Source organism: Rhamphochromis longiceps, linkage group LG22, assembly GCF_057381845.1.
Source record: "Rhamphochromis longiceps isolate RC_006_pf linkage group LG22, R_longiceps_female_GT1.1, whole genome shotgun sequence".
Classification (NCBI taxonomy): domain Eukaryota; kingdom Metazoa; phylum Chordata; class Actinopteri; order Cichliformes; family Cichlidae; genus Rhamphochromis; species Rhamphochromis longiceps.
In genome coordinates, this window is record NC_140577.1 from 14,425,791 (window position 1) to 14,569,969 (window position 144,179).

Here is a 144,179-nt window from a genome sequence, read left to right on the forward strand (position 1 = left end):
AGAAAATTAAGCAGCTGATTTCTTAGAAGTTATTGCCATGCATTAAGGCTGAAATCTGTTTTCATTCTTCCTATCATGGAAAAACAGGATTAAAAGCAGCCACAATCATCACATTTGGCAGGCTTTGACAAGGGAATACAAGATATTTTTGCTCCAGGGAATGTCCAGTTGTCAACATACATTTCAGCCAGTCATCATATTTTCTATGATTATAATACAGATACAACTGGCTGCTTTGATTGACAGCTGTGGCCACACAGGCAGCTGTGCAGAGAGCCAGGAGCTGTCTGCTAGACCTCACCTCCACTAATTTGAGCCACAGAACTGGACATCTGTATCATTTTTGTGCTGTTTGTGCCTTATGGTGAATTTCTTTGCACCCATCTGAGATATGGTATAGTGAGCTGTGAAAACTCTGCTCCAGTTTTGGGAAATTAAATTCTAGTATTAGTCTGTTACTAGCCAGCAATTAGCGGGCCGTATATTGGTGTGCTGCAATGACACAGGCTATAGATGTAGCTTTCAAATTAAGCTTGCTGTCACTAGCTGATATCTTAGCACTCCACCCTTCAACCCACATATTTATTTCACTTATCCAATTCAAGGTTTTCACTGCGATTGACCAGGATGAACGAGATTAGAAATGATCCGCTGAAGTGAGGCCTAAAAAGGAGAAGAAGAATCATACAATTCAGGGATGCTGCTGGCTTAAAGACTTTCCTAGCTGTCACAGGGCGAGAAGGTTGGTACACCCTGGACAAGTTGCCATCTATTGCAGAGCTAACATGGATATAGACAATCATCAACACTCTCATTGACCTACGGCCAATTTAGAATCACCAGTTAACCTAATGTGCATATCTTTGGACTGTGGGAGGAATCCAGGAATCCAGTGCCGCCAACTCCACCCTCTGGTCAAAATACCATAACGTCTGGTTCTTTAAAAACACAATGGCAACACCACAAACCAGTGGTGTAACCAGTGAATAATGTGCGTTTAAAAACATCATGCAATTACAGATTTGCGGAGAAATTGACACAACTGAGTACACTTAGCACATCAATTAAAAATACTAGCACAAAAATCTGAGATACAGTTTCCCCTCCCTGCAAATAATTTGCGGCAAAAACTCCAACAATATGTTCACAGAAATTCAGAAAGTAATTGAACTCTTGTTCCAAGCAATGTCTTTATTTTGTTCATAGCAATGTCACAATCTTAAGCAATGACCAACAGCTTCTCAGAAAGATAGTAACAATAGCAACAAAGTGCTCCTCGTTGTCTGTAAAGTCTGACAAAAGCCCGACAGAAGTTTTTTGTCACTTTCTTCCAGAGCACGAATAAACTTTCACTTTGGTGCTCTAAATATTTTATCTTTGTCATTTATTCACTGCTCTGCTCTATTTATATGTGAACCACAGATCAGTACAAAGTAAAAGAATTGTTCAAAGATAGTTTGTAACATTCATCAGAAATGTGCATTAAAATGCTCATGAACTCTGTGTTAACATACAGCTAAAGCATCTTTTTCAGGAAATTTGCAGACCTCGGAGAGAGAAGCGAACAGTCATAAATTCACTGGAAGCTTAAAGTTGTTTTTTTTATAACAAGACACTTAATTCATAATCTGGCATGAAAAAGAGTTTCTTGATTTTTCTGTTATTTTTCTGTTTGCTGAGGTGTTTGTTCTGCATTGATTTTCACTTGTTTTCATAATCAACATAGAAACTAATCATATCTGGCCAGATTGGTTCTTGAAATGAACCTTCAGAGGGATTTTGTTTAGCTACTACTAGGTGGAGTGAAAAACAGCTTCAAAATGCATGCAGGTCTCAGTTGTGAACTCAAGGGAAATGCAAGGAAAACAAGACACTGCAACTGAAAAGCAATAAAATAAAAGGCAAATAAATAAATAAATAAAATTGTAACTGTTCAAGAAAGCTGATCAATAAAGTAAGTGTATGCACTACATGAAATTAATTTACTGCGAGGGCTCTATTTTCTGTTTGCTTCTATTGAAATAAAAGTATTTAATGGTGTTTATTTATGAATTTAAATGAGCCTGAAACCTCCTTCGTCTTTCTTTTGACTGATCTCACTCAGACCCAGAAACAGGCTTCAATCATTTTTTTAGGCATGTGCCAAACTGAGACTGGGCAGGTGTTGGTGTGGGTGTTTTTGAAGTTTAACATGATTGCAAGGAGGGGGGGGGGGGGACAAGGAGAAAGTATCTTAGCACGCCAAAAGCCAGGGGCAAGAATTAAATCCTCATTAGGATCTGGCAGCACTACCACTCACCTTGTGTGTTCATGTGTGTATACATGGCACAAAATAGAACCACACAGTAATGTCAAACACAATCGTCAAAGTGTTTTTCTCAGCATATTAAAACCAAGCAGCACTTTATGAATAAGCAAAAACCAAAAAATATTTTCTGAATACATATTTATATAAATCATGTGTCAAAGCATCATAGACACACAGCGACACACAACCACTTTAAAAGTACAGCCAGTGGTAACAGACATTACTGCATTTAGGTCAACAGTAAATGTTCCTTTTCTATATATTACTCTGAAAAGTTTAAAGTTACACTATATGGACTAAAGTATTGAACCACACGTCTAAATTTTTGAATTCAAGATGTTTTCAGCCGCATTGTGTATAACAGCGAGCACCTAGCCATGCAAAACATTTATGAAAAATGCACTGTTCAACAAAAGCTCACTGAATTAGATGGAGGCCTACAATATTTCTCAATTTCCTGGCATGGTTCAGGCTTTCCTGGGTAAACATCGGCAGAAAAACTGCGCACCGGGAGTTTCACCTCATGGGTTTTTAAGGATGAGCAGCTCCTGTGGGTGTAAAGTATAGCTGGCAGTATACTTAAGTCCATATGGTGTATTTCTCTATGTGAACACTGAGAGCACTCTCATTTCTGTCCAAGCACGGTGACTTCCTATGGTGCCTCGGTGAACGCTTCTAACCTTCAAAGAATTACAACTTGTAGAAACGAATTAAGCAAACATGTTTTGTGTGAGTTCCAGAGGTGCAGGTGGGCAGATTTCAGATGGAGCCAGAAATCGATCTCGTTTCCAGTCTTCATGCTAAGCTGCCTACAGTTGTCCAAAGTAGTATGTTCATCAAACTCTCAGCGAGGAAGCAAAATGTCAGTTCATTCCTTTCACTCCTAAACTGACTCATGATAACTGACACAAAGCAGCTTTTAAATCTAAGTCACTATGACCTGCACAGATATAAACCCAAACTGCTGTAAACCGCAAACCGTTATTAACCATTTAAGCCATTCCTCTTATTTGGTTATATTAAACACATATTCATACAACCCTGTCATTATTTAATATCATATCTAAATAAATAGCCAATCAGATTGTTGCTCGTAAAATAAACAATTTGACTGTTAATGAGGCACAGAATGAAACAAAACATTAATAGATAAAAACACAGACGACCCAAACATTTTTAAAAGAAACAAAACTGGCCTGCAACTAAAGCTAACATTTCCCATTTCTCGCTTTTTGCACAAGTGCACATTTAATGCATTTATACTGGACAATCAAATGTACAGCTCAGGCTATTTGATCAACCAGCACAGGATTACCGACTGACTTGCAGACCCAGTCAACAGTTTGTGGGGTATTTTCCTCTGATTTATTCTTTTTTTTTATATATATATATATATATATATATATATATATATATATAAATAATGATTAACTTATCTCACCGTGATGAATGCTTGGGGCTCAGAAGCTCTAATTTACTACAGTGAAACTGTAGACACAACTGATTGTGCACGGCTGACTTCACACGCAGAAGAAATCAACAGGGCAGACTGCACGGCGAGCTGTGCAAACATGTGATACATTCATATCTGATGACAGAGGAAGCAGCGGGGATAGGCTGGGTGGCTGGGGAGTGTTGTGACTTCAGCGAAGCTTCGGTACATGCTTGTAAAAGCTGATTAATTATTCATTATTTAAGTCTAACAGAGAGCATGCATCGCTGTTTGGAAGGAAACCCCTCACACACCCACGCGTGTACCTCAGGTGGAAGCGGCCTCTATTATTAATATTCGCTTTTCAGGCTATGAAACTCTGTGATTAGCTTTGGCATTAACAGCATCTAAGTATGTGTGTTGCTATTCGGGGAGATGCACAAACAAATATATTTACGTAAAAATCTTTCAGTTACAGAAATTGTTCAAATTGTCCACTGATTAAAGCTAAACAGTCATTTTTAAGCTGCAGAAAGATGAAGATGAGGTATTTTTGCTCTAGTGATGGCTGTTCGGGGTGGATGTCAGCGCAAACCTGCTAAATATTTTAGGAATGTAAAAGTACTGGTTTCTTCCCCATATTCACTCAGTGCGGTGGGCAGCAAGCAGCAGCAAAACTGCAACTGAAAACATAAAAAAACTGCTTCAATACCTCCTGCTAAATGATTTTCCAAAAAGTATCACTGCTTGCATAAAGCGACCCTTGTTACTGAGTGCAACATTCATATTTTGATAGCGCAAAAGCTCATTTGGTGTGTCACGCTCTACTGTAAATTTAACTGGCTGCCACCTGGAGTAAAGCAATTAATACAAGGCTCACAAGAAAAATCTCCACCTCCATCGCTCCATCTTTCTCTTTCACTTCCCTTCTTTGCTAGTAACTAGAAGCTTTTAGCAGAAAACGCCGCTCTTTAATAATTTGTACTCATGTGTCACTGTGCTGGCTTTGGGCACTTTTGGCTCTCAGATATTGCTGCTGATCTAAAAAGCAAATGAAACACTTTAACAGAAATACACAAACCGGGCAGGACGAACTAAAAACAAGTATCAGCAAAATAGTCAGCTGACAAGAAATAGATAGCAGCAGCCTGAAACAGCAAAAATGTGTTAGTGTTTCACGTGCACGGACGGATCCTTATGTAAAGGGCCGCTGACAGGGGGACATGCATAATCCCCTCCTATATAGGAGCAAGTCACCCAGACTGTAAGAGCCACAAAATGACAACTAACCCTTTTGCTTTGCACCCATTTGTGACCTTCATCTCTTTGTCACCGGTTTGGCTTTCTACTTCAGGTATCCTGCTCTCACACACACACACACACACACACACACACACACACACACACACACACGTGTACAAGAATCCTGAGGCTGAATTATAGAAAACAAGCAGCATGCTTGTTCAACGTGGTTTAGTGGCAACAACCTGTTTGGCACCAATATTGTTCCTCCTCATTTTCTTCACCATCTCAAGATAAGCTTCAAGTTTGTAAAAATGTGCACCTATACTGCATGTGTCAGTGTTCTTGCTGAATAGTCTGTATTCCCACCACCGCCACCGCCACGTCAGAACAGTTGAAGTAATGCCTCAGGTCCCCAGTCCATGGCGGTCTGAGCCACAGCGAACACGGCTGCCCCGAGTGTCGCGGACAGCCCCCACACTGCCATCTTCACCATCCTGTTTCCCCTCCTCCACAGCTGGCCTCGGTCCCCGGGCAACGCAGCTTCCAGGCCTGCGTGTCAGGAGGTTGCGAGCACAGAATAAGGAGGAGCACAAAAACTGCAATATTTCGGTTTTGTAAAATTTAGAAAGGAGCTGCTTCAGTCTTATGATTATTTTGGATGCTGTAGTTTGACTTTTTTTTTACTACTATTTTAAATATTAGGTTCACCCTTCAGCACTAACAAACAGACTACATCTTCTAAAAATGTCCATGGAGTTAAATCAACACAAATCAAAAAACACTTTAAGCGAAAATTGAATATTTTAAGCTTCGTGGAGGTTTCCTGCCAGGCTGCATTAATAGTGCATTATTTAACATTTAAACACAGACCTCGTGTGTGGAATTTTAAACTTCTCAGTTTTGTTTCATTTTATAAAACTGTTGGGTGGTGGTGATGTCACACGTATTTAACCGTAGATCTCTCTTTAAATTGGCATGTATATAACAACCGCTCTGGGAATTCAGTGTTCTGAGCGGCAAATTTAACCAAACAAAGGTAAAACAGCTTTTCTATACATTTGCAGTGCCAACCACAGCTAGAGGTGGCTGTGTTAAAGAGTGATTAAACACAGACATGAAGTCAGTTTTTATTGGCACCTCTGGGTGAAAGTTTCAAGTGTTTTGCATCTATAGTTATGCAGCACAATCCTATAACACTGCACCAAAATGGAAAGCCAGTGTTAATAAACAGACTGACTTCTGACTTTTTTTTGCCTTTTCCATCACTCCCAGTGTGTCTATCCACCATTTTTGTTGAATCCTTTGTGGCTGCAATTTGAATCAATTAAAAACGGCAAATACTAAAGAAAGGCAATCCCACCCCCCAAGATTTCAAACACATGGTATATCTTTGATCAATGAAATCAGCTAAAATTGGACTTGAGTTACAATAGTGTTGTAAAACCACTGCTTACAAGGTGAAGGACGATTTTTCATAGTTAATGAGAGGCAGAGAAGAAGGTTCTATAGATCGGCCCTCTGTGTGTCCGTTATGCATTTCATCTCACTTGTAATTGAATTTTGATGAAACTATGGGGAATTGTGTAAATAAGCTTTAATATTACTCTGCTTAGTCTGAGGGGAATGATACAACATGTTTGTGATTGCGTGTTCATCTTATACAAGCTGCTAAAAACCTACGGGAATAATGCATCTTTTTGTTCTGTTCTGCCATATTCAAATTTGCACTTGATTGGTCTGATGGGGGTGCTACAGTATTTGTTTACTTGTTATTGATTGGCCCAAAGGGAGGTGCAGAGATTGTGGGCGATGGCATATTTGCTGTTGCCTTGTTTTGAAGAATTGTGTTTACATGAGGTGGAAAAAACAAATGTAACAAACTGAGGATCCAACATCCAACAAATTTTCTTCATACAGTTCCACAGTTGATAATAATATTATTATTATTATTATTATTATTATTATTATTATGCCAACTTCAAAGAATTTACTTTTACCATAACCATCTACATGTCTGTACTCTGTATGTGTGAAGACCTCCTTCAGAGTCAGTAATAAGATTACAGAGGCTATTTTTACCGTGTCTGGAGGTGGTGGAGCCCTGGGCCTTTGTGAGACGCTGGAGAACAGAGTCCGGCCTCTGGTGGAGGGTGGAGAGCTGAAATGCCTGGAAGGTGCTGATGGACCGGCTAAAGAAAGCAGAGGAAGAGAAGGAAAGTAGAGGGAGATTTAGTCAGTGATGGAGAACAGAGGCAGGTCTAAGGTGAAGCATGGATAACTGGAATGATGTGAAAAGATGGTCTGATGAATAAAGTGATGGAAAAAGACAGGCGAGGAAGTGAGTGGTAGACAATTTCAGAGAACTGCTAACTCAATATCTCATGTGTATAGGAAGCTCAGAGGGTAATGTATGGTGAGACAGTATCTTTCAGTGTGTCAGTCAAGGCCTTGTGTCACTTCATGCCCTAAACAATGACTGTATGAGCCACACCGAAGGACACTGACAGGCAGAAAGCGACTGATGGCTGAGGATACACACTGAAAAGGAGACTGTTATCATGCCTCTAAGACTACCCCCTAAAAAGTTTAAAAATGTGAAAAATGGTCACACAGAATCACACACACACACACACACACACACACACACACTAAATGTCCTGTGTGTGTTAGCAGCACCACCGAGCCAGTCACGATGTGCTTATTGAGCATCAACTCTCAGTTGTTGAAGGAATGACATTACATTACATGCATTTTCTGCATTTATTAAATATTCAATTAAATTCTATTTTATTTACAAAGCACCAAATAACAACAACAGTTACTTCAAGGGGCTTTACCATATTGTAAGATAGAAACTCTAAAATAATACAGAGTTTAGATGACCCCCTATGAACAAGCACTTGGCGACAGTGGGAAGGAAAAACTCCCTTTACACAGGAAGAAACCTCCTGCAGAACCTGGCTTAGGGAGGAGTGGGTTGAGGGGATAGTAATGCCCAATTAACAACTTTATTAAAATGGTGTGCCCTCACCTCTTGCGAGACTGCAGTGCTGCCCGCTTGGCCAGTAATGATGGAGGGTACTTCTCGAACAGGTCCTGTGCCTGGCCAATCAGAAGCTCGTATGGGAGATCCTGGGGGATACGAGAGAGGAGGTGGTGGACCATGGCCATGTCACACTCTGTCTGCTTCACCTCCTTTTCTCTGTGCAACACAATCTGAGGAGAAGAGGAGCAAAGCACCAGTTAAAACTTTTAACCCTAAAGCAGATCACTCTGGGTAACACTTGAATACTAGACTGCATATATAGTACATTAGCTTGCGTTGTTTGTGAGGCGCAGTAAGTGCACTGCAGACAGATAAGCAGATGAAGAGTTAAAGCCCCATGCTGTGCGCTGTACTCTGCCTGGGAGGAAACATGAACTACATTCTGCTTTGTTGTTTCACACACTTCAAACAGAGCTCTCCCTCTGCCCAGCCCCTCTAAACACACTCACACACACACACACACACACACACACACACACACACACACAAAAACATCCTCAAGTGCAAACAAGAAGCCACTAATCAAAATGCACAGACTCTACAGTTAAATAACACAAAGGAACAAAAGGACTTGTGTACACTCTCGACATAACATACTTCAGCAGACAGAAACAATCCAGCTGGAAGTAACACGCATGTATGGCATGCAGCAGTTAGTGTGGAGGAGCAGATGAAAAAAGTCAAAATGTTTTCCCTTTGTAATCTGTTTCCGTGTCCTTCCTACTAAAGCTCTCACATCAGTCAGCTCTCTCTGCTCATTCTTTTTCCCTTTCCTCTTTAATCCCTCCCTCTGTACCCCTCTTTCTCATCTGCTCATTAGGAAGTATCTAATTAACTAGTCTGATGACTTCACAGTACTCTGCCTCACTCTGTGTGTGTGTGTGTGTGTGTGTGTGTGTGTGTGTGTGTGTGTGTGTGTGTGTGTGGCAACATGTATTCACGTGTTCTGGATTACTGACAAAACAACCTCATTGGCTCTCGCCCATACCGTAGCAGCAAGGTAGATGGGCATCAGGGGATGTGAGGCCAGGAAGAAGTCGTACAGTCTCAGGGTATGCTTGAACTCTGAGAGAACATGGCCGTACCATGTGATGAGCCAGGAAAGTGCAAAGATGGTTCCAACCTCCGCTCTAAAGACAAAAGGCACATTTCATCATGTTACCTTATTTTAACATTTCATTTGATTATTTTTTTGTAACCCTGTTTATACATATATCTACGTTCATATTTGCCCTGTTTGATCCTTTCTGAACTATTTTGTATTTATTTATTCTCGGACTTCTCTAGACTGGTTTTGTATCATTCACATTTCAAAATAATCCCCATTTATTTACACTGGGTCTTAGTGCAGCAGATGACCACATTAAAGAGATTTTAATACAAATCCAAGAATAGAAACATTTATGAAACCATAACAGTATATACTGTACAGTGTTGCCTCTGTACACCACCACAGCAGATTTTGATTAAAAAATAGTTAATATGTGATTAATGTTCACACTTTTAGCTGTAATTCAAGAAGTCTTACAGAAAAGTATTTAATCAACTATTTAGACATTGCAGGCATTTTTATAGATCAGAGGCTCAAACGCAACCTGAGAAACTAACATTTTACAAACGGGGACTGAAAGAACATCATCAAATATCCCTGTACTGTTAGACCTTGATTTTATTCCACTTTCTCTGTCTTGAGAAACTTGTCAGCTGCTTTGCAGTTTCCTTTGGACTCTTAAGTAGCATCCATATTTGGCTGAATCTGAGCAGATAATATAGTTCTGTACACTTCAGAATTTATCCTGCTACTTCTATCAGCAGTCACATCATCAATAAACACTAGTGACCTGGTTCCACTGGCATGCATACATGCCAATGTCATAACATTGCCTCCACATGTTTGACAGATGATGAGGTCTGCTTTGGATCATGGGTTGTTTCTTTCCTCCTCCATACTCTTCTCTTCCATAATTCTGATATGAGTTCATATTGGTTTCCTTTTTCCAGAGCTCTTTTAGATGTTTTCTGGCAAAGTCTAATCTGGCCTTTCTGTTCTTAAGTGTAAGCAGTGGTTTGGACGTTTCGTTGACAATGACACACCTACCTCCTGGAGAATGTTCTTGACTTGGTTAGATATTTTGAAGGATATTTTTTGTTTTTGTTTTTTTTAAACCAAGGAAAGAATTTGTAAAAATCAAGTGTCTTATCTGGTCTTCCGGGCCTTTTGGTGTTGCTAACTTAGACTATGTTTTCCTTCTTTTTAAAGATGGACCAGATTGTTTTCTTGGCCACTTCTTAAGTTTTGGAAGTCAATGAATTATCACCTAAATTTCTATGAAATAACAAGACACATTTGAACCTTTCATTGTTTGGGAAGCCACCCCCCCAAAAAAAAAAAAATATTCATTTGACCACAATAAAGGTCAGACTTGTTTGCCTGACTCATGCCTTTAAGTCACATTTTAAACATATGGTCAAGTATGAAAAGTGAGAACGTACAATCACTCTTTCTTAATATATGACTGCCCGTTTTAAGTGATCCAATGACACAGGACATGTGGATCAAAACCAGAAAAAAAAGAAAACCTCTGGATCTGAGTTGGTCAAAAGCTTTTTTTCCCCACTCATTGCCTTTAATACATATGTCATAATCCTGAAATCCTGAACACTTGAGATATAAAATACAGAACTGAAAGAAAAGTATGTTTTCTTCAACCTCATATATCCTGCTACTGTGCCTCAAGTAAAATAACAAATTAGAAGTTTCCGATCAATACTGGACAGGAGAACTGAGCGACAAAGAACAAATGCGTGCTAAATAAAGGGACTGACAAATGGAAAGAAGCAGGGACCGATAGAGGGAAGGAGCAAAGGGCAAAGAGCATGTGCGATGGGTTGGGTAGGGATTGAAAATGAAGCAGGAGAGAAAGAAAAATAAAGGTGAGCAAAAGAACAAGTACAGAATAAAAGAGGCAGAGATAAGAAGACAGACAAGGAGAAGAGGAAGCGCACAGCAGAAAGGGTGACTGAAACTTTGAAGTAGGGTGTTGTTTATCCTGCTGTCTTTCTCCAAGTGCAATGTCTTGTTTTTTGTGCTTTTTCTGTTTATGTCAGCATGTATGCAAGTAGACAGGTAGTTTGCAAATATGGAAGTTGCCAGTACAGTATCAATTATGAACAGGCAACAAGACAACAACAAAAAAAAAACTGCAGACATGCACACATCAAAAATACTTTAAAGGGTGATTCGATTCATTGATTTGCAAACATTCCCATCCGCAGTCCATCACACATTATCTGCAGCAGCTGGCTATTTCTTGACGTCCTTTGTTTTGTGTTTTAACAAACTGCAAATTGTTCATATATCATTTTTAGGTGAATTCACTAGTAAAATACATTTAACTTTATCTCGCAAATAAGGTTAAATGTGGTGTACACCTTGGCAGGACAGACAGGCTGTTGTACCATTTGATAGCTGAACTCCAACTGCTGATGTGTTTTCAGTAATATTTTAATTCAATTGCAAATACACTAGCCGTTTCTCTCCCTGTAAGCATTATAGGTAAAAACCAACACTGTGGTGCCCTCTAGTGGTCACTACTTTTTGTACCTGATCATGAAGTCATGCAGTTCCAAATCAACCTGCTCCAAAATAGGCATCAGATAGTTTAAAATGTGTTTGGTGCTGTCCATGGTAGGATCCATGAAGTCCCTGCACAGAGAGAAGACTTGCAGAAGTTGGAAAAACATTTTAACTATACATAAAAGTATGAGAATCATCAGGAAATAAAATATCCAACCTGAGGTGATAATTAGACAGTGTGTCCAACAAGGCGATGGCCATTCGTTCCCCAACTACCAGCAGCAGAGTGACGGCCACATCATGGTAGCCTTGGTAGTAGTGCAGCTGAGTGTTACGCTTCAAAACCTCCAGTATGATGTCGATGAGCTGCTCCTGAAGCACTGCTCTCTCCGTGGCTGGCATACCTGCAGAAGAGCAAATGAGCAGTGCATTTATGTAATCCAAAAAGTGACACTAGAAAGTGTTTATTATTGGATTATTAGAGTTCAGAATACAGAATCCAGTGTTTTCTATGGGCCTCATTCTGCTATGTTGCAAGATTTTAAAGGCAAACGTGCTTGCTGACTCTGTAAACAACAGTAGTGCTGTTGAATTTAAAATACAACAACACTCTCAGCTCAAAAAAGTGGGAACTCCTCCTGTGAAGATTAAACTTGGTTTATAAATTACTCACAAGATAACTCCATGTTGCTGTAAGGTCAGGGTTACAGTTTAACAAATGGCACATTGCGCTATGCTGCTATCTTTAGAGATAAAACACACCCACCCACACACACACACACACACCTTTCGGAAAACGCTTCATCGACCTCCTGACATCAAGGACTACTTGGTTGTAGTCTTTGTGGTTCTCCCTCACATCTCGACCTAAAACAAAAGAAATATTTCCCTTATTGTTGCTAGCATTGTTTGCACTAGGAGCACTTAATTTATTACTTATTTATGCAGTTCATCAAACACTAACCACGCATTAAGTTAAGTGTATACTAACCAGGTTTATGTGGTAGCTCATAGACATTTATGTTCAGTAGTTTGGGCCATACTTTTCTCCTTAGCTCATCAGTGAGCAGTCCTCCTTTACTGACTGCCGCTCTCCTCAAGGTCTCAATGTCCACTGGATCACTGTTCATTCAAAAGCCAAAATTAGACAATTTTTATATTACTTACAGTCTGCTCATAGTATCTAAAATTTGTACCTTTGTACCAGTTAGAAACTCCTACCTCTGATTTAAATAAACTAAGAAAACAGCTAATGCATTTTTTGTAGAATTAAAAAATTACTATGTTCAACAGGTCAGCACTATTTATATGTTAATTTAATTTAAATTACTCTCACAGGCTAAAATTTAATTGGAGTCATTTTAAGTAGTTTAATAAAAATTCTTTTAAAAATTACTGCCTGAAGTCTAGAACACATGTGCATGACCAAATATGACTTGGTCATTGAAGAGAATCCCCCCAAAATAATAATAATTCTCTCTTGAGCCGTTTTTGCAGTACCCTTTTGGAATTCCCACCGCTGTCCAATCAGTTTTGCAGAATTTGGCTGAATCTGAGTAGAATGAACCCTGCTGCTTCAATCAAGAGTCTCATCACTATAGACTAGTGCTCCGCGTTCACTGGCAGCCATACATGCCCATACCATAACATAGTAAACACTGTGTTTGACAGATAATGTGGATCATGAGTGGTTTTCTACTTCTCCATACTTAACTCCCCATCATTCTGGCACTAGTTAATCTTATTTTCATCTTTTTTCCAGAACTGTTGCCACTCTTTTAGATGTTCTCTAGAAAAGTCTAATACAATTCTTGAATGAACCAGTAGTTTGGACCTTATTGTAAACCCTCTGCATTTCCATTCATGAAGGTGTCTTTTGATTGAAGACCTTAAGAATGAAACACCTACTTCACAAAGAGAGTGTTCTTGATTTGGCAAGATCTTGTTTTGGCATCATCTTGCCAAGTGAATTCACTGGCTAGTGATGAATCACATGATTTTGATCACTCCTAAAGTTCCTGTGTTCGCTCTCTGATAGGTTTATTTGGGGATTATTCAGACTAATGATGGCCCCTGTCACTTTCATCAACATCAATTTTGGACTTCTAAATTAAATTCAGATGAACAACTCCTGACTGAACACCTCGATTTAACTCCAGATATTTTATCTGTGTAATTTGTCATGAATTAATGAGGGAGCAGGCTTTGCCTGGCCATGAAAGTGCTAATCAGTCAATTGTCCAATTACTTCTGAGCTGCTGAAAATGAGGGACTAGCTATAAAAACTGCTATAATTTTCAAACAGTTAATGCAATATCTTTGTGAAACCCCTTGAATTACAGCTTAAAGTCAGCACTTCAATCACATCTTGATTGTTTTATTTCAGTTTTAAATTTGAAATTCACTGGGGTGATGTACAGAGGCAACATTAGAAAAAAAATGTATCACTACCCAAAAACGTGTAGACTTAACTGTATAACACATTTTAGGACACAGTTTAAAGGTCCTTATGATTACATCATAATATTCCTGAACACACCAGAGTAATCACCACATGTGCAATCATGTTAGTATAAAAGTTATTGTCTGTTGATAAATTAGTGCCATCTAATTGTGAAATAGTGTATTGGATAAGAAGGTAGAGGGGATTTCTCCAGTGGAAATATGCCTTATGCCCTGGAGTTGTAGAACTATCTGAGGTATTTATTACCATAGGAAATATTGAAAAGAAGATCCACTTTTTAGGCTTCTAAAATGATGAAGAAGATTGTCAGGCTTTTCATGTTCGCTGAAGCAACTATTTTCCTGTTTTATTTCACTCCTAGAACATAATACACAAATCTGGATGTCCCATGACTGGCAGCACATAGCTCAAGAGTGTAAAATTGCTCTTCATCTGCTTAAATGTGCATGTCCAGTTTTTGTGGAGTAAGCACACTCTAGAGACACACTGTGATATTAACCTGATCAAAGCCTGATGGATCTCAGCCAGCTTCTGCTTCCTCCCACAACCTGGCTCTGTAACAAACAGGCAGAGATGGAGGTGTAAGAAAACAAAGTAAAAGCGAGTGGTATGGATGAAACAGAGAGTTGTGCGAGAGCGTCCACAGAGAGAAGAAAGTTAGGGGGGAAGAAAAATGGATAAGGACAGAGACTTGAGGATCACGTTTAAAAATCACACTATTATGGCTTTGAAGGTAAACCCAAAGATTTATACTTATTTTACTAACCTGCACAGACAAACCAGGTGTTTCTTCATTCATTTCATACTAAAAGACATTGCCTTTTTTAAAAGTCATTTACGCAAGCAAAGCCATTAGGATCAATGATCATAAAGTTATCTAAATGCTATGCTTTAGATTGCAGCCAGTGTGAGTTAAACGCAAAACAAGTATCAGCTTTGCTGGATCGCTGACCAAAAGCACCTTTTCCGTCTCCTCCCTGCCAGACTGTCAGCTGTAAATTTCCAAGCAGTCCAGTCTGCCTGACAGGCTGCCACGCAAGCAGCTAAAGTTTGCCCTCTTGTAAACAAAGCAGCACATTTTTAGTTGCTATCACTTGACTGCAGTAATATTAGATTAAATTAGAATTAGCTACATAGTCTAGTCTGGTCTAGTTTTGCTTGCCTGCACGTACAGATGTTATCGAAGCAGCCATCGTAATAAAACGGTATAACTTTAAAATAAGACGTCTTAAGCGACTGAATGTAGTATCTCTTCTTCAAAAACAAAGTCTGTTAGCTGTCATCGCGTACCTCTTGTGAAAGATCCATTCCCATTCACCACAACTCCGCCGTTCTGTTTCTTCCTCTTGAGTCTTTTCATTCCCTCTAAAAGCAGACAACGGAATCTCCGAGTTTACACCGTAACATATGTGAGTTAAAGAATTAAAAATATGTATGTAAACAGGTGAAAAAACACTGAAAATACCTGTCCCAGCGACGAAGCTTCCCTCAACAGCTGTCGCTACTTAACTCAACCGAGCGAGCGTTCTCAGCTACAATGCAATTGGTCAGAAATACCACGTGACCAAACCGACGTATACTATTGGTTTTCCTTTCACTCGCACTGCAACCTGACTTGATCACAGATTTGTAGTCCATACATGTGAGCGACACAGGCAATTATACTTTGTATAATAAATTTTGAGACAGAAATGTTCTTATGCAGTAACTTTTTTTATAAGGAAAAAGTGAGTGTTTGTATCGTAATTGCAAATAACAAAGAAAAAACGGACAGGACACTGTGATTGCTTTATTTTTTTTTTTTCTTTACGAACGGGGGATGTTAGCTGAAAATACAGAACTGGCAACCCTTCTGACAAATGCACCTTGAGCCGTCGTAATGAACCGCCCCTCTCATTACCAGCGCTCACATTGCAGGAGGAAGAACATCCCGCTGCTGTTTGTTCAGCTCCTGTTGTGAAGTTACTGAGGGACAAACGAGCGGCGGGCAGTTTGACCAACAATGTCGAGCAGGTAGAAACAGCGTGACTGAAGCCGCGGAAATGAGCGAAACAGCCGAGACGAGAGGGCCCGTAACCCGCCGGAGGAGGACAACCAGCACCAAGCAAACCAAGAGGCAAGACGCAGGGGAGAAACCTCCACCGTGTTCCGCTAAAGAAAAAGCCGCAGACAAGGTCCAGAAGCATGCGAACAATAACGGCAATGTGGAGAAAGAAATGGGGAAGTCAACACAGCAGCAGCAGCTCGCAAACAGTCCGAAGAAACAGAGGAGTGCGGTAGAAGATATCAACGAAAAGCTCAGGTAACCTTTGACGTTAACGTTCCAGCATTACGTACAGACGTTAACGGTAAATTGTTAGCAGAGGGGTACATCTCATACTACTCCTCCCCTTTTCATTCATGTGTAATTTAGCCAGAGTCGTTATTTTACCTCCATTGTTTCCAGTAGCTTAATTGCCGTTTCATGACAGGTTAGCTGGTACTTATTTCTTACAAAGCTGTTCTTGAGCTAGTGGGCATTAAAAAAAAAAAAAAAAAAGAGTTGCAGAAACCCAAAAGTTGCACTTAATCTTAACATTTCCATAAGCTTTAAATGCCTCCTTTTGAGTTGCCTTCGTTCATCCCCTGTTTTTTTTCTGCATTTTCTACATTTCTTTAATAGCCTTGCATGAATGCAATCTGTGAGAGTCTGGCACAGGTCTGGGGAGCTTTTTTATTTCCAGCTTTATAAACAAACTGACATAACTTTCATTGCTTGCTTTTTTTATTAGCTGGAGTTTGCTCTTTTGCCAGGCCAATAATAAATAATTTAAGAAAATAGTCAGCAGATCGATGGAGAGTTTGTCTCAGATGTCTCTAATTTTGAAGCAATATAAAAATGAATAGTAGTAACAGACTTCTTTGGCAGGACACTCACTCACTTGTTGAACAGAGGGTAGCTTTGAGTTTGTATACAGGGTGTGTCAGGAGAACAGGTAGGGTATGACCGACCTTGCTGCAAACAATAGCCCGTGCTTCTACCTATGGGCACCACACCAGCTTCTCAGATCTGCCTACCTATTTAAAGCATGCATTTCTTTAGGTTGAAGCCATGCCTTCTTGATTACCCCATGGAATTTCTACATCCTTGTAATTGGTGTGAAGGCCAGGGTCCTAATACGGCACTTTAATACCCAGTAAAAGGAAGGTGATTTTAATTTGTGGTTAATTTTTATTTTAATTGGATCCCAGCCAGCTGACGTAGGCAAGTGATGTGTTCTTGTGACACATGCTTTGGCGATAGCATGTCTACTGTTTGCATGCATTTCTGCACATTTCTCATGCTGAGTGAGTGTCCTGGCACTATGTTAAAAACCACTTTGGTTTTTCCTCCTTTATTTTTCCATCCTCTTGCCCTCTCTACAGTTTTCCTAACTCGCTGTTATTGCTCCATCTCCTCACCTCTTAACCATTTTCCTCTGACCAGTCTTCTCCTCCTCTGTCCTCGTTCACCCTTTATCACCTATGGCTGTGTAAAAGTTCCTTTATGGTTTCTTGATGAAACGCTTCAGTTTTCTAAAGCATAGATTGGGGGCAGTGCTATGTAAACCTTTTAACTGCAGTGTGTGATTCATCCACGTAAAAGCTGGTATAGAAATTAAATAATTTCCCTCTGATCCTAACTTGAAGTTGATATTAACTTTAATGTCAGATTATACCACATTGTTGTTAAGTGCATTACCACCAAGAAAGTGGTAATCGGTCCATCAAGGAAAATAAGCTAAGTAAAGGAAGTTCAGCATAGCTGGTCCTCAACATGAAGTCACACGTGTGTCATTTTTGAAGGATTTCTCAATGTGTTAATCATAAATGACTCACTCTGAGTTATCGGTGCTTTGTAAGAGTTGTAAAATCAATCCTGTTGCCCTAACTAGATTCCCCCCCTTAGCTTGTGGAGACAGTGAGACAGGAAAGAGTGCTAATCATTTGATTACAGTCTAAAATTCAATGGTGAACGACTGTGTGTTTTTCTGCAGGTGTCACAATCTACAGGAGTCTCTCTTGAGCTCAGCCAGCGGCTACAGCAACTACAGAGGAATCCTCAACTGGTGTGTTGTCATGCTGGTGAGTTAAACCTCATTACATGTCCACGCAGAAATGAAAATGTATGCCACCGTTGCTTCGAAAACTGTAACATTTAGAAAGTTAGACCCCTCATTCACCTAAATCTTACTGGTCTGGACAAGGCTCATGCAAGAAATCTCAAAGAATTACACTCTAATCTCAACAGCTCATGTATGGTTATTCTTATTCTTTGCCACTTCTCTCTCTCACTCACTCACTCACTCAGCCACTCAGCCATCCAAAGTGTATAAAACTCCAAACTACTGCAGCAAAACAAAAGTTCCAGCCCACACAAAGTACACATCCCTCTGGGCTTGCTGTTAGACCTGTTGTTACATTGACTTTTTGTGACACATTAACTTGTTGTGTTGTCTGCAGGAACGCTGATAAATCGACTTTTGTGTTATCTCTCATAACACTTGCAGATTAGCCACATAAGTACTTTTTTCTTTTTCTTTTTTTTTTTGGTTTTGCTCTGGCCTGGGTTGCCATTTCTTGTAGATATTTCTATATTTTTGATAAGAGGCGTGTTTGTAAGCTACAGTTTAATCTCAGTGAGCTTGTTTGAACATTCTCATCAAAAGTGAACTTTGTTAGGTGGGCTTATATTACGCGAGGGTCTTTAATTTGCTGCCAAATTGTTTTCCTTTTATTAGTGATTTAGGACAGCGTGGCATCGCAGTGGTTAACACTCTCTCCTCACAGTAAAAGGGTCCTGTCTTTTAAGTTTTTATTTGAGTTTTGTATATTGGGCAAAAAAAATAAATGAGCATCACGCAAAACATGCAACAAAAAAACAAGAGGTTGTGGGATTAGAATCACAGTAAAATAGAAAAAAAGAGGACTTCTTTCTCCTCATATAATGACAGCGAATCTCTTTCAATGGTTAAATGGCACTGTTTCTCCTATCTTGTCTCTCCTATTTCATTTTGGAGTCTTATTGAGTAGGTCATCTGCTCCAAGGTATGTAGATTTTTTTTTTTTTTTAACAGTATTAGTAAACAAAAAAAAAGTGTTTACTTTTTTTTTGGCTAACTGTCCGTAGGACCTTTCAGACGGTGTTTATCTTTCTTTTAATTCATGTGGGGAAAGCTGCAAAATAACATAAATAAATTAGAACTCTGGAGATCATTCGTGATGATTCTTTCCAAAAAGATTGACTCAAAATGCTTCAGCTCTAACTTTGATCTAACTGGACCCATATCTAATATTGTGGTGATTTATTTACTGTAAATTTTTAGTGAGCCAACATCCTTAACAGTTATCAGTTCTATGAAAAACTCAATTTTCTATCTGTAGCAGGGACATTTTTATTAGTAATGACAAAGAAATTCCTTCATTCACAATAGCTCACAATGCTTGCTAGTATTGTTATTGTTAATGCTAGCTAGTTATTTGAAAGTAACATTTGCTGAAGCTCCTTTTAAAATAATTCAAATGGTTTGCTACAGTGTATGCAAAGACTAACCATTGTGGCTGCTATACTTTGTAGTGCTACTAGCATTAATAACTAAATTGGCCAACCTGGCTTTCATACAGCAAGATACTTCTGTTGAAGTTGGCTGAATGCAGGCATTTTAGTTAAATATGTCATGTCCCTCTCTGTTGAGGAGACTTCAGGACTGTTAACCTCATTTAGAAACAAGAGCTTCTGCCCCAGTCCAGTGAGGGAAGTGTGGGTGTCTGTCTCCAGAGACAGCCTGCAGTGCCCCAGAGAATCCTGTCAGTTTTAGCCTTATATTAGACATCTAGATTTAAAAATATCCAGTTAGCTGTAATCCACATGAAAGGGAATTTGACTCTAAGTGTGTGTGTGTGTGTGCTTTGCATATCTGTGTGTAGATGTACTTGCATGATTGCTCTGTCTGGATGTATCTATGCAGATTTCTGTATATGTGTGTGTGTGTGTGTGTGTGGGTGGTTCTATGACGGGTTTATTCCCGTTTTTGAAGGTTTAGATTGCCGTTCAGCACATCTTTCACTTTGTGGTCACCACATACCCAACGGATGGTGTTCACTTTAGACGTTTTTCAGAGGATGCTTTAGGATCAGGCTGTAAAAATGTCAAGTGGACCCCCAGAGCCTTGAATGTGTGTATATTTAGGAGTTCAGTAAGTTGTGTACTTTGTCCTCGATAACAAGGACCATCAGATAAATTCCTAAAATGTCAGCTGTAGAAGTGCATGCTTCTAGAGATGGGAATATAGATGTATTTTGTGCCCTCCATGATTTTTTTATTTTTTTTATTTTTTTATTTGTAAGATTTAACACAAAATAACAGGGAAAAACTAAGTTTTTAAGAAAATAGCCCAAAATACTAGTAAGAAATTCTTCTTGTGAGAGAAAACTCAATATTCTTGGTACTCCATCCTCTGCATTGCTGGCAGGATAAAATACTTCTCATGTTGTGTAATTACTGAGCTGTCATCATCTAGTATCTGAACCCTGGGAACAAAGTCTACATGGGATTTTGAGACTTTTAGAATACCTTTTGTTTATATTTGTCCTCAGCACCTGCATAGATTATTTGTTACCATTTGATTTGTGATCTGATGAAATTGATTCTGAGGTTCATGAAACATTTTTTTAAGCTTTGTTTTAGAATAGTCTTATTTTCTGATTGTTACCTGAGCTGAGCCTGTTGGGCCTGAACACCTCCCTCTGCAACTGGATCCTGGACTTTCTGACCGGAAGGCCTCAGTCAGTACGGATCGGGAACTGCACCACCACACTGAGCACTGGGGCCCCACAAGGCTGTGTGCTCAGTCCTCTGCTGTTCATACTGCTGACTCATGACTGTGTAGCAACACACAGTTCAAATCACATCATTAAGTTCGCTGATGACACGACCGTGGTGGGTCTCATTAGCAAGAACGACGAGTCAGCGTACAGAGAGGAAGTGCAGAGACTAACGGACTGGTGTAAAGACAACAACCTGTCTCTGAATGTTGACAAGACAAAAGAGATGGTTGTTGACTTTAGGAAGACACGAGGCGACCACTCACCGCTGAGCATCAACGGCTCCTCTGTGGAGATCGTCGACAGCACCAAATTCCTGGGCGTCCACCTGGAGAAGGACCTCGGCTGGTCCCTCAACACCAGCTCCCTGCACAAGAAAGCCCAACAGCGTCTCTTCTTTCTGAGAAGACTGAGAAAGGCTCGGCTTCCACCACCGATCCTGACCACCTTCTATAGAGGAACTATCGAGAGCATCCTGAGCGCTGCATCACTGTCTGGTTTGGGAACTGTGCCATATCGGACCGCAAGACCCTACAGCGGATAGTGGGAACAGCAGAGAAGATCATCGGGGTCTCTCTCCCCTCTATTGAGGACATCTACACCACACGCTGCATTCGCAAAGCCACCAGCATTGTGGCTGATCGGACACACCCCTCTCACACACTCTTCACACTCCTGCCATCTGGAAAAAGGTACCGAAGCATTCGGGCACGCACATCCAGACTGTGCAACAGCTTTTTTTTTTTTTTTTTTTTTTTTTTCCACAAGCCACCCATCTCCTCAGCAAAAAGGGACTGACTGATAAGCGCAAACACACACACACTCACACACACTATCACTTAGCTTAACTCAACTACCTCAAAACATTGAGACTGGACTGACTAATCAACACAAGCGCAAACACACTGACCTACACCACCAAACCATCGTACACACTAACCTGTAAATGCTCTTTTGCACAATATTATTACTGGACTTTTTGCACTAACTTCTGCACTTCCTAATTTTTGCTGCTACACTAAGGAATGTTTACTGTTCCTCCACTACCTCAACTCATCATCACAAAACCTTATTATTATGTTACGTTGTGTTTTTCTATCATTCTGTCACTTTGCTGCTCTTGTTTGCACATTTGCACATGCACTTTGTCTGCTGTCTGATAACAAAAAAAAAAAGTCTTCCTTAGATAGTTAGGTTTTTTTTGTTAATTTATGTTAGGTCAGTCTGTCTTGTCTCTGCTAGCCAGCTAACTAGGCCTCTTAGTTAGCTAGTTTAGTGTTTTCTGTTAATTTATGTTGTAAATTTATGTTGCATGTAGCACCTTGGTTCCTGGAGGAACGTTGTTTCGCCTCACTGTGTACTGTTAAACTGCATATGGTTGAAGTGACAATAAAGCCAACTTGACTTGACCTGATGAATCATGATCCATTTATAGAGACCTCTAAGAGAAGATTGCTCGTTCTGCTGCAGACCCATCTGCTTGGCAAATAGCTGCATACCAGATGTTGGTTTTAAGGTGTCCCCCTTCTCCAAAATCAGACCTGTTCATTTTCAATTGGAAAACTTCATTAGCTACTAACAAGGCACAGATGGCTGCGACCAGTTCTTCTTCATCTTTGTTATATGGTTTAAGACACAGTATTGAGCTTGTTGGTCATAGATATGGGAAGAGTACCTGAGACTTGGAATGGTTCATTGCATTGTTCCAAGTGATTTGCAGACAAGTAAACCATGTAAATAGTTTATATGGCCACAGGCTGACAAGGTCAGTGCACTGTGACGTAAAGCCTGTTTTAAGATTTGATCTTTGTTCTCACCTGTTTTCTCAGGGCATCTTTGCCAGAGGCCAGGTTCAGTGAGCATCAGTGGCTTCTTTCATTGTTAAAATTACTATCCACCAGATCAGAGAGAGGGATGTTCATTTTGCATTATAGATTGTTCAAAGAAAGTACAAGTGGATAGAAGTAATATTTTGATTTAATAGTTCTATAGTGTAGTTTGATAGCTGTATATTATGTGACGAAAAAAATTTATTATTAATAGCATTTCATTTTCTAGAACATTACAAATGATAACAAACATAACATACACTATAGTAAAGTAGCTTTTGGACATATTAACCTTTTTCCTTCACCCTTCCCAGAGCGCAGAGATTTTGCCCCTGTACCCAGCCCTTACTGTTACTTCAGCCTCCCTAGAACCCTATGACCCTCTGATCCTATGACTTATAATATCCTGTGCTGAAAACTGACGTCCCATCAGTATTTTAATGGTGTGCATAGAAAGGGCAAACAGTAACAATGAAAAACACTGCAGTGGAAACAAGTAGGCCTTGTTTCCACTGCAGGAAAAAGGCAAATCTTTGAAAATCTTCAATGTTGCAATATTCTCTACAAAACGTTGCTACAGTAAATGTGTGACATGCTACAGTGGCCTCCTCTGTGCTGAAGGTTACTAAAGTAAAGGTTACTGGTTTGGACTACAGACAAAACCACATTGCTGCCGGGGTTTGGCAAGCTGGTGGGGATATTCACTGCAGCATGACCCCATTAAGTGTCATACACCAAATGTCCTCATTATCTTAACTAGCTTAAGTGACTAATATAAAAATGAACTAGAACTGTACAGATCCCATATATAATGTTGCTTCTTTAAATTGTGCAAAGTCTAGCGTTATCTTAGACTCTCTGATAGCCCCGATGGCTGAGATGAAGCTGGACTCTGAACTTAAATATACAATTTAATAATAAACTTGTTTTGCTCGACACTTTCTATCAGAGTGCACTTCAGCAGGGTGTCAATGTGAACAGCAGGAACATGTGGCTAAATTTAGCTGAGGATCTAATCTATTTATAACTCAGCAGCTAACATTTTTATTTCTAATATCCTCCTCCTTAATAAATTCCAGCATAAGAATAAATGTGTTTTGTTTTGTTGTTTGTTTTTCATCAAATTTGAATAGCAACAGTTTCAATGTGTATAAACAAACGGTTACATCTGCACGTTGAAGATTCAGACAAGTGTTTTGTTTTTGGGGTTTTTTGCAGCTTTTTAATGAAGAACAACTTTGAAAAATATGCTTTGAAATATTTCTATAGTACGAGTCATGTTAATATTGTGTCCTGTTGCATCTTTCTCAGGTGCTGAGTAATGCGCGACTTTTCTTAGAGAACATTATAAAGTGAGTATGCACCTATATTTATGTAGCTGTTATTGGGGGGTTTTAATCAACAAGAGCTTACATATTGAGAACTGCTTCACGTCCAGAACAACTTGAACTGTTGCTGCAGTACAGATGTTCTAAGGCATGAGCTTGTTCCAGGTCTTAGGTTATGAAGCTTATTTCCTCTTGTTCCACATCAGCTTGGACAGGCTCCAGCCTTTTGCATCACTTTAAGAGATGACTTCCTATAGCTGTAAAATATATTTCTGTTCCTTCTTCAGGTATGGCATCTTGGTAGATCCTATCCAAGTAGTGTCCCTCTTCTTAAAGGACCCCTACAGCTGGCCAGCAGCATGCCTAATCATTGGTACGGAGCCTTAATTTTACTGCACACGGTTATTGAGTTACAACTTTGTGTTTATTTGTGACTTTAGGATTGAGATGATAAAATTCACAAACATGGTTTGTAGTTGTATTGCTGTGTAGTGGTTATTAACAGCTTCTTTAAGTACAAAAGATGTAAATGGATCCAGAGTAATTAAGTTTTTCAGTGGCTCATATGTGCAATGTTGCCACATAGAAGTGCAGTTCATGTGAGCCTCTGTGTATAATATATTTTGCTGGTGATTGTTCAGATTTTATTTACTTGGATACAGTTGATTCTTGATGCAGTCTGTGTTTTACAACACAGGTAATCAGTACTAGGGTGAAAGCAGAACTTAAAACAAAGGTCATATTTGAATGTTCTTCAAATTCTCTTTTGAAGTTCGTGACTGAAATAAACAGAGTAATGATTGATTTTGATTTTTATGGCATAGCATCTCATAGAGTTTGAGTACTGTTTTTGTTTTTGTGTTTTAGTGTCCAATGTGTTCATATTAGCAGCCTTGTACATAGAGCGGCGTCTGGCTGTGGTAAGTCCCTACACGAATATGATGTGTTTTTCTGTGTTGGATTAAATTTTCATTTAACTTGTGATGCTCAGTTCTTCGTCTGGGACTCTTCGACCTCAGTAAGCTTATTTGTTGATGTGATAACACTGTTTTCTTACAGTACAAAGAAAGTGGATTTGATTAGAAGGTTGTCGTTCTGTGATCTCCCATGTGTGCTTGAAACAGGTGCTTTTCAGTTGCCGAAGTCTTCAAAGTAAATTCAACATCACAGCGCCACCTCTTTTTATACCTGCTCTTAAATCCGATAAGAACACTGAAGCTGATCCAGATTAGATAGCACAGTTCCTTAAGAGAAAAAATACTGAAAGTATTAATAAAATATTGCTTACTTTTTGTCCTTTATTCTTTCTAGGGCACAATCTCCGAAACTACAGGGCTGATTCTTCACTTGTTTAATCTGACATCCTTGTTAATCTTTCCTTCAGCCTCAGTACTCACTGTGACCTCCATCACACCAGGTACATGATTTTTTTTTTTTTTTTTCTCTTATGCTTTATTCTTTTTTACACAAGAGTGGGTCTTCTGTTTAGAAAATTAGAACAAATGAGAGCAATAATGTCAAGTACTTTAAGGTGAATATGAGTGAGCCAGTGAGTCAATCTGTACACATACCCAGCTATGCTTGGTTCATTATTTATTTATTATGTACCATGTCATCTATTGCACACTGCTAGTGACTCGTACATTGTGTGTGTCTGTGTCAGTGGGTGGTGTGCTCTCCTTAGGCACCTACACAGTGCTGTTTCTCAAGCTGTACTCCTACATGGACTCCAACAAGTGGTGCAGAGAAATCAGACAAGCCAAAGCTAAAAGAATGACACGATCATATTCGTGTAAGTATATTAACATAGGAACTGCTGAGCCGTTGAATCATTGTGACTAAGGTCAACAAAACGACTCGTATCTGTGAATGAATTCAGTAGATGATTCATACCTGCAGAGATTTGTTGCACTGTTTTGCTTATACTGCCATCTAGTGGTGGCATAGTAACATGTGCAACTCTTTCATAGAATAGCTGGCGCTATTTCAATTGACCGTGGATGAAAGCTGGATCTGCATCTGTAGCTATATTACTGTGGATTCATTTTAATACACCATAATGAATAAAATAAAATTGAATGATGCTTGAAATTCTAATTGTTGTGCCTATTCATCTGCCACATTCAGGTCCAATTGTGGCACAGTCCAACGGGTCAGCGGTTAACACCAATGTCTCCTACCCAGGCAACCTCACACACAGAGGTAACAGACTGCACAGTTAGTGCAGATGGACATTGCTACCAACAACAATGAGAAAGAAAATTAGTGGGTCAAAATATTTGCTGTGTAAATATTAACTTGTTAAAGTAGGGGCTGAGGAGTATCTCTTTGTATAGCCAGTAAATGTCGTTTTTCACAAGGTCTTATTAATTTTTTTTAAAACATTCCAGTATCAAAGTCAGAAAGTGTAGGATCAAGTCATTAATGTGACACATTGATGTGACCTGTTTGTGTTTGTCTTTAGACATGTACTACTTCATCTTTGCACCAACTCTCTGCTACCAGCTCAACTTCCCACGGTCTCCACGGATACGCAAAAGGTTTCTGATCAGAAGACTTTTTGAAATGGTGAGAGGAAACGATCAGAAACGGTCCCAAAATTTTAGTTGGTGACCTAATTATAATGACAGAAAATGAATCGCAATCACAAACGAGGAGGTGAATGTTTTGTTTAAATCTTAACGTGTTCTTTTCTTCCAGCTTTTCCTCATGCAGTTGTTGGTGGGATTAATACAGCAGGTATGTAGAATATTTACAGACACTTGGCAAGCATGCTGATCATACACTGTATGCATGCATTAAATAACTGATCAGTCAAGTGTGATTTAAATCGGGGGTGTCGTGAAATAACAATGGTCTTTGCTCACTTTTCTGATGCTACAGTTACTTCTTTCACACACCAGCAGATTCTTGCATCAAATTTACAAAGTTGGCATGCCCCGTATAGCCGTTACCATTCTGCTTCTACTCCATTACCACATGCTGAAACCTTGGAGCCGGAAAATGCTGCCTGCAATAAATATATTTAGATTTGACTTATAGTTTGTTTTCTGTAGCTGAATATTGTTTATCTGTCATTCTCTTACATTGTTTAGTGAAAATCTGAAATTGTGATATGCCTAGTTCGAACACATTTCTTCTTTGAGTATATTGTGGAAAAGCAGCAAAAAAAAAAAACCCTAACCTAAGTCTGTGTCTTCCAGTGGATGGTCCCAAGTGTTCAGAACTCAATGAAACCGTTCCAGGTGTGTATAAACATAGAGACACTCACTGCATCACTTACAATGGCTCCAATAAGGCAAGAGTCAAAAATATTTGCCTGAAACTGGAGCGGTCTTATAAAGAAAAGGTATCTTTTTTTTTTCTTTTTTTTTTATTACTTCTTAAAGGAAATGGACTTTTCTAGGATGGTGGAGCGGCTGCTGAAACTAGCTGTGAGTATCTAGACTGCACATCAGAGACTTTATCAGTGATCTGTTATTAGTATTAGTGATCTAAATTAAACACTCAAATTAATTCCTTTATTCTGGTATTGTCGTTTTTTGTTTGTTTGTTTTTTTTTGTTTTTTGTATTATTTTAACATTTTTAAAGTGAAATTTATTCTGTGCTCATCTCAAAAGAGGTCTCAAGAGTTACATTTGTTAGTCAACAGTAGTTCAACCTTACCAACCTAGACACCTTTTCCTCTCTCCTTTTCTAATCCTCCCCCCTGGCTGCCTCCTCCCAGGTTCCTAACCATCTAATATGGTTAATATTCTTCTATTGGTTTTTCCATTCCTCTCTGAACTTTGTGGCAGAGCTCCTGCAGTTTGGAGATCGGGAGTTCTACAGGGACTGGTGGTGAGTCGTCAAGCATACATTTTCTGTGTGACTCCTCTCATCTTTCATTTATTTATTTATTTTTTTGCTTCTTCCATTTTTCTGTTACTTTAATATGATGTTGTGCAGTCTGTCAGATGTAGAAGTGATGGTGTTTCCAAATGCAACAGATGATGTATCACATAGGTTTCAAAGAGTGTTTTCCTAGAAATATTGATTCAAATCGCACTGCAGTTTTGACATCAGTTCCTTAAACTGCTCTTGATTTCAGGAACTCTGAGACTGTCACATACTTCTGGGCCAACTGGAACATCCCAGTGCACAAGTGGTGCCTGAGGTGAGCAGCAAACTCTGTAATGACAAGTATTTATTTATTTATTTATTTATTTATTTATTTATTTAAAATCAGTATTGCCACATGGTTTGATTGGCTTTAGTCTCATTAATAGTGCATATATAGTTAGACCCAGATATAAAAAGAAAGACCAGGAGTCATTTGTCTGTTTCCCTGTTTTGCAGACATTTCTATAAGCCAATGTTGAGGAAGGGGGTGAACAAATTTCTGGCTCAAACTGCTGTTTTTCTGGCTTCTGCCTTTTTCCATGAGGTAACTGAGCAACATTTAGCCTCAAACACCTTTGATGGCTGTTTTTACTTCTGTATGTGAAGCAGACTGTTTTTACTAAATGTTTTATTCCTACATGAGGGCAGAAATTCAGAGGTTCCTGGTGCATGCACAGAAACTGAAAGAAGAGTTGCTAGCTTACAGCATCACTGTTATAAATGCAACTGCTGAGTTCTAAAAAAGGGAATCTGTTTCTTTCCTCAGTACCTGGTGAGCGTTCCTCTCAAGATGTTTAGACTGTGGGCATTCATGGGAATGATGGCTCAGGTAAGGCCCTATATTTATTCATTTCATTATATACTGAGGCATACACATGCATTCACCTCTGACCTTTTAAACCCTTCAGGTTCCTCTGGCTTTGTTCGTAAGTCGCTTCCTGAAAGGAAATTACGGCAACGCGGCCGTGTGGATCTCACTCATAATTGGACAGCCCATCGCCGTGTTGATGTACGTCCATGACTACTATGTCATTCATTACGGGAGCACTACATAACACAGGACAGACACCCACACACTAGTCTGTGAAACACGCCAATGAGGTATTATAGAGCAGGTTCGAGGGAATCCATGGCAAGCTGATGTTTATGAAGCTGTTGAAGCTTTGGCACGAAAGTTGTGACTTTATTTTTGCACATTAGAAAACCATCAGGAAATGATTTTGGATATTTAGGAGTCTTGTCTAGTCTCACACTGCACCCCTGTCAGCCTCCAACTGTGCAATCCACTGTACGAAAACAAATATATGGTGCTAGTGGTTTAATCTACCGTTCATTGGCTCAAAGGTTAGACTTCTTTGGGGGTTGGGGACTCCTCTGCTTTAATACATTCATCTTAAAAGTGGGAAGACTAATAAAAACCACACGCTCCTCCACTCAGTGAATGTTTAAGAATGCACATACCAGCAGGTGCAACAAGTGTGAACCACTGCCAACTGTGCACAAGCTACAGCCTGGATCCAGGATCCTTCTTCCAGAGAAACTATATGAAAATGGGGATTCTATATCAGGGGCTGAGGAGCATCTTTGTATATCCAGAGGCAACACTTTTAAATGTTAAAGCCAGTAAACTTCTACAAGCTAAAGCCTGACATCCTGGTCAACCACTTAAGAATCTCCATGGCTTGACATAGACCAGACTGACTTTTGCATGTATCCTTGGATGCAATATAACTTCCAGTATTACGGATGGTATATTTAAAAATGACATTGAAAATGTCCAAAGGTAAAAAACTGAAGGAAACAAGGATTCCTCTCCAAAAAGACTGAGCACCAGGATGTTGATGTGGATTTATTTGTACAGTTGTATGTCAAACAAAATCAATGCAAGCTTTGAGCGGAAGAGCACGTGCTGCCGGCTTACTTGCCTTGGCTTTATCATCATCTTGTGTCTGCACTGCCTTTGATTTGTCGAGTTTATTTTATAGTTTTGCAGTATTGTATTTGCTGGATGTTTGTGCCATCTTGAAATCACATGTGGTATTTTGTGTTTAAACTAATGATTTAAGTGTTTGATTTGCCAGATTAAACCAATGAATGTTTTTTGCACTTGAGATGCATGCAGTTAACTGAAGCAATAGATTTCAATGGATGCATTATTTTAAGTTGTATCAATCATGTAAAGAAAACAAATTTGTGCTGAGATTTCTGTTCTGTAATCTGCTTGTTGACGTTGCTGTTAAAAGGGGAAAACTGAAGCTGCGTTAATTTAAAGAAGGCAGTTGAAACAGCCTGATCACGTTGGATGATTTACAGTATTTGTTGAGTCCATTTCTTTGATCTAGATGTTGTCAGAACATGACACTACTGCCAGTGTGGATAACATACCATAAATTGATGTAGGAAGATGTTCTTATTTTATCAATCTTTGAAAGATAAGTGAAAGCCTTTTGTTTAAAAATGGTTGCATTCTTTCCTTTTTGATCATAATTCAGGGAAAAACTGTCCTTGAGCACCAGTAATAGAACTGAGTGTTGGCATTCCTTACTGAATACTAAGTGCCTGCTGTAAAAAGGAGGGGAAAATGCTTGCATTTAAACTGAAGAAAAATGCTGTTAGATTTGATGCCAAATACTTGTAATATAATCCAAAATGTAGGAAAGGTAGTTTAACTTTTATCTATGTAGCAAGTGGGCTTCTTTGTATGGTATGGTGATTTGTGCGGGAGCCTAAGATTTACTGCACTAAGCTCAAACTGAAATATTTTACCAAATCTCAGTTTTAAAGCTATAATTTTTCTTTTCCTGAAAACACAAAAGTAAAGCATCATTCTGATCACTTTATTAGTATTTCATTGCACAAATGACACTTTTTGTCTGACCCACTTTCATCTGCAAATGTGACCCAGTTCTGAATTTTGTCAGATGTGAGATACGGTTATTGTGTGACACCAGAGTTAACATCTGAGTAGTTTTTTTTTTTTTTTTTTTCTCCCCTAAAAACTAGTTTCTACATTTACAAACCATGTATCTAAATGACATGAGCTTGCTGAGGAAAAACAGAAAATGCGTACTTCAGTACAATCGATAGAAAGAGGCGTCCAAAGCAGTTCAAAGGTGTTTCTTCAATATTAGTTAATGTTGAGGTGTTTGTTTTGTTTTTGATGCAATATGTAAAAATGAATATATTGCTAGTTTTGCTCATGTGTACAGAAATCCAAAGTGAAGAGAAAGATTATCTTGGAAAGGCAACTGTCACTGAAAGCGTGTGGTGTTTGATTTAAAAAAAAAAACAAAAAAAAAAACATTTATATGGTTATTGGACTTGTCTGTGTTTCATTAACTCTTTTCCCCCATTTGGTGACCTCCCCTGAGTTTTGACACCACAGTACATATCTGTGAAGATGTGGTTTGTTGGCTATTTGAATAGCTTCCAGGCAAAGACCACCCTCACAAACTTCTGATGCAAACCCATTTTGTTCTATAAGCAGGCCTGAAATATGGCAGAAATGAAAAGGGCTTCTAGGCCAACTTCTAGTAGGTTTTCAGTTGGTAAAGACTTAAACAAGTAGTGTGCCTCCTTCGGTTTTTGACAAATAAGATGATTATCCTAAATCCTGTACTTAATGTTATAGCACATCAAAAGCAGTTGTGGTAATCATTCTTTATAAACTTAAAAGCAAGCAGCATTATTAGCAGAGACCCTGTGATGCTGTCTTTTGATCCATCCATCCATCTGCTCAAAACTGCTCAGCTGGAAGCTCATGCTCACAGTCTGTCGGGAAAAATACACCCTCTACACCCGCTGCTTACCTTTTAGTCCCATATTTGAAAAGGTTTGGTACCGATGCTCTATAAGAGACAAAACGCGCACTGTGAGGTGTTTTTAAACATCCTTGAGCTCACTCCATAGACATTACACACTTTGAGACCCTTCAAGCAGTTGCTACGCATATCGCTGGTTGCTATTGCACTTGATTCGTTTGTTTACGGGTTTTCGTTTCCCTTATACTAGTTCCGGGTGAACCCCTCCCCGCTTAATTTGAGGAAATAATTATTGTATGAATCTTTATAAAAAGTGTGTGTGTGTGTGTGTGTGTACACACACACACATACACATATATTCATTGTATTTTGTGTAGCCAGGGAACCGATCCATAAACAACTCGGTTGAGGTGGTAACAGAAAACCTGAAGATATTTTTTTTCCCAAAACACTTTATTACAACCTGGTAATAAACAGCATAGGTAATAAATACACCTGAATAAAACACAGAAGAAGCAAAATGAAGCAGATCAAGCAGAAAAAGCCTGCCTAAAACAAACAGACTAGCGCTTGATAATGTTCACATAAAGGCTTTTATCTAAGCACACATTCTGTTTTTATAGATATTTATTTTGTGAAGAAACCACCGGTAGGCATTTAATACAAAATCTAATATTGTAATTATTAATATTGTAAATGAACAGGTGTGGTTATGGAATTGGGCTAGAAGTAGTTAGCCTAATCAAAATAAATGTCACAATCATCACAGCATCTAAACATATTTCTATAATAGAGAGCCAAATCTGAGAAACCTTTTAGCAAATATAAAACTACTGCCATGTAAAATAACAGGATTAAAATCAGATACAAGCAAGTGTCAGGATCTTATTTGTTTAAAGGACCAGAGGTAAAGATCATATTTTGTTCTTGTCAAGTGTTATAGCTTTAATAGCAACAACGATTCATTGAAACTAAGTCTTTCTGCTGATATTCATACCTCTAGTACAAGAAAGAAAAAATAAAGGGATTCTGCATTGTGTCAGAAGGAAATATAGATGAGGGCATAAGGTGGTCAACATTCATAAATATTGTTTAGAATGCACAGGATGGTGGCAAACTGGAAAAACCCCAGAATAATGGACATGGTGGACTTTTATTATTTATTCAATTATCTTTTTACAGCAGTGCAAGGAAACATCAGACCAGACTTGAATGTGCAGAGACTCACGAAAAAGTCAAAACTAAATGTCTCACTGAATCTGCATAATGTTGTCACAACTAAAACTCCAAGTCACATCGGGGGGGCTGCACACCGCAAGAAGCTCTACTGCTGCAAGACACAGACAGACAAGTGTTGAACTTCTACACAACATTTTTACAGACTGAGAGCTGAAATGGTAACTTTTTAAATGTAACACTGTATTAGCGTTCACGTATATGGAGAGATGTACTAACCTTGGCCTTCTGATTCTGGACAGGCAGGTAGAGTTTAAACTCAGCTGGAAGCTCATCCTCAGAGTACAGTCTGTCGGAGAAATACACCCTCCTTATCCGACAGTTAGCATGAATCTGAGGGGGGAAACAGAGCAGATGTTAAAAAGAGAAAAAGGAATATTGTGCCAAATTCTTACTATAGAGAAACAGGAAAGACTCAGAGGTTCCTCATGTGTGCACTAACCTGTACACGTAGCGTCTCTGTGTAATTGGTTCCATAAGCCCTCCTGGTGAAGTCGGACAGGTTGAACTGAATCTGGTTCCAGCCGTCATCGAGCCTCATGGGCATGGTGCAGATGAAGGGCTTCACCCTCGTCGTGCTCTGATAGTTACTCGCTCGAAACCGCCGGCGAACGTTTTTATCGTCCAGAACCTGAGAGGGAGATTTGAGACACACGTAGCACCAGGTCTATGGTAGATTCCCAGACTGTATGTTAGCCAATCACAAAGCATTTAAATGTCTCTACCTGGACCTCAAAGGTGAAATACTTCTTGAGGTTCTTAATGATCATGACCAAAAAGGGAAGTTTGATCCCCAGGGTCTTCTTGGGGTCTGCAGGGCATGTTATGTAGGTGGTGCTGTAGGGAGGACAGAGTTGATGAAGCTAGGATGGGCGAGACTTAAATAACAGATTTATTTCAGTTATTTAACACGACAAAAATATTAAAGAAAGTAAATCTAATTACTATGCCTAGCATCTACATGATACATTAATGTACACATACTTCAAACAGAACACAAAGACATATTATGAAAAAAGAATATCATGTTAAATATGCCAGGACTGCAATAGTGTATATCAGTAGTTCCCAAACTACCGTACGCGTACCCTCGGGGGTACGCAAGTGGCTGTAGGTGGTACGCGTGGGTTGGGGTTGGAGTGGGGATCAAAAATTTTAAAAGCCGAAATTTGCGCTAATGAAGTTTTATTTGACTGTTAAATACATGACTATATACCACCCTCTGGTGTTCAGCAAAAAAATAGCTCTGACAAAATACATGGGCGTGATTTGCCCAAATGACCCAAATGACTGACACCTAACAGTTGAAGTTGCCTCCAAGCATTCAGTGCAGCGCGAAAATGGACAAGTGGTTAACAAGAAAAAAAGGCCCTACCACAGAGACACCGGCCACAACAACCAATAAGCTCATGTCTGAAGATGCATTTTCCAGTGACCGCACAGGTGATTGTTCAACAACAATGTGTTCGTCAGATTTGGATGCTAGCAGGGATGTATCTGTGGTTACTAGCCAAGTGGCTAGCATAGCTGGAGCCAGCCACGTGGAAAGTGATGAAGTGTCTGATGCGGAGCGTCAAAGTGGGAGAAAGCATGACAGCACGGACTGTAACACAACCTCATCAAAGAAGCGCAAATATGATGACAATTATATTTCGCTGGGGTTTACGTGTATAAATATTGGTGGATTTCCCCGGCCACAGTGTGTTATTTGTGCAAAAGTATTGTCTCAGAACTCAATGAAACCTTCACTTTTGCGCAGACATTTAGAGACAAATCATCCCCATTTGAAAAATAAACCAAGGGAATATTTTGAGCGACAGCTAAAATCACTTTCAACAAGTAAAACCTGCATTCAGGTGCCAGATCTTATGAATACAAGCATCTTACATGGTCAGTTACAGAGTGGCTAAAAACAACAAACCCCACACTATTGTGGAGGACCTCATTCTCCCTGCTGCTTTAGATATGGTAGGGACAATGTTGGGGGAAAAGGCAAAAAAGACGATACAGTCCATTCCATCATCAAACAATACTGTCTCACGGCGCATCAATGCAATGTCAGAAAATGTTTTACAGCAGCTACTTCTGCGCATGCACCACAGTGAATTTTATGCAATACAGCTAGATGAGTCCACGGATGTGGCTGGCCTGGCGCATCTTCTCGTATATGTGCGCTACATTCATGAAGGAACCATCAAGGAGGACATGCTGTTCTGTAAACCACTGGAACAAAGGACAACTGCCGCAGATATTTTTCAAAAGCTGGACACATTCATGAACACACATGGACTCGTGTGGGACAGATGTGTTGGCATCTGTACTGATGCGCACGGGCCATGACTGGGAGACACGGAGGTGTGGTTTCGCGTGTGCAAGCAGTCGCGCCAGATGCCTCCTGGGTACACTGCAGCATCCACCGAGAGGCTCTTGCTGCAAAGGGAATACCTGTCCGTTTGAAACATGTTTTGGACACGAGTGTAAAAATGGTTAACTTTGTGAAAGCCAGGCCGCTGAACTCCCGCTTATTTGCTGCGTTGTGCAATGAGATGGGCAGCGAGCATGAGACATTATTACTCCACACAGAGGTTCGCTGGCTATCTAGAGGGAAAGTGCTGACCCGTTTCTTTGAGTTGAGGGATGAACTTAAAGTTTTCTTCAATAACCATCCCTTTGAGCTGTCTGAACATTTGCATGATGAAGAGTACCTTACGTGCCTGGCTTATCTGTGTGATATATTTTCTCGTCTGAACGAGCTCAATCTCAGATTACAAGGCGTTTCTGCAACTATATTCAATGTTCAAGATAAAGTTGAGGCCATGATAAAGAAGTTAAACCTTTGGAAGAACTGCTTGGATACAAACAACACTGAAGTCTTTCCTGTGCTGCATGATTTTCTGTGCTCTAATGATCTCACACTATCTAAAAGTGTAAAGCGCGAATGTAATGTGCACCTTGAGGAGCTGGAGGTGCAGTTACGCCGATACTTCCCAGAGACGGGCGGCTCAAATGATTGGATACGTCACCCGTTCACCGCCGTGCCTACTTCGTTATCACCGTCTGACCAGGAGAGCCTAATTGAAATCGCCACAGATGGATCTCTAAAAGTTGAACACGCTCAAAAGAACCTGGCGGATTTCTGGATAGGGCTGCGCACTGAACAGCCCGCGCTGGCTAAGCGCGCTGTCAAGACTCTGATGCCTTTCGCCACCACATACTTATGCGAAAAGGGATTTTCTGCTTTAACAAACATGAAAACAAAATACAGAGCAAGACTTTGTGTGGAAAACGATTTAAGACTCAGCCTTTCCCAAATTGAGCCAAACATTGAAGAGCTGTGTGCCTCTGCTCAAGCACATCCATCACATTAAATAAAGTTCTGTTTAATGAAAGTTCATGGCCTTTATGCTCTCGACAAAAAAGTGAATTCTAATAAATCTTTTGATACACTGCTAGTATTAAGTAGTAAAGTTTGTTATTAAAACTCTGTCATTACTAAAAAATATCAATAAATTCATTTGGTGGTGAGAAATAATCGACTGTGCAGTATTTATTTTTATGCATGCGATATTGCAATGTATTTATAGACACTAATTAAGAATCGTTCGTAGTAGGGGGTATGCGGCTGAGGGTGACATGTTTCAAGGGGTACGTGGCTGGAAAATGTTTGGGAAGCACTGGTGTATATAATTATATAATTGTGTATATTATTATAATTTTCAGTTTACATATCCTGTACATATCGTAGAACTGAAAGTAAAGTTGACCTTTGATTAATAAATAAACAGACAAACTCACCTGACATTTGTTCCCTCAATCTCCAGCACATTCGAATGTATGTCATTGTCCGTGACTCTCTTTATGTGACCGTTCCTCACCTGTGAAAACCCAGAAATAGATTTGTTCCCTTATTTTCAATGGAGAAATTAGAATGTTTCCCAGAGCGTTTAGAGTGCTGTATGGCGTACCAACTGTAAACCCCCCTGAATCAGATGTGGGATATCGAAGCAAAACTAATGAATGAAGAAGGCATGTCTCATATCTAAAGTCAGATTCATCAACCAGAGATTGGGACTGCCAGGACCCCCACCCCTGATCGCTGCCCAATCCACAAAGCACTGAACCTAATACTTGCTTTTCAAGCTTTGAGTTTTTCTATCCAACTATCGCTAAGTCCTTGCAGATAGGGGGTCATCTCACTGTTGGGGTTTTCTCTGCATTACTGTAGGTACCGTACATTATAATTCGAGGCACCTCAAGTCAACTGTTGTTGTTATTTGGTGCTATATAAAATTGAATTGAAATGAATTACAGACGTTTGGAGACACCACTGGGTGGTGCCGCCCGACCTCCGGGTTAGAGATCAGTTGTTGCTTCAGAGGAGTTCAAATATCTCTGGATCTTGCTTATGGGAAAGGAGAGACAGGAGACTGACAGATGGAGTGGTGTGGCGTGTGCAATGATGCAGACCGTGAAGAGAGAGCTTAGCATTAAGGGAAACTGTCAATTTACCAGTCGCTCAAGAGAATAGAATCGCGGATACAAGCAGCAGAAATATTCCCTCAGAGCTAGGGTGAGGAGCTCAGACACGCTGGAGAGATTATGTCTCTTGGGTGAGTTTGGGAACGCCTCCGTGTACGCCCGGACAAGGTGATGGGGAATGCAAAGTCTGAGTCTATCTACTTAGAGTGCCTTCTTGCAACCTGGACTTGGATACGCGGCAGAAAATGAATGGATGGATGGATATCTCATGTCTCAGATCATTTGTCACCACTGCATAGATGGCCATGCAGAGAGGACTGCAAAGCTCATACTTGAATGGATCTGACCAGTAACAACTCCTGTTTAGCACATTAGCCCGTAAAACCGTGTGAATGGTACCAATGACTCAATCAAGCGAATGTAACTTCAATTACTGATGTGTGACTCAGGTTAGCAACTTAGCAGCACTGCCTCCATGGCTACCCTGTATCATGTTGCTTCTACAAGTAATCAACAAGAACTGCGCGTCGTGAATTTAAAGTGCATCTAGAAAACGTCCACAGCCATAAAACAGTGCGAAGTTTAAAAGCGACGTGAGTGCACATGATGCTAGCCAGTTTTAGCCCCGCTCGCTAAGCCAACATACAGCTCCCTGCTTCCGTTCTGAGCGGCTGCTTACCTTTTTGTCCCATATCTGAAGAGGTTTGCTGCCGATACTATATAAAATAGACAAAAAACCGCTCTGGAATGTGTTTTTAAACATCTTCTTTGGGCTCAGCAGACAATCAATGTGCACATACTGTAACCGCTTCTAACTAAAGCTATACGTTTGTTTACAGGTTTAATTTCCGCCTCCAACTTTTCTGGTTCCGTGTGCTAGAATATAAACCGTTCCGCCAACAGAAACTACCACGTTGTCACTCAGAAGAAAAATGAGAAATCCGTTTCACTGAGTGGTCGAATATTCCCACACGGTGTGAAAACAGAAAGAAGGCAGCGGATGTCTCGTTTTTATTTTGGTGTTGCTGGGGAACGAAAGTCATCTGACGTTGTTCATGCCGGTTAATAAATGCTGACGCTTCTCGGTCGCCGTGGTAACAGTGTAAGCTTAAAGCACAAGTGTTTAACATAATGTCGTCTAGAAGTCGCCGAAATAACCAAAACAGCTTTCACGCTTGATGATTTTTATTTCAGTTACTGAATGCATGATATAATAAAAACTCCCTAATCATAAACTAATTCAAAATATCTTGAGCTGCCCGATTCTCACCGCCTGCAGCCAGATCCATATGCGCGTCTCCAAAGAATTTTAAGACTTCTCTTTAGTTTAGAGAGATGAGCTTTCACACATAGCTTCCGTAACCAAGTAGGGCCGCACAGCTCTGATCCTCCATTACAGCTGTCAGGATATTACCTGTACAGTTCCTGTAGAGGGATGATGCAGCATTAAACAAGGCACCCTTGATCTACTGGAGTTTCCTATGGTCTGTAGAGGTGGGAGGATCCATCCAAATATTAATAGTTTCAATACCAACTAAATATTGGCATCAGAATGACACTAGCACAATGGGACTGATACTTTGCTTTAATCATCTTAAGTTCAGTATGTAGCCCACCTAATTATAAAAGTATACCTCTATGCACTATGAAAAAATGTATGAACCTTTTTGTCATGTCTTTGTCTTAAATCTGTTTTATTTATAGCCTGTAGCACATTGAAACAACAGAAGTTGACCCAAAGTGCTTTAAAGACAAGTCTAAGACCCCCCAAAACCCCTGTTTCAAAATACACGAAAAGCTGAAAGGTGTGTTTAGCTGTGTTAACTCATCACTCATCACATCATTAAAATGTGTTCAGGAATTGCAAATTCAAATTGATTTATCTCATAAACGCTCTCCCCTAAATAAACTGGCTTTATGGGTTGAAAGTATTGGTATCAGCAATACTAACCTTGTATTTACTTGGTATCGGATTTATTCCTAAACTTGCTGTGTCACACAGCAATAATGGTCTTTCTTTCACTTTCTTTTCTTTTCTTTCTGAATGTTTTTTTGTTTTGTTTTGTTTTTGGTGCATCAGAATTTACTCAGGTACAGTACCAGTCACAGCGACCCAGATGCTTAATAATATTATCTGACATCTTACCTGTCCATAGAGACCAAGATTATTCATGTTGATCTGATAATAGTGTAGCTACTCTTTATTTATTTCGGCTATTTCCTTACACTGACAGAAAAGTGGGTTGACATTGATGTTGACATCCCTGTTTTAGGCAAACATCATGTTTTAGGATTTAATGAGTTTCTAAACTTAATACTGAAGTAATGATTCTAAATGTAAAATTATAATCTGTTGTTGTTGACTGAAATAAAAATTTCAATTCAAAAATTCAATTCAATTCAAATGATGTTTTAATTATCATTGGGTCCTGCAGTAGATATCAGGACATTATCAGTCCATAATGTAACATATCATTGAACCATGAGACTGCCTTTGAATCCTACCTTAAAGAGCATTCATCTGACGGCCATATCCTCTGCTTTTTCTGACTAATACATTAGCCCCACAGACCTAAAAAGGCAGATAGAGTCTAGTCCAGCCACCATCCTATCTTATTTAACTCCAGTTCTAGAAAATGAAATCATCTTTTTGAAGTTTGCTTATAAGACAGCTCCATCTTTATCTAACCTCAGCTGTTCACCTCAATCTTGCATCCTGGTCACCCCCCATTTAAATCTTAACATCTTCAACTCCGCCACCTCCACAGTTACAAATCACCCCTGAATCTTATTTTCAGCCTGCCTGCACGCTCGCGTTCAACTCTCTCATGCAGTGTCTTTTTCTTTGGATAGCTGACTCCGACTATTTAAACTCATACATCTTCACTACCTCTACTCCTTTCACCTTCAGTGTTCCCCCGTCTCCCTCTCGTTCATGCACATGTATTTAGTCTTACATTTACAATGACTATTCTATTCTATTCTATTCTATTTTTGCTTTTACTGTCTTTCATTCATTTTCTCTCCAGTGCATATGCCCACCTCTCCAAGCTCTCTGCCACCTGCTAAAATCTGTAACAGGGCTATTTCAGTACTTCTGAACAGAAGACCTACTGAAAGCTAAAATAAATCCCTCTCAGCCTAACAAAATATGTTTGTTTTTCCCATGAGGTTTTAGCTCCTCTCTGCTTGCTAAATGCCTGCAGACTTACCCTTGTCTGCAAGCCCAGATAATTCCTCTGACATTTCCAATTTTGTCAGAGTTTAAGTTTAAGTGCTGGAGTGCCCCTTAATTCCCTAATACATCTACCCCAAAGGTTTCTAGAAATAGATTTCCTATGCACAACTTAAATTAAGCACTCTTTCCACCCTCTAAATTCCGCCAAAGTGTCAAGCGCGACATCCTTCCTCCGTCTCCAACAGTTTAAACATTTGGCAAAGATTTCAAATATTTAAACAAGCCAAGAAACATTCAATCAAACATTAACCAGGCACTTTGTATAATGACATCACCAACAGCGAAGTCTCCTTTTAGCTTCATAAGAACTGACGCCTATGGTTTTTTTCACCGGTATTACTGCCACAGGACTTTATTTGACGTTTTGATGTTAGCCACACAACCGCAAACATATTCAATGGGACAGATGTTACAGCTGTTTATCCTCCTGTGTGTTTAGGTGATGCTTCTTTGTGGTGAAACAAATGTAAAGTGATCCCTTCTCTACTTTTTTATCTATCTTTCACTATGAAGGTGTCCTCTCCCATTTTTATAAGTGTGTGTTGGTTCACGGGTTCACAGGCTGGCAGCTTCGTAAAAACATCTACAGAAACAGTTTATGCTGTTGTATGCTTTACGCTTTTATTTTGCTCTTTACTTCTCTAATTGAATCATGTATTTACACAGAGACAAACGTATATTTTTTCTCTCTAACGCTGTCCAAGTGGGACCACCCTGGAGACAGCTTTAAATAAACGATTTTGAAACTGCCTTTTGTTTTTGTCCCACAGAGACAGAGCAGTCTTCCGGCCAGCTCTTTCTAATTTTTCCTCTTCCTTTTAGCCTGCCAGCCACTTACTCTTTTCTTGTTATTCCCAATCCAACTGTTATCCATCCAAGTATGTGTTCCTCTTCTGCTTTTCGACACCTCGGACGCTCAAGCCTTGTCTTTGCATTGCCTTTCCAAATCCCTGTTTCAGATGAAATATATTAGAAGATGTCCTATTTGACGAGAGCTCAAACTAAAGAGGTGGAAAATGGGAGATATTATGAGACAAAACAGAAAGGTGGAGGAAGATGGGGAATGACAAGAAAGAAAATGAAAGAAGTTAACATTTTTGACACATCTTCATTACATTTTCTGTAATACGTGATATGAAAGAGATGATGGAAAGAGGAGGTCCGCCTGTTGAACTTTACTTTCCATTGGAGGACGCTCTCCGCCCCAGAGCTCCACATCTGACTCTCTGGGCCTATTCTTTCCTTACCTTTTTAGCAAATTACTGAAAGAACAAAGGATGGACGAAATGAAGAGAAGATAAAAGTATGAAATGAAAAGCAACTGAGGAGCTCTTAATTTATATAATCGGACAACAAGGACTTTTGCACAAGTCTACTGCATGAGGATTTGTTTTCACCACTTTTTCTCTTCTTCAGGTACGTTTAATCCATTCAGTCATCATTATTTGACCTTATTTGTTTTTTTCTGGTTATGGTTTTTGTACCTAACGATCAGAAGGACAATAGTCTGCATTACTTTGCCTCATTTTCTGAGCAGCAGTTTTAAGGTTCCTTGTGTACATTTGTCCTCCTGGAGATCACAGTACAGTACTTTCCCTCTGGTACATGCATATTACTGTTTTTTTTTTCCATTGGAAATTGTACACAAAAAGGAGCGTTCATTCTTTTAAGAGTGCATAATGTAAAGTTTAAAATGCCTGAATTTAACTTGTGAGGGTTTAGCTCAAAGGCAGCCCCTATAGATTTAGATATGATTAGTATGTTCTAATCATTTCATTTAAAAGTGAATCTAAGAAGCAAATGCACATCTGCATCTGTAAAGTCTGCAGGTGCTGGGCAGCAATGATTAACACAATGTTAAAAAACATTTGCAGGCTTCAGAGTCATTCACTGGTTTATCTTTTATATAATAATTTTGTCACATATTTTACCATAACTATGAAGTTTCAAAGAAGATAGCTGTTTGGAGAGGTTTTTTTTCTTTTTTAAAATCCAGGCTGACAGTCATGTTTTATCTAACTGTCTTATGATGATGAAGAGTGGAAAGACCTCTCTCAGCGGCACATGTTATCCAGTGGGAGCTCATCCGTCTCTGGTTTTTATAAGGAAAGACACTTTTGGCCAAAATGAGAGGATCTGCTGAGTAAAATATGACATTATTTAAGACTTTTATAAAATTACTTTCATTAAAGTAAAGGATGATATTTTTAATGTATGTTTTTTCTGATGTCGAACAGTCAAGACTAAATAAACACTTTTTGTGAGATTTAATTTGGGGCTTTTAGAAACGCATTAACAGGAACAGTTCAGAGTAGAAAAGAAAGTGTGATGGAGAAGATGAATGATGGGCAGACTCAAATCCAGGCTGCTTCTTAAAGGACTTGAGTTGCTTGTATGTGATGTGCAAGCTCTGCCAGGGGAGCTCCACAGATTTGCTGAGCGAAAAATAAATCATTTTATCCCCCGTGATTCATCAGATGAAACAAGCTGAAACTAACTTTTGAGCCAACTTGGCTAAAGGTCCTGTAAGGGCTCTGGATGAACTCAGAACAACTACAGAGATTGTACGACAACAAGTTTATTTCCATAGAAAATGAGTGTGATAAGTTTCAAAGCTCTGGGAAAAGTTAGTACATTCAAGTTAAGGGTGAAACAGTTTTGGCCAACTAATGAATAGCTTGTTTGGCCAGTTGTTCTTAAGCAGAACATAACAAATTCACTAATGTCGTAACGCCTTATTTATCACACTGTTTTATCTGTTCCCGTCTGGCTTTGAAATATCAACACTATTTTTGGCCAGTCTTTTTACTTCTTTAAGCCCCTTGAAAGTGAACACAGTCCAGCCGTTTTTTTAAACAGGACGTGTCGCACTGATCACGTTTATTGTGTTAAGACAACAGTCTACATCATGTTCAACACAACACATGTCAGTGGTGTGTTAAATAGCCGCGTGCGCTGGCAGGGTTCATCTTAATGCTGTGCTCCATCTTTGAAGTAACACACACGGTCGTGTACTTAACTTTGTTGAGAGTGTCACATCCTTTTAGGGAGGAGATGAAGATGGATGCAGTTGCCTCTACGATACAAGAGCACATTGTTTATAGGATCGGGATTTCCAAAGTCTCTCTGCCTGGATTCAGTTCTGCAGATGTTGGCCATGTTTTCATCCCTAGAAGTCACAGCTATCTCCTTTAGTTTTTAGTGTGCGTATGTGGGTGTCTTTGTGTGTGTGTGTGAGTTTGGAGAACAAAGCTGTTTGGAACTATTTACAATACAGTATCCAAGGCTGAGTCCAAGATAAAAGGTTAAGGCATCCGTCTTTAAATTACTGCCGGGAGGCTGTAATGAAGAAGTCCTGATATTACTGAACAATCTGAGGGGGGGGGAAGGTTAAAAAAAAGTAGATAGAATGAGTCTCGACATAATCCTAAAAAGCTTTTACCATTTAGAAAAGACAAGAATCTGAAAGATTTATTTTCCTCACTACGTTAACAAAGTAATAAATTAAAAATGCCTTGAGTGCTACAGTATTTTTTGAGGTGCGCATCAAGAAATAGTAACTGTTTTAATTCTTTGTGGCATGGATTTAGCAAAGTACTAAAAACATTATTCGCAGATTTTGGTCCACATTGACATGATAGCATCACACGGTTGCTGCAGATTTGTCAGCTGCACATCATTGTGAACATCCTGTTCCACCACATCTCAAAGGCGCTCTATTGGATTGAGATCCGGTGATAGTGGAAGACACCTGAGTACAGTGAACTCACTGTCATGTTCAAGAAACCAGTTTGAAATGTTTTGACCTTTGTTGCCTGGTTTGTTATCCTGCTAGAAGTAGCCATCAGACAATGTGTACTCTGTGGTCATAAATGGACATGGTCAGAAACAATAAACTATCATCTTTCAGTACTAAGGGGCCAAAAGTGTGCCAGGAAAATTCGTTCCACGCCATTACATCATCACCACTACCACCTTTGGTACAAGGCAGAAAGGATGGATCCATGCTTTCATGTTGTTTACACCAAACCTGACCTTACCAGCAGAAACTGAGACTAATCAGACCAGACAGCATTGTACAATTTTGGTGACAGGAGTAGCAATCAGTATGGACTTCTGTTGCTGTAGTCAATCTGTTTCAAGCTTCAGCATGTTATGCATCCAAAAAAAGCTCTTGACTTGTTCTTTTTGAGTATTTTTGAGATACTGTCTTCCTATCAGCCCAAAGTAGTCTGGTCAGTTTCCCCTGGCCTCTGACATCAGCAAGACATTTTCTTATTTAGAACTGCCACTCACTGGATATTTTCTCGTCTGTTGGATCATTCTGAAATGGTTGCATGGGAAAATCCCAGTAGATCAGCAGTTTCTGGAATACTCAGACTACTTCATCTGGCACCAACAGTCATACCACGTCCAGTCACTCAAATCACTTTTCTTCCCTATTCTGATGCTCAGCTTGACCTGAACAGGCTGTTCAAATGCAGAGAGTTGCTGCCACATGATTAGCTGATTAGATATATTAATGTTAATGAGCGGCTGAACAGGTGTGCCTAATGAAATGTCCAGGTGACTGTATTTCTCTTTATTTAGTCCACTTGCTTCATTATTATTGTGGGGTTTTAACCTGAAAATAACAACAAGCAGTTGTTTTATTCATACATGAACAGTGTGGTAACACAATCCCAGTTCCAATAACTAGCTTTCTAAAGGATTTTGCATTGTTGTCATGGAATAATACCTTGAAAGTGTGAAAGCAGATGTTAGACTGGACTTCCAGTTGAGATTACTACTATAGTAAAGGAATTATTCCCCTAAAGTTGACATAACATAATATAGACATTGTAATTTGCTTTTATTTGTATTTACTGATTTAAGTAAAACATTGTAAATCTTTTTTTCTTTTTTTTTTTACATCTTCACTTCCTGATTCTCACCAGCCTACCTGTCATTCATTTTTTCCAACCAATGGAGAGCCTTCTCGCCAACATCAGCTCCAGCTCCACTGCTGAGCCTCTCCTGTCACTTTTCAACTCACACCAAACTAACTGCAACACCTGGGACCAGGAATGGGGGACCACAAACCTGCACAGGTTAGCCCACCTGGACATGCAGCTGTATCAAGATTTCTACACCGTCTGGGTTTTTCTGATGGTAAGATCAAATGCTGAATAAATCTTATGTTACACTCCAGCATTTGCTATTTCTGTGCAGTTCCTTAAGTTGTTTTTACACTTGTTTAGGGTAAGCAGATAAAAGCAAGGACCCCGCCTAAATAAATTGAATAGATTAAATTTACCAAGAAATTTAATCTATTTAATCTGCATGACCAATAAACTAAGGATCCATCCCTCCCTGCTCCAGGTGTTTAACTGTCTGATGCTGGTGGTTGGGGTGGTCCTCAACAGCCTGGCTCTCTACGTTTTCTGCGGTGCCTCTGCACACTCTTCAGCCTCCGTGGTTTACACCATAAACCTGGCGGTGGCTGACCTGCTGGTGGCTCTGTCGCTGCCAGCTCGCATCGCTCTGTACCACAGTGGAGGGAGCTGTGTGGCCTGCTCATACGTCCACACCTTCAGCTACTTTGTCAATATGTACTGTAGTATCCTGTTTCTGACCAGGTGGGTGAGTCATAACCTCATTTGTCACATAACGAGGAGCTGTTATGCTTTTCATTATTTTTAGTTATGTGCATTCTTTTAGTTGGATGCTCATATTCAATGTGGTAACACACACAGATAACCCTGTGGACCAAGTGTTTGGCTTCTGGCTGGTCTAATTTCTTGATTTCCAGAAGTTCTTGTGTCAAGGTGATATCATTTTGGCATGGATTTCCTTATACCGTCCTCTCAGGCTTGGACTGAGATGAAAGAAGCTTTGGTTTGTGGAAGCCAGGCAAGGGGCAGCCAATCAGAAGAAAGTCAGGGTTTTAAGGAGTGAAGCCTTAAAGAAGCCTAGTATTCAAATTTATCAAAAAATAAATTGGAATAATATGTCCCCTCTATCAATATTCACTGATGGCTTTCTATTCAGCATCTGTATCGATCGGTACCTCGCTGTCGTCCACGCATCCAGTACCCTTCATCGATGGAGGACCATAGGAGCGGCAAGGTGTGTCAGTGCCACCGTGTGGTTCATTGCAGTCGTGGTCACCTACTCTTTTCAGGTGAAGAGACACACTAAAAACACAGCGCACACAAGATGAGCTCTCAGTGTATAAATCCACAAAATAAACCTAAAAAGAGAAATTAATTAATTGCAATAATTGAGTTCATAATTTAGTCTATGAATTGGTTAATGACACAGATTTAGTTTGGGGGGGGGGGGGCAATTTTAAATTATCCTGAGTATTAAAACTTATCAGTGATGACCGTCAATTAATCAAATAATGATTTTCATGAGGTTGCAAGAAAAGTAGGAGGAGTCTTGGTTTACAGAACAGTCAGGATCTAAAGAAGAGCTGACAAGGCTGTCAAGCTGAGACAAGCTAAAAATGCTAAAAGGCTAAATCATGATAGAATTCTTTCTCCTTCTCTCTCTAGACCACAGCTTTGGAGTTCAGTTCCTCCTGCATGGTCCTCCCTGCCCTTTTCTATCTCACCATCCTGGAGTTTCTCCTCCCCCTGCTCGCTGTGGTGGTCTTCACTCTGCGCGTCACCTGTTTTCTCTCCTCCAGCCACAGCGGGATGCCCCACCAGAGCAGGGTGAGGAGGACTCGTGCCATCAGGCTTTTGGCCACCGTCCTGGTGGTCTTCACTGTGTGTTTCACACCCTTCCACGTCCGCCAGGTGCTGGTTTACTTCCAGTTCAGAGTGGCGGGGGAGGCTCCCGGGCAAGGGGCGAGGGATGTGCTTTCCTATCACATCACCGTGACCTTGAGCAGCCTGAACAGCTGCCTGGATCCAGTGGTTTACTGCTTTGTGACGGACAGCTTCAAGAGAATGTGGAGGACCAGGAGAAGGGGAGGCAGAGAGGAGGACGGGGAGGTGGGGTTTACAAGTGGCATCGAAGGGGAGAGGAATTCGCTGAATAAATGCTCGGGTACGGCACTGGCGATAGCTCAGAGCATAGCCACACTAACGCTCACAAGTGCACCCCTCTCTACAACCAGCGCACACCACTCTGATTGGACAGGCGGCCATGTTTCGGAAACCAGTGATGGCACAGTTCAGAGAGACAGCTGGAGACAGTGACACATGTCGACTTTGTTTTGCTGTGAAACCAATGAACTTACACTGCTTCAAGTTTCAAAAGCTGCTGGATTACACACAGAAAAAAAACTATGTATGTGGGGAGTTGATGTTTGGCTTGTGTTCCAGAGGCACCTCATCAAAGTTTGTGATGTAAAAATTCAGATTGACTAGGGAGGAAAAAAAACCCATTTTATTCACAAACAAGCTTTTTATTTAGTCATCGTTCTGTCTGGATACTTCTTTAACACTCTTTGTAAATTCCTGCACATGTGAGTTAAACAAGGCTTTACCTGTCCCTTTATTCCCTTTCTCGCTCTTTTTTTAAACTAAAATTTTTCCATTAGAAATAAAAACAAAAAGTTGTATAGTAACAGTTGTATAGTAGGTAAACTACCGTGACTAAGTCATACACTTTAGAATGGAAATACTCCTTTTGTGTACTTTTGTAGACCATTTATTTGACTGCTTTGATTTTTTAGGATGCATTTGACTCTGATTCATCAAGATGTCTGTATTGAGTCACACTGAATGTTGAAAGCCTTCAAAAATGACATTTGCAACATTAAAATGAAGAATAACAGAAAGAGTTATGAGCAAAGAAAAGAGACTTTCAGAGGGTTGAAGTCTCGAGACACATAAATAGGATAAATGTGTGTGTATAAACATTTAGGGGTACACAGTGTGATGTTCTTTTAATGACTTGTTAATAATTTAAAAATGATTAAATGGACTTATGTCAGCATCACAATGACAGGAAATGATGAAAAACAAAAGCACTGCTTTGTTTCTAGTACATCAGGTTATTTGCTGGATTTAAATTTAGGCTACACTTTAGAGGCTGTGATCACACATCTTCCTCATAATTCAGGACTTGGTAGATGCAAGTTAAATGTTTAAGAAATGGATGCATCAATCAAACTATGTACTAACATAAAGTCACTTTATCATAAATTCATTTTCTTCTTCTTCTCCTTGTTTGTTTGTCTCAGCATTGCTTGTTTTTGAGTCAGTGTGTGCTATTTTTACTGACTTGTTTATCTTGTTTAGTATAATAAATGATTTATATAAAGAAAATGCAGAGATGGTGGTGCTTTTTGCAATTAAAGTGCTGTTTCTTTGGCTGTAGCTGTTGTTAACAAAAGAAATAGTCACCTGCAACTTTATTAGGTACATTCTTTTAACTCCTGGTTAAACACTTGAGCCTACCTGAGTATTGTTGATGATCATCTCTATTGCTTTATGACCACAGTGTCTCCATCACCTGATTGCTGTGCTCAGATGGCCTCCACATTCATCAGGTCTCAATCAGGTAAAGCACTGGTAAAGGGATGCGGTGGAACAGGAGATTCACGTCATGGATTGCAGCCAAACAAATCTGCAGTAACTTTGATGCTGTCGTGTCAATATGCACCAAAATCTCTGGAATGTTTGCAGCACTTGATGAATCTGTGCTACAAAGGATTAAGGCAGAAATGGGGTCCAACCTGGTACTAGGTGTACTCCACCAGAGGACAGCATCTCCCTGCAGTGGAAGAATGTCATCCAGAACAATCACACTGGCACTGATTAACAGTGGAGCTGTTCATGAAAAATAACATTACCCAATAACAGATTATGTTATTTCATAGCTGCTGCTGTTATCCACTGAAATATCTGTGTGTTCTAAAGCAGGGTGAAAAAAATTGTGAATTATGAATTTAATTTATAAATTAAAAAACGATTTATGACTACTCTCCTACACAAGATTTCAGTGGATTTGTGTATTAAGTGCATAAAACTCTTTGTTTAGTTTTCATTGACGATATTAGAGTCGAGCTATGAGGTGTCAGTCATAGCAGGAATGTGAGACATTAAATTGAGCGGCATTTCCCTCCATCATCCTTCCAGAGAAGCAGCAGGTCATCACAGTTCACGTTACGTAACTGCGATGACCTTAGCTTGCAACTTTATACCAATGCGCGCGCACACACACACACACACACACACACACACACACACACACACACACACACACACACACACACACACATAAATACTTACCATCAGCTGGCCCTGCTGCCACATGATGAGTCTGGGTTAAACACACACACCAGTTTCAGGTTCCTTCTCTGGCTTCTCTTCATGGAAACAGCCAAAGCTTTGACCGAGTGTGTGCATGTGCATGTGCGTGTGCGTTTGTGTGCGCTAGAAATCTGATTCTGCACAACAAAATGTTTTTCCCAGTTTTCCTCTTCCTTCTCAGCGGTCTAACCGCAATGCATCATGGGAAACCAAATTAGCTGCTTTGAAGATGCTGAGTAAAGATTTTTTTTGGCACATGAAAAAATGTCTTGAAACTGCAGACCAGCAGGTTGCATCACCAACAGTCACATGCATTCCAACAAAAAACAAGCAAACAAAAACACGAGCGAGGTCACAAAGACAGAATTATTTTTATATTTGCTTCTTTGGAGTAAACCTGGTCGTTAGCTTCAATGGATCACAATTTATTTATTTTTTTAGTATAAAAACTAAATAACACTTTATAACAATTAATTACTGTAATTAAATTTAAGTGGTTTCTAAGTAATCTTACACAGTGTATCAGTAATTTTGATTTGCGCCTAACTTTTAAGTAGACACAAATTATTCTGTGAGTAATTCAAGTACTTTGTGTCTCCTTTCCTGTAAAATACCCAGAATTTAGGCGCAATTCGAAATGACTTATCCACAACTCAAATTTGTATTTGTATGTAAATACAAATACATTTTTTAAAGTTGTAATTTTTAAAAATTAATTAATTAATTACATTTGATTACAGGGGAATTACACCCTTAGTTGTTGTGCAGATTTCTGTTTCTGTTGAAGTGCAATTGAGTTTTATCATTTCTTCAGATAAAAATACTCTAAATACCTCCTTTACAAAAAAAAAAAGTACGATTTGGAAATGCTTGCCAAATCTTTATAAGAAAGAATGAAAATTCTCTAATTAACATGTAATTAATATTTTACAGAAATCTTACTTTCCAAGGAATAAGATGCTCGTATACTTGCAAGAAAATGTGCATCAAGCCTGATAAAACCAGTCTGCTTAAAGCTTAAGACTCCCTAAAGATAATAAGTGAGGTAACAATATACAGAAGGACATTAGTGCATTTTATTAACATGTTTTTTAGACACTGTTATCCCTTAATATTTCATTATTTACATGTGTGGTAAAAAATTTTGCAATGTAATACTAATAAGAGTAAACTAACAGCTACACTCAAGATCAAGACCTTTCTGAGCATCTTTCTCAACTCATGTTAAATGCACTGCAAAGCATTTTCCTCTAAGTATTAAAAACGTTCTATTTTTAAAATGAATTTGTTTCTCTGATTATTATTGCATATAAAAACATGTATTTTGTGGGTATCACTGTATATTTATGTCTTTATGAAGTGAGACACTCCCAGTTGCAGAAATCTTTTTTGATCAAATGAACTTTTATTTTCATCCAGAGCAGATTTTTTTCTCTTTTTTTTGCCTGTATGGTGAGACCCTTCTTTATTATTGATTCTTGTCACATTTTGAATTCTGAGTGAAAATGCCAAATGATGAAAAACGTCATTGGTTGTTTGCTTCTGAACAGAGTTTAAGGTGCGTTCCATACAGTGTTCATCCAGAGTCCTACATATGAAGGCTCAAGCATATTTACATAACATAGAGATATATATACAGACTTTATATAGAAAACAACACTACTAACAAAAATAATCATCTTTTTTATAGCAGCAAAAAAGAAGAAACTAAAAGAGAAATATGTATATTTACATCTTTTTTTTCCAAATAACAAGGCATATTATATATAGTACACTGCGTATATTTACTTTCCCATTCTTTAAGTATTCATCTTGATTTAATCTCTATGAAAATCAAAGTATATAGGCATCGCTCTCCTCCGTCATTAACACACAGTTTACTAAAGGCAGAGCCACAAACACACAAACACGCATGCACAGAGGCTGGACTGACTGCATGGCCGTCACGCTGCTGCCAGGAAATATGAAACAGCATCACCGCGTCTCCACATTCATTCAGTGATGCGGACGGTGGAGAGCAAACACTGAAAATGTACAAAGGCCAAAATTTGACGTGTGTGGCTCTGCCTAGGATTCAAATAAAACACAACACACACAAAAAAAAGTTTCTAGTTGAATTAAAACAACAGAACAGAGACAAAAAAAAGACTTCAGGCATCATCACCATCGATTCCAGAGCTAAGTGTAAACCAGGTGATTGCAGAACAGAGAACCAGGACCAAAAAGTGAACACTGAGATGACAGTTTTAACACACTGCTGTCTTTTTGCTTTGCCAGCTGTGAGAGGACCTATGCTCTCTCTCTCACACACACACACACACTCTCTCACACACACACACACACAAAGTCCAGTTCACCTGTAACAGCAAATAGAATAGCTTTAATTTACTCATTTGCAAACTAAATATCCTTTATAGACAAGAAAGCTCAAAAAATAAATATCCACAGTTACTTGTTTTTTTTCCTCCTTTTGCAATAAAGTTCTACTTGTTTATTTATTTATTTTTTTTACTTATGTGCAAGTTCTGTGCAATGTCAGGACTCCCACCCTGGATCGTCAAACATCAAAACCAAAAACAAAACTCACATTCGTTGACTTTAAAACAAACAAACAAACAAACAAAAAAAACATTAACATTTTAAGTCACCAGATGGAATCAGAGGTTAAGAACTCAATCTCCCAGCAGGCCAAGCGAAGCGGCTGAGCTGAACCGAGTCGCCGGAACATCCCAGAGTCTGTGATAAAAGGCTTGGGACATCATTGGAACAACAACCCCCCCACTTCCCCATAAAATCAACTACTTCCTCACTGCATTGGAACAGAAACACTCTAGTTGCACTTCAAGTATTCACGGCCAGGAGTCTCTAACCTACACTTGTAATGAACAACGTCTCATCCTGTAACACATTTCTTCACTTTCCAGCTTGAAAAGTGATAAAGTGGATGTTTAAAACTCGCTCGCCTGTTAGGAGTGTACTGACCCAGACCAAGCACAATGCTTCAGCTTAAAGAGTACATGTTGCGTTTAATTCTTTTTTTTTTAACACGTTTAAGTTCAAACGAAAACAAAAAGACACAAACATCCAGCCGTGCATTAGAAAATACATCCCTGACCTATTACGATTAAAGAAAAGAGCTCGAGTGATTTGTACAGTCATACTTTGGTGTTCTGAACATGCATATCGTTGTCGTCGCATGCAAAGCTCCATAACCCCAAAGTTGATTTTTTAAATTATTTTTTTATGTTTATTCAGAATATTTTATTGCGCTAATGGCTGCAGGGGGCCGTTTTTTAAAACATCCAATCTTAGCAACGTTTTATCTTACTCTCTGATTCAATGTACCTGAAAGTATGGAAGGAATCGAATTAGTATTAGAAGAAAATGTTAAACTTTGCACAAGAGTGAAAAATCACAAACACATCCCCCCCTCCAAAAAAAACATCCTCTGAATTCTCTTCTAAAGTCGCTCAAGTTGAAAAAAAAAACCCCAAAATAAAAACACCTTTTCCACTAAATGCTTTACATACGTTCATACATACAAACAGTTCTTTCTATTTAGTCACCACCCCCACTGCAATTTACATTTTGTTTCCCTTCAAGCTGCTTGCTTCAGCTGATTGAAACGAAAGGAAAACTGACCCAAAAATATGCACCACCACCAACAACCCTGCTCAGCCTGCACAAGCTCTGCACAGTACTCTGATCAACAAGGGTCCTTATTGCAACTAAAGGCCTGATTTATCGGGGCACAAACAACACAACACTTTAAAATGACTTTTTACATGTCCAGCATAATCAGCTAAAGAAACATTCAGAAGATTAAGATCGTTTAACGTCATCGCACACTCAGTCATCAAGGTCTTCGTATCTATCCCGGCTTTAAGGATTGCTAAACTCGGCAGTTTTGCTTCCTTTGCTGTGGCTACCGTAGCAGATTTAACCATTTTTCCCAAAGCCTTTTGACTGTATTGTAAAATAAATGTCACAACACTTCAATCAAAATTAGTGAAACTCTAAATTCTTGGTGCTATCTTTTGTTCTGTGAAAGTTACAGAGCTTAAAACCGGGTCCGGGTCTGCTTTGAAAAATATAGAATCTACTCTGTTCTTCTTTTGGTGATGTGGAAAGACCCACAACAGGGCCATGACCTTCTCTTGAAGCTTACGCAACAAGCCTTAAACTGTTGTCATAAATGACTCCTGTCAACACAATGGAGATTTGTTTGCCTTTTTTTAAACATTTCCATAAAATTCAGCATCCATAAAAAATATTAGAACCCCAAATCCAAAAGGTAACGCTGTTCTAGCTGAACCTTGTGACATTTCTTTTCCAACAATGTGCAGTGAGTGGCAAACTTTATGCTGACAGTATCTTTTTTAAAACAAACAAACAAAAAAATAAGCGAAAAAGTAAAGAAAAGGAGAACAACTCTGTTTCCTCTTTCTTTTCCTCTCTGGTGTTTGGTTTGTCGCTCCTCAGCTAGTCTAACATGCAGCATAGGTTAGTTTGATTAGTCAAAACAAACAGAAACATCACTGTGGTTCCTCACTAAATCTTGAAAACAATATTTGATTGTAATGCCCCATATACTGCACACACTGCATCTAGGCTCTTACTTTCATGCTTGTCGAATTTCACCCGGTAAACATGCGTATGTTTTGACTGTCGTTTTATCGTTCGATATACATGCGACTTTATTCTCATGCTCAATATTTCTGAGCAGATCCTCTGGATTATTGTCCTCTTTCCCCCGCGTTGAAGGCTGAATTAAAGATTTTGTCAGTCCTGCCATATGAAAGAGGGCAACAGCATCAATTTTATGGTCAATCAATTCCCCAGGAACCAGGCTTCGGGCTTGCGATTTCAAAAAATGCCACTTCCAAAAGTCTTTAGAGTCTTAAAGCTAGTGTCGCTGCAATGTCCCGCAAAGCCGACTGTGTTGTTGGGGTTGTTTTGGTGTTTTAAGTCAGCAGACACACACATTCTCGTAAATCAGCGTCCACATCACGAAGCAAAAACTCAATCAACCTGACTCCACAGTGCGGAAGAACGATTTTCAGCATTTTGTAATGATTGCAGCTTCAAGGACTAATGTTCATCGATAGAGTTCATTATTAGGGTGTTCATTCGATTGTGTTGAACTTAGATGAGGAAATGTGAGCGTGTGAGGGTTTGAATGAGTATGTGAGTCCCCTGAAGTTTCCTGTCCAGGTGGCTGCTCAGTAGCACCTCCTAGAGGCCCTGAGAGACAGGAGACAACCTCTCCTTAAAACGACGGCCAATTAATTACTCAATCCTGGACGACCCTGACGGATTGATCAAAAGTCCGTAAGGGATAAGTGGAAGGAACTTCGTCAACAGCTGAAGCGGCACTGGGACCAGAATGACTTTTGTTGGGTAAGTTGGTCTAATGTGACGCTGGTCCCACGGTAGACTGTGATGTTTTCTTCAGTGTGACATTAAAAATAAAAAATAAAAACCCTGTTAAAGCCAGAACAAACGCCAAGAGTGGACCAAAGCAAATTCACATCAAGGCACACCTTCGAGTCTTTTCCATCAGCAATGACAAATCAAGTTGTTTCTGCAGCAAAGTGTCTGTCGGCGCAGTCAGCCAATCACAGAGCAGACTCATTTTCCACCTGACAGGAAGCAGTAGTGCTGGTGGCCTTCCCCTCCTTGTTGAGTTTCAGGAAGCTGGGTTTCTCAATCACTACGGTAACAGCCCCTTCGCCGCTATTGGGATTTTCCAGCGATGGCAAAGTCCGTTTCTCTGAAGCTTTGGCTGATTCCCCGTCCCTGACAATTGAAATAAAATTTGTTAGGACTTCACAATGGGCTTAAAAACAGCTACAGATTAAGTAGGTCAAATGAAACAGTCTCAACGTTAAGCTAACTTAAAGCGCAGGCATGAGTACCATATTTAGGCCTTTATCTATAGAAGTTTCTTGTATGATGTCATGCACAAATTGCCTGAGAATTTGCTGCCACACTAGATGTGAGGTTGCTAGGAAGAAATGTGTTTTCCTCAACTGATGAGCAAGTGGTTGCTGTAGGTTGCTGGCTGCTGCTAGTTGAAACTGGTCCCAAAGTAGGTGCTACATCGAAAACTTCCTTGTAATGGCTTTAACTGCTGGCAGGCTGCAACAGTTAATAGTATTTTCCATGGAGCACAGCAATCCATCTGCAAATACTCACTAACAACTCACCATATGGTAGTAAACTTGAAAAGGTTCACTTTCAAAGTAAAAGTTGTGCATTAGCACTGCAGTCATCACATTTTCATGGAGTAGTTGGAGTCTAGTTGGAGTAGGCCTGCGTGACTGGGGCTATGTTTCACAGCAACTGTCATCAACCCTGAGCAGTTTTTTCCTAGCAACCTTTGATAGCCAGATGGTTGAGGACAGGTCCCTAAGTCTAGGTGACTGGTTCCTTATGTGGTTTAACCTACATTGTCCCACTTCCAAAATGGCAAACAAGTTAATGTCACGTTAGTGATCATCTGACTGCAAAACCTCAGTAGAGGCCTATTTCTTAGTTTGTGTGTGTATTGCTTTATGGCTAAGAACGTGTAGTTTTCTCACCCGTTGTTTGGAGTTGGATAAATAACCAGGAAGCAGGCAGTAAAGAATCCAAGGAGGGAGCCCCCAGAGGCCACCATGGGAATGACACGAACGCTGCCAACAGCTTCCACTACAGAACCCAGAGCTGAGGCCACCAATATCTGGCTGATGTACACCTGAAGAATCACAACACAGTTTTCTCGATACAATATATGACATGAATGTAAGTGGCAGAACTAAATAACTTTATTCGACGCTCACCTGACAGGACAGGATGGCACAGTCGATGCCAAAGCCTCTGCGAGAGTTGCCAGGACTGTGCTGGATATACTGAAAAATGCAAAGAAAGTTATTAGTCCCAAAAGACATGATAATTATCTTCTAACAAAAAAAGTAGATTACTAGCTATTCTTTAACTATGCATTAATTCATATCTTTGTAGATTCATATCTATATTAGATCATTCAGCCTTTTTAATTGAATATATCTGTACCGCTTTCATTTCGTGATATTGTCCCAGTAGAGCATAAGGACAGTAGGAGATACTCATGGAGATGATGCCCATGCTGCTGATCATCACCATGGCCACGTACACATTAGGGAAAATTGCCATGACTGCAGTTCCTATGAAGGAAAACACAAAAAAGAGGGAGATTAGGGCACTACTGACTATCCAGTGTGCTTTTCTACTCTACTGTGGTCTATTAATGCAGTTCATACCTATGGAGAATCCAAGTGTACCCAGGATGTAGATAACCTTAATGCTCAAGTCAAAGTTGTCGAGATATTTTTGAAGAATAGCTAGAAAAGAGAGATTTGTGGATTGTTTACTCAAATGATTAAAAGAAAATCCACTTTCTAACCAGGAAAACTGAATGATGTGAGCATGTGCTCTTGCGCATGGCTACCTGAACATGTAGCTGCAGTCATGGCATATATACCCAGGCCCCAGCATCCCATCTGAACTCCTTTGTGATAGTTATCCAATAAGGTTGAGTTAGAAGGAGCCTGTGAGACAGAAAACTGGGCTTAGTTACATCACTTTTTACGTAAGATGGAGACTGTTTTGCTCTTTTTTATCCTCCTGCAGCAAAATAAATGACAAAAATCAGAGAAATGAAAAGAAGCCTGTGCAAAGCATTTAAAAAAAAAGAAAAGAAAAACTGAAAGAAGATTGATAAATGTTTTTAGGGTAAATAATTTAAAAAAAAAAAAAACACGGTATATGTTGGTAAAGTAAAGTGAGATGAAGTGAATGTATGTATATCTGTGCATTTTTGACTGTTTCTCATACTTTAGGATCTCCGTGGTAGATGACTTGTCCCATGAAGTCGGTGAAGAAGACCGCCTCTGCAATGATGGAGAACCAGGTGAGCAGGTGACAGGCACAAAGCCGCAGCAGCTCCTGGGGCATCTTTAGCATGGAGAGCCACAGCAGGCGCACGGTGGTCTCAACCTGAGGGGAGAAGATAATTCATCACACATTACAGTTACCAGCGAGGACAAACAATACAGACTCGTTAAGCATCACACCCCTCCATCCACACACCTCGCCCTCTTCACTCTCCGTGTCCCCGCTGGAGGAGTTGGTGTTCCCGCTGCGGTGTCTGTTCCTCTGCCTGTTCCTCCTCCTGTGCCTGGCCTCCACTTCGTACAGGTCATTCATGCTGCGGGACGGCTTGATGAGAAAAGCTGCATTGGCTCGGCGGTAGCGGTAACGATGATTACCCACGCGGCCGTAGTAAGAAAAAGTGCAGGACGGCTGGCGGTAGAAGGTGTGGCGGTGGCGTGACTGTCTCATAGGAGCTCCAGTACTGGCAGCTGGATGAAGAGAGAGTTTGTTAATGGGTTCATCTTTTAATAACTACTATAATAACACTGTAGGGAAATTATCCAGGTCTTTCATGCTAAAATTTAAAGAAACTGATTTAGCATTATTGTGCTATTTTTCTAAACTAAAGTTGTTTATATCAGAACAATTTCACATGACCAAATCTGACTTTCCCAGTATAACTAAATATGACTGGGTTAACATATATCAACAACATGGCTATAATAACGTAAAGATGCTGACCTTTGACCATTCCAGCACGGTGTGCCTGTCCTTTGGAGCTCAGCCTGTTAGTGCCAAGTCTGTCAGTATTAGTAACGCTGGCTAACAGCCGCCCGTTCAGCGTCCGCTGCTCGTTGAGCTGGTTGTTCAGCAGCGCCTCCTGCCCATCGTCATTTTCCATTTCTTGCAGGAAAGCTGAGAGGCGGGAAATCCTGGGGGTGGTAACATTCGTTTGATTACTGCTGTTTTGGGGGCGGAGGAAGTCTTGACTTCCCGTGCTGCTGCTGCGTCTGATGCTGGCGAATCGGGGGGGTGGGGTGCTGCGATTGGGGTTGAAGAAGGAAGCGGTCGTGGAGGGTGAGCCGTGATAGGGCGAGAGGTGATCGGCGAAGATGGAAGGCTCTATGTGGCACAAGAACATCGCATCGTGGTCGAGGTGATCGAGGGTTGCGTCTGCCATGGCGAGGACGCTGTCGCTTTTACCTGGAGAAAGAAGAGAGGGAGGTGATGCGATCAGTTTAGGTGTCAGAAATTTAGAGAAAAGCGAAAGAAACAGGGCAGAGAAAAAGGGATGAAGTTACAGCTGCCCTGTCATGACTGGAAAAAAAAAAAGAGAGAAAGAGCAATTAAGCATTCTTATAAGTGGAAATAAAAGTCTTTGTGACATATGGTCACACGGATCCTGAACTTCCTTTTGCTCTCTTTTTGCCTAGGAAACATAAAAACCAAACACCAAAAAAGTATACATATGTTGCTAACTTCGGGTTTATTTGGATTCCCTTGGCACAGTGACCATCTTTTTTTGATCATTTGAATTGAAAACCATTTAAAATAGATTTTGCTAATTTAAAAAAAACCCCAGAAGTTTCTGAACTTACTTCTCACAAGCTCCGCCTCTAGGAAGTCCATGTCTCCATGCTCTGACTGGTCATCTTCGTATGGGTCATAGAGGTCGTAGCTCTCTACCGTATCATCCTCACCGATCATTTCTAATTTGGCGCCGAGAAGTCCAGCCCTGCCATTGGCCGATGTTTGAAGGTGGGCAGGATCCAGACTTTCCTGTCGAGAGAGCAGTGAAAGGATGTTTTCTGTGAAGTCACTGAAAAAGTCTATTTCTGCTAAAACTGAACTTCACGGTTCAGTACCTGCTCGAGCCTGTCGTGTTGCGGCGAGTACTGCTGCTCCTCGATACTTAAGAGATGCAGCACGACGGAGACAGAGAAGAGGATGGCTGCAAAGAAGAAGAGGATCTGCTCCTGCGACTTGAAGACTGCTCCGAGGAACGTGTGCGTCCAGTCCAAACCTCCAAGCGCGTAGCCGACTGCGCCGCCTAGACCTGCGGGCAAGAACACACACAACAAACACGCGAGAGGTGAATTCTGCTCTTTCGCAGTAATGGCGGAAAATATTTTATCGCTGTGTTTATCATCAGCTGTACCTGCAGAGGCGGCGTGGATATTCAGTGCCATGTCTTGCTCCTCTGTGTCTGCCACGTCTAACAGGTATGCTCTGATTGGTCCCTCTGTGGCATCCGCACAAAAGTCCAGCACCACCACACCCAGCACAGTAAGAACAATCCCTATTGGCTGTCTCCCCTGCTCATCACCGAGTGACAGACCTGTCAGAGAAACACAGAGATGATTTTCAGTGCTTATCTTACTTTAGGTTTAGAAATACAAAAATAAAAAGGCCAATAATTATCAAGAAGAAATGTGTAGCACAACGAAAAAAATAAATAAATTTATACTGATGTAACCAAGCATGGTAAGAGCTAACAGCACATTACTGAATGACAATAGCAGCTATAGACACAAACAGGTCACTGCACATTTCCCATACTGCGTTGCATGTCGTGTGTGACCTTGTGTACCACATGACATTTGTGACCCGGTCTGCACCCCCCCCAGCACCCCGAGGGCCTGAAGCTGTATAAATGTATGTAAACAACACAGTGTGCAGTGGGGTGTGTACTTTGAGTGTATTGTGTGTTGTCGAGGCAGTGTGACTAAGCATGACAAACTCAAATCCATTAACGTCAGGGAAATAGAAACATTCGTAGAAAGAACAGCGGCGTGTCAGTATGTGCGCTTGTGTACATGCGGGTGTTTTGTGTATTTGTGTGTATGCGTGTGCATAGGGGGTGGGGGGACAATGGAGCCACAGTACGCACTAGCAAGGCACCCAGACAGGAAGTGAACTGTGATTGGTAGAAAGGGGGAAGCAAACAGGAAGCATTTCCCTGTGAAATGCCTGCTCTTGTGTTCCCATGTCAACACACACACTCACTTACAGCTACACACACACACACACACATTCATTCACAGGTTACTACAGCTTTCCCATGTCGTCCTGGCTCATTCACACACATTCGCCTATACTTACATGGAAACGCACACGTTCTCTTATTTATTCACTCATTTCTCTCAGACAGGTCACTGTTTGTTTCCCACGTTAACCCTCCCAGCAAAAACACACACACACACACACCTCCCTGGTGCCCTTAATTGACCCGGGTGCCACTGCAGAAGAATAGAGGCAGAACAGAATAGATGTGAGTAAAACTGAATAGAATTTGCTGACAGAAAACTGTTCACACACCTCTTGCTCTTATTTATAACTCCTTTGACATTTCATTTGGTTATATTTAGAGATGTGTACAGGCCCCGTACACTATTGTTCTGCATTAGGCACACATTTGATTATGGGTCACACTATTATATTATGGCCAAAGGAAAATCCTGAACTCTTGACCCCTATAGTGAAGTTTGCTATAAATGCTCTGTTGTTCTCTTCTCAGCTAATGCACACAGAAAATGTCTCATTAAGAAAAAAAAAACCCAAAAACGTACCTATCAGTGATCCATTCAGAAACAGAGCCACTCCAATCAGTGTTCCTATACAGAGAGCCAGGATGAACGGTCTCCTCCTGCCCCATCGCAGAGTGCAGCGGTCACTGGCCGAGCCGATCAGAGGAGTGAACAAGAGGCCAAGAACTGGACTGAGGAACCACGTCAGACTGTAGTACTGCTCTGGAAGACCTGCACAGCACAGACACAGAGACAGATGAGGTGTGAGCAGAGATAGAGACAGTGAGAGCTAACAGCAGGTGCGCAACACAGATGTGACTGTGCTTCCACCAGGGGGCGCAAGCTGCATTCAAACTGTTCAGGGTGAGAGAATTTCTGATTAGTATAAATATTAAATATTTTAAATTAAATATTAAATAAATATTTTTTTTTTTAATATAGAAATTAGGCAATTTCAAAATTTAAATTAGCCACAGGTGGCATAAACTGTGACACTAATATTAAACATAACTTTATTTATATGATTAGATACCCATAAAAAGACTGTTCAGCATCATTGCATACAGACATCCTTGGCTTACAATTATTTAGAAATATAATTTCATCCATCCAACAGCAGAAACGATTCTTTCAACAAAAGCAGCAATCAGCCAGCCTGCTGGTTAATGCTGCTCACTGTCATCATGATTAACATAATAATATCCTGCTTATCTGATATTAATTAACACATGTAATATTGCAATTGGGTAATAGGATTTTCAGTGACTCACTATGTGACAGCAGGTCGCAGTCACAGGTGAAGTGCACTGCCACATAAATTGGTTGTTTGTGCTGTTACTGCTGCTACCTAAGAGCTGACCTGAGGCTGACTTTTTCAACACCTTCTGTTAAAGCCTACACGAAGATAAAGAGGAGAAAGCCACAGCAACCGGGCCCGACGGCAGGATTTATCTCAGGTCTGCTGAGCTTCTGTGTGTTAACGTTCCCCCTGGATTATCGCACAAAGGAATTCGACAGAGACTCCTGTGCTCTTTTTAATGCAGAGAAAATGAGCGAAAATTGAGTGTGGAGGCTCAGTGATCAGGTTAGTCAGGCTTTTGTCAGTAATCGACACAAAAGAAACTGCCCGACAGTGACTCGCCTGTGTTAACCAATTCAATTATGAGCTCTCAAACGAAGGAAGGAAATCTCCTTTTTGTTGCTTCTTCTGAAAGCACAAGAGCACTTATGCATTTCTACTACTGCTTAAATAAACTCATAAACCTGAAAGCAGTAAACGGAAAGTATTACTTCTGACTAAATAGGAGCAAAGAAAGACAGGAAAACTTTTATTTTTCTATTCAACATTCATTTCCTGAATTAAATGGATTGAGCTCAGCATAACCCAGACTGTTATGTGAACGTGACCTTGTTACTGAGCGCACATTTAATTATCTTTATGCGCCGACTTTCCAGCGTCGGAAACCAGGTGAGGATTTCAAACACATCCGATGAATGATGGGGCCCCAAATTAGGATGGGCCAGTGGAAATAACTAAAGAGACACTTAGGATGCAGCAAACTAATGGAAATGCACACATGCTTTTGATATCTCTCAATAATACCACTCAACACTGTGTAAACCCATCAAACACACCTGTCGCCAGCAAAAATACCTCTTAACCCCTCTTAACCTGAAGTATGTACTTAATATTTTATAAACCTACCATAAATTCACTGTTGATTATCATCATCAAAGATTAAAAATACATTGAAACACATTATGAGATTAGCAGAGATAAGGTTACTGCAAAGTAAAACAGATTTCTGGTCCATTTAAAAGCCACCTGACATGACACAGTTCAGAAATGAACCACTTCTAGCTCCTTAACACAAATATCTAATTAGCCAATCACGTGTCAGCATCTCAGTGCATTTAAGTGTTCAGACATTGGAAAGGTGACCTGCTTCCAGCAAGATGGCACACGAAATCACCTGGAACTGTTTTCTTGAACATGATAGATGGTTAACTACTAATGCAATAGAGCACTTTGGGATCTAGTGGAGCAGGAGAGGCACTTTGTTGAATCTGCCCCAGGAAGATATTTAAGGATGATCAGCCATCAGTCAGCCATTGGGATCCAGTGTTGGCTGTGTCCAAGCCAGCTGTTTACACCTGTATCTTATACAAACTGTTGCAAGCAAGAAGAAAATCATCGGGACTTTAGCAAAGCTGTGAGTCAAACCCAGAGGCAACAACTTCTCACTTCTAAGACAAGCTGTTTGCTTAGTCTTTGCTTCTACAAACCATCTGACTTCCCCCCACATGCTGCCTCTGCCGATTCAGCACTTCCTCCTTGAGGGCAGGTATCAAGTAGGATTTGTCAAGATACTCGGAAAGCCTTGCGTTTGACTTTTTGAAACGTGTTCTCAATCCACGGCATTTAGTGAAACCAGTCAGACTCACTGTTTTGCTAAACAGTGACACTAGACTGGGATCAGATGGAAAAAAATAAAGTTATCTGAGTGGAGTGATAGGATAAAAGGATAGCTGTAAACCAGAAAACTGGCATTACTTTTATTTGCTTCTAAGTCTGTGTATTCAGTCAGATAATTTAATTTTCCTAATTTGTTTCACTGATAAACAGAAAGTAAAATCAAGTTTCTTTGAGTCATCACGCCCATTTAGTTATCAATGCATTAGTGAGATGGGAAGCGGAGGAGGTGGAGGCAGGCAGCCCTTTAAGCTAAGTGAAGTCAGCTGAATTGCAAATAATTAAGTCACAACTTTATCGTTGCCTCACTGGCAAACTATCGCTTGATGTGACTCACTGAAAAATGAATGCCATTTGGCTGCCGCACAGAGACAAGGAGAGACGCTGAAACACTGAAAAGGTATGAGGTCATTCTCTGAACCCTGCTTAAAAACTGGAAAATTAACTTTCAAAGTATTCAAAAAGCACCACGCCTCTTTAATGTCAAAACGAGAGGGTTGACCACTATTTACTGAACCACACCAATCTAAAAGGCCAATTTGGGCAGAAGCCACCAGCAGCGTTGTGGATATAAACAATAAAGAGTAGCACATTGCTGTAACTAAATGGTTACAGCAATAAAACTCCTGGTCCCAAATTTAGTAGTCACATTACAGTTATCACTTTTATTTTAAGTCACTATGGCCTACAGCCAGTACTGCAGTTGGACCTTGTGTTTGCCGTTTCACATTTTCGTTCTTTCTTTCTACTGTCTGGCTTTGAGGTACGCTTTATTAAAGAGTAGAAAAAGAAAGATTTTGTGTATGCTTTATATGCATATGTATGTGTGGGTACATGTAAAGATTACACTGCAATGAATGTAAGAAATCACTCACAGGAGATACGTAACTAAACTAATGCATTACTTCATTAAAATTATAATGCTTAATACAGTGCAATAAATACCTACCTGTGTGTAGTGTGAAGAAGTGGCCAAAGTTTTTTTATTTTTATTTATTTTAGTTAATTCTGCAATAATTCACTTTAATAAGAAGAAAGACAGCAGAAATGCAGAACTGCTGATCAATACAAGCAAGATGCGAATGATAGTTAATTCCTCAGTGGGCCAACAGATGGAAGAAACTTGGAGAGAGCAAGTGAGTTGATGGCATCAAATCTAATTGAGAGAAGATTAAGACTTATCTTAATTTTTAAATGGACTTTCGATTTTCTCAAGGAGTCCTCTTTTAATAGATAGACGTCAATAACTGAGTGCCACCATATCTAATTAGCAAGAGCTGATCTAAAACCTCCCCAGAAGTCCACGAACAGACGGTAAACATCGAGGTCGCCATGTCAGGTGCAGGGTCAAGATCCTTTCACACAATCCTCATCAGTCCATAGAAGTCCAGGCGACAAATCTAATCTGACTCATTTCTTTTAAATAACCAGTGTTGATGTCCGATGTTGATGTGTAGAAATTCCTTGGAAATTTGTGGGAATGGAGTTGTTTGCTTGCAAAACCCTGCCATCATGTGAAAAACTGTCTGCTGCAATCATGGTAATTTTTATGTTTTCACTGCTGTTGATGAATCACATGTTTCTGTTTGGCAGGAATTGTGGTCTGACGATAGCCGTGCAGATCCGTGAAACAAACCCTGAAGCAGAAACAGCAACTTCAAGGTTAAACTGCGTTTTCTCATAGGAACACTGAGAGCTGGACAAGCAGCAGTGAGAAAAGTGAGACAGTCTCACATCCCTTTGCTTTTGCTAGATTGCTGCAAAGGACAAAACAGAGACTGCAATTCACACGGAGCAAATCTTTTCCATCGCTTTTCACTGCGAAGAAGCAGGAGGCAGAGGCAACTGAAGGCTGAACAAGAATAACAAGTCGGCCTACATTTACATTTGGAAACTTTTCATTAGCAGATCACGTGAACTCCAGGTGTCGAGACTTCATCCGCTATAGCGCTTAAACACATTGATCAGCAACATCGGCACTCACTCACAGCGGAGGTGTCGTCATGGACTCTGGATGAAGGCCGCTTAGCTTCGATCACACCGAAACTGATATCACTGTGACACATTTCTTTACTGTAACAGCTGCTGATGTGACTCACTTGAAGCAGAGTGCATTACATACTGCTGCTCAGGTTATCTCAGCATGCTACCAAAGAAAAACAACAGGCTGGACTATGCAAATATAATTACCTATAGCCATAGCCATAGCCTCAAAAAATGACTTATTAACTGTTACAACTAATGAAGGATATGAGTAATCAAAGGGAGAGAAAAAAAACAGCCAACAAAGACCTCGCAGAAGCCTCTTCTTAAATGCTTTTTAACTGATAAATAATCTGGTTTGCAGATGCCAAAGAAGTCTGCGTTTATGCTTTAGTGAATGACATTCTAGTATTCTTTAAATACCTTACTAATCAACAGGTATTTGTGTTTGTGTGATATACCCTAGGCTTGCTAGCGTTACCCGATAAGCTAGTCCGTCACGTTGTCTCCGACGGTGTGGAAACTGCAACTTCAATCTGTGTCCACAAACCAGTGACATACATCTTTTATGGACTACAGCTCTGTCTGGCTAACAACCTAAACTCTAGAGATAATCAGCCTTATCTCATGAGAGATGATGAAAAGTTGTAAATCTTCACATTTTTTAAATGGTAGGCTATTCATTTTCAGCGTATCAACAAACAGATTTATCAACAAGTACATTTCTGCCCCACTCATCCAAACAGAGAGCTCATTGAGTCTTGAGGAGCACTGTGGTCAAGTCTCTTGGTCTGTGAGGCATGTACACGTGAATATAATGTGTGTCCTTGTGCCTGCCACCTTGGATTTGTATGTTTTTCCAGAGGCTATAGCTATAAGCACTTTTAAGTGCAGGAACATTGAGCCTTTGACCTCACTTTGACTTTACAGCTCATCATCCTGTTGTCCCGTACAAATGTTCACCTCTCTCTTTCTCATGAACAGGCCGTAAACTAGGCTTGACCCTTGTCACCGTGGCGACCAGGTCTTGGGAACTCTGTCGCCACGGAGACTCCATCACCTTTGCTTCCTGGCTCCTAATATGGCTGTGTCATTCACACAGTGCTTCCTGTTGTTTGGTGAGTTCAGACTGAGGAACAATTTGTTTCTTTAAGTTTTTTTCTCAATTTTTTAATACCCTTTTCAATCTTTTGTTTCTCTCTCTCATAAACACATACACTAACACACCCAAGAACGCACGAATACCCACGAAAATAACACATAACATGCAAAAGCCACAAACGCAAGACCTGTTAAAAAGTCAAACAGTGGCACGGCAATAAAGCGGGAGACAAAGCAGCAGATAGGAATCGGTCTGTCGGTAGGTTTGTCAACATCAAAACAGGAAAACTGTTTCTAGTAAACAGTTCCCACACAAAACACCAGAAACACAGTCAACATGCAGGAAATACACACATGTCTCAGTTCCCACACATAGCCACAGACTTACAGTCTCACCTATGGAAATAATAATAATAATATTAATAAAAAGGAGCTCACACAGCTGAGTTCCCACACAGTTTGAGTACAGTAAGGCCAAATGCACACTCACACAGGGAACAATACTGAGAGAATCAAGAAGCAGGAAGCATTTTAGAAAAGAGAGAACAAGAAACAAGTGCAGTAACAGACAAGGAAGGGAGGAAACGGAGAGAAAGAGGGAGTGTGAGAAAGGATTAAGATCAAAGCATTTGAAAACAGAGTTAGGATAAGGTGAGAGGAGGAGAAAAGGGAGGAAAGACGGAAGAATGAAGATAGAGGGACAGAAAAAGTTCATATTCGGGCTGTCACATGGCTGTTAAGCAACGCCAATTGATTGTGGGAAAGAAAAATGTTCAATCTCCTCCATCTATCATCAAAGAGGGTTTTTTGTTGTTTGTTTTTTTTTTTAAGCTACGCACATTTCCTGAATATACGCGCACACACGTGTGCACGGACTAAAAACTGAGCTTAATGTGTGACTGTTGGAAACACAAATCTCCCATTCATCCCAGATTTCATGTGTGTCTTGTCGTCACTGCACTATAAAATACACAGTAAAACTTTGTAGCTTCAATTGTTTTCAAACCACTTTTATTGTGAATAAAGCAGCTTTGAAACACTATATCAAGATATGCTGTATTCTAGTGTCAATCAAAAGGACAATGAATCTGAGGTTGACCTGAAGTTCACACTGAGATCTTCATTTAAGCAAACTACTTTCAAACTACTTGGAATAAATTACTCCCACTGTGCTTTTATGTTCTGCAAAGAAAGTCCTCAGATCACTTACAGCCTTCATGCTTCTCTCACATTTTCACAACAGTCCCCTCCTTGTTTTCTCTTGTACAGTTCATTTGAATTTGTTCCCTTTAGCTACATGTTGAGCAAAAAACTTCTCCAAAAGTTGTAAAACCTATCAGATGCTTTCTGTTGCTATAACGGGATTTCAAAGCAAGCCTCATTGGGGCAGGGATAGTTCAGTAGGTAAAGTGGTCGCCCCATGATCGGAAGGTCGGCGGTTCGAATCCACTTAACGGCTACCCTGAGGTACCCCTGAGCAAGGTACCGTCCCTACACACTGCTCCCCGGGCGCCTGCTTAGTGGGCTGCCCACTGCTTCACTGAGTGAATGGGTCAAATGCAGAGGAAAAACAAGTAATTTCCCCATGGGGATCAATAAAGTATCCATTATTATTTAGCAAATATAAATACGACAACAGTGAGTGGCGCCTCTCTTTAATTATCTGCAGAGCTGTCTAAACAAAATGACCAACTTAAATCAAGTTAATGCTAAAGTGTAACAAGAAGTTTACATCAAAGGCAGTTTGACATATTAGCCGGCAGCTGGAATAATCATAACTTAAACATGTGATGCTCAGTTCATACCACTGACAGCTGCATGTTGTCTGTATGTGACTGATAATTAAGTGTCCGAATAAATCGCGTCCGTTTTCAGTCATTTTCTATTAGATCAGGCATGTCAAAGTAATTTTACAACGTGGGGCACGTCCACCCCACTTTGACTCCAGTGGGCCGGACCAGCAAAAACTCCTCTTTCTGTTAGTGTAAAGAAGTTTAACTACGCATTTAATCCCAGAGATATTTTAATGTATAATAAGAAGTGAAATTTCAACAATACATTGCAGTTTTTCTACATGATAAATTAATGCTTCTTTGGGCTTAAACTCAAACGTAAACTGTAAGAAGTAAATGTGTGCAGTGGGCCCATTCTGGCCCCCGGACATCAAACAGTAAAGTTTATCTGATAATATCACTTCTTAAATTTCTTCTAGATTGAAATGCTTGCACATGGAGGAGAGGCTAGACACGGATGGTTGCTCCTGCTGGTCTAAGTCATCTAACTGTCTAATAGTAGTCTAATCCTCCAAAGTGTAACTCATATTCACCTTATTTAAAGGAAAACCAAAAACATAAGCAGCCAAAGAAGTTGCTCTACACATCTGCACTTCTTTTTTGCTCCTTGCTTAAAAATGTGGTCACATAAGTGAGACAGCGAGAGTTCGTTTCTGCTTTTCCTCGAAAAGTTCTTAATCAGTTCTAATTGATCTCTGTTGGGCAATCAAACACCACTGCTCTGACCCAAATGCCTCCAGATCAAAGAATGCAAGTGTGCCACTTTTGAAAAGGACACAGTTGGAATACGACGAATTTTCCCTAAATTTGCTGATAAAATGACGCCTGTAGAGTGAAAACTGTGGACTCAGCAGCAGGTTACAGAGAAAAACTTCAGAAGAAATGTTTTGCTTCGCACACTCTGTCGGCTAATTTATCCACTCTAGCTGTGACTATTCTGTCCGCTCAAACTAAAGGGGTTTATTTCTTCACAACAAATAACAAACAAATCATTTGAAGATGATGCACGTATTGTGCAAACTATACGTTTTTATGTCAGTTTTAAAGGGCATTTCTGCAAAATTCCATTCATATATATATATATATATATATATATATATATATATATATATTTATTTATTTTATTTTATTTTTAATATAAATAATAAACTACAATAAATCTAATTATTTTTTTTAATTTTCTTAATTGTTTAGCCTGTTGAGCCAACATACTGGTACCTGGTCTTGCACCATTAACTGTAAATGATCTAGCTCCACTGGAAAACAACAAAACTCAACTCCAAACGTAAAATCAAACAATCAGTCCCTTTCTTACAAAACAAACAATCTTATTCTCTCCTATTCCAGCCCTTCACTTCTACTCTCTCTCTCTCTCTCTTTCCGTTCCCATTCCTCCCGTTCCCATTCTCCCATAAACCCCCCAAAAACAATCCTTTCATATCCTGCGCTGGCGTGAGAAAACCACAAGAAAAATGACAAGGGTCCAGAAAAGAGGGAGAGAAACGGTGTGAAAAGTGAGAGTAGGGTAGAGGTCATGATGGGAGAAAGTGGGCAGGAAGGAAGGAGGGCGAGCGCGAGAGAACGAGAGACAGAGAGCGCGAGAAGAGGAAAGGAGGAAGCAGGTGGTCTTAAATAAACAAAACATGCAAACTGAGTCAGGTGTAGCACTCAAAGAGGAAGGAAGAAAGAAAGGGAAGAAATGTGGTTTGTAACAGATGGGGCCATGAGGGCAGAATTAAAATTTAGACTGGTCAATATTTCATTATTGATAAGTGTTTGGCAGTGGGTTCGATTTCAGCAGGAGGGAAGAAGAGTTCTTCTTGCAGCTCATTTAAAATCTGCAAATATGTAGAATTAATATCTTTGAAGTCTGGGACAGATATCTGCTGGTGTTAAAGCAAAATTTCAGCGTATATCTGTGAGGAAAACAAATCCTCATGTTGTTTTTTACCTTTTTAATTTATTCTGGAAGAAAGTGGTTTGAAGGAAGATTAAACTGAGTGATTGCTGAAGTACAAACTGAGCTTCAAAGGACATTTTACGCTCTAATTTGCTGTTGGTGTTCATGCTTTTCCTTTTAACCTGCCATTTGCCCTAACTGGAAGAGCTGGGAATTAGGGCTGGGCGATATGGCCTAAAATTCATATCACGATATAATTTGAAGCATGTGCGGTAACGATATATATCGCGATATATTCTTTTCTTCTGTATAACGTATTTTCCACACTATAAAGCACACTTAAAATCCTTTAATTTTCTCAAAAATCGAGAGTGTGCCTTATGTATGAATTCTGGTTGTGCTTACTGACCTCGAACCGATTTTGGCGTGCAGAAATCTGTTAAAAAATGTTTTAGTACAACTTTGGTAAGCCACACTGCTTAATGGATTGTCAGAGCATTACAGTCTAAATTCTTTAATCTTTAATAAAATCATCAGCGTTGCCGCTTTACCAGGTGTAACAATTAAGTTTAACATCCAGGCATCCATGAAAACAGAAGTTATTAAATTTATTGGAGTTAGAAGTTAGCAGGTAGTTAGCTCGCTAGTTTCCACCTAAACATGACATACCATGTTCTGAGTGATTTTTGAAACTAATTAAAGCGTACAGCTCTGCGACCACTTCCGATATAAATGAAGACAGAAAACTAAACAGCAGTGGCGTTTGTAGGGTTACTGAAGTTGGACTACCTGGTATATAATGTTGTGCTACGTGATTGCTAGCGACACAGCTATGTTAGCATAACATTAGCACAGTGAAGCTGGAGGATGAACGCCAACTTTTTTTCCACTCGATAGAAGTTAACGTGAGGGATTCTGGTGGTCAGGGACAAATGCAATCGCATAGCAGGATGCTATACACGGGGCAAATTTCAGTCAGGAGAACAACTGAGATTATTCATCCACAATACAAGGTTAGTTATTAATATACTGCAACAACATGGGAATAGAGCAGCTGCAAGAGAATTCAACATTATGTTCATCTCTGTGCTATGACTGTCGGCATAATTTGCAGATGATAATGGTTGTAGCCACTGTGATGCTTTCGACCAAAACAGGTGCAGCTTGATGACATCATCAACATGCGCTATCGCGATACAAAATCTCTATCGTTGGCCAAATTTATATTGTTTCTATCGTATATCGTTTAAATCGCCCACCCCTACTGGGAATGCTGATTCATTGCATTATTATTATTGTATTGTGGCATCTGCTAAAAGCAAACTTGGCCAACATTTATGTTCACAGTGACTGGGGAGTGAATAGAAAGAAATGCCTGAGACAGACAGAGGGAGACATCAGGAGAGACAGGAATGAGTCACAGTGCTTCCCAGCAGCAAGAGATGGTGAGAGCATCAATCACACAACAGACACACATGGATGCTAGTACCAAGGCGCGTGCACACACACACACTGAAGAAAATGCAGATCCAAGTGGGCAAGCTCCACCACCAAGGTTGTAATTAACAAAGTGCCTATTAGGGAGAAATACAGCAAACTGCTAACTCAATCAATGAAAGCAAGAAATCTCAAAGAAATTTCTACCTGATACAGATGAGTGTGTGTATCACAGCTTTATAACCCTATTCTTGAGAGAAAGGTGGGTTTTTACACTCCACACACACATGCACACACGCACGCACACACAAATCTGTTTTATATTGACTGGAAACTGCTTTAAGAGAGGTTTATTCAGCTCATTTAACACAAAAAAGAGCAGATATTATCCTCTGCGTGAGCGAGAGTGCTAAAACACAGGGGCAAAATCCACCACCAACTGTGCTCACTACGTAAAAGGTGGCATTAAAGATGCATGAAGCTTGCATGTACATGCACACACACGCAGCTGCTTCTAGTCAGCAGAGTTATGTAACAGCACTGCAGTAAACTAGGAGCCTCCCACTGAGACGGAGAGAGGAAGGAGAGCCAGACAGATGGAGACATTTACACCGAGCGCGAAGTTTGATGAGTGAAATCAGACTGAATGAGTGAATTTACTCTTTCAAGCTATCTGTCATTGGCACCGATATATGGCCTCGTGTGATTGACAGCAGGGAGTCAGGTCTCTGGCTGGGACTGACCTATAACACACAGGATGCTCCAGCTGGCAACATTTGCTGTCCTTTCACTACCAAAGAAGCGATCGATGAGGCCGATCGGCAGTGATCAGTCGGTAATGTTACGTAATGACGAGTACAGTAGGTCAGCCATGTAACGAGGTAGCATTCTGCATTTTCTTAATTCAAAACGTGACACATTAAAGCCTGAAATACAATTGTTCCCTTCGACACACAAAGGGGAATTTCAGTTTTCTGTGATGATGCAACAATCAGAAATTATTTTATTGATCTACTTTGTGTATTGGCCAGCCACCACTAATCGCATGGGACACACAACTCAGTATTGACACACAAATCAAAACGCTCCAACAGTTTCAAAGCGAAGACAAACGACAAGCAGCTTCAAAGAAAGTAGAGCCAGAACCTGTTGCAAAAACTAATATGTCCCCTCTGATTTTCTCATTTTATATCTGGAAGTTTTTTGGCCTGCATTACAAAAAATGGCCTCTGCAATAAATATAGGTATATTTCATTGTCATGCCATGTGAAACCTAATGAGTTTTTTTCCAAGTCACAATTTGTAATGGTCACAAGTCAGACGGCTTCTTCCTTGTGACTATGCTGCAAAGCATTTTGCAATACCTAAAACTTTCTGTGGTAAGAGGTGACCCTTACAAGTTCATAAAAGTTTAAAATTGCACAGTAATACATGTCATATATGTACTGACCTCATGACTGATCCAGACACAGATCTCTGTGGTATCACACAGAGATGCAATACCTGGAGGTCAAAATAATAATAAAAAAAAAAACACAAACTAATGAATAACATCTTTAAACATGTGGCATGTGAATATTAACAGTTTTCCATAAAAATAAAGTTTAAAGGAAATTAAACTGATCCTTCTGGCAAAAAACATCATAAACAGTTTTTTTAAGGTGGAAATCTATATTTCAGCCTGGATTTATATAATGAAAATAGCCTGTAAATATAATCTCTTATATTTATCTGTACATGGACATGAATTATTTGCCGTTGAAGTGCATCTTCCAAAAAAAGTAGGACATTCAGCTTTCTGAGATTTGGGTTAAATTGTTAAAAAAAAAAAAAAAAGAGCAGCCTTAACCCAAACCATCATCCATTTCTAAACCTAACCAACAACCTAACTACCAAAAGACTAAAAATACTCTTCTTTTGTGGGATTTGAGCACCAGTTCCTTGAGTGAAAGTCCTGTGTGGAGTTATCTGAGTAAACAACTCCACAGGACCAGTCTGTCAGTATTCATCCATCTTCCTCTCATTAATATACGGTCAAAGTCAGCGAGAGTCAGTGACAGAGCAGATGTTTTTCTGCTCTTTTAAAATACGCATCCAATCACACACACACACACACACACACACACACACACACACACACACACACACACACACACACACACACACACACACACACCCAACTGCCCTCAGGCCAACCATTACTGATGTGTTTTGTGGCTGTTGTTGGGCCTGTGTGTGTTTATGTGTTTCACTCTTGGTTTTATGGATTTCTGGTCACTATTACTGACTGCAGTCCAACTTGTTTTGTATAGTGTGAAATATAAAAAAGTAAAGCTGTAAAAAAAAAAAGGAATGGAAACAGTGAGTTCAGTGTTAAGGCTTCTGGATAAAGTCCATAAAACCTTTTTTTATTATTATTGTGAAACAAATATTTGTATAGTATTTGTATTATTTTTTTTATTTGATGTAAATCTCCTTCCTCCTTTAGAGATTTTTAAGGTGTGGTTGGGTTTTTTTCTGTTTTCATGTGTGTTGTGATTAATTTGAGTTACAGAAAAAAAATTTGAGCAGCTTCTTGTCACATTAGCCTCGTGTTTATACCACTGCGGTGCTCTGAGGTTAGGATAAATGATGCGCTGAGCAAGCTGCAGGTCAGCTCTTAATGCATGATGAGGTTTGCATTTACATCTGGTTCATTTCCATATCACACGAATCTTATTAAGCAAAACTGCTGTGAGCTCAAAACCCAAACAAGCAAGCACCATTTGCACATCCAACAACATGTGGCAACTCTGCCAGCCTCTTTGCTGTGCTAAGATAATTTACAGGCATTTCACAGAAATTTAATAACAAATACGTTTTTGATTTTTTTCAGCATCATCTCTCCAGATGTCCCCTAAAATGAAGCACAGCTTTGTGATTTTTAAAAAATAAATTCTTACAATGAAGTTACTTACAAGAGTAAACGATTTATTGTGTTAAAACATAAATTTATGCTAATGTTCTCTATTTATTTTCAAAGATAACAACTGCTGGTCAAATCTCTGCATTTAGCATACCTTTTAGCAGGTTATAGGTCTTAAACAATGTCTTTTTATTAAGAGTTTTTCTTTTATACATATAAACAAAAAGAGAAGAACAGGATTACAGATGATCTGTACATTCGGGGTAATTAGCTTTAAGGCTGTGATATAAAGAAAAAACAGAAAGGGAAATAAAGAAAAAAAAAGAGAGAAATATAAACGTGTATAATATTTCCCCAAATAACATAATCCCTGCAAAATAATCCTATTCATTCCTATCCAGGTCACTGCTCTAGACCTGTACACTGTGTTTCCACACCTGACATAAGAGAATTTGCTGAAAAATTCATATAGATTTTGAAATGCAGAAATTTTCCAGTTTTAGACACGACATGAGGTCATTTAACCACTGTTTGTGAGTGGGAGGGGCAGCGTCCCGCCACCTCAGTAGGATTGCCCTCCTGGCCAACAGAATGATAACGCCTGTCTTTTAGAGGCCGTAGAAGCTCCTTATTCCCACTGACGCCAAACAGAGCAAGAAGGGGGCCAGGGGCCAGCGTCACACTGAGAATCCTGAACAGGGCATAAACATTTTACATTTTGAAGTAGGCCTACCGTAATTTTCGGGCTATAAGCCGCTACTTTTTGCACAAGCTTTGAACCCTGCGGCTTTTAGTCAGGTGCGGCTTTTCTATGGATTGTCCATGAGCGGATTTGTTTTGTTTGTTCCGCTGTTGTACGGCACTACGTTGCCTGGCGGAAGGATCGGGGTTCAAGAGTGGTATTTTGGTCACATGTCCATCCGCCAGGCAACGTAGTGCCGTACGAAGTAGCGCGAAAAACAAACTTCAAAGTAGCGCTACGCGTTCAGCTGGAGGCGTGGATGATGAGCGGCGATAAACTTGCGAAAAGCAAGTTATACTCAACTCCACCGGTGGATTCTGACAGCGTGGAAAAGTGTGAAAACATCCACGATCACCAACGGATTTCGAAGGGCTGGACTGCTGCATGATGGAGAGGAGGACACCGCCACGGCCCTTCTGAGGGTGTTCGACTCTGACACTGACAACGAGGATTTCTTTGTTTGGTTTTGAAAGTGACAACGAAGGAGAGAAGCGGAGAGTGGATGACGAAGCCACCCTGAGCCTGTTCGTTTCCGACACTGGAGAAGAGGACTTTGGTGGTTTTAGTGCGCAGGAAGAAGAGAAAGATGGTGAATGACTGACTTTTCTTCTTGTTAAAGCCGTGTCACTGCACCTGAGCCTAAAAGGTAGGCCGAATCTATTTTTCTGGTGTGCTGTAGGTTATTATGTACTACATTTGTTACTTATTTATGAAGCACAGTACATGTTTTGTACTTGTAATTACCGCTACTTGTACATATACCCTAAAAAGTTATGCAAATATGTACCCATAACTTGTTTTTCAAAATATTAATAAAAGGGGTGTGTCTCCAAACAGCCGTCTCTTTCCTGACAATTCCCTTTGTGCATCTTCTTTTACATATGATAAGTCAACATTGAAACACCTGCGGCTTTTAGTCAGGTGCGGCTAATGTATGTACAAAACAGGATTTTCCCCTGATTTTAGCTTGTGCGGCTAATATTCAGGTGCGCTCTGTAGTCCGGGAAATACGGTACTTACAGCTGCTCTCTTGTTTCCCAAGAGGTCACCGCAGTGTATGGATCAACCTGGCAGAGATTTTTATGCCAGATGTCGGCTTGTTACCCTCCTGGGGCTGGGTTTATGTTTCCTCCTCCTCCTAATTTCAAACCAACAACCTTCCGCATATTTGAACTTTAACTGTCTTTTTTTCTTATTTTGTATTTTTATTCATATTAACTGTTTGTGAGGGGTTTTTCCCCACGTTTCAGGGTACTCTCTGTAAACAAATTCCGTAGGCCACTGATTACAATTATAATCATCTTAATAAAACGAAAAGAATTTTTAAAAACAGCTTCCCCCAAAGTTTCTTTGTCCCTCATCATCACCTGAGAGCTTTGCTGTTTGCTTGTCTGTAGCGAGAGAGGGGCGGGAACAATGTGCTGACACACACACACACATTCAGTTCTGCATTCCTCGCATATCGTATACCGATAGCACTCACATACCTGGCTAATCGCCTGCTGGGTGGAAAAATAGCACACCTATAATATGTCTTTGACTAAAGTATTTGTTGACTCTGCGTCTACACTATGTCACGAATGCAAAAAACAGATCCGTGAAAGTAACCTGTGCTGCTGCTCTGACTACAGTTTAACTCTCTCAACGACCCCTAACGGTCCACACGCCACAGTCTGGGAACCGCTGGCATCCGTGGTTCACCACTGTGCAAAGCTACTGACGTGCAAATAACTCTTTCATAAAAACACTTTTAGTGTCTGTGTTAGTGATAAGTTATTAACATGAACAAAGTTACTGCTGTGATGAGTCCAAATGCTATAAATAAGAAGACTTCAAATAACTGAACAGACTGGTGTGTTTGTCTCTCTCTCTCTCTCTCTCTGTGTCTCTCTCTTTCCCTGTGGTGACAGGCAGAAGCGTAAAACGATTAATGAGGACTGATTGTGATTTACACACAGTGGCTCCTATTTCTCACATTTTTTTCAATCCAGATGTTTCTCTCCTACCTCCATATTCTAGCTATGTGTTGATAAACCCTCATTTCACCAATGCAGGCGTTTGTCACTCTGTCCTCCATCTTTTCTATCCTTTGAATGACTTGGTCAGATTATAGTGATTAGTGAGTGTGACATCAAGCCAGTCATTTATGTAACCCTGTATTACAGTGTCTGCAAGGTCATCTGCTAGATTAGACCAATGAACATGATAGGATCACTCAGTGGATTAGGTTACCTGGCATGCAAGTATAAACAGCGTAAGATCAAGCTGATTTGTTGCAAATTAAACAGCGGGGGCAGATTTCCTATTGTGACATGACAACAGGGTACCAGCTACTATCTAGCTCCCATGAAATCGGCGCAAAAGAAAAGTTAACGCGCAGACTGGCATGTGGTAAAATTTGAGACATGAATTGAAAATAACAGTTTGCTTGTAGCAAACTTGGCAAATCTGGCCTCCAGTAAGCTGTCGCGGCGCCGTGCCACGATGGATTAGTAAAGTAAACAAGCACTCAAATGGTTTCATTATTTCATTAACTTTAACTGCCACTTTGTGGGTCATTTAGTTTGGTATGCAAATATTAAGAGGCACATGGCTTTTCAGAATTCGAGGAAATCAGATGTAGTAAAAGGTGAAGACACTAATCCAGAGAGCTCCACCTTTGGGCCGCAGACAAGGTCATTTCATTTTGGATTGAAGTAATCTCCTTAAGAAGGCCACCAAAGAAGGACAACAAAGTTGTCGAGTAGCCAGCCTGCACTCTTTTGGGTAACACAATGGTGGCATTCCTGCAAAGGTGGGCAGTCAACCATGCAAATAAACAGATTATAAATAATTACGGGTCAGAAAGAGACCTTTGAATCAGACTGTGCTACTCCTGAGATTGTTTAGCCTCATGCTCGTTTTTATTTATCAATTTTTTTATTGTATTAAGTTGATTTACTCAACCCTTTCTTCATTAGAGGATCAGCCAGTTCCGTGAAATAATTGAAAAAGAAATCTACTTTTTTGTAGGAACGTGGGCAAAATAACACAAACTGCTGAAAATAACTGAAACGAGCTCATCTGCATCAAAGGAAAGTTGAAATTTCAAGAAAATATAACAATTTTTAGTAGGTGAGTGCTGGGAGTCTTTGCTCTCCAGGTCAGTGTGTGTGTGTGTGTGTGTGTGTGTGTGTGTGTGGGGGGGGGGGGGGGGGGGGGGGGGTGTCTGTGTGCTTCTGGCTGTTTTTTTCTTTTTTTTTTACAGTTCTGCCAAGCGAGACCTTCTTATCTCATTGTGTTTGTATTCTGAATACAATGACAATAAAGGCTTTCTATTTGATTCTATTCTATTCTATTAATCGAATTCAAAACACAGCGACTTTTGAGGTCAGTGGGTGTAACTTAACGAGCGACGTACTCGACGGGGTTCATAAAATTACATCCAGTTCTCAAAATTAAGTGAAACAATAATGGCTATGTGAGCTATAAGTGACTCTGTATGAACCAACACGAGCTTCTGCTGTATTCACATTAAATGTACTCTTTGTCATGATTCTTACGCACTGCCTTGTATCTGTAGGTACTTAATTCTCACACCACAATGCTTCTGATAACGTCCCTAATCTGACGTTAGTCCAACAGCCTGCTGTTAGTATGGAGCTGCACATATATACATATATATTTGATAAAGACAAATAACGAGTATTTTGATGCTTTACTAGTTGTCTTGAGTTGCCTATGATGTCAGTTCTGAGAAAGCTGATTATGTAATGTGACACGCTCATAACCGAAAAGATCGACACAGCACACGGTCTGGACTCATCGCCCCCACCCCCCACGCTGCCCTTTTTCTTTTACCTTATCACTTTTCTTAATCCCATTTGTAGAGCTGACTCCCTTTCACTCTTATCTCTGTGTGAGCATTAGGTGGTGTTCCTGCTGAGGGTGATTTTCAACAAAGACAACAGGAAAATGTCCCTGCAGGTCAAGCAGAACAAATCAAAGGCAGTGCACTGGATGCAAAACGTCTTTTCAAAAGACTCTTCGCCTCTCTGTGTGGCAGCTTAAATGACCTAAAAAATAGCCACAAACACAGAGTTTACAGAGAAATAAACAAGAACATTTCAGGGTATGTAAGATATCAATGCATATCCCAGCTGTTACAGGGTAAGATGCAGGGTACACAGAGGCAGAGCCTTCAGCTATCAGACCCCTTTCTGTGGAACAAGCTCCCACTCTGGGTTCAGTAAACACACACCTGCTCTGCTGCTAAGATTAGGTTTAAAACTTTCCTTATTGAATCCTTGTCTCTCTGCGCACCTCTTTTGTCTCCTCCTTTCCCCATCACCCACTAACTCGTCACAGAAGATGGCTGCCCTCTTTGAGCCCACTTGTTACTGTAAACAAAGGAAGTTTGTCATTCCCACTGTGGGGTTTTCTCTAATATTGGTGAATCTTTAACCTTACAATATATGGCAGCTTGAGATGATCATTGTTGCGAACATGTGCTATATGAATAAAATTGACCTTAAATGAATTTACTTAATTGAACGCAAGAAACAAGGACAAAAGCTGCACAGTGATCATCTTATCTCACTTATATCGACTGTTTCCAACTAGCAGCCCAGACTGTACAAGACTCAAGCCCAATTTGGTCCGATTTGATGCCTAAATTATAAATATAACTGTCTCAACAGCCCCAATATGTGCCCTTGCCTTTAGGGGAAAGGCCTGCCTCCTTGTATAAGAACAGACGAGAGCTCGGCATGCTCCCCGCACAAGCCCTTGTAAGGCAGAAGTTTCTTAGCTTTTCTCCGCGTTGTGTAAATATGGGCTCCTTGACCAAATTGTATCAGCTGCACACACACTCAGACACACACCCTCTCCCCTTCTGTGACCTCAATGTTGTGGGGTTACACATACAATGGTTTCACTCAGGCAGAGCCAACCAGCCAGCTTACTGACGATCTAGCTAATTCTAGTAGCTACAGTCAGTGCATAGAGCACTAACTACATAGAGGAGCGGGGGTGGGAGGGCGGGATATTGTTATCCCAAAACTTGGAGCTCTGCCCACAGTTAGAGGAGGGGGTTGTTTTCAGGTACTACATCTGTTTGTTTTTCCTTTAGCAGGCTAAAAACATGAATGAATGCAAACACAAGCAACCTTTGTGGCTGTGAAGGGTCGGGGGAAACGTAGTCGTACACAGACATATAACTTCTAAACTGATATAAAAACCAAACGCTCAAGATGGTTCTGGATGTTGTAAAATAAGAACTGAAAAGTCCTTTTCTATTTCAAAACAAAGTGGCTCACCCAAAAGCCATAATAAAACTTCCTCTTCCAGGTTTGCTTCCACCTTGTTTGTTCTGCCAGCAGTTTTCCAGCTCTGTTATAATGGTCCTGTCAACACTTTACAATGGTGTTTTTATGAGGCAAAATCACTCTGGTCCAGAGGGGATTTTTTTTAGCTCTACTTTGCTACTGGAAGAAAGATGTGCTGACATGCCATATTAAGATCTATTAATACATCCATGAGGCTAATCAGCATGCACAGGAAATGAGGAAAACTCTCCATGGTTAACCAAAGCATACATGGAGTTCATTTCCATTTTTAGACCTGCTAAACTATCCAAAACATGATGTATGGCAGACAAAACAGGACGGGAAGTAAAATCTTGCCAAAATGTCAGACAGAGTACAAGATTACCACAAGCAAAGTAAATTCCAACCTGCCATTTTTTCCAAACAGTTTGTTGAAATTATTACATTATTCCCCAAATCTCTCATACTAATGAGCTCTCAGACCACTCCAATCCCTGCAGTCCCTCGCTCAGCTTGTTTTATGACTTTACAGATCTTGACTGTACAGTCTTGGTTCACTCTCATCGACCTAATTTTCAGCAGCTGCTAACATGATAGGCACGTCAGCTTCACGAGATCTTAACATCATTTGTAGTCTTTTCCAGGCCTAAAATAAAGCAAGTCTGTCGAAGCTGCAGGCGTGTCACTTTGTCAGCGACGTGTGACGCAAATGTACACGTTTTTATTTGTAACTTATTAATAAAAATGCTTTGCACGGAGCATTTGGTAGTAATAATAACAACAAGCACGGTTTATCTGTATTGTACTGACTGGAATCTCCTTTATTCGGATGAAAGGCAACCTTCTCATTAATTACGACGAGTAAAAGGTCAAAATGAATGAAAAACACAAATGGATTATCTTTCCTCTCAGTGACAAATAAAGTCACTGTTCTGTCTGCTTTAGTTTTAGCAGACTAATCTGTGGGGCTTGTACCTCCTGGCAGTTTCAAAATCTACTAAGAGGAGCTCAGACATATTCTGATCTAAAAAAAATTAGGCTAGGGCAGCTAAATCGGGGCTAAAATTAGAACCAAAACATGCAGCGGCTCCCCCGTGTAATGTGTCCACAGGAGACACACTATATTTTTTTTGTTACTTGTGATGCCTTTTCCTGCTTTAATATTACGCATCAAGAGCACACCAGTCTTTTGAATTCAGCTGAAAGCCTTTAAATTTCCAACATTTGGCTGATCTCAGTGCTGGCCTTCGACACAACAAACACTTGAAGTGCATGTTTGGGATCCCGGTTCCCTGTGGCGGCTCATCCCGGGTGAGCCGGCCAGGAGTCACGGTGTCCACAGAGCGACTTCCTATTCATGTCCCCTTGGTTATGTAAGCTAGGACATCGCGCTAATGTCAGTGAAGGGGAAGGAGAAATTTGAAGAGGAAAAAAAAGAAGCAAGAGGGGGGTTTACATGGAAACTACAAATAGTACAAATAATGCTATGGCTGTTTCTCACATTTTTCTCTTCACACCCTCTCCATCTCCTCTACAGACTCCAGTACCCTCCAGACAGAACTGGACTTGGCATATTTTCAAAAGGCAAAGATGACACTGGGTGCAAATCCTCGGGAGTCCACATCTCTGAGGATCTCACCTGGACGACCAACTGCTCCAAACTGGTCAAGAAGGCTCACCAGCACCTCTTCTTCTTGAGGACTCTGAGGAAGAACCACCTGTCCTCAGACATCCTGGTGAACTTCTATCGCTGCACCATCGAGAGCATCCTGACCAACTGTATAACAGTCTGGTACGGGAACTGCTCTGCCTCGGACCGGAAGGCGTTGCAGAGGGTCGTGAAAACTGCCCAGCGCATCGCCGGAGCACCACTTCCTGCCATAAAAGACATCTACAGGAAGCGGTGTCTGAAAAGGGCTGGGAAAATCATCAAAGACCCCAGTCACCCATCACATGGACTCTTCACCCTCCTGCCCTCTGGGAGGCGCTACAGGAGCCTCCGCACTAAGACCACCAGGTACCGGAACAGCTTCTTCCCCACAGCTGTCAGACTCCTGAACTCTGCCTCCTGACATCTGACCCACGTTAACACATGGACTGAACATACATACACACACACACACCCACAATGGACAACTGTACCCTCAAACACACAATAATAACATGGACTGAACCACCACTAGCACTTTATATAGCCTCTGTAGAAACTATCTACACCCTCACTTATCTTAACTGCACTACTGTATAGCTCTGTAATAATCATTCTGTACATTCGATAATCTTTAATCCTACAACTGTTTACAACTTGCATAGTTCCCATTTCTGTATAGCTGTATATCTCAGATTCTGTAAAGTTATTTATTTCATTTCATATTCTGTATAGTTTTTCATATTTATATCCTGTTCATATCCTGTACATAGCTTGTACTCACTACAGCCTGTACATACTTATAGTTATAGAATATTCACAACATACTTCATACCGTGTACATTATAACATACCATAATAGACCCATCCTGTAATATACTTACATATCTATACTATTGCTAATATATATTGTAATATATCTATATCACTAAAGCACTTCTGGATGGATGCAAACTGCATTTCGTTGCCCTGTACCTGTGCATGTGCAATGACAATAAAGTTGAATTCTATTCTATTCTATTCTAAATGATAGCATGCCCACTGTGACCGGAGGTCTGGTTCTCTGTGTGTGCATGCTGTGAGGCAGGGTGTAAGCCGGGTAATCTCCAAGCAGATCCGAACAAGGTGAAGGGGAGATGAGATATGTGCTCTGACATTTTAGCTTCTAAGGTGTCCCCTTAAATGGCATTACAATTTAAAGAGACAACAGCATTTCATCCATCCATCCATCTGAGGGGTTGGAGCATCTGGAGCGTATCCCAGCTGTCATAGGGCAAGAGGCAGGGTAGAACTCGGACAGGTTGTCAGTTTGGGTCAGGGCTGTCACAGAGAGACAGGCAACCATTCACACTCATAGTCACACCTACAACCGGTTTAGAATTACCAATTAACTTAATGCCCATGAACCCAGCCATGGGCGGGCCACACGACAGCCTAGTGCTGGTCACAACCCTGGTACCTTGGTCAAGCACATGTTGCAGAGCTTATCCCAACATCGATCCTTAGAAGTAAATGTTTTCCACAACACCATGAAATGTCTTCAACACACTCTTTGCTCTACGTTATACCTCACTGATAGCAGTGAGCTAGCCAGTGATAAATTCTTTCTCCCACTGTCAACGCCACGTCCAGAAAGACAGAATCAACATTTTTTGTGAGTGGCTGTTCTTTATTGTGAGACCTTGCTGCTCTTTTCCTCCCTTTTTTGTGAATTAATAATTTTGGTCGTTGTAGTTTGATGTAGATCCTGAACTACAGTTTAAAAAACACATGAAACAGATATTTTTAAAAAACAGCAATTTTGCAGCTGAAGTACTTTGCAGATGTTGGCTTTCTATGTTTCATATGTAAATCATCTGGACTCTGCTCACCTATTTGCAGCAGCACAGGCGTCACCAGCGCTGTCTCCATGGCGTAGCAGAACTCCCGACCGAACATCACGGCTCCGTGCATCACCCATCGCTTTAAAGGAATCCCTTCGATCGATCCTTCGCTAGCAGATTCCTCTCCTCCTCGGCCTCCTTCTGCCGCTCCGCCTCCGCCTCCCAATCCATCCGTCTCGCCTCCTGCTCCTCCTTTCTCCTCATCCAAGCCTGATGCGGTGGAGTTTTTGCTGCTAACCCCACCCACCAGAGATCCGACCTGCATGGTGTCAGCCTCTGTGTTCTGGGGAGGCATGTTGGAGGGCATGCAAGCAACAGGAAAACAAGCGCACCCCTTCTAACAATACTACAGTACAAAAACAATACTACTCCTAATACTCCTCAATTCAAGTTACTTGTACTTTAAAACGAGTAGTGACTTTCTAGAAGTAACTTCATTACCATCTTTACAAGCTACAAAATGCAATCAGTGGTTGTAACTTGCTAGTTATACACTTGTTACATCTATTTCTTAAGTGTTCAAGAAGTGCTGAATAACTGTAATAGATGCTTCCCAGCCTGCGAGGTAATAAAATGTATGTTAAACTGGGTCCTACTAAAACTATAAAGGTTAAAGACACTAAATATTTGCAGATAAACTAATCTGCTATCCCCAGATGTATCACAGATCCAGAAAAAGAAGGAAAAAAATTAGCAATCAGCTGTCCTCTAAAGTTGTCCTCCAAAAACACTGCAAATTGAAATTCCCAACCTTTTTAATCCTTGTTTAAATTGGGAAGAAGGGAAAAAATCTAATAAAATCAGCTTTCTCAAGGCCTGTAGAGAATCTCAGAAAAATAAAGGAAGCAGTTGAATTTCATGGGAAGAGTAAGCGGTACATTCCAAGAGTGGCTTTGTGCACTTGCTTCTTTTGTGTGTGCACGTCAAGGTGTGAGAGAAACTGCTTGCAAAACAGCTTTATTTGGTATGAAAGTGTTTGTGTGTGTAGCTGTGTTTGTTGTGTGTGTGTGTGTGTGTGTGTGTGTGTGTGTGTGTGTGTGTGTGTGTGTGTGTGTGTGTGTGTGTGTGTGTGTGTGGGTGTGTGTGTGTATGTGTGTGTTGTGGGTGTTTATGGCTTTTTTGTCATCGAGGTTTGCGCCTCTTTTTTCTTACTGTCTATTACAAGCAGTAAAAATCCATATAGAAGACCATTCAGTGAGTTCCAGAGTCATTTTCTGTATGGAGGGCTGGATGGAGGGCTGGATGACGGAGTGGGTGGGGGCGATCAAAAGGTCGCGGGGGGAGGGGGTCGGAGGAGGAGGAGGGAATGCGGCGACGGTAGGCGGAGCTCCTCTGAAAATCCCCATCGAATGGCTGATCAATCTGGAAGAAAAATGGCAAGAGGAGAGAAAAACAGCAGTGAGCTACAGCTGCTTAAATCTTAAACATGTCCTACTGTTATCTCCTAATGAGCTCGGTAGGTGTGGGAAGGTGCGAGTGATGTGATTTTTCATGCATCAGCTGAGATTAGATGAGGGAGTGGTTTTATTCTTGAAGGTGATAACGATCAGCTGCAAAAACAACAACTGAGCTTGTATAAAAGAAACTACAGCCGTTTCTTTTTTCTCTTACATGATTCATCAGCAACTATAAAACACAGTGCAAACAGGCTTCTCATAAAATTTGGCACCGATGCATATGCAATCTACACTTATGGTCCATTTCATTAGATACACCTGTTCAACTGCTTGTTAATGCAAATATCTAATCAGCCAATCCCAGGGCAGCAACGAGGTGCATTTAGGCATATAAACATGATCAAAATGGTGTGCTAAAGTTCAAAATGAGCATCAGAATGGGGAAGAAAGGTGATTTAAGTGACTCTAAAAAAGGGGCATGGTTGTTGGTGCCAGACAGGCTGGTCTGAGTTTTTCACAAACTGCTGATCTGATGGGAGTTTCCCACACAACTACCTCTAGGGTTTACAGAGAAAGAGAGGAAATATCCAGTGAGCAGCAGTTGTTTGGGTGAAAATGCTTTGTTGAAGCCAGAAGTCAGATTGCTTTGAGCTGACAGGAAGGCAATAACTAAAAAAACCCAAAAACACTTGCACAAGGTATGAAGAAGAGTAGAAGATCAAACAAGGTGCAACTCCTGTCAGCTAAGAACAACTCCTGTCACCAAAATACTCAAATAACCTCTGGAGTGACCAGAAGGTCAATAAAGCACCTTCTGGGATGTGGCAGAACAGAAGATTCACATCATGGATGTGCAGCCGATAAATCTGCAGCAACTGTGTGATGCTATCAAGTCAATATGGACCAAAATCTCTGAGGAATGTTTCCACCAACTTGTTGATTCTGTGCCACAAAGAATTAAAGTAGCTCTGAAGATACTACCAAGGTGTAAATAACAATCTGGCCAGCGAGTATACGTAGCGAAATACTGGCACAAAAAAAAAAAAGTAATGACGAAAGATTTTAAAAACAAAAGAAAAATGGGAAATCAAAATCTTTTCGAAAACAAGTTCCTATTCAAAAGTCTTCATTATAAAGCCTGTGGATAAGCATCTCAAAATAAACCAGTGTTTCTGCTGCTTTTTACAATTAAAAGTTGTGAAAATACCAACAAAATAATCTTCCAATAACTCACCAATAATTCAAATCTGGACACATAAAACCAAAGTTATATACAAGGTCACAGCATAGAGAAAAGGTCTGTTTCTGTAACTTGGCTAACCAAGTCACACGTGTTTGAATTTATAAGTGTGAGTTTTTTGGGGGTTTTTAAGTATCAGCATGCTTCTACCACAATTCAGGCAGACACATACGTATGTGTTCTCTCATATGAAAAGAGTTCATTTTTAAACGGTGTAATTGGTTTCAGCACATGATTCATCCGCGCAGACACTCGGACAGTCTTTGAAACTGGACGGGAAGGATGAAAGAATGCCATGTGTTTTATGAGCTAAAATGTTTTCAAGTTGAGCTACTGTCTCAAACAGAGGGCTTGTGTGTGTGGCGAGAAGAAACGACAGACATGCAGATGAAAAAAAACTATCTTTAAAAAGGAGAAGGAGAAAGAGGAGTACAAGAAGGGAAGGCCTTCAGCTAATAGCGCGCTTCACGGAGAGACAGAGAAACACAGTCTGCATGGAAGTTCAATACAATTTCCCACAGAGCCGAATTCCAAAGTGTGTGTTTTTGTGCGCAGTGGCCCACTGGATTAAAACCCATGGAGACCGCACGATTCATCACACCCAACACACACTAATGCTTGCCACGTGAACAGCACACATGCAAAATAACAGTGCTAAGACTCTTATCGAGCCTCTTAGCGAGAGATTGAGAAAGTAAATAAAATTAGAGTGAGGGAAGGAGAGCGGTGACGGGAGGAAGGGTGGAAGGAAGGAGGGTTTTTGACAGGTGGATGGTGGGAGGAACCAGCGATGGAGGGGAGAAGAGACAGATCAACAGAGTTTCTTTCTTTCCTCCACTCCTAGTGTACTCACATGTCCTCATTAAGATTCATGATGTCCCCGAGATGGTCCTGAATATTTTATCGCGCACAAACAGACAGGACCCTCATCACCTGACCTCACACACTGCAGCAGATTACATAACGGCCCCTCTTCTTTCCGGGCGTACATTTAAAATACAAATATGCCCCAAATGTTCTTGTGAATTATGTTTGGATTTGAGCACAACAACAGAAAGAACATCAGAATCTCCACGGTCAAGACAGAGGGAACGTGATGTGCTGAAAGTCTCCATGTTGAAACATGCCAACAACAACAACACCAACAAAATGTTCCAATCTGGTTGGCCACATATCTCCAAATACTTCATGTGTGATGGTGGACATAATTTATGGTTCCCAACAGGGTGGAGACGCTGCAATTCTGGTCATGGGAAGCAATGAGTTTTTTTCCCCCCCAAATGGTACGCACATCAATGTGAAGTTTAAAACTACATGAAGAAGAAAAACACAACCGATACAGTACCAACACGATTAAATACTTATCGTGAGGATGTCAATTGGTTTCTTCATCTATGACAGGCCTTCAGGGGCTACAGCCAACCACTAAATTCAGCTCTTAATTTACTGCTTAATAATAAACTATTGAGAATTTCCTAAAGCAATTTTTCTGCTAATCGTTTAATATATTAATAATCAGTTTTGACACCATCAGGGTCTCAAAATAAAAGAAATAATTTAAAAGGGGTGGAAAGTAGTGGTTAAAAACTATATTTCAATTAATAATGTTTTCTTGGTGATTGCAGCAGCCTTTACGAGTGAAGAAAATGAAGGGTATTCTTTTCAAATGAGCTACAGTCACTGACAGTACTGACACTAAAGGTATCAGCAGCAGGATTATAGCAGTGACACACAATAAGTCAAATGTAAGTACAAAAGTAGCCTAGATTGTAGTTTCCAGTGATTTTTAGGCAAAAATGTGACATAACTGCTTCAGTTTATTAATAACTAAAGTAACTAAACTTGCACAGTAAGTGAGTGCAACTAGCAAGTTCTCTAGCAATGGTCGGTTGAGTCGTTAGTTTACTTTTGTCTAAATGACCCGCTGCAAGAGCTTTGTGTTTTTAGCTTGGGTGGTGACGTTTGTTGTTCCCACCTTTTGCTGGAACAATGTATTAAGCTTTGTTGAAGGGTCATTGAAGCAGCTCTCTGATGTGCAGCTCTTGCCCTCAGACATGTCTGGGCTTGTCTCGTTGTGCACTCTAGGCGTGGAGACTATATGACTGGTATGGGCATGTGACACCTCTAAGTCAAGTTAAAAAAATTGCACTGGTATTATATAGCACAGCCTTAAATTTAAGGTCACGCAGCTTCGATTAGCAAATGTTTTGTCCGAAAGTATACAGCTGGAGTTTCTGTAACAGTCAAGATTTTAGTGAATAGCTTTAGTGAAAAATGACGGCAGCGCTGATGCATACAGTCATACACTACCACACAATGATTGAATAAATAGTACCTAATGCTCGCTGCCAATTTCAAGCTTTACAACTCTGCAATTTGATTTCAGTATTATAATGACATTTATATGTGAGGACTCAGGGCTGTGTGTCGGACAGGGTCGTCTGCAGTACGGGGGCCCCACAGGGAACGGTTCTGGCTCCGTTCCTCTTCACCATCTACACTGCAGACTTCTCCCACAATTCCACCCAGTGCTTCCTGCAGAAGTTCTCTGATGACTCTGCAATAGTCGGCCTCATCACTGATGGGGACGACAAGGAGTACAGAGGACTGACTCAAGACTTTGTGGACTGGTGCCAGCTGAACTACCTCCAGATCAACGCCAGTAAAACCAAGGAGCTGGTGGTAGACTTCCGCAGGCACAAGCATTCTCCACTGCAACCACTGAACATCCAGGGTATGGACATTGAGGCTGTGGACAGCTACAGGTACCTTGGTGTTCATCTGAACAACAGACTGGACTGGACTCATAACTCAGACGCCCTCTACAGGAAAGGGCAGAGCAGGCTGTACCTGCTGCGGAGACTCAGGTCGTTTGGGGTGGAGGGCCCACTCCTGAAGACCTTCTATGACTCTGTGGTGGCTTCTGCTATCTTTTATGGTGTGGTCTGCTGGGGCGGCAGCATCTCTGCTGGGGACAGGAAGAGACTGAACAGGGTGATCCGAAGGGCCAGCTCTGTTCTAGGATGCCCTCTGGACCCAGTGGAGGCGGTGAGTGACAGGAGAATGGCGGCTAAGCTGTCATCCCTGTTGGACAACGTCTCCCACCCCATGCAGCAGACTGTGACAGCACTGAGCAGCTCCTTCAGTGGGAGACTGCGGCACCCACGGTGTGGGATGGAGAGATTTCGCAGGTCTTTCCTCCCCACTGCTGTCAGACTCCACAACAAAGACTTTAACTGAACAAACACACACATCCACACATGTGCAATAACACTAAGTGCAATAATCTTTTCTGGCATCGTTGTATTTTTACTCAGTTGTATATAGCATTCGTATTCTATTTTTATCTTATTGTATATTTTTATTCTATTTTATTCTACTGTATATAGTATATTATTTTATTCTATTCTGTACAGTTGTGTACTGTATTTATTCTTATTGTATTCTAATTTTTGCGTCATAACTTTTGCACTGTCCACTTCCTGCTGTGACAAAACAAATTTCCCACGTGTGGGACTAATAAAGGTTATCTTATCTTATCTTATCTATAATGACATTTCTCTGCCTGGAAGTAAACCTATAAAGAAATGCATAAAACTAACTGAAGGTTGGACGTGCTTCATTTTTGTGATACTCAAAAATAACTCAAGTGACTGGGAGAGGACACCTGCTGAGCACAAACGGCCGCATTAACCAAAGAAATGCTAAACAGCGTGAGTTGTCAGGGTGAAAACTGCCATGAAACAGGAGCTGAATCAATTTGAATAATTTGGTAAACACAAGAAGCTTTTAATCCATCTCTTCTGACAGTGAAATCCCGAGTCTTAATAGCAAACCATCACCAACACCATGGTCCAAGTCTCTTCTTCAGATCCTTTTTAGGCCTAAATTAATTTTGTGTAGGTTGTAAATATGAGGATGGGTGCCTTTAAGGACAGTAGCTTGCAATCTCCTGCTCAGGCAGCACTATTCATCCTGCATTTGTAGTCCTCAAACACACACACACAGACAGCAATGCATGGTTTCTAATCATCAGTCCACACACATGCGGCACCAGCTTATATAGAACTGAAACTCAGCTTTCCAGGGAGCAACCGAGTGAAATGCAAGGAAAGACTCACTCACAGACTGAAACACAACTAAGACAAATGCTTGCAATGAACCTTTAAAAATCCTACTGAAGAAGATGAGAGGAAAATAAGAGCAGGAGGGAAGCAAAGGAGATGCCTGTGAAGTTCAAGGTCAGACAAATTAAGAGTCTGCCATGTCCCATGTCTCACAGAGCAACACACACACACACACAGACACACAGGATTTCTGACTCTTCAGTGCACACACTAAACACGCATAACCCGAGTCTATTTTAGTGAGTGTTTATTCTTGCTCCATAGACCAGATTACCTGTGACACAAACGTGAAATCAGAGCGAGCGCTGTCTTTCTCACTTCATCCACCTTCTCCGTTCCCCTGATCCTCTTTCTTTTTCAGTGCTGACTCATGACTCGCTTCTGCAAAGCAAGTTGACTTTGCAGACATGAAAACCATGCAAGTCTTATCAGTTATGCAAAGCCGAGAACATCTAATTTGGGCGCAGGGGTGGAGCTGGAAAGCAAGCGGCAACAACAACAGTTGGAGCCAGCGGCTTCCCATAGCACACAACCCCAAACAAACAAATCCCGATTTGAACTTAACGTGACTAACTCACCGAAAATATTTCATGTTTCTTTTTTTCGTTGTTTTAACTGCTGTAAAGAGAAAATTGAGCTTACGTATATGTGATTGTTGGCTTCATTTTGTTTCAAAGGCGCAGTACTTAATTTCTTCCACAGCTCAGTGTTAGGTTTAGAACCAGTTTTAAACATTGTTCTCATGGAAAGCGAAACCAGCCTAGAAATTTTTTTAATGAGGAGCTGGCACAGTAAAAAACAACTACTTAGCACTCTGCAAGAACTGAAAACAACTAGATTCCAAATACTGTAAAATATGTTCAACTTTTGAGACAGCAACAAATATTTATTTTAATCTAGTCGGTCTTATTGTATTTCCAAATCACAAATTTAAGGATGATTGTACTCTGGCGATGGTGGGCTACCTGAAGCTGTATAATGTACAGTAGATATTTAACTTTACAGAAGCTGGGACACGAGCCAGGCGTAGCCTCAACAGCAAGCTAACCTTTAGTTAATGGTGGAGGCTACTCTGCTCAAAGGCAGCGGTCCTGCTATGATCCACAGTCCACATCATCACATATGTGTGTTAGCACAACGAACCTCTTTACAATCTCACTGTTTGTCTACGACAGTGTTGGTTGCCACCATGGATGCTGACAGAATAAGATATGATAAAGCATGAAACATATAATCCACGCTTCATTTACTTTAATTTCAGACTGCTGTAGTAAAATGAGAACAGTGTTTGATTTGTTTGATTACAGTGCAACATATTGCACCTGCCGCTCAGTCTGTTTGTCCCTCACATCCACCAACGCCTTTGAAAGTTGAGTGCAAACAACAATCTTGACTCGTAACCAAGACGTAACCACAGGTGTGAGATCAGGAAACATTTTCAAGGTATTCTTGGACAGTCAAAATAATTGATAACCTGTTTTATATGAAAAGTTATCCTTTTTTATATAAAACTTTAAATATTAGAAAGGTTTTACTGTTAATCAGACGCATTATGTGAGGGATAGGCGTTGGATTTCGGGATGTTATGATATATATTTTTCATCATTTTTCTGACAGACCAATTGAATTAATTATTATTAATTATGTGTGTTCTTTTCTCAAATCATCACTGTTTCACATATGTAAACATAAGTTGTGTTGCTGCAGAGCAGTGAAGCACGTGTGCACTCTGTAAACAATGCCACGCTGACCTATATAGAGGTACATATAGATTACAAGGACGCCAGGATCAAATTCACATTCTGCAGGGGCTGCAGATGCTTTTGTGCATTGAGTAAATAAAAATAAAGAGGCAGGCATTTTATTACTCCAAGATCAGTAGCCTAATATTGTGCATTATTATGATTAAGGATTTGTGATCCAAAGAAAGATAAAAAGGGCAGGGAATTGTGTAATCTAATTTCACAGACTGCTGTCAGTGTCATGACCCTTGTTGTACTCCTTCCTGTCTCCTTTCTTCTGTGTCTCTTGTTTTCCTGTCCTATTGCCTCTCTGTGTGTCACTTGTAGTTGTAGCACCATTCACATTTCCTGCAGTCAATTCGATCAGCATCTAAAACCGGTGGCTCATCAGCTCATCACCAGCCATACATCTACTCGACTCTCCAGTCGCTATCTGACAGACATCACAGGAGAGACACCATTATCACGTTTATTGTGTTTGTGAGTGAGTTAAACTCATTTCATTTCATTGTGCTTAGATTTCACCCCCACCTCTCCGCCTGCTCTCAAGCTTCAGCTCCTCAAGCTCACCGGCAGCAGCTCCTTTCTCCCTGCCTGCCCACTCTAGCTGTCTGCCAAGCCAGCTCACCCGGTCTCTGCCATCAGTCTGCCTGCACACTGTGCCAGCCACGCTTCACCTCTCTTCATCACAGCCTGCCTGTTTAATCTCCAAAAAAAAAAACCCATTACATCTACAGCCCTTACACCTTGACTACATTCGGAATAAAGTCTCCCTCTGAGTCACGGTCAACTTGTGTCCATGTGGTGTGAATGCTTTTGAGTCCAGAAATTTTAACTGTAGCTAGTCAGCTAGCCGTGATTTATAGCAAACACACTGTGGACGAGTGGACGGCTGGCAACTTCACTCTTTCTTTGTTTTGTTTTGTTACAGTTAACACTTGGAAGCTTTTATTGCACTTCTTCTTAGAGCAATCTAGCCAGATGTAGTCAACTGGGTCAATTTTAAGCTAATTTTAAATACTGCTTAACGCTAAAGTCACGCAAGAGAATCAAAATTATTGTTGCAATCATGTGCCATGACCCTTTAATCTTCTTGCTTTTGAAGGCGGGGACCATGTCGTCAACCACTTGCAGTCATACTGCTATCAGTCTGCAACTGAATCCGGCGAACTTGCAATTTTTTGTATTATACTGCAATTAACTGTAATAAATCTGCATAAAACTGCAAACCTGTTTGGGATTCCACATAATTTGAAAGAAATTCCTCCACAAATGTTATACAGTTTATGCAGGACAAAGATTCGACTGCAAAATGACAGAGATACTCAGCAACCTTCCTTTTATATAGGAATATAACCTGAATAAAGCTATTGGGAAACCAGTTGACTTGCGGTCTCTATTATAAAGAGAAGGTTGAGCTCACAGACTGACTCAGATTGCCAACAAAATGCAATCAAGCTGTCTATATTTATAAATGTGACCGCAATTATTTGCAAACCTTCGCCAAAATGACAAAGAGTGACTGGACTGCAACTGTTTGGAGACAGGTTTCCTCCAACCAGGTGACCTGTGCACTTGCCTTGTGATAGGAAACAGTCACACAGAGGTTGAGGGTGTTGCACTCTCAATCTCTGGGATACCAGTTTGTCACCGCAGATACATGAAAGCGGTCAGTAAATGACAGATTTTTCACAAATTGCAGGGAGGTCGTTTTCCTATTTGTACTCTACTGTGACTGAGTTTAAAAAAAAAAAAACTGATTCACAGTCTCTTACTCACACTGAGGATGACAGCTTATCGCTTATTAAATACTGATACTGGTTGTGTACTCAGTTATTGGCTGATATCCAAAGCCGAGACATGTGTATCAGCAGCAGGAGTCATGGATATTTTAGTATATTTATACATTAGCCTTTTAATTTTTTTCTGTACTAAATATCTTCGATATTCCTAATACCGCACATACTTATTATGCTATGCTTATTATGACTGCTATGTAAACTAGGAAATTCTCAGGGCCTTTAACTGGGTAAGAGAGTTGGCTCAAGTCAAATGTTTCCAACACTGAAGAAAGTCTCAGAAGAAAAAAACCTTTGTTGGTTGGCACAGTATGTGGCTTTAAAAATGTGTGCGCGTCTGCGTTTGCGTGCACTTGTGTGGGAGAGTGATAAAATGAAATACAAATATGTCACTGGCAGATGTTTAGTGTTCTGTTTCAGAAGAGTTATCTTCTGTTGTTGTCTACATTTCAGTTATCTACACCCTAAAAGCGGCATGTAAACACGCAGGATGCTGCGCAAACCTTTGCATGTGCAAAAAGACTTGAACAGCCTTTTTCTGTAGATGATTTTCCCATGAAAAACAACCACTGGCCAGTTTTTGGGGAGCAGATGGCAGGGGTAAGAGAGCAAGAGAAACAGAGCGTGGTTGGGAGGTAGACGGAAGCTGGCTGTTAGTGTTATGGTGCAGCAGTGCTGCAGTGCAGGGAGTACAGGGGGGCACATGTGTATCAACGTGCTGTAGCCTCAATGACAAATCTCCTACTCATTACACAGCGCTTAGATCACTATACCGGGTGGCATGAATATGACATAATATAAGTGCTGTTCACTTACATGCACTCTAACACACACGCATATTAAAACACTTAGAAGAGCCTCCCACCGACTTGGTTTTATCCCTGTGGTGTCCAAGCAGCTCTAAATTAATCCCCAGTCCCAGCCTCACCTGAAACTCCCAGCTGCCTTCTCTCAAAATAGACGCCAAATGTCTCTGCTTGCTTTAACCATCGCCATGAAATGACGAGACACCACAAAAATTGTTTTACTGCGAGTTCAGCCAAGGTTAACCTTCTAGTCACTGACAGGCTGACTAGTGACGTCAGAAAAGTCTCCCCACCACAAAACAAAATGGACTAAATCAGGGAATTTGAAAACGAGACACCACACATTGCATTCTTGCCTAAAACATCATTTCCTTTTGTGTGTTATTATATGATGTCTGCGCATATTATGCATCTGAGTAGCTCAAACAACTAGAATAAAATTATTCCACCCACTTGCATAAGGCAGGAGGTGTGTTCATTTGGTGTGGGAAATGATATATTAGATCTATTTACATAACTCTGGCAAAACTAATATACTAACATTAACCCAAATTCACTTGAGAGCATAATTAGGAGCAGCTGAGTCTGAGAGACGATTAATCTGAGCCTCCTTGTTTTCAGTCAGAGAGCAGAACTACAGACGTGTCAACAAACCTGCGGCACAACAACCACACAGCTCGCAGTGACATCTAAATAAAAATTAAATTTGCCCAATTCAATTAATTATAAAAGAGTTACACTGGTTATATCTGGTTTTATGGGTTGAAAATTTTCAATCATTTCTTTATATTTTGTTTCCAAGGAGCCAGACTGTCTCGCCATTTAGTCTTTAAAGTCTTTCAAGTTGTCTTAGTCAATAGTAGTCAATAGCTGTTCAGGCTCTCTGAGGCTCTTTTGATGTTTTTGCTAGGACACTGACTGCTCTTCCATCCATTTTCAGCTAGGTTCTTGGGTTAGACGTAGAGTTCATGGTTTCAATAAACTGCTGCACCATTTCTAATTTTCCTATCAAAATACATAGGAATGAGCTCAAGGCTCATTTGTGAGTACTTCAAGGCTTTTGCACACTACTGCATGTTGTGGCTACAACACAGCTAACAATTTAGCAGTAATCTCATTATTCCCATTATTCCAACAGATTAGCCACAACAAAGAGAGAAAACAGACGTACAGAGAGGTACACTGATAACGATGGCTTAGCTGAACAGACATCAACAAGTTCTTTCATCAGTGGCTGTTGTGTTCTTGTCCGTTTGACGAGCAAACCAGTCTGCTCACGTCACGACACATGCAAGGTCTCCTCTGGTGGTGCTGCCTTGACTCAACAGTGGCCCTGTTTTTACACCCAGTCACAGCATCAACACTGCATGCTAAATATTATGAGTAGTAGTAAATTTATTGGATCCTGAAGAAGCATCCATACATGTTGAGTGTGGCATCTGTATGAATTAGCACGACTGGTGCGTCATCTGGTGACGACAAGGACGTCGTGCCTGTGTCGCTGAGCTGCCAGTATCTCTGAGCAAATATCTGAGCGACAAACAAGTGCATATTTATATAAGAAATTACACATTGATTTGTATTCATTTCTAATTAGGGTCTGTGTCAAAGCTAGGATTGTGTCACAGGACTGGAATATTTCACATACGGTTCATTATTTAAGCTCACACTTATTTTAGATTGAACTTTGGAGAAAGGATCGTGATCATCTCTTTAGAATTAAAGAAGAAATACAGGCAATGTTAGCGTTAGCAAATAAAACAGGAGAGGAAAGGAGAGATGAGACCTTGACTGTATGTTGTGTCAGCTTGCTTAGCAGCCTGTAATAGCCTGGTCATCTTAATGTTTATTTTTAGCCCTCTTAGCTAACAGGCTGGCTAGTTAGCACTCTGTCTGGCCCACCATACGAACTGCAGCCAATTCAAACACAACACAGCTAGCAAGCTTACCTTACACTTCAAAAATCAAAATAAACGACATCGCTGGCCTTAAGTTTTCCAGGTTTGAGGCTAAAGTAAAGACAGCAAGCTAGACTTGTGCTAAAATGTTACACAGCCTCTCTTCAGCTTTTTAAGAACACCACTCTATTTCACATTTATAATAAATTATTATTATATGGTTAAACAGGCTGAACACCGAGGCCACGCACGTGCCTGCACACTGTTGTTTTAATCTGCAAGGCCTGGTGATCTGAGCCTGTCTAGACACTGGATGTCAGCGTTGTGTCTACAGTGTGGTTAATTTCTAATCATTATTAGGATAATCTGCTGACCCAGAAATTAACAGGCCAACAAATGACCATCAAAGGCCTCTGATGTTAAAGCGGCCCTGCACATCTGAATAGGTGAAGCTGGTTACGGTGAGGTTTTGACAAGCTGCTGACAGCAGATCTGACCTACTTCTGCCCCAGAGTCAGAGTACTCGTGTGTCACCCAGACCCGATACATACCCACACACACACACACACCACTGTAGCTCAACCACCTCAAGCCCTGCACACTACAGTACCCCCCCACTATCCAACATTGTATTACTGTAACCCCCACATGCATGGCCCAAAGGGGCTGCCCAAGGGGGCTGCCCACTTTTAAAGAGACCGTGTGCATGTATGTGTTTTGGAGTGTGCATCTTCCCACAAACACCCCCACTGAGGTTTCTAACCACAAGGGAGCTGCAAGCTAGACAAGGCAGAAAAACCCCCCACCAAAAAAAAACAAAAAACAGAGGAGGTGATATCAATCTACTTTCTCTATCTCTCGTTAGTGCATTTCTTCTTTCCAGCCTCCAGTGTGGCCAAGCACTGCCTGTCTCAGTACACTTTTGCCTCTCACTGACATTTGAATAAAAACATAACCCTAAAGCTGCCTCTGAGTGAGTGCAAACCTCGGTAAGAACGCACACACCACCCCTAAGTTCACCACATGAGGCTGCTGAAAGCAGTTAAACACTGGTGTGTTTGTTTTTGTCTTGTAACCAACATTATTGTTTCACATCAGCACGTATGACAGCAAGTCATAAGAATGACAAGTGCCTGCCCTGACCAGTTCAGGACTGCACTAAACCTCCAGACGACAAGTTCTGACGCCGCCTACACTTCTGATGGAATATCACACACACACACACACACAAACACACACACATGCTTAAAGCTGATAAAGGCAAATGAATATGAACAACGCTCAACTGCTGCAACACACAACTTTACAGTAGTTGTTAACAGACAAGTTGATTGCGATTATGCAAAAGTATAAATGTAATTAAACCTAATGAAACATGCTACTAGAGCAGTAACGTTGTAAAAACTTGTTAGTGAGGATTTATCCAGTGTGGTACTGCTGTCTTATTTCTGGGGGGAAAAACAAATAAACAAAGCAAATATAGGTCAATGGAAGTAAGTCAAGGTAGGTTTTGTTTTCTTGCTTTGCTTCTCTGCTCATTTGTTGTTGTTGTTGTTCCGTCTCACTAAACCTGCTAGCCTTAACATTCGGCAATGAAATGTGACACCAGCAAAAAACTATGTTGTGTTTACTTTAGAAAGCATACAATAGTTACCAGTGCTGGGAGTTTACGCCATCAAACAAAGAGAGGTGCAGTACAAATAACGAATGAAAGGGAAACGACAAGAATAAAAGATTCTGTACGACTTTTATCGCCGTGACGCAGTCAATATTTGTAAACTAATCCCAAGCATGCAAGTACCTTCAAATGTTTTTATAGGACTGCCGTGGAGATGATTCACAATTTAACAATTATATTACGGTCATGCTTTCATGTGATCCGTGTGAAACTTTAAGAAAGAGAGCGAGACTCCTGCGATGTGGCAGCAAACCAAAAGCTAGGGTACCAGGATTATCAGCATCTATATAGCTTCTGTGTAGCAGCTGAGCTCAAAACAAACAGCAACGTCGTTGTTTATGAACAGACATTTTTGACAACCGACTATATATACGGTGATATAATGAAGATAAGCAGAATAACAAGACAAATGAACAGACATGTCTGTGTATTAATACATGAGCAAAGTAAAAAAGGCCTCAGGCCTGGCAAAAACCACCGGCAGGGCAGGTTTTTGCTAGTCAGTCAAACCATAAAAGTGAACCCAACCCAATTCTAATTTACTGTAGAGTACATAAGACATACAAGTACTGACAATTTTCTGTTTTAAAATGAGTCTGGATGTGCAATGGATCGTCTAACTTTTTGCCTCCTTTTTTATTTAGGCACACTGATGTAAAAAACAAGTAAATAAAGAAGTGATTGAGTGAGTGTGTTTCAAATGGCAGATTTAAATTGTTTCATTATGCAAACTGTATTCAAAAGGACTAACCACCTGCCATCCTACACTGACAGCCTCGCGCTCATGACAACAACAAACTACATCATGCTGCAACCAATCTGTGGTGAATTACAAATGATTTGGGATCTAATGCGTCTAACAGCAACAGCATCCAAACCTGAGATCATTAGCAGCAAATGAGAAAGGATGCAAAGATCTGCTATATTAACTCCTTACTTAGTTCCAGTATTATTATTCTTTTCATCTGCAGCACTGACAACATAATGCTCTGATCAAACTTAGTGACTCACAGTCAAAAAAAGGCAAATAACTTTCAAATTAGAACATTTTCACAAACATCTTTACAGACACGGATATCAAATGACGAAGTGCAAGCACGCAGACTTGATTCAACCATCTGGACCGTTTCATCCACGTGTGCTAAAAAACTACGAGGGATGATGTGTGATCAGAGCACCGCACCTTTAGTTAAACCCGTGACCCTTTGTGTAATCTCTCAGGTATAAAAAGGTTTAAAAGGACCCCAGATTGAACACTTCTTCTTGTGTTGCAGGAAAATTAGCTCAAAAGTGCCCAAGTGTTTGCGTGCAACCATTAGTTTGAGTGCAGTATTACTAACAGCGTTAATGACATTACTGGCACGCAGCCAGTTATCCTCTCTCCTCACCGACCCAGGATACCCGACCGGTCTGTATGAATATTCAGTGACCCTATGAGCACCTTTGAAAAGTGAAAGCTATTCACTGGGTCCTTCTTAAATATGAACATCTGTAGATTTTGAATTTTGAACAAGATATTAAAGAATCTGAGATACAGTGGCAGATATATCAATTATTCCTACCTGGTTATTTTCTCTGTAATTAGGATTTTATTTTATTTTATTGTATTCGTCTTACATCAAGTGACACATCTAAGAGTTTTTATAAGCTACAAAAGAGGGGAGGGAGAAGAGAAGAAGAGGACACCTGCTGCTACTGTGACTCAAATGCAGATGTAGAGTTTGTGCGTTTCAATTCTGTTGCAATAAATTTGGTAGAGTTGCAGTTGTACGTCTTCAGGAATGGCTCATTTTATTCTTTTTGGTCTTTAGAGTTTAGCAGATGTTACTGACTGAACCTGAGGCTGTTTCCTTCAAGAGGAAAAGTTAAAAAAAAAAAAAAAAAAACCTAAGGGATTGAGAGTGTAACTGTTGTGCTGCCTTCTCTTAGTCCCAGATGGCAATTATCCTGTTTGATAAAACATACTCCAAGAGTTAACTGCAAATGCTAGTGAGGATGAGGTGTGTGCTTCATCCACGAAGCTCTAAAGGCAGCCAAGATTTACAACCCAAAAGACGTCCGATGTGCTGCCAGTCATTCCTGGCATCCACTCAGCTTTTTGCTAATTTAATTGGAAAGTTGAGCCTCTTTTAGCTCTCAGACATTTTCTACTCAGGATGAGTCAGTAAAGATGAGGACAGAGATTAGAAAAAAAACGACACAAAGATAAGAGACAAATGACTTCAGAAAGACTTTGGACAGGGAAACTTTAAATACGCCTTGAGTGCAGATTTTTCATTGAAGAGCAGAGCGCACTGACGCGGTGTTAAAGTTAACCCTGGGCAGCTGAGCCCGAAAAGCTCTCAATGTGCTGAAGCCAAGTATGTTCAGACTTTGGCCTGCCCCAGAGGAAAACGAAAATCTGATCTTTCCCATAACTTTCTGTACTTTCTGCAGTTAAACCTAAAAATTGGCTACTAAATTTCACCAGCTTCATCACTTAAAGGCTTAAAATAATCTGAATAAGAATCCAGCCAAGATAATCCAAATCTCCAGGATTTGGTTCATGTGGTGCTGGTTTTGCAGATCTGGATGCTTTTAAACCACATTTGGTGTCTGCCAGGTTTTCGACTGGCCTCTCCTGCTTTGTGGTCACATGACCATATGAACATCTTGTATGGACCACCTTATAAGTGGTTGTGACTCCGGAGGTAGCAAGTTGATCAGAAGGTCAGAGGTCTACTCCCTGCCTCCCCTAGTTTGCACTCATGCAGTGTGTGTGAATGTTAGGTAAAGCTGTTAGGGACAGAAAAAGGTGCTCGTGTGATTGCATGAATGAGAGTTGTAGTTAGACGTATGCGTAGGTTCACAGTCATCCAGATCGTGGTGCTCTTGAGTTCCTGAAAAAGAAGCCGAAAGGACTTCTTTAAGTTTATGAAGACATTTCAACTCTAATCCCGGATGCTTTTTTTGATGACCACGATGACGGCCAAAACACCTTGACCTTAAACTTGCCGAGGCTTTAACCTCGTCTGCTTTTGTATGAACAACAAGGAAACTTGTAAAGCATCACCTCACACCTAACTTTCCCATGACTCTACTTAATGAGTTCAAAGCGCCACAAGCAGGTTGTATAACTGGAACGTCTGCTCGAGTTTAAGACGTGTCAAAATAAATACAAACAAAGACTGAAGACGCAAATGACAGAGTGAAGAGAAAAGAAACGAGTCTGAAAAAAGAAAAAAATGCATACAAGACAGAGTAGAGGAGGAGCAAGCAAAGTGGAAGTGCAGAGGACACCAAGTCCTTAGAAGACGTTTTGTACTACTGGCAATATCTTCCCACACACACAGGTACAGAGTGTACCTAAACCTAACCCTAACCCTATGTGTCTGTGAAGGTTCTCAGTCATCCAGGTCATCGTAGTCAAAGGAGTTACCTATAGAGTTACCCATAGGTAACTCTATGGGTTACCTATGGGTTAGGGGTGTGTCCTCCAACTCAAAACTGGGGCTAAATACAGTATTGACTTTGATAACAGTCCTCCAAGTTTAGAAAATCAACCAGCCATGCATTACAGATACTCTCCACACACAAAAACGTGCCGGGCTGCAGATTCCCCTCAACACACATCTGTGAGGTCACCAGCAAATCAAACCATTATATCTTCTTCATTACAGGGGCCCACCTGAACTCTGAAGAAAACATAGTTCACTGAGGATAAAGTGACTCTAAACAATGCAGTGGCATTTATACATGCACAGCATCTTAGAAAGACTTGTTATAGACGAGAGGGGAGCGAGGCTGTTGATGGCTCGGATGCAAGCGAGATGATGAACAAATACACATAAACACACGCATTTGCCCTGTGATCGTAAGTGGAAAAACATATTAGCTCACTCCTTTCTTTCCCCCGCTCCCCTCTCATGTTTGTGTATGAAAACCTCTCACCAGTAGGAAATGGGTTATCTACACACAGGATCAGGACTCGGGATAGTGAGCCAGATCTGCTGTTTGTGTGTGAGTGTGAGTGAAATGCAAGGAGGATGAGTGAGATTCAGGCAGCCAGTATTACTTCAAGCTAAATCATCTGGTGGTCTTGGAGCAAAAAGAAGAGCTGCAGTTCATTTATACTTATTTTTAAACCACTAGGTCACTGACACGACTGTTGCAGAAATAATTTCATTGCTTTAAAATGATGCATGACAGCACTGTAAACCCCTGTCTGTACTCAGTAATCAAACACCTTTGGAACACACTCCTTTGCTTTTAAAGAAGGGTTGTAGGCTGTTCCTTGTCTTCTCCCTGAGCCATTCAATCTGTTTCCATCTGTGCAGCAAGATATTTCGCACATACAGAAAACACGGGTATCCATTCTGAAGTTCAACCTCATAAAAAACATACTTACCTAAATGTCATCCTATTTCTATTTAATGCTATGCAGATTTAACCCTTCCAAATTCTTTCAGCCCTTAATTCCGTTGTAGCTCTGTTTGTTTGCCTTAAAGATTTTGTTTTGATATGTTGGTTTTATGGGAAACTGAGAGTTCAGGTTGAGCTGCGATCTCTCTGAAGGAGGAGAGCTTCTTGTTTTCTGCTCACATCAGAACTCGTGCTATGAAAACTAGTAAAACAACAGATCTGGAGTCACAGTGAGGGTGCGTTTAACCTTTCGACATCAGCCTCGGGACATCGGTTTGAAAAACAACACACACAGGTATGTCGGGGCTTTTTTTGTTTGTTTTTTTGGAAAGGGTAGTATCTGAGCCAGCTTAAAACACCGAAATAAACCATTCCAAACATGAATGCCATCTATTTATTGCAGACACTAGTGTTAACTAATAGTAGCATACTAAAACTATAGTCCTATTAGCATGTGCAGACAGTGTTCTGTTCACGAGCGGTGGGCCAAGCAGATCGGTGCAACATCTACAGTAATGCGGAAGAAGTAGCTGAACGGGAAAGCCTACTGGTCGATCTACATTCCTGTCCTCACCTGTAGTCAACAATAAAAATATAAGAGTTGTCTGGGGCCTCACCCAGACAGAGCTTAGTCATTTGGTAGGGGTTCCGCCTCGTCACAAAGGAATCGACTGACATGGTTCAAGCATGCCTTACCATCCGCCCCCAGGGCCAGAGGAGGTGGTACCTCAGCAGGGGAAGGTCTGAGCAGGTCTGGTCAAGGACAATCTCTGCAGTTATCAGAAATTACTAGAGGTCCACATAAACAGCAGTCCCAGGAAGACAGAACTATCATGGATGTTTTGTTTATGGAAATACCCACCAACTCTACATGCAAATATCAAACATCTGCATGAAGGTAGTTACTATATCTTCCTATGTGAAGGTACAGAGGGAGGTGTTGACAGTGTTTGCTTAAGATCTGAGAAAATGTATCTTTATGTGCATTTGGGGAGTGTGTTCATGTGACTATCTGCACATGACCACTTGGGTCTGGCTACATTTGTGAGGGGTAATAACCTGACACAGCAGCAGTTGATAGTCAGCAAACATTTCTTCAAGAGGAAGTCGGTAGCTTTCACTTCAGCTAAACAATCTAGTCTTTAGCACACAAACTGAAACCTAAACCACATCGAAACCAGGAGCCTGACATAGTTTTTTTGAGGAAGTAACAAACATCACATGAGCGTGCGTCTGTGTGTGCACTGTCAGGTCAAGCCAAACCAAAACCAAGATCGCGTCACTCGGAGTGAACCTCCGATTCGGCACAACAGAAACATATTAAACTTAAAACAACATCTGTTGGCCATTTACGACTCTTTCTTCAAGTCTTTTATATTTTTGCGTGGACCAAACACCAAAGTGAAACACACGAGATGATCTTTAAAATGCTTTTCGTGTACATGTGTACGCAAAACTCACCAAAAGGCCTTGAAAGCTTCATAAATGTCGTTGAGACGTTGTAGTTTGGTCCAAGCTGCAATCTTAAGCCCTGCAGTCGTACCTAAGCATGCAACATTGAAAAAGAAACAAATTAATACAGATTACAGTCATCTCAGGTCAATGACACTTAACTCATGGATTATTACGGTATAACTAACATTACAAGTAATGCTTTTATCAAGGCCATTATTTCTGCATTAATCCATTTGTTGTGCTCTCTAAGGATCTAAGACCAAGACACATCCACATAAACTGCCAGTAAACACAAAAATGAGAAAGAGATACTTTAACACTTGAACCCTATGCAGTCAGGTAGGAAACCACAGCTGATGTGTTCAACAAACACACCTACAACCAGTGACGATGAATCAGTGGTTACAGTGCAGGACACTTCTCATCCATTACACTAATTTTTCCCCGGCAAGAGCGAAACACAACAGCTCAGGGTCACGGATGGGCTGAATTCTATCCCAGCTGTCACGGGGGGTGGGGGTTACACCCCGGACAGGTCACCGATCTATAGCAGATTCACATTCACGGCCAATTTAGAATCGCCAATTAACTTAACTAAGATTAATGCCTCTGGGGTGATCATCCACACTAAGGCCGGCCGCTGGACTCGAACCCACGACCACTACCTCGCAGATTTCTCTCTCTGTAAACCAAATATACCGGTAGATGCTTGGTTTCAGTCACCAGTGTGTTATACACTACAATAAACTACTCCTTCCTGGTAAATTTTACACTCACACACTCACACTCTCACACACACACACACACACACACACACACACACACACACACACACACACACACACACACAGCAGTGATGGAGGAAATGAAAATTATTCTAATGCCAGTATTCTCAACATGTAAACTGTAAACAACCACCGCTGAGCCTCTTCTGCTTCATCTACTTTAAATTTAAACACCACCCACTTGCACCATTTTGTTTTACACTTTATAATAAGAGAAGCCTAATTTTTATCCTGACCTGTACCCTGCAGATTGCAACCCCCCTCTAGCCTCTCTCCTGTTTTTGAAACAGGCCTGCAGAAAACTACAGTAAATGCCTCCTCCTCCTCCTCCTCCTGCTCCTGTCTCTGCAGCAGCAACCTGAGATGCTTTGCATTCCGCCTGGCGGAGCCGACCAGCAGCGGCTATAAAATGTTAAAAATCCGTCCCGACTCGTCTCTGCTGCTTCCCCCGGGCATCGCGCTCACCTCGCCGTGTCGTGTCAGCCGTTGGCTCCGTGTTTTCGTCCGCTATGTGGTCGGACAGTTCTCGGCTCTGCAGCAGCTTTTGTTGCATAGGTTGTCTACTGCTCCCGCAACTACAGCCAGGGCTTTAAATACGCTTTTAAAGCAGTATCTGTCGGAAGAGGAGACGTAGCGCTAGCTTCCGTCGACGTCACGGCTCATTTGCATAAAGAGGCGGAGTCTTGGTGTTGGTATACAAAGAAGCAGAGAAACTGAACTCTTAAAGGGAAATGCCGTTAAAAATAGTGCAGTTCTCGCTAAAAACAGAGGTATCAATGCTTTATTTTGCTTTATTTTTTACATGTACAGTTTTAGTTAGCTTTTCCTGTCTTTTCATAACTAGTTTAAGTTTCTCGTTACACCGTCTATTATTTCTAATGTTTTATACACCAAGGTACCATATACAACCTCAAAAGAACAACAACACATGGTATTTTGCACGTTCATTATTTATTTAATGAAAAGCTAAGCGAAAATGTAGAAGCAGTTTGCATGAAATTGAGTGCACGCCATAATTCAGTAGATCGTAATACTGCCTTCTGCAGCAATAACTTGACGTAAATGGCATGTATTTGTATAGCGCTTTACTTAGTCTGTATGGACCCTAAAGCGCTTTACACTACATTCAGTCATCCACTCATTCACACACACTGGTGATGGCAAGCTACATTGTAGCCACAGCTGCCCTGGGGCTCACTGACAGAGGCGAGGCTGCCAGACACTGGCGCCACCGGGCCCTCTGACCACCACCAGTAGGCAACAGGTGAACTGTCTTGCCCAAGGACATAACGACCAAGACTGTCAGAACCGGGGATCAAACCGGCAACCTTCCAATTACAAGACGAACCGCCAACTCTTGAGCCACGATCGGCACAAAACGTACTCGTTTTCTGTATGACTGTATGACTTTTCCAGTCTCTCGCATCATTGCGGTGGAAATTTGCCCCACTCTTCTTTAGAGCATTACTTGGAGTTCATTGAGAGATCCAGGGATTAGTTTATAAACAGTTCTTATAAAGTCCTCCACAGCTTTTCAGTCAGGCTGAGGTCTGGCTTAGAGGGGTGCATTGGAACAGCTTCGATCATTGTGCTGTTGCATGCCCCAGTTTCAGTCAAGCTTTAGTTATTAGACAAACGGCCTCACATTCAGTGTGTGAATGTGTGTGTGAATGGGTGGATGACTGGATATGTAAAGCGCTTTGGGGTCCTTAGGGACTAGTAAAGCGCTTTATAAATACAGGCCATTTACCATTTACATTTGACTCTACACGGAGTGCAGAATTATTAGGCAAGTTGTATTTTTGAGGAATAATTTTATTATTGAACAACAACCATGTTCTCAATGAACCCAAAAAACTCATTAATATCAAAGCTGAATGTTTTTGGAAGTAGTTTTTAGTTTGTTTTTAGTTTTAGCTATTTTAGGGGGATATCTGTGTGTGCAGGTGACTATTACTGTGCATAATTATTAGGCAACTTAACAAAAAACAAATATATACCCATTTCAATTATTTATTTTTACCAGTGAAACCAATATAACATCTCCACATTCACAAATATACGTTTCTGACATTCAAAAACAAAACAAAAACAAATCAACGACCAATATAGCCACCTTTCTTTGCAAGGACACTCAAAAGCCTGCCATCCATGGATTCTGTCAGTGTTTTGATCTGTTCACCATCAACATTGCGTGCAGCAGCAACCACAGCCTCCCAGACACTGTTCAGAGAGGTGTACTGTTTTCCCTCCTTGTAAATCTCACATTTGATGATGGACCACAGGTTCTCAATGGGGTTCAGATCAGGTGAACAAGGAGGCCATGTCATTAGTTTTTCCTCTTTTATACCCTTTCTTGCCAGCCACGCTATGGAGTACTTGGACGCGTGTGATGGAGCATTGTCCTGCATGAAAATCATGTTTTTCTTGAAGGATGCAGACTTCTTCCTGTACCACTGCTTGAAGAAGGTGTCTTCCAGAAACTGGCAGTAGGACTGGGAGTTGAGCTTGACTCCATCCTCAACCCGAAAAGGCCCCACAAGCTCATCTTTGATGATACCAGCACAAACCAGTACTCCACCTCCACCTTGCTGGCGTCTGAGTCGGACTGGAGCTCTCTGCCCTTTACCAATCCAGCCACGGGCCCATCCATCTGGCCCATCAAGACTCACTCTCATGTCATCAGTCCATAAAACCTTAGAAAAACCAGTCTTGAGATATTTCTTGGCCCAGTCTTGACGTTTCAGCTTGTGTGTCTTGTTCAGTGGTGGTCGTCTTTCAGCCTTTCTTATCTTGGCCATGTCTCTGAGTATTGCACACCTTGTGCTTTTGGGCACTCCAGTGATGTTGCAGCTCTGAAATATGGCCAAACTGGTGGCAAGTGGCATCTTGGCAGCTGCACGCTTGACTTTTCTCAGTTCATGGGCAGTTATTTTGCACCTTGGTTTTTCCACACGCTTCTTGCGACCCTGTTGACTATTTTGAATGAAACGCTTGATTGTTCGATGATCACGCTTCAGAAGCTTTGCAATTTTGAGACTGCTGCATCCCTCTGCAAGATATCTCACTATTTTTGACTTTTCTGAGCCTGTCAAGTCCTTCTTTTGACCCATTTTGCCAAAGGAAAGGACGTTGCCTAATAATTATGCACACCTGATATAGGGTGTTGATGTCATTAGACCACACCCCTTCTCATTACACAGTTGCACATCACCTAATATGCTTAATTGGTAGTAGGCTTTCGAGCCTATACAGCTTGGAGTAAGACAACATGCATGAAGAGGATGATGTGGACAAAATACTCATTTGCCTAATAATTCTGCACTCCCTGTAGAATACTTTGGTATAGCAGAGGAGTTCGTGATCAACTCAGCGACTGCAAGGTGTCCAGTTCCTGTACACAGATCACCATCCCTCCACCACCATGCTTAACAATTGGTTTTTGCCAATGTGCTGTGGGTGGTTTTCACCAAAATTGCTGCTGTGCACTTTGGCCAGACATCTGCACTTTGGTCTCATCTGTCCAAAGGACCTTGTTCCAGAAGTCTTCCAGAAGCTTCCATGTTCATTTCACAAAGTAAAAGAGGCTTTCTCCTTGCAATCCTTTCAAACAAGCCCACAGACCTCCAGGTTTGGGTCAATGCATAATGTATAACATCCTTGTATTAAAATCCAGTTTTATAAAGAAGAAAAAAGAAGAAAATAAAACGAACTGCTGGAAACCAGTTTTCCCTATTTATTGTGCAGCCTAATAAGGAGCAGTTGGCCTCAAAACATCTAATTTGTTTTGGGCAATAAGTATGAGAAAGCTGGATCCCTGCAGTTTGTAAGTTTTAAATTTATTGTTTCAGTATTATTGCTTTTTTTTCTTTCTTTCTTTCATATAAAATTTCAAATGCAAATGAAGGTGAGGACAAATATAGTGACAACAGCAACATCATAAAGGCAAAAGTGATGGTTATAAAGGAGTAAACAGAAATGTTAAATTTGCTCTCTCTTCATGGCTACAACATTAGGGGAAAACTCACACACCACAGCATCCCCTTGAAATCAGGACCTCAGTTATAACAGATTGTTTTTATGTCATTTCATTGATTATTCTAAGACCATCGTCTAAATTCTAGCAATGTTAACTTTGGCTTCACTTTCTTGCTGAAAGGTCAAATTAAATAAGCTCCATATTCACACCTTTGGAAAGGTAAATAGGCCTGTTGATTTGGGAGGGAAGGTTAACAAAAGTGCTTATATATTAACATAATTTAGATACGAAATGATTGATGCCTCGTTTTCTGTCTGGGACTTTTAAACATGAAAAATCTAATCAAAAGGAAATTTCTCATAAAATCAGTAAAACTCATGAAGCTGACAAAGCAATATCCATGGTTATGCGTTGCTAACTGTATCGCAGGATTTTCAGGGGACAAATTTCCTTTAAAAAGGCTCTGATATTACACTGTAATAAATGATGAACTACTAAGACATGCATTTTATTGTTGAATGCAACCCCCCCCCCCAATCCAAAAAACCACCCATTCTAATATACAGTAACATTTTCCCTCCTGAGTTTCCCTCATTTGTGCTTTTCACATTCATTGTTTCAAAAAGGAAAGACAGACACTGTGGTGCAGAGCTGTAACTCACACAGAGCCATTAGCTATATTTTATTTATTTTCTGTTGATGGAGATTGTTTTCCAAAAAGAAGTGTCACTATCATATTGCAAAGCTGTAAATCCATCATTTCACTTTCAGTTGTGCTTAAGTGCTGCAGACCAAGCAGATTTGAAGTTAGTTAAATTAGTCATTTGCAGTCAGCTGACTGGGGCTGCTAACAATTTATATACAATTAAGCAGGCTGCTTGAATCCTTGACATCTCATCAGTTATGAAAATTGCTGCCAGTTGAATCAATTAGTCAGCTAATCTATGGCTTGTTTACATCATTAACACCTTATGAAATGCAACATGTATATGATTGATTAAAACAAAAACAGCTCTAAAAGTATCATGGTGCAATTGTAGCTTTAAAAAAGCAGCTTAAATTCTGTTTAAACTTAAGAAACCAGAGTTACTAAAACAAACACACTGTATTATTTTGCAGGCGACTCCATGAGCAGAGCTCCCGTCCTCCAAAGTTTAACCCTCTGAGGTCAAGGCCGTCATCAATGACGGCCCAAAAGCTGACCCCTAACCGTAACTGTAACCATACTTAACTGAAGACATGCAAACATGATGCTTTTAGAAATAATGTAAACCAATGAGTCAGTACTGTAAATGTTTTTTTCTGTGAATATGTGTTTTAAATATTGTATTCGTTGTAGTCATTATTAATAAATGTGTAGAAATAGGTCCCAACAGAGGAGCTATTTACTTCTGTTTGAGTGAAGTTTGCAAAAACTAAACCGACTAGTTGTTACAGAAAACATAAAATCACGTCTCGCTTGAACTCTATGACCTGCTGTATCTCAAGACCCCGTTTATAGACTCAAAAATGCAGTCTTGCTAATCTTACTGTGACTTATGTGGCTCTGCATAAACGCTGTTTACATGTTAAAGCAATGTAAGTTGTCTGACATGAAAAAATATTGTCCCACCCTCAAAGCAGTGTCTTCTTACTGTTTTAAAGTGGACAATGGTCAGCTGGCAAAAAATTCTGCTGAGCATTGAACTGTTGTCTGTTCAAACCACAGACAACGTCAACATTTTTTTTCAGCTGTCCCATATATACAGAACATGTCCTTCCCCCTGAAACCCACAGCGTGAAGACTAAACACAAGACAAGGAACTCAAGGAACAGGTTATATTCTTTACAAACAGTCATTTAATATGTTTATGCTGTTAATGCTTTCAATAAGCAAGGGTACTGAAAATGCCCCTTTTCCATGTACAAGGTGCCCAAGCCAAATCTAGAACCAGTTCCACACATTCCCACTGACAAAACTACAGTTAGCACAAACGTGTTGGGCCCAGCTATGAATTGCTGACTCAGCAGTTATGTTCTTTCCACAGAAATGTGCCCAAGTTATCCTAACGCTGCGTAGCATTCAGTTTTCATTTCCTGTGAAATGCAGGCTGGTTTTCAAAAGGCACAAATGGCTCTGCATCAGCACCGCATCGATGGGGAAACAGGCCAAAGAGAGATCATATTGCCACTATATTAGCATCTCTTCATTGGCTCACTATCAAATCCAGAATTGAATTCAAATTTTTTCTCCCTATATGCAAAGCCTGAAAACTTTAAGCTATCAAAGACCTTACACTATCATATTTGTTATATTATCATGTTATTATAGAGCACTTTGCTCTAAGACTGCATGCTGGCTTGTGTTTCAACAAGCTTTGAAGAGCCCCTCTCCAGTAGACCCAGCTCCCAAGGTGGATTCAGGAGACAGACGCATTGTCTCCTTTTAAAATTAGCCTTCAAAATTTCTTTAACCCGGGCTTAACCCTTGCTGCTGTAACACTTCTATGGGCTCAGGCTGCTGGGATACTCCCTCTTTATCACATGCGGTGCATTTGTTGTGTATGCCACATTCACATGCATGTCCACATTTTCTCTTCTTCCTGCTGCGGTTGCAGTTTACCGTTTCTCTTTCTCCCCACTCCAGTCAGCCGATGCAGGCAGCTGCTCCACCCTGAGCCTAGATCTGCCGGGGCTTTCGTCCTCTTTAAAGGGTTTTTTTCCCACACTGTTGCCAAATGTTGTGTAGACTTTTTAATATAAAAAAGGTATAAGGTATCTTGACGTTAATCGTGTGTTTTGATGCTGTATAAATTAAACTGAAAAGAAGGCAATTTAAAAAAAAGAATGGAACATTAAGGGCATGACTCATTATGTTGAAGGGTGCTGTTTGGACAACAACTACAGAGGTATTGCCTATTTTATATATAACAGAGAGTTAAAAGAAGATGAATAAAACATGCATGTCAGCATTAGCTGATAAATTCTTAATAAAGGCATCAGGAACTTCTCTATAGCATTATAGCACAGACTACTGTGCCTTTGTATGTTAAAGTGCAGCACAAACAGTTGTGTTTTCCTTTTCCTGAAGTAAAAGTTTATGGATTAAAGGAAACTGATTAAAAGCTGCAGGAGGCACAGAAAACAACTTATCATGTACTGTGCTGAGGCATTAGTGGACCTGCATGGTGAGAGATTAACAGCTGCTTATGGCTTTATGTTACAAAACAATGTCAAACACACACACAAATACAACTGCACGCAAGTGCATATAACACAGTGTTCTGAGTATTAGAAAGGATTTTCAGAGAAGCCTCGTTGTAAAAACACCTTGGCAAACTCCACAGGGAGGTCATTCACATAACAGCAGCCCTGCAGGGATTCAGTGTTTTGCTCAAGGACACTTGAGCAGGGTGGACCCAGTCTGCTGTACCTTTGTTACTGCAGGTCTCCCACCCTGCAGCCTAAGCAGGGATTGAGCCAGGAGTCAAATAGCCTCTTTGTTTTCTGAACAGTTTTACACTGCAGACCTGAAATTATCAACCGGTTTTTATTCTTTTAATCTTGGGGTAATAGTTGCTAGTTGCATGTTTGTCAGTGTGATGAGTTTATATTTATTGAAATAAAAATAAATTCTACTCCAAGTAAAACAACTTAAATTGGTGATTGAAAATTAAAATGTCATTTATACTGATTTCAAACGTTTTACAAGCAATTATTAGTTCACAGGGGAAACAAGCAGGTTATGTGTGTCTGAACTGTGTTAATGTCGCTAACTCTAAACTATGAACCTCCACTTCATCAAGCCTCAGGCTTTACCCAATATGAACTTGGTATCAAATTGCGCCCTCTTCTGACGAACTCTAGAAAGTGCAAAATAAACAGTTTTTGCAAACAGTATGCAGGTCGAGATTTGCGCAGTAACAAATCATTACACTGGTTAGACGACAAAGCCAACTGAACTAATAGAGCAATAGTTTGTGAGTCCGAGAAACCACTCAGGATTGATCAGCAAACAGCATTTTTTATTATTTGGATTTAGTTCAAAAGAAAGACGCAAAGTCAGAGGAGTCTTAAATTGTTTTTTCATTAAGTATTTATTGTTGTCCATCCTGTGAACCATCCTTCTAACTGAGCAGAAAGTACACTGAAGCTTCGGTTTGCTGAGAATAAAAACAGACTTGAGGTTTCCTTTAATAAGTGTACTGACTGTCAGTTTAAAAAAAAAGAAAAAGAAAAAAAGAGAATATGTACATTTTCATGCTTGTGCAAAAGCAAAGGTTGCAAAGGTATAAATACAATGGCTGAGTTGTCATTCATTTAATTTACAACATCGTCATTTGTCGCAGTTATATACAGAGTATAAATACAAGAGTAAAGGACAAGTTTAACCTTCAGTTTGAACCTCAGATGACAAAATGTAAAAATAGTTCTGTGAACCAGAACCAGTGATGATGAAGTTGGCTTTAGTTTTATAATACACTTAATAAACGCTTAAAACTCTTAATGTTCTCTATGTGTGAGACACTTTCTCCAGTTCCACTAAGTTAATATAAATAATGCTACTATTAAAACAACACCGAGTTGAAAGCCATCTTAAAATCACAAAATATAAATATATTATAACATGCGTGAAACATTTTATAGCCTCTGGTTTTGATTTAACCTAATAAATATCTGAATGTTTAATATCTGTAAGGCACCGCGTGAACAGGAATTTTGACCTTTCGGTTGGTTAATCTTCTTGAACAGCAGCCTGCCAAAGAGAAAACTGTTAAACTGCTCTGAAAATAAACAGACTAGATGCCTCTGTACACTGAGCATGCTCGAGGTCTAATGCTGAAGTCCAAGTTTGTATGTCAAGTTCAACCTGTAGATCAAAACGATGCAGCATCGTGACACAACTTCCTATTTGTCGTTGGTTTTGATTGGCTATAATAGACTGAAAATCTTTGGAAAAGAAAAAAAATCTATACAATGACTTTGGTAAAGCTTGGTTTGCAGTCCACTTGTGTGAATTCTGGATAAAGTTTACGGGGAAAATCTAATGTGATAGATTTTTTCAGCTTGATCCAAAGAAACCCAATGCTAACTCCTTTGTAATTTGTCACAAACATGTGCAACTCTGACTTTCAAGTGGCTACATAGTGTTAAAAACCCAGAAAACAATAAAATGGTTCCTTCATTTACCCATACTCCACCTGCTTGGCAATTTTACGGGAAATTGGCCAGTTGGTTTCTACATAATCCTCCTGATAGAGGGAAAAACTACAAATACATAACTTCCTTCACAAAGATTTAAAAAAAAAAATTAAAGGAAAAACTTTGTCCAACAATGGAAAAATATCTCTTACTGTTGACATACTGTACCTTTTATTACCTGTTCAAACATATTCCAGCTGCTGCAGATCCTCTGACCCACACCTGAGTGTCGATCAAGTTTAAGCCCAGTTCCCACCATTGCGTATCATCATATTTCCTGTCCATTAAAGCATCCCCTTCATCAAAATAATCTTCTATCGGGGCTTTCCCACTGTGATGGTGAAATCTTCAACCGCAGTTTTGTTTTCGGGGTATTCTGACTCCTCTGAGCTGCAGACACTAACGTCAAAAACACGGTTGGAGGTATGGCTCAGTCACACGCTGTTACCACATGTGTGTTCGCACTTACATAAACACTAAATGTGTTCAAAACCTTCATTAAAGTGAACTTTGATGCATTTTGGATTGAAAAATTATCCAGCAGAACATGAGCTCACTTTCCCTCTTTCAGTCTTGAGTTTTCCTTCATTAAATGATAAAATAAGTTCTGTTAGTATTTCTAATCTTAACTTCATAGAAGACAGGAGAAGCTGCCCGGGTTGGTCATACTTCATGTAGACTTTGAGCTTCTTTGCATTCCTTCATATCCCGGTGATGCAGATTGCTTTTCTCCTTACTGTGCTTTCCAAATATGGATCTTCCCTTCATTATCCAGGATTTGTTTGAACAGAGGGAATTCAGTGAGAACTTGCACTCTGACTATAAAACATCATTTCAGTCCTTCTGCCTCTTTACTCCACCTTCCAGATGGCGATCTTCCCATCATGTTTTCCAGCTCCACTGAGGACGTAGCGGTCCTCAGCTGAGCACAGCCCTGTCACTTTGTCGGTATGGCCGTGAAGCTCCTTCAGGACCTGGTACCGCTCTGTGTCCAGGATGTAAACCTTCCCTTTGGTTGAACTGCGACCCATGCCGCCAACCCACACCTACACAGCAAAGAGGTTAGTTAATTTGGTTAAATGTCAAATAGTTTCTCAAGCATCAGTTAAGATTAACATTCGTTAACAACCGGGGGAAAGTGGGGTAAGATGAGCAGGTGGGGCCAAATTCATCCTAAAGAATTATACACTAATTTTTCCGTTTTTGCTAGCAAAGGAGCAGTCTTAGATAACATATTAGAGTTGACGCTGTCATGTGACATCACGTGTCACAGCTGAGACCAAAGTGGAGGCGCTTAGCTATAATGCACAGGTGAAAACTAAACACAGCATGTGAGCACAGACACCTCATACCAACTGTGAAACATGGTGATTTGGGCTTGTTTTGCATCGCCAGGACTTGGGTACCTTGCAGTCTTTGCAGCTGACCACAAAATTCTGTGTATGCCAAAGTATTCCAGAGTCAAATGTGAGGCCGACAGTCTGACAGCTAAAGCTTAGCTGAAACTGTCGTGCACCAATACAATGATCAAAGGTGCACAAGAATTAATTAACATTAATTAATGTTGAGGAATTTAAGTACTTGGGAGTGCTACTAGACTCTAAATTATCCTTTAAAAAACACATTAAAAAAAAGTAGTGAAAACTGTAAATGTTAATATACAGAACTTTAGACATATCCGCACATCATTAACAGACACAGCAGCGATTACATTCCTGCACTCAATGATACTGGCTCATATTGAATATTGTATTACAAGTTGGTCCTATACGAGCTCTGCTGCTACTGGGCCAATTGAAGTGTGCTACAAAAGAGCATTGAAAATATTAGATAAAAAAACCTTTTTCATATCACCATTGTCAAATTTTAGAAAAATACAAGTTTTTAAATTTTACTAATTTCAAATTATATCTGCCTGTCTAATATACAAAGTTATATATGGTCTGGCGCCTCCACCAATGAGTGATTTTATTAAACAAAAGTCTAGCAGTGTTGCCGGGTCTCGACTGACTCGAGCCACTGTTAGAGGTGATTGTGAACTGGCATTCAGGCGGACCACCTTTTCACAGAATGCTCTGTCATATCAGGGAGTGAGCTTCTGGAATAGTCTTCCACTGTCAGTGAGGGAAAGTACAAGTCTACCCATCTTTAAGAGTCACTTAAAAGGGCGGCTGAGGGACACACAAACATGTAATCATGTTTAATAATCATGTTTTATATTGGACGGGAAAAAGAGTTAGTGTATTACAAAAAGGGAAACAACTGTTAGTGCAATGGGTGAACGCAATATCACGACGGTCAGGGCATATACAATACTGGGTTTGTGCAATATAATTGATGTGTTTCCGTTATTGTTATCTATACTGTCCTCTGTGTCCACTCTCCTTGTCATTGTTTGTTCTAGTATAATGTGATCACTGTTTTTGTCCTTGTCACATGACCTGTAAATAGTGTCTCTGTATGTTTTTACTAACTTGTGTTTAACACCAACCTGCCAGAGGGTCTGCAGATGGAAATTAGCCCAAGGCTATAATCTGGCATATTTACATTTGTTAAAATGTTCATTAATATGTATTGCCCCTATTTCTCAAAATAAACTTGAAGTCGCTGAATGTCATTAACTTTTTATGGTGAATGGATGGGGGCTTTGTGTGGATGGAGCTTTGCTCCTCATAAGGGCAAGTAGACTGAAGGACCCCTTTATTTGTGCCTTATATTGTTTTTAATGATCTGCTTCTGCTGCTATGGTTTGAATAACAACTAAGATCCTGAAGCCGCATTATACCCATTTTATTCTTGTGTTGTATTCATGATTGAAAGGCTAACTTCACTGAAAGATTTCTTACATTGCCCCACTCTCCCCTAAGCTCCTATTGCAACTAGTTAACTTCTCTTAGAATTTAACAAATTAAAGAAGGACTAAAACAAATAAAAATAAAACAAAAACATTGTATTTTGAATGTTCAAATGTGAAAAATTAGCACTTCTGAGACTCACTGATTATCATATTAACATCAACCATAAAAATAAGAATATTTTCCATATTGCTCTGTACGTGTGCGTGCGTGTGTGTATTAACCTGGTTTTTAACTTTAATTATGCAGTAGCATCCGGTGCAGTCCTGTAGGGTGATGCGGTGGAACGGTTTGCTGCAGTCTTTAATGTGCCAAATAGACACCTCTCCAGAATCTGCACACACACTCCACATTTCCTCCCGCTGACACAAACACATCAGGTGAAACGGGGTCACTCTTACAAAATGAAAATACATTTATTAAAGGAAAACAATATTAAGAGCAAAATGTGTGTTTGTACCTCTGGTAAGATCAGAGCACAGCTGAAAGTAGTTGTGGAGCCTTTTTGTTGTTCTGGTAAATTCATGCAACGTTTTAATGAACCATTCCTCCACACCTCCATTATCCTGTCTCTGGAGCCTTAAACCAGACCAGAGGGAAAGACGGAAAGAGAGGGTATTCACTTTACATCATCAAAGTCTCAGATTTTCCATTTTTCCAACTGTCCAGTGTGAAGGAAACTTACAACACCAAAGCGTGCCGCTGCAGCTGTAAATGGACTGCAGACGGCTGCAGGAGAGGCGGAAGTGCTTCTTCACCTGAAGGAAAAGGAAAAGTCAAACAAGCTGAAAGAGAAATGCAAACAGGTGTGAACAATGGTTGATATTAAACCAACCTGCAATGTGGAGACATCCCACGCCATGACTGTCCCCTCTGCACTGCAGGAGTATGCCACCTTTTGGCTGAAGAACAAAGCAGGCTGGTAAGATTATTTTTAATGTACATTTCAAGAACAGAGTGGATTAGACACAAACATTTCCATTCCTTGAATACAACTTTAATTACCTAACAATAATGATAATACTGCTGAAACAACCAGTCGACTTATGATATTGTTATTCATCTGAATAAGAATAGTATACAAGTTCAAGAAATTCATCAAACAAATTGAATGCTTTTATATTGCTGATGGCTTATTTGCTGTTTTTCTTAACTTTCTGTTTCAAAGTTCATTTCTTTAAACTGCGAATTTATAACTGAAATTATTAACTGTTTGATTAGAATACACAAACAGAAACTGGGTGTTCCCTCGATCAGAAGTTGGTACTCATACATATCATATTGGCAGTGATGAATAAACTTCTTTATAAAGCCTCCATGAGAATACTGGAGGTTTAAGGGTCGAAACAGCAGAGTGACAGCAAGAACAGCACATTAGAATGAGAGAGGAGACAATTTGCAGCTTTAGCAGAAAATCTGGGAAGGTGTGTTCGGTATGTGATGTGAGGGCAGTGAGGCAGTGCGGCCCGAGTTGGGGGGGGGGTGATTGTGTATTTTTGTTGTGGCTGTTGTTCTGCGTTACCTGTATTTGTCTTTGTCGACCGCCAGTCCTGTGACCTCTGCCCTGTGCTCAGTCAGCTGTCTGTTACACACCATGGCCACTATGCTGATGATGTAGATCACTGAGTCCTCAGAGCCCATCCACACCTGATCTTTGTCAACCTCCAACATGCAGTTCTGAAACCAGAAACATGTTTCTGAGCACGAGTCCGCAGGTATTACAGCTTTACACATTTTTTACCTGGATCTTCAAAATCTTCTACCTGGGTAACAAAAAAACCAACAACTCAGTCAATTAATTCTAAAGCTCCTTTCAGCTGCTCCCACATTCACAATGGGGTCGCCACAGCAGGTGTCTTTGCATATTTTTAAATGTCAGAAGCTCTTCCAGCTGAGCTGCTAAGAGCTTCATGCAGGACGCAATACTCAGCATGTCCACTAGGCGGCAAAATTGTTCTAATAAACTACTGAAACACTACCTGACAAACATTACTTCTAATATCAAGTACCTCTGTGTTACAGAATGTGCAAATAGACTTGGAAGTTACAGCTAAAAATTATCAATAGAAAAAATGTTTAAATTACTTTGTCTACAATAATTTCATGATATTTTCTCAACAGCTGTTTTCACGCTGCTGGTGAAAGTTAGAAATCGTCATGCCAGTGTTTTATAAGTGAAAACACATACTCCGCCCATCTCTGTCTCACACTTCCAACATATTTCATGTAACTGAACTGCACAGTTGAAGTAAGGGTTAGACTTAAGAAGTGTCTTAAAACCTCACAAATCCTTTCTCCTGGAGAAAATGTTTATGAAGCTCGACCACTGGCTGGTGCTTTCAACCCTCCAGCCAGCTATCACTGGAAAATGCTTTGTTCTTTGAGGGAATGTAAACTATTCAAAACACACCATGGATTCCCTACAAACATGAGATTTCATTTTGAAAGATAATGTTTGAAGTGAAGCCAGAGAAGGAGAAACAAAAACCACTTAATATATATACTTAATATGTACCTGATGTCTGTGGTGTGCTTATCTGCTGATTTAGTTCAGCGATGAGCAAACATCTGGCCAGGTGTTTTTATTTAGTGGTGGAAAAAAGACTACTAGCAGAGGTTTAGAGAAGCCAGTTTAACATGTAGAGGCTTAACTGTGTGAAAGGATCAAATTTGAATATTTACTACTGCTTTTTTGGGTCTTTTCTTTTGATTTTCATGCATAGCACAGTAGTGCAGTCTATGGCACTGTTATATCACAGCAAGACAGTCCCAGGTTCAAATCCACTGACACAACTGGTCAGTGGATTTGAACTGTGTGGAGTTGGAAAGTTTTCCCTCTCCCTCCAATACTCCAGCCTCCTCCCACAATCCAAAGACATGCAGGTTAGGCTAACTGGTGACTCCATGTATGAATCTGGTCAGGAATGCCTGACTGCCTGTGTGTTTTAGCCCTTAGTCAAGCAACGTGTCCATAGCGTACCCCTCCTTTTTGCCTTGTCACATCTGGGACAGGCATCAGCCAACCCATATAACTGAATACAAATATTTTCATGAATAAAAATAAAATTGTAACTGTGTTAAGAGTGGACCTGCAATGTTCATTTCCAGCTCCATATTGTATTGACATTTACATTAGAGCTTAACTGTTGTAGTTCTAAAGTTTACAGTTTAAAAAAAAATCTATTTCATTCGTTGTCTTAAACAAGATGTTTTAGCTTTCTTCTGATTGGTTGCCCCTTCGAAATAAAGTTTTGAACGGCAGATGGGTGGAGTTTTTGCACTGATAACCGGAGTCATGCACCAGACGTTAAGTAAAAATGTCTGGAAACAATCATTTAGAGCAGTCTGAGCCTGATTATTCGTTTCATGTGTTCCTCTCACCAGTCTAGCATTCCCAACATGGCAGGTGTGTGTGAGGGACCAGCTGGAGGCATCAAACACCATCACCTTCCCCTTATTTACCGATACCCATAGTTGACCTGAAATAGAACACACACACACACACACACACACACACACACACACACACACACACACACACACACACACACACACACACACACACACACACACTTTATCAGTTATTTCTCAACACCCTATCATTACACTTGGCCTGCAGTGAATATTACTTATACAGATTTCTGTCTTCTACTCCAGAGGCTACTTAGGAGTTTTCTTCCAGCAGTGTGAAGGGAAGCACTTCATGTCAATGTTATTTTGCAGCTCGACTCCACCCAACCAAACCAACGGTCAGATTTCTCCCAACGGATTCAGCACTTTTAAAAAATGCCCCAGCTCATGGAGAAGAAAAAAAAAGTAACATCCTGTGTTTTTACTTCAAGGAGCAGAAAAGGCCAGTGGAACAGAAGGTAAGAGGACTTATGAAGTGAAAAAGTTAGAAAAAGAAAAAAGTGTGGTGAGAACAGAGGGGAGAGGAGAGGGGGTGTGAACCGGATCTGTGCCAGGAACTCAATTCAGTGACCTATATTCAAACCGGAGAGGGAGAAAGAGTCCGAGAGGGCCGGGGAGGGAGGACCTGAATGGCCAGATTTGTTCTTTTTCACCAGCAGAAATCCCAAAGAGCAGCAGACTGCTACAGAAGAACTGAAATGTGTTTGTTAATGTGTGGATCACTGAGTGTGACTGTGCTAGTGGCAGGGGTTAGTCTGCCACCAGCATGTATTTAAGTGGACCCAGATGGCTGCCTGCTGAAGGCCACTGAATGGCTCTGTGGATCTTTTTTTAAAGCTTTTCACTCACGGTCTTCCTGCCATATAATGTGCCAGGCTGTCGGTGCCCCAGGATAAAAATCAAGGATGCACTAAACAACAAAGGCCACAAATAATAACCACAATTCATAGGTGACATATTAAAGGAAGAAAAGAAATAAATAAACCACAAACTACAAGAAGATAGTTTCACTTCCTTGGCAGTTACTCTTCTATTGCTTTACACTAATATAAGGATGAATATCATTTTAAAAAAAAAGATATTCTATGTTATTTAATGTTTTTCCGGTGTAGTGGAACGCACAGTTTACTGTGTCTTCTTAGGTGTTTAAATCAGGTGACTGTGAAGGCCATAAAATGATCTGCATTCTCATCAAATCACTCATCCCTTTGGCCTGTCAGGATCAAGCCGCCAGCCAACAACAGTCCACAGGTCACGTCCAGACAGAGACTTTTATTACACAAACTCTCTTCCCCTTGTTTACAGTCAACAACTAATTAGGACAGAAAAAAACCCCTAAGGTAATTACTTAAAAAAAAACCAACCTTCTGCATAGGGCTGTGCGATATGGCCAAAATCTCATATCCCGATGTAAGAATTCTATCGTCCCGATAACGATATAAATCACAGAAATGTAACATTTTCTATAAATTATGTGAATCTCGGGCAGCTCGTCTTGCGGGAAGTGTTTCCAGCTGCGCGTCATGTAGCTGGAGTCGAGTGTTTTAACCAATGACTGTATAACAGATGCATGAAACTATACATTTTTAGACATAAGTTGTAAAGGCCGCCGTTTTCGGCGATAGACGATAGACGTTTTTATATCGTTATCCAATATATATCGTTATATCGAACAGCCCTACTTCTGCAGTCCTTACATTTCTTCATAACTTGTGTCAGTGTCTGTTCTTTATACTTCCTTTTAGAAAGAAGTAGAGTCTGCAATCTTTTTTTTTTTTTTAATTGACAGAATTATGAGAGAAAAGTACCACCATGAGACTTTTACACCCTGAAATATTACCAGCTTACTTTTTCAGCATGACAATGATCCCAGACCCACTGCCGACGCAATTCAAGCAAACCTTGATAAAACAAAAACAAAAAACATTTGCACACCCTCAGTCATGGCCTCCCCAGGACCCAGACAGCCCATACAGCCATTCCCGCTGCAGTTTTGTAATCACTATGTAAAGCACTTATCCTGTGCTTTCCTATGATTTCACAGCTCACAATAAAAAGAAGAGAGTCCACATATTTATGACCATTTATTTAAGAGATTGAGGAGAGGTTTCCTTCCCAGCATGTTTTTAAATATCTTGCAACTCCTTTTGCTGTTTACTGTAATATGAGACTGGGGAGGAAGTGTGGTTGAGGAACTTTATTGCATCTGCATGTTTTTTATGTCAGTGTGTGCCACAGTGATGACAGATAAACACCAGGTTGGTTTTTTTTGTGCATTAGTCAACATATATGTCAGTGCATGCGCGTTAGTGTCACAGTTAGATTGGGAAATTGCTCTGCTGCTCCAAAGAGCCAATCACATCATCGACTCCCACAATGACCAATAAAAAAGGGGAAGAGGCTGAAACTTGTTGTAACAGTGTTGATGAGAAATGATGGAGAAACTGCTCGTTTACGGGACACATTTAAAAGCTGTGTGTGTGTGTGTGTGTGTGTGTGTGTGTGTGTGTGTGTGTGTGTGTGTGTGTGTGTGTGTGTGTGTGTGTGTGTGTGTACCTGATGTGTAGAGAAGAACATCCACAGCCTGAGGTGAAGCAAGTTCCAGCGAAGGGTTAATTTTGTGCTTTAGTATCTCTGCAGTTGTCTTGGGAACCATCATTGGGACTGGAGACAAAGCAAAGAGAAGCAACTAACCTTAACCAGGTGATGAAAGCACAAACTCAAAGTGAAAGATTACTGTAGTCTCGATGAGTCATAAAGTTTCCAAACGGGCACAGTTTTATTACGCAAATATGTCCATAACCATAACAAAGCACATCTTTCTCTACCTTCCATCTTGATGCGGTCAAAGTAAGCCAGCTTAGAAGCAGCATAGATAGCCTTGCTGCTCTGAAGACTTCCCACTACTGCGTCCATTAATAAGGCATTGGTCAGAGCTTGCTGCATGTACTGGGGGTCCTGAGAGAAAGAGAGAGACAGAATTTTTTGTTTAAAAAAAAAAAAGCATTAGAAGGCAATGCTTATGGCTACGATCCTTATACTTTTACAAAGTTTGTAGAATACAATTTCAGCTGGTGTAAACACTCACTAATGTACTTTTGACTGATGTTCAAGGTCAACCTCAATAAGCCAGATGCCATCACCAGACCAGACATACATACAACAGCGGTTAAGTGATTTTTTTTATAATAAAAATGAATGAAAAAAAAAAAATGCTGATGTCACAAAGGAGAAAAAAAAATATACCAGGATAAATAGTCATCATGAGTCATACTCTCAGACTTAAAAGGCGTATACAGCAATGGCAATCCATCTCAGAGGTCATACATATATTTCAGTCTTCATAATGCATTGACCAATCAAATCAAGTCAAATTAAAGATATATGGTCACTCTTTTTCAGAATGACTATATCTTAGTTTACTAAAGATTTATGGTCTCAATAAACTTATCACACCCAAAAATACTTATATTGACATGATATACAAACAGGACAAGCTGTAAATATAGGCAATTACAACTGAAATAATCAACGATCAAACAAGATTTACATGTGACTAAGCAGTGCTGTAGATGTTTATCCTGTCAGACAAGTTGGACAGTCATCACAGGCTGCCTGACTATAGAAACTGACAATCAAAGGAAGTGAGAAATGATAATATTTTAAATAAAGAGAAGAGAACAACAGTGAGGGGGGTAAATGTGACAGACAGATATTTTACAGTTACATCTTTTGGTTTCACAAAGGAAACCCCCTGTGTTTGTTCAAGTGTGCCTATTTGTGTTCATGTATAACTGAGGGAATTTCAACCACTCCCTCACAGAAACTGACACACACTCAAACTGATGCCTGAATAAACACGAGGTATGAATAATAAACGAGCAAGGTAACTCAATAAATTTTCCTGATGAAGCTTATCATTTTCCTCTATGCTCCCTCACAGCAACACCCACACAGCCTCTTCATCACAGATTTACCTTGTGCTGGTCAGCTGTGAAGCGCCCGGCCCACATCTCCTTGACCATCAGGTTCCAAAGCTCAGTTTCCGTTTTCAAATTAGCTTCAAAAGTTTCCTTCCTTCCCCGGACACGAAGCTTCAGGCCTGGGATTCGCAGGAGCATGAAGGGAGCTGAGGAGACCTTTACTTCCTAAAACAAAAAACAAAAGTACACAAAGACAACATCTACTATAGATTGCCGTTTCAAGTCTTATCTTACTGGGCACAGCTGTATTTGTATCTCGGGATTTCTCTTCTTTTAATCTCACATCTAAATCTCGGTACTGTGCCACCTCCACGTATCCTGGCCGTCCATCCGTGAGCAGGAAGAGCCGTCGCTGAGTCATGGCGATTTTCCCCACTCCGCGGCTCGTCTTTACTGAAGACGACACCTTGAAGACGCACTCGTTGGCCTCAATGTGCTCCAAAACAGATGTTGGCAGACAAACCTTCAGATCAAACGAACACAAAAACCTGCATAAAGTGCCAATTTGTTCAACTACAGTGTAAACTATTGAAACTGGTTTCTGCCACTGAAAAAAACGAAAGAATCTTTTGTCATCCATAAGTCCAAAATTTCAGGTTTTTAATCTCAGAATTTTGAGTTACCACCTCATAGATCTGAGAAAATAATTAAAAATAATTGTAATTATTTGAATTTCAAGGAAATAAACTGAAATTTTAACTTAAAGAATGGCACTTTTTCCCCATTTGCAGAAACAAAACTTAATAGTAGGTTTATAATTTAAATTATAATCTACACAGAACCGCAAATCACTGTTAATTCTCCCATCGTAATTTGTTTAAAGTAGTGTAAAGTACAGTACAGACCTCTTGTGCCTCAGCCTCAGTCTCCTTCCAGATGGTGTAAAAAACCTTGAACAAATCTGGACTGACCTGCTTCTGATGACCTGCATCAAACAAACACACACTTTCAAAACAACTGAAGAGAGTTTGTGGATAGTAGGTCTGATATATAAGTATCAGACCTACTTGGTCTGAAACAGTTTAAAACCTCATTTTAAACATCATTTAATAAAAATAATAAGTCTTTAAGTTGTCATAAACCCAGAATTGTGTCACAAACTGTCATAACTGTCGGGGCGAACGTGGCTCAGGGGGTTGGGAATCGCATCTGTAACCGGAAGGTCGCCGGTTCGATCCCTGGGCTCTCTGTCCTGGTCGTTGTGTCCTTGGGCAAGACACTTTACCCTACCGCCTACTGGTGTTGGCCAGAGGGGCCGATGGCGCGATATGGCAGCCTCGCTTCTGTCAGTCTGCCCCAGGGCAGCTGTGGCTACAACTGTAGCTGCCTCCACCAGTGTGTGAATGAATAGTGGTATTATAAAGCGCTTCGGGTGCCTTGAAAAGCGCTATATAAATCCAATCCATTATTATTATTATTATTATTATAAACAGGCATCTGCTTACTCTCTGAGTCAGCTCTGTTTCTCTTTCCAAGCATGCCTGCAGAGTGAGCGACTGCAAGTTGCAATCCCTACTGTTCTCCAACAATGGCCACATACAGTGCATCACCTCTGTGCACCCCCACACCCAACCAACCACCCAGAGAGATACGAAACTATGTTCTCACCCACTGAATCACACACAGTCACCGCCTGACTGCCTTTTTCATTTAACATCAACGCTTTCGTAACATGTTCTAAAATTACTACATAACCATGTGTTATGTTGTAGTCATTTTTATATAAACACCACTTTTTTAAGTGACTATACAACAGGAACTTATAATAGGAAACAGTAATTATAATACATTTACAATGCAAAAGGAGATCCAAATCCTGTTGATGTGACTCTGAATCTTATCCTCCGCAGTGAAAGTAGAAAGGAAAACCTGACATTAGCCTGTCACAACCTCCAACAGGATGTTATGACAGAAAAAAAAAAAAAAAGAAGAAAGAAAGAAAGAAAGAAAGAAAGAAGGCATTTTCCAAAATCCCAGTGTGCAGGCAAAGATAAGTTCTCACTGTAAGCTTCCTTCCTTCTTTTCCAATCACATATGTTTTAGTGACACTCTTTCCCAAATTATTATTACTACTGGAACTGAAAATCTTTACTACACACGCCAAAGCTTTAATATCTAAAACCAACACAAGAAAAATCTTAGCCAACATGAAAGTTGTCAGATCAGGGACTGTGGAACTACTTGCACCTTGTGAACTGATGCTTCTTTTACTGAAAAAGTCACCTCTGTTCCGACTGAGAACACCTCGAGTATGTGCAAAAAGTAAACAGCAAATAAAAAGAGGTCATAGGGCAACGACTGCCCAGTGAAGCTCTGGTTATGCCTTGAAAGCTGCACAGCAAATCCTTCAAGAAAGAGTGAGGTAATGTTTAACCCGAAGAATAAATATTTGCTTGGAAAAAGAGAGGAAGAAGGACAAGGACACAGGAAATATCCTGTGAGTGTGTGCATGTGTGATTTACCAATTCTGACATGCTTTAGTGAGAGAGTACAAAGCAGGCTCCGCCCCCCCGAAAATTATGTGTAATTCAAATAAAAAAACCTGAGACTTCTCACAGCTTTTAGGGTAATTGGTCAAATAAATAAGTACCTACCTACAGTTAGAGCATCAAAGAGTCTCTGAATAGTTCCTTGGTCTTTAACAATGCCAGACTCCTGGACACATTTCACAAACTCCTCAAGCTGCATGTATTTTGTCGGCAGCTGGAATCTCTTTATGGCGCCTTCCTCGTGCCCGTTTCCACGGCCCGCACATTCCCGCTCCTGGTCCCTTTTGACCCGACTGATAAGCCGTTTGAGTTCTGCCTTTCTATCCGCCTGTCGGGAGATTTCAACATTATGGCAGAGGCCTTTGTTTGTTTATTTAACTGTCAGTAAGATTACACACAAACAACTAAGATGGACTTCATTTAGACTAGAAGGTGAGGCGGAAGCAGTGGACTTGCCCTTTTTTGCACCGAAAGTCATTATTGTTAAAATAATCTGCAATCACCTACTTATCCTGTGATGAGAAACTGAGTTGCTGACATGATATTTGATGCTGTTAACACCTCACAATCTTACTGAGGGTAGTTTGTAAAGAAAGAAGAAAACTATGGTTACTTAAACACAAGTATATTGTGTTTAAGTAAATCACTTTCACTTTTCCTTAACTGGGACTGACCAATATCAGGTGTCATCTTCCTGCAGACTGTTCTGGGACTGATGACTGAAACACAAGTATATTGTGTTTAAGTGGCTAAAGATGTAATTAACTAAGATGGTTCTAGGCAACAGGGTTTATATCTGCAGGGAGAGTAAAACACACAGTCATGACAACCTGAACTGACCTGTAAACGTTCAGACTCTGGCAGGGAGTCCACTAAAGACTTAACCATCTGAGAGGGAAAAATATCAGAGTCTGTCTTGTACAGACTCTGAAAGTCCTCTAATGCATCAAGACGCCTGTTGGACACAGTGTTGACCAAACCACGCAGATAATGGTACCTGAACAGAGAAATAGATGAGATGGTTAGGGATCTGACACTATATAAGGTTCAGATATTGTTAAAATGACTTAAATAGAGACATCCATCCATCCATCCAAAAATTAATACAATTTATTGAAGAAACGTGAACCTATTTCCTTGTACATTTTTATAAATTTCTACTTTATATGAGATTTCAGGTTTCTTCGTTCTCGTACCTGGCCAGTAGAGCAGACTCTTCCGGTGGTGTAGCATTAATAGCTTTCCCCAGTGAAGCAATCATGTCAGAATAATAGTTTTGGACATAGTGGTAGGCCAGCGGAGGAGGGAATTCTGGAAGACGGAAAACTTTCACTGCTTTCTTGGGGGACTTTAAACCTGAAGGGAGACAAACAAAATTAGAAACTGATTGCTACTTGGCTAAATCACTTTCACTTTTCCTTAACTGGGACTGACCAATATCAGGTGTCATCTTCCTGCAGACTGTTCTGGGACTGATGACGGGTAAAGTTTCACTGACAGACTGCACCAGATTTGGCAGGCTGGCTCCCAGCCTTTTGCTCAGCTTGTTGTCAGGGCTGCCGTATGTTCTGTAGCCAGACCTGGATAGCTCAGACATGGGAGGACGCCGGGGAGACTCCGTCATTCCACGATTCCTGAATAGAAAAATGATTGAGGCACAGATTGTGTTTTCTTTATGGTTGGTGATGACAGCAAGCAGGTGAAAGTAATTGAATCAGACAAATCTATTTATTTACAGAGGATAACGTGCATTTTTAACATGTCATTTATGACTGTAAAATCTCTATAAACAAATACCTGAATGCAAAAAAAGTCTGAGTTTTACTGACCAATCATGCTTCAGCTGGCTTTGGTTGCATACTATGTGCAAAACAGCAAAAAAGGACTGCATTTGCTAAAAATCTATTCTGACATAGCTGTCAATCATATTCTATGTATTTGTCTTTTATGGTGTTTTATTTTCTATTTATATGAATTTGCAAATTATGACCAAGGACAGAAGAGGAATTTTTGGCCAACAAATCTGTTGCCTGCACTGGAAGCTTGTTATCCCCAGAGGCCAAGTCAGCAAACTAGCTGACATGTTATGCGATGACAGTAAAAACATCTCCAAAGCAAAGTATTCTAATGAAAATCCTGATTTAATGTCAATTGCAACCAGCACTGGAACAAATGCATGACCGCAACAAAAGTCATTCAATCTGGTTATTCATTATGAGTTTCATGAGTCATGAGCACCTTAGCTCTAACTTCTCGTTCCTAACCTTTGTGCGCTTGTTTTGTTAAATGATTATATTTTTAGGGCAGCAAGTAAGAACCATTTAATCTCTTTTTTAATTTATTATATATTATAACCCCAAATGCACACCTTATAGTCAAAACCCCAAGCAGATTTATATAAGACTTACATTGTCTGACCAAGACAAGAAGTCAGTGAAATGTAATTTACTGAAATAAATGATCAGTATTATCATGTAAGATGACATTCACTATTGTTTTATATCAATTTTGTGGTCCTTTTGACCAGTTTCAAAAATTTGTATGATTTGACTGATCCTCATTCAAAGAGAGTGGTGAAGTGCTGAAATACTTTAAAACAGTCTTTACTTATAGTGATTTATTTTCCCCCCTCTGGCACAAAAAGCTAAATAAATTACTAAAAAGCACTACATACACAGGCTATTCATACACTGGTATCTGCACAAAATTTTACAGCATGTGGGTCACTTTAGCAGTTAAAAAATGCAAAAATCTACATTTTACAAACTCACCCAGAGTCACTCCCCCCCAAAACCACAATTAATGATATTAATAATGTACTGCCAAAACAGCTGCTGCTCGTTTAACAGGTAGAGCAGCTCTGAGATAATCTTGGATTCAGTTTCAGCCTCTGTATGTTGCAAGGAGTACAGACAGGAAAATGCTGAGTAATGACTCACAAGTAAATTACACTAAGACAGTGGACACCTGCTGTACCTGTTTGAGAGCTACCACCTGAGATTGTTTGACGAAACGTGTAATGTTGGAACTGATTAACATTCACACTGAAACCAGTGATGACATCATGCTCTTATCATACTTGTGCATGAGATTACGTGTGTTCTGCTCCATCCGGCTGAAGGTGTCCCATTTCCTGTTTAGCCGGTCACGCAGGAATGAGTGGAAGATGTGAGTTTCTAATACCTGAGATAGCAACAAAGAGAACCGCGTAAGAGCAGTTAGCGTTTTTGTGTTTACCAGTGGGCGCTTTTTTAGTTTGTAGAGGTGGGAGTGTACCTTCTTGTAAAACAACTGGTCTGCTGGCTCCCTCGTTCTCAGAAATTCCTCGCTGTTAAAAACCCTGTGTTCATGGCTTAGGAAGTCCTGCACCCCACTGACAAAACCATCCATATACATGGAATTGAAGCAAAGAAAGAGAGGGAGAGTGATAAAATGATTTTAAATATACTCAGTTTGTAATAGTAATCATTTATTTCTATGACATTTGCAAAGCTGTACCTGAAGATGTTGACCACCAATTCTAGGGCGATATTTTGTATCTGTGTGTTGAGCCGTCTCTGCCAGTCTCTGCGTTGAGATCGCAGAGCATTAGCATCGGTTCCAGCTGCAAGATGGCACAGCTCCAGGTCAAAATGAAGCTGCAGACTCTCTGCCCTGCAAACAGACACAGACATACACACATCCCAAATATGTATTTAAAAAAAAAAAAAAAAAGGACTTCATTTAAAAATTCACTGCCTTTGTAATTTGATTTAGGCAGTTTTTAGGGCAGCAGTTGTAACATTTAGTTCAAAAGCTGGTGTGATTCGAGCTGAAAGAGTTGCATGCCAAACCTCAGTTTGAACATATATGCTTCTCTCTATAAACAGACGTGTTATGCTCATTTTTAGCTAGGGTGACCAGATGTTGCTGTTTATGTTGGACTGCACAGAATTTTTATTTCGTGTCTGTCCCACATTTTGACTGATTCTGCAGAACAAGCACTTTTGTAAAGGGAAGGCTTTTTGTTATAATCAGAAAAATGTTAACAAGCCTAATGCATACTCATTAGGATAAAAAGCTTGTATCTACTTAGCAAGAGACTTTGAAATAAAATATATTTATCCTGTTCTTACTAAATGACAAGCCACCAACATGTAGAATTTATTGTATTGTATTTTAAGTTAAATATACCTCTTAGCATTATTGATGTGTTCCACTTTGTCCCACACAAATTTCTGCATATTTAGTTTGTTGGGATCTGGTCACTCCATTTCCAACTCCATATTCTTATTTTAGAGCAGCTTAACATTCTCAACAGGCCCTTTTTCATCTTATACTGTCCATCTGCCTGAAATAAATGGTTTCAACTGCCGTTCCTTAAAGGCCTCTTTCTCTACTTTCTTCTGATTGGCTGCCCCCTGGCCAACGCTTCCTGTTCAGTGCCAACCTGATGTCAGCTTGACACAACTGTCAGAAACAAAATCTTGGCTCACAGGGATTGTGTTGACATTTGCGGATCTAACTTACTGAAATCTAATAAGAGCACCAACACTATAAGAGTACACAAAATAAGTAAAAGCATAATAGTTCCTTTTATTGTCACAGTATCTATTAAGCAGTCTACTTTTACATTGAGGCACATGTTTGTTACCTTGATGTAAAGCTCTCAGCTGCAACCAGAGGGATAGCAGGCAGGTCGACTGTTTCGCACCACGATGTCTGAATGCTGCCATCATCGATGTTCACCAGAATGAGGTCTTCTGTCTCCTATTCCCACAAATGAGCACAAACAGACGCATATATTGTAGGTACAATAGGTACAGTAGAGTACAATCCAGCCTAACAGAAGATCTCAGTCTGACAAACAGACTGCCTCTGTAGAATATGTGGACTCAGCTTGAATAAAGACGAATACAGATGAGAACAAACAGCTATTGTTGGATGCTGTATGTGAGCTCAACTGAGACAATTTACAAAGAAAATTGTAATTTATTATTTATTTTCTTCAATGCACATCTAGTAATTACTGTAAAGGTTATTATAAGCTTAAGCTAAAATCCCCAAATATTTAAAACACCACTTCCTTAGATAAGAAAGGTTTCCACGATCTATCTGTTGTCAGCAAGGAAGGAAACCAAGAGTGTACTCCCTCATTATGGTTTAAAAAAAAAAAAGCACACGTAGACACAAAAAGCCTAATGTTTAAACGCTGATAACGACAGCATTGTACTTACTGCAGCAACCTCTTCAAAATGACTGATGTGACAGCCCATGAGAAAGGCAGTGGGAGCCATTATGAAGTCCAACATTCCTCTCGCCAAGACGGGAACATAAGGCTGCTGCCAGGACAGAGGCTGAAAGAGAAAACACGGCTAAAATATTTAGGAATGAAAAATAAGTCAATATGGGCACTTTAACACGATGTTCTTTACACTAACCTGGAGGTACAACAGCAGACACTCTGCAACAAGAGTGAGTCTGGCCCAGTCACAGGAGAACAAGACCAGTCGCTGCTCTTGGAGAAGGTAGGACAACACCTGAAGAGTGAAAAAATACTTAGGATCTCATATTTTCTGCTATATTTAAAGGCTAAATGCAATACCACGCTGCCATATGCAGTACCTGGAGCAATACGGTGTGAGTAAAACAGAGGAAAGGCAGATGCAGGTCGATGTCAACAACAGGACTGTCCTGATCCTCTCTTGATGGAAGATATATTTGAAGAGGACGAAGACTGAAAGACTAACAAAGAGAAGAATTTTACTATAAGGATCTATCAGAGCTGTCTGACACAAAGACAATAAGGTGGAGTTATCTGATGGAGAACGAAAAGTTTTTCCTGACCACATGCAGCTGTCCAGGAGGGGGTAACGGCACGAGGGACAGCTTGGCTGAAAACTCCTTCACTGTCTCCTCAAAATCGGCTTGTCTTGCAGTATGCAGCTGGACCAGGAGACTGAGCATGTGCAGGCAGGAGGCCAAATGAAAGATTAATTTAAATGCACAAAGTAAAACACAACCAAGGTCAAGGTTATTTATCAACTGTATGTTCAAAAGAAGTTACCATGACAGGCAGTCTTTCAGGGCATTGTAGTAGGGGAACTTGGAGATGATACACACAGCAAAGGGTGCGTAGAAACGTGCTTTAGTTGAGCTTCCCCTGTGACCGTTCTGGAAGACGCCTTCCTGACAGGACTGACACAAAAGGAAGCCAATGAGTAATACTGATTGTCTGCACTGATTAGTCCTAGCATGTCCTTCTATTAAATTGAGAGTATGCATTTGTACCAGCACAGCTCTGTAGTACTGCACAACGACTCCATGGGTTCGGTTCCCAAACATGTCAGTAAAAACCAGGAAGTGATAACTGTCTTGTTTCTGCTCACTGGCTAGCTCAAGACCACCTAGATGAAAAAAAAAAAGATATTTTAAGATTATGCCATACAACAAAATGCACAGATGCTCGTTAATTTAATCCATGTCTCCAAGAGACAAAGCAATAAGAGTGGAAACGTCCTGGCTGCCAGTGGAAGTGGCTATATGCAAATGCAATTTCATAATGCCTCTAAACCTAGATTAAAGAGCAGGAAAATGGGACTTCTAATGCTCGACTGTGCAACGCATGATAATAAATTTTCAGATTCTTGATCTTAGACTGGAAAAATGCATCTAAGCATGATGGTCTCTAGTTAAGTAAGACTTAACTAGAGAAAGAAAGAAGAATACCTGGCATTAGTAAAACCATATCAGTCTAGATACAGTCATTGCCTAAGAATAGATTACTCAAGCAACAGACTGGATTATTATGTAATTCTGTATTTATTATGAGTGTGTGCAGCAGTGCTATTCAGCTTAATCCTCAGTAATGTTTGGTTTGTCACAATGGAAATTTACACAGAATACCTGGGAAGCATAGCTCTGGTAAAGCAATAAGATCCAAATCTTTTGGAACACTGATGTCTTCTGTTGCTGATGACACTTCAGCGCGATTGGCTGCTTCTCCATTAGACAGAGTCTCTGCAGCACGATCTCTCCTCTTCTGCAAAAAGGAAAATGCATGAGCAAGAAACTCTTTTGCAAGAGTGCCCTGGGCCCAGACATGCAGCATTAACCTGGAAGAACATTCAAGCATTGCAAAGAAGGGCCCTGCCCAGGGCTGAACCCAGGACTTCTTGCTGTGAAGGAATTGAGCCACTGTTCTGCAGATAGTCTGTTTTTTCGTTTACTCTATAATACTAATAATAACACAGGACAAGAAAGATTTTGCTACTGGGAATAAAACATAGTATTTACATGAAATGCAGTGTGCTGATTCCAAATCTGAAGTCAAAATTCACCTAGGACGTCTAAATCTTAAGTTAAAGGTCAAGTACAGTTTGGCCACTACATGGTAAATAAGCACGCGTTTGTAACACATTATGCAGCAGCGTGTTCCTGCAGGGTCAGCAGTTGCTAAGCCTCTATATAATGCAAGATTGGCCAAGAGCAAGCTTATAGTTTACAGAACTGTTTTCTTATCTAGCAAGTCTATTAGTGTGTTTTATCCTAAAGATGAGTAGGTGGAGCTGCGTTAACCATCCAGACAATCTTTGCTATATTTGTGCTAAATACCCCCCATGCAATCAGAGTAACGAAAAGCTTTCTGTTCCTAATGCTCATGCTGTGGGAATGAAAGAGACACATGAGTCAATGGAAGAGCACACTGTTTGCCAATACAATGTGCTACATGCATCACTGGTTGATCCACTAAAAGTGTAACTTCCACCACTTCACATTAAACTGGGCCTAATACTTTGACATGCCAGTTGATGGTAATGGAAATGGCCTCCAGTATCTGAAGGATAGGTTTGGAAAAAATTCCTGAGCTGTTGGAATTTTTGACATCTGCAAAATGATGCGTTCAGCTCCAAACTGAACATGCTTGAACTTTCTGCTTGGGATGCATTTCTGCTAGTTGTGTAAAACTTTCTTGGCAACCATCGGGTTGAAAACTATGTTGAACTTGTAAGCAACATGTTAGCAGCGTATCAGCAACTCGACTGCCAAATGTCACTCAAAATGCATTTTTTGCATTCTCATCTGGATTTTTTCAGTCCAAATATGGGTGATGTAAGTGATGAACATGGAGAACAATCCAACAAGGATATTGACACCATGGAGACAAGATATCAAGGCAGCTTCAACCCCAACATGATGGGCAATTACTGCTGGTTTCTGCAGTGGTCAAGTGGAGACTCTCACAACCGCAAAAGCAAGTGCCTAAAGCACTTTTGAACAGTGCATGTGCATTGCATAAAGACTCAAGTGAACTTATTATTTACACGTTTGTTAATGTGAACAAGTTTTTGTAATCTCTCACAGTTTTGAAGAAAAATGTAGTTATGTACAGTGACTGTATAACAAATATAAAATCAGTTTCTTGTGTCTGTATGAATAGCTAATGATATCGTGTATAACTTCAGAACCTGACATCCTAGGCTAAATCCAACTACAGATTTGGACTCAGCACAGTAGTATGCTTTAGTATAAGTAGTATAAGTGTCTTTAGTTTAAGACACATGAAATACCGCAAGCAGCAGACAATTTGTTTTTCTGTGATCCTGTGTAATATAATAATAATAATAATAATAATAATAATAATGATGCATACTTTCTTAATGAAGCTCCTCCTCCTCTGGACACGGCTGAAAGCTGGAGCAATCACCTGGCTTGAATTGGTCTCTTTGGAAACAAAAGGCGGGGCATGGACCTGCAGTACCTCAGCTTCCAACAGTGGGAGTCCATTTAACTTACCCTGTTGTTGGAGCTGCAATGAAGTTTGTCATGTTTATATTTTCAGTCATGTTTTAGAGACCATACATATAAAACAATACAGAGGATTTATTTTGCCCTTACACGTACTATAACCTACGGTTGTAAACTCTTTGAAATTAATAAGTATGACTGATTAAGAAGCATTACGGCATACATGATATTATTTCTATACATCAGACTTTTGATTAGCCAAACAGTTCATAACGCACCCAATTCTACTTGAAATGAATCATGCTCTTCATGTTGTGGACATAAGTGTTCACAGCTATTGTGATTTAAAGGCTGACCTACATAAAAGCAAAAATCTGCTCCTTCTAGAGTTACAATCCACAAGTATCGAAAAGAGCTTTTGTTTGCAGGAAGGATTCAGATAGCCCAGAAATATGTCCGATTTTTTGTTTTTATTCTTTGTGTGCCTGTTTTTGCTTCAACAGCATGGTCACACTTTTTATCCGTCTTTTGACTGACTTTGATTGACAGACTATCTGTCTGCATACATACCTGGTGTATATCTCGAAGCTTATCACTGTGGGCTCCAACCACTACACATGCCTCAAGCAGTCCAGATGGGAGCTCCGCCATCACATCCAAGCACTCAAACTGCCAAAAAGACACACAGTGTGTATTTAGATGAGATAAGAGCTTTTTTCTACAACTAAAATTTATACTGAGATAGCTTTCCCTGCAATTTTTGTAGTAGTATTAACACATCAGGCAACGTGTCAAGTCAGTGAAACATATATTTTAAAACAATGCTTATTTAGGTATTCCACTCACAGTGGGTATGACTGTTTCTGGACTGAATCTGCAGATGAGTTACCGTGTTATGATGTCACACAACTAAACATGATTTTATTGAGGGTAAATGCATCAGTAGAATAGAATAGAATAGAATAGAATAGCCTTTATTGTCATTGTACAGAGTACAACGAAATTGGAGTGCCACTCCCTTGGTGCAAGTTTCAATAATAAATATAAATGTAAAATATAAAAAGTACAAAAAAAACAATCGTAAGTACTCAAACAATAGTATGTACAATATATACAGGATAGCAGCATTAATATAATGACAGTATGAATAGCAGCATAATATAATGACAGTGACGGTATGGAATAGGTTCAATTGTTTTTGTGCTTATTTACTACGGTGATAGCTCTGGGAAAGAAGCTATCCCTGAATCTGTTTGTCCTGGTTTTATGTGACCTGTACCGTCGGCCTGACGGTAATAGTTCAAACAGTTGGTTGCTGGGGTGAGAGTGGTCCTTGATGATATTGCCAGCTCTGCTGAGGTACCGAGAGTTTGCAGTGACCTCCAGGCTGGGCAGAGAGCAGCCAGTGATCTTCTGGGCTGTGTTGATGACCCTCTGCAGTACTTTCCTGTCTGCAGCTGAGCACCCTGCATACCATGTTGTTATGCCGTACGTTAGGATGCTCTCTATGGTGGCTCTGTAAAATGTCACCAGCAGCCTCTCCTCCAGGTTGTTCCTCCTGAGCACTCTCAGAAAGTGGAGACGCTGCTGGGCCTTTACTGTAACCCTTACTGTAGTGACAGAGAACTAGCAGGTGCAGTTGTTTAGAAGTTTGCATTCATGCCCATGATGAGTGTATGTAAAGGTAATTTTGGGCTTTCTTTGAACCTTTTTTTCAGGTTGGAATGATTGTACAGTGTACATCTTTCATGGCTTAAAAAAAAAAAAAAAAAAAAAGGAGTTAGGTGCACATGTTTTTTTTTTTTTAAACGTATGTTTATTTGTTTTTTCAACAGTATCAACACCAACATAAAATGAACGTATGGCAGTCATTAAAATAATAATAATAATAATAACAACACTAATAATAATAATAATAATAATAATAATAATAATAATAATAATAATAATAATAACGATAATTGAAGTGTTAATCCTAAAGGGTTCCAAATAAATGCATAGTTAAAAAAATTAAATTAAACCATACAAATAAATACAATTAAAAAAAATAAATAAATAAAAATAAAAATAAAAATAAATAAATAAATCATAATATAGGTTACATAGTATATTCCCAACAGCAAGTCAGACATTATTCATTATCTAGTTGTCTTATTCACTCACCGCCAAATAGCTTGTAAATATCTATCGGAAGCCCATCAGGACCCGAAGCCTTACCACCTCTCATGTTCGTAATTGCATCAGAAACGTCATTGAAATTTATTTCTCTCTCCAATTCATTTTTCACATCCTCAGAAATACAGGGAAAGATCAATCTATCCAAGAAAGCATTTTGGCTTACCAGGTCCAGTGGGCTGTCAGATTTATATAGGGTTTTATAATACGAGACAAAGGTGTTATTAATTTCTGTGGGATCTGTAGATAATTCCCCTTGATCGTTCCTAATTATATTAATGGCTCTGTCAGATTCAAGTTTCTTTATCTGCCAAGCTAGTAGTCTACCCGGCTTTTCACCCTGATCATAAAACGTCTGTTTCAATCTTATTAAACCATCTTCAGCTTTAAGCATAGACAGCTCCTCGTATTTAGCTTTAAGAGTCAATAACTCCTGTTTTTTCTGTGTTGAATCATCTATGTTAACTTCTCTCTCTAATTCTCTAATTTTATTGTCTAATTCGTTCATTGTCTGTTTGAATTTGTTAAATTTAGAACTGGTGAAACTTATCATTTGTCCTCTAATATATGCCTTAAAAGCTTCCCACCTAACGGCTGCAGTTGTTTGAATTGTATTAATTGAGAAGTAGAGATCAATGTGTTCTCCTACAAATTTCATAAAGTCAGAATCATGTATCCATTTAGGGTGCAAGCGCCACTTGTTTGAGTGGCTATTCACTTGTTCTACCTCATAAAATAGTGAGGTTGGGGCATGATCTGACAACACAATGCTGTCATATATACACTTAGTTATATTGGGTAGCAAAGATGAGGAAATTAAAAAATAATCTATTCAGGAGTGGGATTTAAATACTGCTGAATAGCATGAGAATTCCCTTTTATTGGGGTTTTGAATTCTCCATGGATCACAGAGGTTCAGATCTTTCAAATATTGTTGTATTTTTTTTCTTGTTTGAGAGTGTGAAGTGTCTATCCCTGATGAGCGGTCAAGCTTCGGGTCCAGAGTACAATTTAAGTCACCTGCCAATATTATCCTACCAGGAAGGGTAGCTATCAATAGAAATAAATTCTCAAAAAATGAAGGGTTATCATCATTAGGGCCATAAACATTAACTAAATTGAAATTCTCTTTCAAGAGAGTTCCTTGAACCACCAAAAATCTGCCAGCTTTATCATAAACAGTGTTATTTACTTGGAAAGGCACTGAATTATGAATTAACACCATAACCCCCCTCGCGTGCGAAGGGCAACAGGATGCTAGCACTTTGCCTGGCCATCTCCTACGTACTTTCACCAGATCCTCTCTGAGTAAATGGGTCTCTTGGATAAACGCTATTGATGACTCAAGTTGTTTAAGCCTGGTAATAACCTGTTTTAGTTTAACCACTTTTACCATTCCTCTCACATTCCAAGAAGTAAATTTAAAAGTCTTATATGAAGTCATCTATTCTTATTAATACAACAGATTGTGCAACATAGTATCTTCATTTGGTTGTTGGTAAACCTTTCAGTATCTCTAACTGTTGTGGTGGGAGTAAACCAGTAAAAAGCAACACGTTGTGAAAGATACAAAAACACAAAGAAATAACACAAAATCTGCCATAAATGAACCCCCTTAGCTGTCAACCTGAACCGGACAGCCCCTCGCCCTACCCCGCCCTCCCCCTGACCTTGGGGTGCAGTTAAGTGCACACGCTGATCCAATGTAAACAAGGGAGCAGCTAGACCAAACCGAGCTGACATGGTCAAACAAAACCAAACCACCTGGACAATTGCGTCTCCTGACGAAAATGTATATCCTACATGAACAAGTATGTATACAATGATCATTACAAACTTTCTTGTAGCATAACTCTCATCCCGGAGAGCCGACTGTATGTCGAACAACCAGTACTCCAAGACACAAATGAAAGCCCAATCAACAAGTGGGCGTGGCTAGTTATCTATAAGGGATAAATAAAATGCCCAATACAACTGAGGAGAACGAAGGAACGGTAAACCAAAGTAAATACAAAAAAGAAAAATACTCTCCCCAAAAAATTCAACAGTAAGGATGAGCGATATTGACCATTAAATCCAACAATTTCAAACTACAGTTGTTATGGGCAGATAGTGAAGGATTCGGCAGTCCCCATCAGATATTCTGCTAGTCCTCTGTATTCTGCAAACCTCGGATGAACTTTTCCGCATCTGCTGGGGTCTCAAAGACATGCGTATGTCCACCAGATGACACTCGTAGCTTCGCCGGGTAAATTAATCCGTAACGTACGTTCATCGCCCTGAGCTGCTGTTTCACCCGGTCGAAGCCCCTCCTCCGTCGGTGGAGATCTGTAGAAAGATCCGGGAAGAACATGACCTCTTGACCCCCGCAGATAACTTTCCCTTTGGCCATAGCCGCCCGCATCACCCGAACCTTGTCTTGGAAGTTTAAAAACTTCACGATGAGGACTCTCGGTGAGGGTGGTCGGTTGGGTTGCGTCCGGCCGGGCAACCGGTGAGCTCTTTCGATGAGAGGTTGTCTCGGGAATGTTGCTGGTCCCAGCGCTTCGGGGAGCCACTTCTCTAGGAAAGCCACCGCGTCATGTCCTTCTATTTTCTCCGGCACATTAACTAGTCGTAGGTTGGAACGACGAGAGCGATTTTCGAGGTCCTCGAGTTTGTTCGTGAGGAGAGCCACTTGTTTAACTAGCGCATCTATCTTGCCTTTCTCTGAGTTAATGGCGTCCTCCACGCTGCTAATGCGCATCTCTGCCCCATCCATGCGCACCGAAAAGTCCTGCACGTCTCTTTTAACATCTTGGATCGCTGACAGGACCACATCAAGTTTTGTGGAAAAGTCATTTCTGATTCCGCGAGTATTTGAATAACATCCATGTTATGGGCCATTCCAGTACTCACGTCCAGGAGACTCCCAGGGCTAGCATCACCTGCAGAGTTAGCTTGACTGCTAGCATCAGAGACGACGTCTTCCTCACTCAGAGAAAAGTGTGCCTTAGATTTATTTTGTGCTTTCTTAGCCGGCATAATGTCGCGGATAACGATAATAACTCGTTACAAGCAATAGTTATCACTGTTCACGCAGTTAAAGGACAGTTTTCAGGAACTTACTAAAATATCGCCAGGAGCTCACAAAAATACGTGTGCCTAGTTCAGCGCCATAACCACGCCCCCCTAGGTGCACATGTTTTAATTAATTTTGGATTTTCTCCAATTCAGCAACTACTAAAGGGATTTGTTTGACAGCACTCATTGGACTGACCAATACTCAGAACAATGGGAAAGTCCAAGAAACTCAGTGATGATCTGAGAAGGAGAATTGTAAGTTTACACAAGTTGGGAAGGTGTCTTGGAGCCATTTCTAATAAAAAACCTGCAGATTTCAATGTCATCAGTCCAAACAGCTGTATGTAAGTTATTTGGATGTGTGAACACTTTGCCAAACTCCAGAAGAAGACCCAAACTGGTTAGAATGTTCATGACCAACCCAAAAACCACCTAGGCTCAAGCCTGCCATGACCTGGAAACTGCCTGGAACACCACCAAATGCTTTCTGGAGAAAGGTTTAATAGTCAGATGAGACAAAGATTGATTTGGATTCAGTGATAAGAGGTTTGATCTGAGGCGTAAAAGTGAGGCTTTAAAACCTAAGAACACCGTACCAGCTGTCTAGCATGGTGGTAGTAGTATCATGCGGTGGGGCTGTTTTGTTGACAGTAATACTGTTACACTACACAAAGTTGTTGGAATAATAAAGGAGGTGGGAGTGTATGTGTTTATTTGAGCCTGTATGTAAAATTTTGACCTGGTGTTTGTGGATTGCATACCCAATTCTTGTTTTTTTAATCCTCTACAATCATTCAAACCTAGAAAAACAACAGTTCAAAGCAATTAAAGTCCAAAATTCCTGCAACATTCATGCAGATGATGAGTAAATGTAAACTTCTGACCCCAACTGTAAATCTGACTACAGTGAAGAGGTGAAGCAGCTGTGGTGACGGTTCAACAATTTTAACCATGACTAATAAAATTCTCAAACCAAATGCTGTCTATATCGGAGTTTGAGTTTCACTTTGCGTAAAGAAACTAGGTTTTGATTAATCAAATTTGTAAAATTAAGCATCAGCTAAATAAAAGCCACAAGATTTGTCAGAGCATAGACAAAATCCTTCACCACAACTTCCTCAGGATGCATGCTGTCACACATGCACACAGCATTGCATTCATCTGGACTATGTGATGCAAAAAGGATATTTAAAAAATCTAAATCGCACAAACAGCAGATGTTAGACTTTGATCACTGATGCAGTAAACCAGTTTTGTCATTAACATCAAAAATTCCTGTAAGCAAACCTTTTTTTTAAAAAAACTTTTTTGCCTGACATATCGCCACATTTGATTCCATCTGTAGTGGCTAAAGAAAAGTCACAGCATTAGTTTTTAAACTTGATGATTCTCAGCAATTGTGGATACATTTAAAAAAAAAGAAAAAAAATAGATGCTCTTACAGTTCTTTTTTCACAAAACATGCTGATCCTAGAATTTCTTTGGTAAATTCATGATATTAAACGCTGAACTGAAGCTGGACATTTATGTTATTTATATTATATGTGGTTACTTTTAGAAGTTTTTATTCTTTCAGTTTTTCAGAATGATGCTTCTGGACATTCCTGCTGTTATCATTACTTCAAGCATTCGACTTGGACTTGAAAATGACTTTTTTTTAAAAAGATTATTTTCTCAATTACAATTTCGTTCTATTGGGATTAAGCTTTCTACTGAAACCTCTGGAGATCTACTTTTGGTGGTCCATACCCTAGGAGGTGTGACGGGAATTAGTAGCAATAGTTATAGTATCATCTACTGATATTTTTGTGGTACAACTTATCATATTTGCTAAGCCCTGCATTAAAGTTGAATTAAAGCAGCATGTATTTATGTTTATGACTAAAAATGTCATGTTAAAAAAGTATTACACACGTTTTACTTTCCTTTACTGTAAAACACCAATATATGTCATTAACAAATTGTCACTAGTTTTCTTTTGATGTGATATTTTGTTTGTTAGTGTGTGCTTAAATACGCAACGCTACAGGACTGTTTTTTATGTATTAAATGCATTTCAACTAGCACATCCTGGGATTTAGATTTATTGGTGTATGTGTCTCAAACAGCAAATTCTGATTAGATTTTATGGTGAGAAAGAGGAGTTAGAGTATCGAGCCTTTATCCTTAAAGATTTTTGAGTTTAAACATTAACATTAAAATTATTGTGGCAGATTTCAATGTATGAAAGAAAAGTCTAAAAGCAGGAGGACAGGCCTTTTATTAAAAAACATACATAAATATCTAAAAAGCACTTGATATATGAAGCTACAATTTCACAGAATATATTACAGAATATGTAAAAAAGTGTTTGACCCTTTCCTGCTTTTCTATTTTTTATTTTTTTTTTGGGGGGGGGGGGGTATGTTTGTCACACTTAAATGTTAAAGATCATCAAACAAATTTAAATGCAGTTAATGCAGTTAATGCAGTTT

At 40.2% G+C, this 144,179-nt stretch overlaps 6 protein-coding genes across 7 annotated transcripts in view; 2 read left to right on the top strand and 4 right to left on the bottom strand.

Annotated features, from left to right (window-relative positions):
- Positions 1-3,705: 3,705 nt before the first annotated feature.
- Positions 3,706-15,616, bottom strand: LOC146643722 (TBC1 domain family member 20). Its single transcript, XM_085395997.1, has 11 exons — positions 15,538-15,616; positions 15,363-15,437; positions 14,572-14,626; positions 12,600-12,730; positions 12,395-12,475; positions 11,826-12,012; positions 11,636-11,737; positions 9,020-9,161; positions 8,017-8,201; positions 7,065-7,174; positions 3,706-5,534 (listed from the first exon to the last, which is right to left on the bottom strand). Exons 2-11 carry the CDS (start codon positions 15,430-15,432, stop codon positions 5,368-5,370), a joined length of 1,230 nt encoding a protein of 409 aa, XP_085252123.1. The 5' UTR covers positions 15,433-15,437; positions 15,538-15,616; the 3' UTR covers positions 3,706-5,367.
- Positions 15,617-15,931: 315 nt separating this feature from the next.
- Positions 15,932-31,324, top strand: dgat1a (diacylglycerol O-acyltransferase 1a). Its single transcript, XM_085396163.1, has 17 exons — positions 15,932-16,374; positions 18,089-18,176; positions 24,056-24,096; positions 24,360-24,445; positions 24,940-24,992; positions 25,384-25,489; positions 25,736-25,864; positions 26,200-26,274; positions 26,537-26,640; positions 26,773-26,811; positions 27,276-27,317; positions 27,462-27,506; positions 27,801-27,913; positions 28,164-28,229; positions 28,412-28,499; positions 28,722-28,784; positions 28,864-31,324. Exons 1-17 carry the CDS (start codon positions 16,115-16,117, stop codon positions 29,008-29,010), a joined length of 1,545 nt encoding a protein of 514 aa, XP_085252289.1. The 5' UTR covers positions 15,932-16,114; the 3' UTR covers positions 29,011-31,324.
- Positions 31,325-32,150: 826 nt separating this feature from the next.
- cfap20 (cilia and flagella associated protein 20) lies at positions 32,151-38,448 on the bottom strand. Of its 2 annotated transcripts, none has more exons than XM_085396347.1 (6): positions 38,111-38,448; positions 36,748-36,827; positions 33,678-33,789; positions 33,395-33,583; positions 33,172-33,285; positions 32,151-33,043 (listed from the first exon to the last, which is right to left on the bottom strand). In XM_085396347.1, exons 1-6 carry the CDS (start codon positions 38,192-38,194, stop codon positions 33,041-33,043), a joined length of 582 nt encoding a protein of 193 aa, XP_085252473.1. In that variant the 5' UTR covers positions 38,195-38,448; the 3' UTR covers positions 32,151-33,040. The 2 variants fall into 2 exon arrangements, with proteins under 2 accessions (XP_085252473.1, XP_085252472.1); XM_085396346.1 differs by having other exon boundaries at positions 32,151-33,046; positions 38,111-38,445.
- Positions 38,449-45,763: 7,315 nt separating this feature from the next.
- LOC146643725 (G protein-coupled receptor 20) lies at positions 45,764-47,859 on the top strand. Its single transcript, XM_085395394.1, has 4 exons — positions 45,764-45,820; positions 46,031-46,287; positions 46,700-46,832; positions 47,209-47,859. The coding sequence occupies exons 1-4, from the start codon at positions 45,776-45,778 to the stop codon at positions 47,857-47,859; spliced, it is 1,086 nt and encodes a 361-aa protein (XP_085251520.1). The 5' UTR covers positions 45,764-45,775.
- A 3,444-nt stretch (positions 47,860-51,303) lies between these two features.
- Positions 51,304-106,484, bottom strand: slc45a4a (solute carrier family 45 member 4a). Its single transcript, XM_085395389.1, has 16 exons — positions 106,308-106,484; positions 105,064-105,145; positions 84,503-85,876; positions 61,386-61,574; positions 59,975-60,154; positions 59,682-59,872; positions 59,415-59,595; positions 58,558-59,019; positions 58,033-58,304; positions 57,778-57,939; positions 57,392-57,491; positions 57,204-57,284; positions 56,977-57,107; positions 56,745-56,813; positions 56,505-56,659; positions 51,304-55,719 (listed from the first exon to the last, which is right to left on the bottom strand). The coding sequence occupies exons 3-16, from the start codon at positions 84,819-84,821 to the stop codon at positions 55,539-55,541; spliced, it is 2,673 nt and encodes an 890-aa protein (XP_085251515.1). The 5' UTR covers positions 84,822-85,876; positions 105,064-105,145; positions 106,308-106,484; the 3' UTR covers positions 51,304-55,538.
- Positions 106,485-113,879: 7,395 nt separating this feature from the next.
- The window catches only part of dennd3a (DENN/MADD domain containing 3a), a 32,868-nt gene continuing 2,568 nt past the window's right edge, over positions 113,880-144,179 (bottom strand). The window contains exons 2-30 of the mRNA XM_085395861.1: positions 137,038-137,136; positions 136,373-136,528; positions 134,626-134,761; positions 134,011-134,126; positions 133,787-133,917; positions 133,567-133,678; positions 133,345-133,464; positions 133,161-133,259; positions 132,957-133,076; positions 132,374-132,489; positions 131,239-131,394; positions 131,017-131,113; positions 130,820-130,923; positions 129,175-129,374; positions 128,937-129,096; positions 128,581-128,737; positions 127,846-128,068; positions 126,097-126,176; positions 125,535-125,714; positions 125,246-125,416; positions 124,097-124,226; positions 123,825-123,932; positions 121,239-121,336; positions 119,380-119,534; positions 118,693-118,759; positions 118,543-118,615; positions 118,318-118,436; positions 118,082-118,219; positions 113,880-116,048 (exon numbers count right to left, since the gene is read on the bottom strand). Coding sequence (XP_085251987.1) covers positions 115,854-116,048; positions 118,082-118,219; positions 118,318-118,436; positions 118,543-118,615; positions 118,693-118,759; positions 119,380-119,534; positions 121,239-121,336; positions 123,825-123,932; positions 124,097-124,226; positions 125,246-125,416; positions 125,535-125,714; positions 126,097-126,176; positions 127,846-128,068; positions 128,581-128,737; positions 128,937-129,096; positions 129,175-129,374; positions 130,820-130,923; positions 131,017-131,113; positions 131,239-131,394; positions 132,374-132,489; positions 132,957-133,076; positions 133,161-133,259; positions 133,345-133,464; positions 133,567-133,678; positions 133,787-133,917; positions 134,011-134,126; positions 134,626-134,761; positions 136,373-136,528; positions 137,038-137,118 — 3,798 coding nt within the window. The 5' untranslated portion in view covers positions 137,119-137,136 and the 3' untranslated portion in view covers positions 113,880-115,853. The remainder of the gene's footprint in view (positions 116,049-118,081; positions 118,220-118,317; positions 118,437-118,542; positions 118,616-118,692; positions 118,760-119,379; positions 119,535-121,238; positions 121,337-123,824; positions 123,933-124,096; positions 124,227-125,245; positions 125,417-125,534; positions 125,715-126,096; positions 126,177-127,845; positions 128,069-128,580; positions 128,738-128,936; positions 129,097-129,174; positions 129,375-130,819; positions 130,924-131,016; positions 131,114-131,238; positions 131,395-132,373; positions 132,490-132,956; positions 133,077-133,160; positions 133,260-133,344; positions 133,465-133,566; positions 133,679-133,786; positions 133,918-134,010; positions 134,127-134,625; positions 134,762-136,372; positions 136,529-137,037; positions 137,137-144,179) is intronic.

Bases quoted from the DNA above. Each gene is read 5' to 3' on its own strand.
- slc45a4a (XM_085395389.1), bottom strand. From the start codon at position 84,821: ATGCCCTCCAACATGCCTCCCCAGAACACAGAGGCTGACACCATGCAG. The intron at 59,596-59,681 runs GTACTGAACCGT...CTCTCTCGACAG, and splicing joins AACACGACAGGCTCGAGCAG to GAAAGTCTGGATCCTGCCCA. The intron at 56,660-56,744 runs GTGAGCGTCGAA...GTGATTCTTCAG, and splicing joins GTGCCATCCTGTCCTGTCAG to GTGTACATCAGCCAGATATT.
- dgat1a (XM_085396163.1), top strand. From the start codon at position 16,115: ATGAGCGAAACAGCCGAGACGAGAGGGCCCGTAACCCGCCGGAGGAGG. The intron at 27,318-27,461 runs GTGTGTATAAAC...TACTTCTTAAAG, and splicing joins ACTCAATGAAACCGTTCCAG to GAAATGGACTTTTCTAGGAT. The intron at 28,785-28,863 runs GTAAGGCCCTAT...TAAACCCTTCAG, and splicing joins TCATGGGAATGATGGCTCAG to GTTCCTCTGGCTTTGTTCGT.
- LOC146643725 (XM_085395394.1), top strand. From the start codon at position 45,776: ATGCAGCTGTATCAAGATTTCTACACCGTCTGGGTTTTTCTGATG. The intron at 46,288-46,699 runs GTGGGTGAGTCA...CTTTCTATTCAG, and splicing joins AGTATCCTGTTTCTGACCAG to CATCTGTATCGATCGGTACC. The intron at 46,833-47,208 runs GTGAAGAGACAC...TTCTCTCTCTAG, and splicing joins TGGTCACCTACTCTTTTCAG to ACCACAGCTTTGGAGTTCAG.
- LOC146643722 (XM_085395997.1), bottom strand. From the start codon at position 15,432: ATGAAAAGACTCAAGAGGAAGAAACAGAACGGCGGAGTTGTGGTGAAT. The intron at 12,013-12,394 runs GTGTGTGTGTGT...GCTCTTCTGCAG, and splicing joins GATGAAGCGTTTTCCGAAAG to GTATGCCAGCCACGGAGAGA. The intron at 11,738-11,825 runs GTTGGATATTTT...CTCTCTGTGCAG, and splicing joins CTGTCTAATTATCACCTCAG to GGACTTCATGGATCCTACCA.
- cfap20 (XM_085396346.1), bottom strand. From the start codon at position 38,194: ATGTTTAAAAACACATTCCAGAGCGGTTTTTTGTCTATTTTATATAGT. The intron at 36,828-38,110 runs GTAAGCAGCCGC...GGGTTTTCACAG, and splicing joins TTCAGATATGGGACAAAAAG to GTGAGGAACGGTCACATAAA. The intron at 33,286-33,394 runs GTTAGTGCACAC...TTCCCCCCTCAG, and splicing joins CAGAGACGCTACGTGTACAG to ATTCATGCTAACTGTCGGAT.